Here is a 142,026-nt window from a genome sequence, read left to right as displayed (position 1 = left end):
ACTTCCATCTATTACACGTGATCGCAGGTTGGTCTTAACGTTCTTTAGATGTGAGAAAGACTGCTCACATGCATATGTAGAGCCAAACACTGTCAGTACAGCAATACTCACATGCTGCAGTGTGTGGTATGTGATGGGAAGCACGTTCCAAGTTTTGACAATCAGCTGGTCCGCGGGTTGAAGATTTTTCATTTCTCCCCACTTGTGTTTTCTCACCAAGTCTGCTTGCTGTCATGCAAGTCTTTCCAAATCTTCATTCAGTGACTTGAACTTATTCATTCACATGTCTGAGGCCTTCAGGTCAGCAGCTTGTAGCTCAAAAGCTCTGACAGAGACACCGGGGATGTAACTCAGGTCAGCGCTGTCCACTGCACACTTGTGTGAATGGATGATGAACTTAAAAAGACGAGTGCTCTCAAGAAATCCTCCAAAGTGCGCTTTGAATGACGGCAGGAAATTAGATGTGAAGCCTGCTAGCTGCTGGAGATCAAGATGTTGAGCAGGGTCACTTGCTGTGCATGTATCTTTAAACTCTCCCAGATTTTCTTTTTTTTTTCTTTTTTCTTTTTTGGTATTTTTCTGAAGCTGGAAATGGGGAGAAACAGTCAGACAGACTCCCGCATGCACCCGACCGGGATCCACCCGGCACGCCCACCAGGGGCGACGCTCTGCCCACCAGAGGGCGATGCTTTGCCCCTCCGGGGCATCGCTCTGTTGCGACCAGAGCCACTCTAGCGCCTGAGGCAGAGGCCAAGGAGCCATCCCCAGCGCCCGGGCCATCTTTGCTCCAGTGGAGCCTCGCTGCGGGAGGGGAAGAGAGAGGCAGAGAGGAAGGAGAGGGGGAGGGGGAGAGAAGCAGATGGGCGCCTCTCCTGGGTGCCCTGGCCGGGAATCGAACCCGGGACTTCTGCACGCCAGGCCGATGCTCTACCACTGAGCCAACCGGCCAGGGCCTCTCCCAGTTTTTCAAAGTGTAGTAAACGACCTGTTTCAATGTTGGCATGAAGAGTTCCAGCTTGTTTTCAAATGCAAACACTGCTTGTTGAAGGGATAAGACTGTATTTCCAATGCCTTGCATTTTCACATTGAGCTGGTTCAGATGTTCAGTCATGTCCAAGAGATAGTAGAACTTCAGGAGCCATACAGTGTTAGCTAACTCAGGATGCTCAACGTTTTTCATTTCAAGAAAAGTCCGGATTTCGCTCAGACAAGCCACGAAAGGGCTGAGCACCTTCCCTCTTGACAATCAATGCACATTGCTGTGCAGAAGCAAACCAGGATAATTATTCCCAACTTCATCCAGCAGTGTTTTAAACTGGCGATCATTTAAAGCTCAGGTAACAATAAAGTTGACCACCTGAATGACCAGTGACATCACCTCACCAAGCTGCTCACCGCACATCTGAGCACAAAGCGCCTCCTGATGTAGGATGCAGTGAAAACTTAGGATGGGTCTCTTTTCATGTTCATGAAGAAGCGCTACAAATCCTCTGTTTTTCCCCACCATGCACGGAGCAGCATCAGTACACACCAAAATAAGTTTATCCATCGGTAGATTTTTTTCTTCAGCGAACTCAGTGAAAGACTTGAATAAAACCTCCCCTCTTATTGTCTCTTTCATAGGCAAAACAGCAAGACCTTCCTCACATAGTGTGTCACCGACAGCATACCTTGCAATCACGATGAACTGGGTTAAATGGCTTAACGTCTGTTGACTCATCCAATGCAAGAGAGGTCTGGTGTTGCCTCAATTTGATTTGCCATCATGATGGTACTATCGTGAATAGTTCTTGCTGACAGAGGAATGTCTTTTATTCATTTGATTATCTTGTCTTTATCCGAAAAGTCTTCAAAAAGTTCATTGGCAACATCAAGCATGAATGTTTTGGCATACTCCCCATCTGTGAATGGCTTTTCATTTCTCACAATTGCTAAAGCACCAGCAAAGTTAGCCGAATTCCATTCACCTTGTTGGGTCTAAACACGGAGTTGCTGCTAACTAGCTTGCACTCTGCACAGTAGCTCTTGACATGCTTTATTTCTGCTGTCCCCCGCTGGATATTTCAATGCAAATGTAGTATGGCATGTTTGAAGTGCCACTTTATATTTGACCGTTTCATCAATGCAATTTTATCATTGCACATTAGACACACTGCAGAACCTGCTCTCTCCACAAAGGCGAATTCTTCTGTCCATTCCTGCTGAAAAGTACAATACTCCTCATCTTTTTTTCTTTTAGCCATCTTCTTTGTCAAAAGGGTTTCTGCAATTAGCTAGCTGACTACTTGATTAAAAGGATGGAAGTTTACTTTCTGACCTCACAACAACCCATGTATGTTACACATTATCCAATAAAAATTTGGTGTTGTCCCAGAGGACAGCTGTGATTGGCTCCAGCCCCCCCCCCCCCGCAACCATGAACATGAGCAGTAGGAAATGAATGGATTGTAATACATGAGAATGTTTTATATTTTTAACGTTATTTTTTTTTTAATTAAAGATTTGTCTGTGAGCCAGATGCAGCCATCAAAAGAGCCACATCTGGCTCGCGAGCCATAGGTTCCCGACCCCTGGGTTAGGAGAACTCAAAGGGATCTAGCCCTGATCTGTCCTGTATGGGGAAGTTGCCAGTACATGTATGGCCTCAGTGTGTGCTTTAGGATAATTAATCTGGCAGGTTTATGATAACATGATCAATGGGAGAGAAGACTCTGGAACAGGGAAACATTTTGAAGGTTGGGACATTGGCCCAGGCAAGAAGTAAATAAGGAAGTAATAAAGGACAGGGAAGAGCAAAAGTCATGGGGAGGGAACAAAGTGGGGGTTCATGCTGACCTCTCGCTCTGTTGACATGGAATGAGGGCAGAGACAGAGGCTAGAGTTGGTTTTCTCACAATGAAAGAGAGAGGAGTGAGGGGCTGCCTTACTAAGGGTGGAGTGGAATTCTAGGGCTGGTAATTGTAAGGTAAGGGAAGGTCTCTATCAGACCTGCAAGACTGCCAGGAGTAACCCAGAAAGGGAAGGGGTTGCACAGGGACCCCAGAGTCTGGATGCAGGTATACAGCCCTGACTGTAAACAATCTGCCCTTCAAGTTCCCTCTGCCTTGAGCCAAAGTGGTTCTGACAGGTGCGCGGCCTTAGGCCAATAACCCAGGAAATCAGGTTGGTTTATTTCCTCTTCCTGAGCATCATGTTTTGACTTGTGTCAATTTATATGCAAATGTATATTCATTTATATATTTGAACTTGTCTTTGTATGTTTCTAAGTGACTAAATGTGTCTGCAAGTGTATGTATTTGAGATCATGTCTTTATGCATTTTTCTATAGTAGTGTAGGTACAGAATTCAAAGTAGAATTTCAATTCTAGGCACTTGTGAGCAGATGCACAGATGTATAAATGTAACTTTGCAGTGTTATGCCAGAGCCAGCTCACATTAGCTCACATTTGTTCACATCTTTCTAACTTCCATTAGGTGGTAGCATGTTGGTAGCTCAAAATTGTCATGGTGGGAGTATTTACAACACAGAAATCATCAACTGCTATAAATCAGGTTGTTGATTGTTTTCCAAAAAGCTGGCTGTCAAACATGTACCCGCACACACTGGAAAGATGTTTTATGGGTATGAGAATGTCCAGGGTCTGTGTCTATCAGTACAGAAGTACAATATGAATGTGGGTACCTGTGTAGCAGGTTCAATATATTATAGAGACCACAAACTCAGGTGCGAAAATACAATGATATTCCTACAACTAAACTGAATTTCTGGCTCAATCATTCACTCCTGATCTAGTCACTTATAGGTGAACTCAATTGTTTCAGGTTTCAACTTAGATTGAGCATATCCTCCTCTTGGCTGCCAGGTTTGCATCTGAGGTCTGGTGTCAAACAGCGTGGCCACAGTGAGGAGGAGTGACAGGCAGTTGTGGAGACCTGCACTTTCCCATCAGGGTCTTTGCTCATCTGCTTCCAGTCCCCTGACATGTCTTGAGATTTCCTAGACCCCGTGAAACTTCCAGTGGCACAGCCCACACTGCCATTTGGGGAACCTGTACCCTTGTCAAGTGTCCCGGGGTTTAGGTTTCCTTCTTCCCAGGCTCCTGGACTTTCCCTCCAGGCTGTCATCTCCAGGAATCAGAAGAAAAAAAAAGAGAAGGAACATCACATTACCTAACTACACAACACCCTATACAATAAACTGTACACCCATTTTACAAAGGTTGAAATTTCCAGAGTTCAGGGGCCTCTGAGAGGACCAACCTGGAGTTTGAACCCAATTCTCTCTGACCCTAAAAGCCTTGTCCACTTTACTAGACCACACCAAGTCTTTGTGGATTACGGGCATTTGACACATACTTTTGGTCATGATGGGTTAGGCTGCTAGTGTTCAAATAATGATAGAATTCCCACTTCTACCACCTGTCACCTTTTCCAACACTGTGATACAGCAGGAAACCCAGAAATAAGTGTGCATGAAAGGAGGGTTGTGAAGCTGAGCCTCCTCTAGAAAGTCTGGGACATATGAAACCAGCGCGATATATTTCATGGACTTCCACTCCCAAATATGTCTCCTTCCATATCACAATCTATTCTTTGCTGCAGAGCCAGAACCCAGGACATAGCATTTTCTGAGCTACCAACATTCTATGTCCCAGAAGAGAAAGGCAAAGGACCCAGAGTAAGATGAGTTTGCAGACCAGAGCTGAGACCAGCTGTTTCCAGAGCAGGCCTCCTCTGGGAGCGGTCGTGAGAAGCCCTGCTGTAACTGGGCGTCGGGGACTGGGTTTAGGGGTAAGGAGGACACAGGTGTAGAGGGGTAGCCTTATCTCTTCCAGGCTCCCGCCTTGCTCATTAATAATTTTAGGGAACCCAGAGTCCCCCTTTTATAAAACTACTTTTTTTCCAAAAAAAATAAATAATTGTTTTTATTGAGAAAATTGTAGTCATGTGTACTTGTAAGAAATACTACAAAGAGATCCCATTTTCCCCCAATATCACAAGCCAGATATTGGCATAGGCATAATTCATCCATCTTATCTTTCCAATTTTCCCATTTCCCCTGTACTCATTTTCACACGTGTGTATGTGTGTGAGTGTTCAGGTCTGCACAGTTTTATCATGTGTAGGTTCCTATATCTACCACCTCAGTCCTGATATAGAGCAGTTCCATAGCCACACAGAGCTCTCAAGTTGCCCGTCTATACCACACCCCCTCCTCCTCCCCATCTCACCCTGACCCTTGCAACCACTAATTTGTTCTTCATTTACAACATTTTGTCATTTCAGGGATGTGATATAAATGGAGACACAGAATATACACCCTTTTTTTTTCAGCAGCGTAATTCCCTGGAGTCTCATCAACACTGTGGCATGCCTCTTACTTTTTTTTTTTTTAGATTTTATTTATTCATTTTTAGAGAGACAAGAGAAAGAGAGAGAGAGAAGGAGGGAAGAGCAGGAAGCATCAACTCCCATATGTGCCTTGACTGGGCAAGCCCAGGGTTTCAAACTGGTAACCTCAGTGTTTTAGGTTGATGCTTTATCCGCTGCGCCACCGCAGGCCAGGCCAACAGTTACTTTTCATTGCTGATTAGTATTTCATGGGGTGGGTGTGGTATATTTCTCTAGTAAAATATTTCACACATACAAAATGTTCCATTCTCTACATAATGTACATAAAGGCTATAATGTTGTGGCTTCTTCTCTGCAAACCCTGGAGCCTCACAGAAAAACCTGAGAAGTAAGAAGAAATGCAGTGTTTTGGTACCAAACTTCGAGTTTTTGCAATTCATTATCCTTCCACAGACCTGGAGGGACTGTCTGCTGGGAAAGGGGCTGATGAGAGTCCAGCCTCCTGGGCCTGGAGTGTGGGAATCTCAGGATGGAGAGAGGAGGTAAACCATGCCCTAGGCCAGACAAGTGTCTGTCTAGACCAGGGCCTCCCCTTACGCTCAGATCTCTGGTGGGGGGAGACTGGGGCAGATGGCTGCCAGTAGGAGCTGGGCAGGGACCCCTCTCAGAGCAAGTCCCCAGTTGTCCCAGCACCAGCTGCTACTCAAGGAAGGGACAAGTAAAAGGGCAGTTTCAGCATCACACAGGAGAGCTTCCTGAAGGAGGTGGGGATTCAGGACAGACACTTCTGGGGCTTTGCCTCCTGGAGCTGAACCTGGCTAGGATCTGCTTAGCAAGAACTACGTGTCTGTCTTTAGGCATATGGTAAGTAGCCCAATCCTTGGACTGGGTCAGGGCTTCTGGGAGAAGCTGTGCTGAGAAAAGGAACAGTTATTGGAGCTGAGGGAAAGAGGGAAGTAAGAAAAACAGAGGCTGGGAAATTTGCTCCAGGGTAGGCAGCCATCCCAACTGGCTCTGCCACTCTCTGCCAAGGACCCCAAACACTCCTCTATCTCCTGAGCTCTCTCTTCCCAGAATCCTAAGGGTTTACAACCCTCTCCCCATCTTATTCATTCCAGCAGCTGCATCTTTGTGTGAAAGAGAGTACCTGCTCCCATAGAACCTGACTCTCTCCAGACCCTCCTGAGCACAGGCCCCTCCCTGGAACCCTGGAGTGGGGAGGAGAGGTGGGGGGGAGCAGCAGCCAGTGCACCTTCTGAGCGTTCCCCACGTGCCTACCCTGGGGTTTGGCTAGGGGTGGACACACATGGGGTGGGCACACATGGCTCTCAAAGACTGGCTGGGAGGCAAGGTGGTAACTCCTGGAAAGTTCAGTAAGAAGCCTGGAGTCATGAGGAGGCAGTTAGGTGAGTATGATGAGCACTGTGGGCTCTGGCTGCAAACAGGAAACCAGAGAAGACAAGGGTCAGAATGGGCTGGAGCACTCAGGTAGACTTCCTAGAGGAGAGATAAGTGAGTCTTGACAGTCTGGCAGGACCTGGATTAGCAGAGAGAAGGGGCAGAAAGAGCGCTGTGAGTGAAGCAAGCTTTGGTGGAGAAGGGTCCGTGGAGGACAGGGGCCCAGATGAGCAGGGTCATTCAGGGTTCCAGAGCTGGGACTCAGGGTGCCTTGCATGCAGGTGAGGGGTGGGGCCAGGCAGCTTTCCTTCCATTCTCTACCTGCTCAGGAGACCTGGCCATTATGACCTGCAGGGAGAGGAAAGGCTGGTCAGGAGCTTAATCAAGTAGAGCAGTTCCCCTGCAAGGCGTTCCACAGGTCTCCGAGTTCCCTGGGTTCCTTGGAGCCCATCCCTGCTGTTTCAGCTCCTGCTACGAAACAGCAAGACCGGGGCTGGTTCCCTCAGGACCGAGGCAGTTCCTGGGATGTAGAACTTTCAGCTGTAAAAATGGGATGACTAGTCTCCCTATGGAAAACTCACTTCTGGAGAGGGTCCTAGAGCACATATGAGGGAGCCACGGAAATGATCCGTGACAGATAATATGACACAAGTGCTTTAGGAAAAGAAATGTTCAGTTTTCAGTTCTATAAAGTTGTCTTCCAATAATTCAGGAGAGCAGGATTTATATGTGATGGCAAACAACAGGACATAGTATCATATTACCCCACCGATCAGCAGTGTTTCCCACACGGGGTTCCCTCAGGAGATGTTAACCAGCACTTCCAGAACAAAGGTTCTGGTGATCCTTGGGAGCACTAGGTCCTCATCACTCCACCCCATTGTGCCCTGATCGTGGAAGTCCCGCTGCCCTTCAGTACATTCAGGCTCAGAAAAGCCCCAAAGGGGAGCAACCTGTTTCACCCTGTTGACTGGCGCAATAAACAAGGTTATTTGCACAGAGTAGGTGTATCCTTCAAGAAGTATTAAGTCCCCAGCAGAGCTCCCCACCAACTTTTCCCCACACACAACACATTTTCTCCCAATTCCAGTTTGGAAGACTCTAGAAGATAATATAAATCTACAGGGTCATCCACTTTATTATCCTAGAGACGCTATACCAACTCAGTAAGCCTATGGGCAGATGTCAAGGATAACCTAGCTGGAAGTGTGATTTTTTTTTTTTAACAGGGACAGAGAGAGAGTCAGAGAGAGGGATAGACAGACAGGAATGGAGAGAGATGAGAAACATCAATCATCAGTTTTTCGTTGGGGCTCTTTAGTTGTTCATTGATTGCTTTCTCATATGTGCCTTGACTGTGTGCCTTCAGAAGACCGAGTATCCCCTTGCTCGAGCCAGCGACCTTGGGTCCAGGCTGATACGCTTTTTTTTTTTTTTTGTATTCCTCTGAAGTTGGAAACGGGGAGGCAGTCAGACAGACTCCCGCATGCTCCTGACCAGGATCCTCCTGGTATGCCCACCAGGGGGCTATGCCCTGCCCGTCTGGGGCATCGCTCTGCTGCAATCAGAGCCATTCTAGCACCTGAGGCAGAGGCCATAGAGCCGTCCTCAGTGCCCGGGGCCAATTAAGCTCCAATGGAGCCCCGGTTGCGTTGCGGGAGGGGAAGAGAGAGACAGAGAGGAAGGAGAGGGGGAGGGGTGGAGAAGCAGATGGGCGCTTCTCCTGTGTGCCCTGGCCGGGAATCGAACCCGGGACTCCTGCACACCAGGCCGACACTCTACCACTGAGCCAACTGGCCAGGGTCGAGCAGATGAATTTTTTACAGTCATAAACTCCTCATCTTGGCCAGAAAGGCAGAAGAGGCAGGCTATGCCAAAATCTGCCTTGACCCCTGCTGTGCCCTGAACAGGGCACAGGGGACAACAATGTGGCCACAGGTTGCAAGCCAGGCCAAAGCAGCAGTGCAGGAGCCTTTGTGAAGCAGGCAGGATTTGAGGATGGCTTGGAGAGTGATAAAATGTCTAGTCTCAAACTGGGAAGAGGCTTGGGCCCTGGCAAACCTGTGACAGGGTACACATTAGGCTCTGGAGGCATAAAAAGTGAAAGCAAGGAAAGCAACCCCCATAGGAAGCCAGACCTTGAGCGCTTGTGGCCCAGGCACTGCCCCACTTTCTACCCTCAAGCCCCACTGGAAGAAAGGCAGATAAACCAGCACTCACTGAGGATCCCACTTGGCTGAGGAAAACCACTTAACCTTCCCCAGAACCCTACCATCTCAAATATGGGTGTGTGATGGCAATAAGCTGGGGCAGCTGCCTCTGCTCCAGAGGCAGTCCGCTGACAATGCCTGGCAAAGCAGTGTCAGGGCATAGCAATGTCACGCGTAGAGCCTGGCAGGCAGTGTAAGCAAGGACCAGCTGTTATATTCCTGTTGGTAATATTTCTTCTTTTTACCTTTCAGGACCCCAACCCCTCTCCAAAACTTGGGGATGTGTAATTTAAGAGAAACCCTGAGGGAGAGGAAGGGTTAGCCTAGAGGACTGTCCTTTTCATGGTGGCATTTCAAGCACTGTAAAAGGTTATGCATAGATATTTGGACTAGGGGCCTTCTTCATACCCTAGGTATTACACTTCTCAGGTAACTGCTCACCCCAAGGCCAGTCCTGTGTGCTGAGCTATCTCTGCTCTCTCCCAAGAGCGAGTGGGGCGGGAACCACCATCAGAGGGGCTTGCTGGTATGATCAGTCCCGTGTGGCCAGGCATGTGCGGTTCAGTGGCCAGCTGAGACCTAAGCAGAGGGGACAGCAGCACTTTTCCTGAGACAAGTGGGAAGAAGGTATCAGCCATGGCTGACCGAGCGGTGACCCAAGGACCAACACAGAGCCAATTAGCAGCCACCACAATGGTGGTGGGCTCGCTGCAGCTTCCACAGGAAGCCCCACGTGCAACCAGCGTGTCAGGCCGAGTTAACACCAGGAGGGTTGAGTGGAGTCCAGCTAGAGGCTGCCTGGATCAGGGAACATGGGTGATAAAGCCTCCCCAGGCTCTGGGGAGCTGGGCCAAGTGAGACACATGAGCATGCACACCTAGGCCTGCAAGCTTGTGTGCATGTGTGTGCGTGTGTGTGTGTGGCGCATGTGTTGGTGCACATGTTCATCATTTAGAACTCATGTGTCACATGCATGTGCATGCCTGTTCATGTTCTTTCAGAATGTTTATTGCATACTTTGGGTCTACTTCATGCTTACTTTGTATGTGCTAGGAATTCTGGGACCAAACAAGCCAAAATCCCTGCCTTCCTGGGGCTTACATTCTAGTGGAAGAGAGAGACACCAAACAAATAAACTTCTACTATACTGACACATAGTAGAAAGTGCTGTGAGAAAAGGTAAAACAGGAAATAAGATGTAGATTGCTGTTTTAAATATGATCAGTGAGGGCCTGACCAGGTGGTGGTGCAGCAGATAGAGCGTGGGCCTGGGACACAGAGGACCCAGTTTGGAAATCTTGGGGTCGCTGGCTTGGGCATGGGATCATAGACATGACGCTATGGTAGCTGGCTTGAGCCCGAAGGTCGCTGGCTTGAGTCCGAGGTCGCTGGCTTGAGCAAAGGGTCACTCACTCTGTTGGGCACCCCCTCCCCAGTCAAGACATATATGAGAAAGCAATCAATGAACAACTAAAGTGCTGCAACAAAGAATTGATGCTTCTCTTCTCTCTCCCTTCCTATCTGTCTGTCCTTATCTGTTCCTCCCATTGTTTTTGTCTCTTTCGCTAAATATGTATATAATCTGGGAAGAACCCCTTTGAGGAAGTGACCTTGACATAAACAATGAGAAAGCAGCCCGTTGTATATCAGGAGGAGGATGCCTTGTAGACAGAGGGCAAAGAGCGGAGCCAGAGTGAGAGTTGGAATTCTATCATGTTGCTGGCGAATGTGGTGTGGGTAGGAAAAAAAGGGAGATGCCACAGCTGAAGTGACAGCAGGACAGCAGTGTCCAGACAGCAGGACAACCCCCAATAAGAACTTACATGCCCAGCTCAACTCTGAGAGGCAGCTGTGACCCTGTCTCAAATCCAATTCCACAGTCCAGCACAGAGGCCTCCCCTGCTAGTGCAGGGCTTGGTACCCTCAGCTCTGCTAATCCAGCTGTGTCCACATAGCAGCCAGCATCAAGAGAGGCCACTAAGCCTGACCAGGCGGTGGCGCAGTGGATAGAGCGTCGGACTGGGATGCGGAGGACCCAGGTTCAAGACCCCGAGGTCGCCAGCTTGAGCGCAGGCTCATCTGGTTTGAGCAAAAAGCTCACCGGCTTGGACCCAAGGTCACTAGCCCCAGCAAGGGGTTACTTGGTCTGCTGAAGGCCCGCAGTCAAGGCACATATGAGAAGCAATCAGTGAACAACTAAGGTGTTGCAATGCGCAATGAAAAACTAATGATTGATGCTTCTCATCTCTCTCCATTCCTGTCTGTCTGTCCCTGTCTATCCCTCTCTCTGACTCACTCTCTGTCTCTGTAAAAATAAATAAATAAATAAAAAATTATAAAAGAGAGGCCACTAAGAGAGAGGACAGAACTCCAGCAGCCAGGCTTGCCCATGGGACTGGAGCCCCCAACTGAGCTTGATGCTGCATTCTAATGGCCACGGGCAAGGCTGCCTGTGGATGCCTTGATGTGTGGGACCTGCTGGCAGATGGTATGACGGAACTGCTGAGAGGCCAGAGGGGGACACTGGAGACCCAGGACTAGGCTCCCTCTGGACTTTCCTTGGGGAGGATGGGTGTGGTGCAGCAACAGGGCAGGTCCTGGAGGCAGCTAGAGACCTCAGGTGCCCTCACTGCCCTGCCCATCTCTCCATTGAAGGGGCAGGCTGAAGACCTCAGTGAAAGTGCTGAGCAGCCTGACCTGTGGTGGCGCAGTGGATAAAGTGTTGACCTGGAACGCTGAGGTTACCGGTTTGAAACCCAGGGCCTGCCTAGTCAAGGCACATATGGGAGTTGATGCTTCCTGTTCCTCCTCCCTTCTCTCCCTTCTCTCTCTCTCTCTTCCCTCTAAAATGAATAAATAAAATCTTTAAAAAAAATTTTTTTTTCAGAGACAGAGAGTCAGAGAGAGGGATAGATAAGGACAGACAGACAGGAACAGAGAGAGATGAGAAGCACCAATCATTAGTTTTTCGTTGCGACATCTTAGTTGTTCACTGATTGCTTTCTCATATGTGCCTTGACCGTGGGGCTGCAGCAGATAGAGTAACCCCTTGCTTGAGCCAGCGACCTTGGGTCCAAGCTGGTGACCTTTGCTCAAACCAGATGAGCCCGTGCTCAAGCTGGCAACCTCGGGGTCTCGAACCTAGGTCCTCTGCATCCCAGTCCAATGCTCTATCCACTGTGCCACCACCTAGTCAGGCTAAAAATTTTTTTTCTTAAAGGCACTGTCCGGTTGGCTCAGTGGTAGAGCATTGGCCCAGCATGTGGATGTCCCTGGTTTGATTCCCAGTCAGGGCACACAGGAGAAGCACCTATCTGCTTCTCCACCCCTCCTCCTCTTCCTTCTTTTTCTCTATCTCTCTCTTTCTCTCCAACAGCCATGCCTCGGTTGGAGTGAGTTGGCCCCAGGAGCTGAGGATGGCCCCATGGCCTCAGCTGCAGGCACTCAAAGAGCTTGATTTGCTGAGCAATGTAGCAACGCCCCAGATGGGCAGAGCATCGCCCCCTAGTGAGCTTGCCGGGTGGGTCCCAATCAGGTGCATGCAATAGTCCTGTCTCTCTGCCTTACCTCTTTTCACTGAATTAAAAAGAAGAAGAAAGGAAGAAAGGAAGAAAAGAAGGAAGGAAAGAAGGAGGGAGAAAGGGAGAAAGGGAGGGAGGGAGGGAGGAAAGAAGGAAGGAAGGAAGGAAGGAAGGAAGGAAGGAAGGAAGGAAGGAAGGAAGGAAGGAAAGAAGTGCTGAAAGCCAGCTTCAGACTATCCCTTCCATTCCCCAAACCATACAGTCCCAGATAGAGAGCCTTGTAGGCTCAGGAGGGGAGGCTGAGCTGGCTGGCCTCAGGAGGCCTCCAGGAGAAATTGGGTAGATGGAGCAGATGGGTGGGAAAAAGTGTTGTCACCTCCACACCAAACCACCCCAAGGCTTCCTCAACTGGGGAAGATTGATTTGGGTATCTCAGGATGAAGTCAGGTGTGATGCCTGTGTCTGTGTGCCTCATAGGAAAATGCATCTGTGGGTCTGCTTGTGCATGTGTGTATTTGGAGTCTAGGTCAATCTGGTAGCTTCCTGGTTGTTTACGTGTCTGTGAGTGAGTCGCATGTACCCTTGTGCCTGTGTCTGCCTGTGGGTCCTACTGCGACCCTGCACGTGTGGGCTGTGTGGGAACTCTGTGTCCGTGCCTTCCTGGGTGTGAGTGCACGAGATTGCCTGAGGCTGGTTGCCTGTCAGCCTCTGAAGTCAGTAACACCCTGTTCCCGAGCCCGACCCTGAGGCTCTCAGGGGAGAAGCTGCCTGTTCCACTCTCATCAAGGCTGCAGATGGACTTGGCACAGAGATGGAGCCGCTCTCAGGAGATAGGATTCTGCTGCTGTTGGCTGGCAGAGATTTCACTTAGCTTTGTCTTAGCATCACTGTCCACCCCCACCCCACCCCCAGTAGCCAGACTGGCCTCAAAACCAGTCGCATGCCGATTCTGGCCTCCTACTGACCTCTGACTGTGGTTTCAGACCCCCATCACTGCCGCTGCCCACCCTGAAGGGGTACAGAAGGTGGTGAGGAAAGGCACGCAGCTTGGCTGGGGGGCAAGCAGTGTGGCCGGGCAGGTGGCTTGTCTGGTGTGTTGGGCTCAGAGATTTAAGCTTTGGGAGGAAATTAGGAAGTAATCTGGTCCCCTTCCCCGATTTATCCATGCCAGCGGCCTCAGCTGCATCTCTGTATGGCAGAGAGCACCTGCACCCACCAAGCCTGACTCTCTCTGGCGTCTCCCTGGAACTTTAGAGTGGGGAGGTTAGAGAGAAGGGCCAGGGGCAGCACCCGGCGCATCTCCACCTCTAGCCTGGGTATGGCCAGGCTGGGTGAGCACACACGGTCTCACAGGCTGGCTGGGAGGCAAGGTGTTATCTCCTGGAGAGTTCCATAAGAAGCACAGAAGTCATGAGGAGGCAGTTAAGTGAGTATGATGAGGACTGTGGACCGTGGGTGTGAAAAGGAAACCAGGGAAGACAGCAGTTCGAATGGGCTGGAGCACTCAGGTAGGCTTCCTGAAGGACAGGTGTTAAGTGGGTCTTGAAAGACTGGTATGAACTGGATCAGCAGAGAGAAGGGGCAGGAAGCAAGGGTTGGGGAGGAAGGTCTTTGCAGGGCAGGGGGCCAGATGAGCAAGGTTAGTGTCTTCCGTGGGGTAGAACCAGGAAAGCTCCAGGGATTTGGCCTTGGCTGGGTAGGGATTGGAAGGGCAGAAAGAAGGAAGGGAGGCTGGGCAGGGCTGACCACACATGCAGGCCCCTCTACTTGACAGAAGGAAATGGGTACGGGTACTTAGGACTCTAGTGACTCCATGTTCTCCTATGGTCTTCCTTCCCATAGGGTAGTGGTTCCCATGCTGGCTGCCCTATGGAAACCCTGTGCATACAGGAGGCTGTCCTGTACAAATGCAACACTTGAAAAACTGTTGCTGTCTGGGTCACAGCCCAGAAGGTCTACTACCATTAGTCTGAGGTCATTGCATTATGCAGCCAAGACTCAGAATCACTCATGTAAGGTTGGACAATGAGTAGGGAGCTGATGCTGCCGACAGTGGGACAAGTGGGCTCAAGCTTCAGGTCAGCATCTACTGAGCCTTGGGCACTACCTCCCCTGGGGCAGTTAGGACTCTTGAGTTGCAAGAGACAGAAACTCGGTGCCTTATTGAAATCAAAGGTGGGAAAGAAACTGGGATAGGACGGGCCTGAACCAAGATCTGAGAGACCTAGGCCACACCCTACCGACAGGGTCATCCCTGTAGATGGGATGCATCTTGAGTGACAGGCCCCAGGCTCAGCACCAGGGACATGGAAATGAGCAAGCTTCCATGGCCTTCTTAGGATATATTTGAACTAGGTCTTGAAGAATGAGTAGGAGCTTGAGGGTGAAAGGTGGGGAGGGTGCAATGGGCAAGGCTGCAGTCTGAGTCTGAGGCAGGAACACTCCAGAAAGAGAGGGAACTGGCCAACCCTGTCTCTGTGCAAACAGAGGAAGAATGCCAAGGCAAGGAGCAGTCCCTGTGGGCACATGCTAACGGGTCTTTCACATTTCATATGTGTCACCCTTCCTCCGCCTCCTGCCACCACCACCCCTCCAGTGATCGGGCTGAGGCTGACGGCAGAGTTCTGTATTCTGTTTTTGGAAAGCAGGGCCCATTGCTGCTCTAAACAAAGCAGGGGTTCTGTTAGGAAGGAAAAGGAGAAGAGATTTGGCCACAGCCCCTCAGCCTACACATGTTCATCCCCCTCTTTAAAAAAATAGGTTTTTAAATTTGAATTTATTGTGTTTACATAGATTCTAGTGTAAAAAAATTTTATTTATTGATTTTATAGAGGTGGGGAGCAAGAAGTATCAGCTCATAGTTGTTTCGCTTTAGTTGTTTATTGATTAATTGCTTGTCATATGTGCCTTGACCAGGCAAGCCCAGGGCTTCAAACCAGTGACCTCAGCGTCCAGGTGGACGCTTTATCTGCTGCGCCACCACAGGTCAGGTCATTTCCCTTTATTGTAAGCACCAGATTCCAATATTACAGGAGCCCAGGGGAGGAGGTGATGCAGTTGCTGCCCAAGAAGTTTGCAAAAGCAGAAGGCAGCAAGCAAAGAGATGTGACAGTGTCTTACATGAGGAGTGGCTGCAAGGGAGGGCTCGGGGGTGGGGAGGGGGGGAGACACACACAGAGTGTGTGTGTGTGTGTGTGTGTGTGTGAGAGAGAGAGAGAGAGAGTGTGTGTGAGAGAGTGTGTGAGTGTGTGAGAGTGTGTGTGTGAGAGAGTGTGTGTGAGAGAGAGTGTGAGAGTGTGTGTGAGAGTGTGTGTGTGAGAGAGTGTGTGAGAGAGTGTGAGAGTGTGTGTGAGAGAGTGTGTGTGAGAGAGTGTGTGAGAGAGAGTGTGAGAGTGTGTGTGTGAGAGAGAGTGAGAGTGTGTGTGAGAGAGTGTGTGAGAGAGTGTGAAAGAGAGTGAGAGTGTGTGAGTGTGAGAGTGTGTGTGTGAGAGTGAGAGTGTGTGTGAGAGAGAGTGTGAGAGAGTGAGAGTGTTTGAGAGAATGTGTGAGAGAGTGAGAAAGTGTGTGAGAGTGTGAGAGAGTGTGTGAGTGTGAGAGTGTGTGAGAGAGTGAGAGAGTGTGTGTGAGAGAGTGAGAGTGTGAGAGAGTGAGAGTGTGTGTGAGAGTGTGAGAGAGTGTGTGTGAGAGAGTGTGAGAGTGTGTGTGTGAGAGAGAGAGTGTGAGAGAGTGAGAGTGTGTGTGAGAGTGTGAGAGAGTGTGTGTGAGAGTGTGAGAGAGTGTGTGTGAGAGTGTGAGAGAGTGAGAGAGTGTATGTGAGAGAGTGTGAGAGTGTGTGAGAGAGTGAGTGTGAGAGAGAGTGTGAGAGAGTGTGTGTGAGAGAGTGTGTGTGAGAGAGTGTGAGAGAGTGTGAGAGAGAGAGTGTGTGAGAGAGTGTGAGAGAGTGTGTGTGAGAGAGTGTGTGTGAGTGTGTGTGTGAGAGAGAATGTGTGTGTGAGTGTGCATGTGAGAGAGAGAGTGTGTGTGTGAGAGAGAGCGTGCATGTGAGAGAGAGCGCTATGTGCTAGCTCTGCAAGGGTTTTGTTCTGTGTGCAGTCTCAGACTGCTTCCCTTCCCCCACCTTGTTACTTCCTGTCATTCCCCAGCCTCACACCCTCTCCTCACCCCTACCCCCCAGCTGGTCCTCTCAGGTCTCAGCTTAGCGGAATGAAGACAATGCTGAGGCAATTAATAGAGTTCTTTGAAGACTTGTCACTAGAAAGCTCTTTAACTCAGCCACCTGGGTTGGGGCCCCAGGCATGTGACAGGGATGGGGGAAGGGAGCCAGGAACACTAGGGCAGCTGCTTGGGTGGGGAGCAGGGGCAAAGCAGAGAAACTAGGTTGGGAGGCCTAGATTACAAGTACAAATACATTATGTGGAGATAGCAGTGGTCATTGTTTTGTTGTTTGTGGTTTGTTTCTTACTAGAATCATGCTCTGGCTAATTTGCTGCAGAACAAAGACCTGAGAGTTAAGATGCCAAACGATAAGACTGCTGATTACATGGACCATTGCGGGGGGGGGGGGGGATCCCCCCCAGGATGTGGGCACCTTAGAGAGGGGATACTGTACAGTGACATGTATGTGCCAGGGGCGGAGTGAGTGGGAGGGACGTGTCCTTACATCTCCTTCCCCCAACATGGTGCTTTAGGGGCTGGAGAGCTGGCAGGGAAGGAGGTTACACAGGGGAGGAGAGAAGAGGGAGAGAAGAGGGACTTGGGTCTCCAGGCCTGTCTCTGCCTGTCTCTGACTTCATGGTCTCTCACAATAGCTATTGTTAGTAAATAGCCAGGCCAGGCAGGGGCAGCAGCAGCCCAGATGCTGATGTGGACCCTGTCTCCAACTGCATGCAATATGTGTCTGTGTGCCCAGGCTTCAGTCCTCGCCAGCTTCTCTGGCCACCACTAGAAGGTGGCCGCCCACATGGGTGGCCTAGAGCAGTGATTTTCAACCTTTTTTGAGCCGCGGCACATTTTTTACATTTACAAAATCCTGGGGCACACCACCTACCAGAATGACACTCTAACACAGTACATATTATACATACAGTTGATAATATAGTTTCTAAATGTATTTATACTCACTTAGTGTGAAACCTGGGCCTGTTTCGATGAACACAAAAGGGATATCCTGGCAGGAATGGTAGAAAGACACACACAAAGCTCTTCCTCAACAGTTCTCACTCTCACTCTGTTTTTAGTTTTTATCGCAGTCAAGCTTGAGAAGCTCAGCTCACATAGATATGTGGTTGAAAACGGGAGCAATGTCAAAATAGCTTTGTTGGCCAGAATGGTGAACTCCTTGGCAACAGATAACCAAAAACTGTCCAAAGGAAGATCAGCAAACTTTAGCTTTAAAGTTAGATAACATTGTGATGCAATGTGGTGCATTGTATATCACCCTCTGCAGGGGCCTCTTTTAAAAAGAAAAAGGTCAAATATCTATATACACCATCAGGATAGACATAACCAGCTGAGGCTGAGGCTTCATCTGTGGTGGCAACATTTACCTCCAGTCCTGACCAGGATTAGAAATCGGGACCATGGGGAGGAGTAGCAGCTTCAACTACTCGCCGCAGCCACCCAATGACAAGTGCGCGGCAGCCCGAGCGGGGACCTTCCTGGGTGTGGATGAGAGGTGGCCTACTATTGGTTCATTGCTAGTGGTCGGGATGAATCCTAGAAGGTGATTGGTCAGAGAGCATTCCCTGTGCCTCCACTCTTCCTGTCGCCGATAGCTGGAGGGATTGTGAGGGGAATGTTTATGTTCGGATGGAGGCGGCTGGCGGCAGGCCGGATAAATAGCCTCCACGGGCCGTATCCGGCACGCGGGCCATAGTTTGGGGACCCATGTTTAATTTCCCCACAGCACACCTGACCATGTCTCATGGCACACTAGTGTGCCACAGCACACTGGTTGAAAAACACTGGCCTAAAGAACTTAGCTGTCTTCTCCTGCGCTCTCCAGTCTCTTCATCCACACTTCTCCAAACTTCTCAGCCCCTAAGGTTTCACAGTCCCCAGCCACTTGGGCCACTGGGACCACAGAACCAACTAAGTATCCATCCTTGCTTTAGGCACAGTGAAGGTATAAGTCTCTGAGAGTGTAAGGTGAATGAGTGAAGATGCTAGAGGGGACCAGAGGTGGCCAAAGGCAGAATGCTGAGGTATACTCGTTAGCTCCTGTAAGGATGAAGGTGGAGCGGGAAGAGAAGGGCCAGGAACCAAGCAGTCCCTAGGCTTAGGGAAATAAAGCAGGACCCAGCCCACTGGTTAAATGGCCTGTGATGACTAGGCAGGCAGAATTACCCTGACAGCAAAGGCAGGTGGCTTTGCCTGACCATGTGGTGGCGCAGTGGATAGAGCGTCGGACTGGGTTGCGGAGGACCCAGGTTCGAGACCCTGAGCTCGCCAGCTTGAGCACGGGCTCATCTGGTTTGAGCAAAGGCTCACCAGCTTGGACCTGGGGTCGCTGGCTTGAGCAGGGAGTTACTTGGTCTGCTGAAGGCCCACGGTCAAGGCACATATGAGAGAGCAATTAATAAACGACTAAGATGTCGCAACAAGCAACAAAAAACTGATGGTTGATGCTTCTCATCTCTCCATTCCTGTCTGTCTGTCCCTGTCTATCCCTCTTGACTCTCTCTCTCTGTCTCTGAAAAAAAAAAGGCAGGTGGCTTTAAGAGACCAGAGGAAACTATGTGGCTCTGGAACCAGATTTCCTAGATTCAAATCCTGGTTCCTCTAGGTATTACCTGTGTAACCTTAGACAAATATTGAACCTCACTGTAGCTTGGTTTCTGTAAAGCCCATTGCCACGGCCACCATCACAGCCGCCTGGCCCATGCAGGTTCACATTTGATTCGAACAGACAGTAATGAAACAACGGAGCCATGAACTGGTGGGCCATCATCTTTAATATTAGCTTGCACCCGGCAAGCAAGTAAAAACACACACTGGGCTCCAAAACCCACTCATTCAGTGCTCACAAAGCTACTGACTTACCCAAGTTTCCTAGAATCTAAGGTTTCTAGCTCACCAGCCTTATTCACCTCTGTTTCCCATCTCCTTCCTTCTCCCTGCACACGCTCTGCACATACTGGCTCCTCACTCAACACTCCACCATCTTGGCTGCTTCTCCTGGTCTTCTCCACGTGGCCTTTTTCTGCTCTCCTCTCTGCTCTCTGCTCTAATGCTAATCTCAGGAACCAAGAGCAAGCAAGCTCCTGGTCTGCCCCACTTTATAGTGTAGAAATCCAAACCTTTAATCCAATATACAAACAAGGAAGTCTCTGATACAAAGTCACTTATCTGAGACATATTGGGATTCCTCATGAGAGTGCACCACTCTACATCATGCAATCAATCAAGGGTGTGAGGAAAAGCTTAGTCTTAAAACTAAGCCTTAGGCTATAACCATCCTGCCTGTTTACAGCCTGTAAACACCCAATGCAAACTATAAGCGAGCAAATATATATATCATATTTAAAAACTTATTTGACCAACAACTTTCCATTCAGGGCTCCCAAAGCCACTGACTTATCCGAGTTTCCTATAATCAAAGGTATCTACCTCACCAGCCTTATTCACCTCTGTTCCCCATCTCCTTCTCTCTGCACAAACTCTACACAAACTGGCTTCTCCTTCAGCACTCCGCCATCTTGGCTACTTCTCCTCTCCTCCACATGGCCTTTCTCTGCTCTCCTCCAGCATGGGCTCCTCTGCCCCATTTTATAGGTTTGACAAATCAAAACCTTTAATCATAATTATACAAAAAAAGGAAGTCTCTGATACAAAGTCACTTATCTGAGGCATAATGGGATTCCTCATGAGAGTGCACCACCCCACATCATGCAATCAGTCAAAGGTGTGGGGAAAAGCTTAGTCTTAAAACTAAGCCTTAGGCTATAACCACCCTGCCTGTTTATAGCCTGTCCCCCACACCCAATGCAAACTATAAGCGGGCAAACATATATCATATTTAAAAACTTATTTGACCAACAAATTTCTTTGCTTTATCTTATGTATTTTTTTTTTTTTTTTGAGAAAGAGAGATGAGAGACAGACAGGAAGGAAGAAATGAAAAGCATCAACTTGTGTTGCAGCACTTTAGTCGTTCATTAATTCTTTCTCATATGTGCCTTGACTGGGGTGGGGGCACTCCAGCCCAGCCAGTGACCCCTTGCTCAAGCCAGCAGCCTTGGGCTCAAGCCAGTGACCTTGGGGTCATGTCTATGATCCCACGCTTAAGTTGGCAACACTGCGCTCAAGCTGGTAAGCCCACACTCAAGCTGGACGAGCCTGCGCTCAAGTCGGCAACCTCAGGTTTCGATCCTGGGTCCTCAGCATCCCAGGTCCACACTCTATCCACTGTGCCACCACCTGGTCAGGCTATCTTGTATATTTTTAATCATGATAAATGTAAAGCCAGAAGCCACGGCCACTACCATCACAGCAGCCCGGCCCATGCAGGTTTGCATTGGATTTGGACAGTCGATAAAGAAACAACGGAGCCAAAAACTGGTGGGCCATTATCTTTAATCCTAGCTCGCACCCAGTGGGCAAGCAAAAAACACACACTGAGCTCCAAAACCCACTCACATTCAGTGCTCACAAAGCTACTGACTTATCCGAGTTTCCTAGAATCAAAGGTTTCTAGCTCACCAGACTTATTCTCCTTTGTTCCCCATCTCCTTCCTTCTCCCTGCACAAACTCTGCACAAACTGACTTCTCACTCAACACTCCACCATCTTGGCTGCTTCTCCTGGCCTCCTCCACGTGGCCTTTCTCTGCTCTCCTCTCTGCTCTCTAATGCTAATCTCAGGAACCAAGAGAGCAAGCTCCCGTTCTGCCCCTATTTTATAGTGTAGAAATCCAAACCTTTAATCTAATATACAAAATAGGGAAGTCTCTAATACAAAGTCACTTATCTGGCACATGATGGGATTGTACCACCCCACATCAAAAAGGGTGGGAAAGGCTTAATCTCCAAACCAAGCCCCAGGCTACAAGGATTCTGCCTGCCCACAGCCCACAGAGACAAACATTAATATCACCTGGGCAATGGCCTCCATGTGGGCAGCACCATCTTTAACAAGGGAGCGTAATACATTTTATCTGCCCAACAATAAACTATACATAAAATTTACTATTTTAACATTTTAAGTGTACAGTACAGTGCATTAAGGACATTCACACTGTTGTGTAACCATCACTACCACCCATCTCCAGAGCTTTTTCATCTTCCTAAGCTGAAACTCTGGACTCATTAAACACTGACTCCTCATATCCCTCTTCCCTATACCAACTGCCATTTTACCTTGTGCAACTTGAGCGCAGGCTCGTCCAGCTTGAGTGTGGGCTTATCAGCTTGAGCGCAGTGTTGCCAACTTGAGCATGGGATCATAGACATAACCCCAAGGTCGCTGGCTTGAGCCCAAGGCTGCTGGCTTGAGCAAGGGGTCACTGGCTGGGCTGGAGTGCCCCCACCCCAGTCAAGGCACGTATGAGAAAGAATTAATGAACGACTAAAGTGCTGCAGCTACAAGTTGATGCTTTTCATTTCTTCCTTCCTGTCTACCTTATGAATTTGACTACTCAAGATACCTCAAATGAGTGGAATCATACAATATTTGTGTCTGCCTTATTTCACTTCACATAATGTGTGGTAAGGTACCAGAGAATTAAAAAATTAATATTAATATTTTAGAAGGAAGAGTCAGGTTTCTTGCCCCCTCCTCTCTGTGGAGAAAGGGGAGAGGAATATGGGAGTTTCCTGGCTTACAAGGACATACTGAGAGAAGAAACCTCCTTTTTACTCAGAAGCGTAAAAGGCATTTTATTTATTTTTTTCAGAGATAGCGAGAGTCAGAGAGAGGGATAGATAGGCACAGACAGACAGGAACGGAGAGAGATGAGAAACATCAATTATCAGTTTTTCATTTGGACACTGTAAAGCCAGTAGGCAGGGCCAGGGCCACTATCACAGCAGCCTTCTGGCCCATGCAGGTTCGCATCGGATTTGGACAGTCGGTAAAGAAACAATGGAACCACAAACTGGTGGGCCATAGTCTTTAATCCTACCTTGCACCCGGCGGGCAAGTAAAAATACACACTGGGCTCCAAAACCCAGTCACATCCAGTGCTCACAAAGCTACTGACTTATCCGAGTTTCCTAGAATCAAAGGTTTCTAGCTCACCAGACTTATTCTCCTCAGTTCCCCATCTCCTTCCTTATCCCAGATACAAACTCTGCACAAACTGGCATCTCACTCAGCACTCTGCCATCTTAGCTGCTTCTCCTGGCCTCCTCCACATGGCCTCCTTCCACTGCTGGCTCTACTCTCTCATGCTAATCATCCCAGGAACCAAGAGACCAAACTCTCATTCCGTCCCCATTTTATAGTGTAGAAATCCAAACCCTTAATCCAATATACAAAACAGGGAAGTCTCTAATACAAAGTCACCCTCTGAGGCATGATAGGATTGTACCGCCCCACATCAAAAAGGGTAGGAAAGGCTTAATCCCAAAACCAAGCCCCAGGCTAAAGGATTCTGCCTGCCTTTAGCCCACCCCAACACACATTAATATCACCTGGGCTACGGCCTCCTCCTGTTATCTTTAACAAAGTGAGCATAATACATTTTATCTGCCCAACAGACACCTTAGTTGTTCATTGATTGCTTTCTCATATGTGCCTTGACCACGGGCCTTCAGCAGACCGAGTAACCCCTTGCTCGAGCCAGTGACCTTGGGTCCAAGCTGGTGAGCTCTGTTCAAACAAGATCAGCCGCGCTTAAGCTGGTGACCACGGGGTTTCAAACCTGGGTCCTCCGCATCCCAGTCTGACACTCTAACTACCATGCCACCACCTGGTCAGGCTTAAAAGGCATTTTATAATTTAGGCCAAGCATTCAGAGAGATTTTGTGAGTATGATTTTTATACTGTGTGTGATTTACACCAGCTAAAGATGGCCACCGCGTTCCTGCTTAGGAAGGGCTGTTACATTCTAAATGGAGAGGTTTTTGTACTTGGTTTTGAGTGAAAAGAGGAAAGAGACTTGGACCCCATCCCTTCCCACACCTGTAAGGAAGATGGTAAACAGTTAAGCAGGTGCGGGGGAAGGGAAGAGGGATTTAAGAAACCCTTTCCTCTCTCCTTTCTTTCTCCTTAATGGGCGATTTACAAACGCTTGTTCTCTGACATCATGTAAGCCCCCTCTCCATCCTGAAACCGTGTGATTGATGTATGTACCTCTAGACCCATGATGGCGAACCTATGACACACGTGTCAGCACTGACATGCATAGCCATTTTTGATGACATGTGGCCACACGCGACCGGATGAGAGAAGTATGGGGCTGCATGCCAAGAAGGACGTTCCATCCTCAGCTCCTGAATGGCCAGGTGCAGTAGCCGAGGATAAAACATTTGCTGTAGTGTAGACACTCTGTGCAGGAGGTCTGTAGGCCAAAACAACAGAACTCCGGCAAAAGCGTCTAGTTCTGGGACTTCCGGTTAGGCCCTTAGGGGATCTTTGACCTCATATCCGGCAGGCGGAGCAGGTTGCAGCAGAATGCCGCGAGGGACGCATCTGGGGGCCCTGTGATCGCCATTACCAGCAACCACATAACCACAGCAACCATCATCCAATCTACTGTTCTGGGGTGTCGTGGATTTCTAACTGACCATCATTACTGAGATAAGTGAGGGGGAGGCTGGGAGAGGCGAGGGCCTGTGCTATGGGTGCCGTTTCCCGCCATTAGAAATAGTGGCAGTCATCTTAATTTACATAAGATGCAACTTGCAGAATTTCAAGACAGCATCTGGGCTCAGGTATTTGTCAACTTGAGGTCAAAGCTTGAGAATCTGGAAAGGTGCCGCTTGGAGAATCAAGAGGAGTGCCACTACGAACAGGAAATTGGGAGTGCCTGGAACCGATTACCAGACACTTTTAGCACCCTGAAGAATATAGCAATGGCTTTACTCACAATTTTTCCCTCTATGTACTTTTGTGAGACCTTATTGTCAGTGTTAAATAATATCAAAACTGCCTGACCAGGCGGTGGTGCAGTGGATAGAGCGTCAGATTGGGATGCGGACGACCCAGTTTCGAGACCTGGAAGTCGTCAGCTTGAATGCGGGCTCATCTGATTTGAGCGAAACTCACCAGCTTGGACCCAAGGTCGCTGGCTCGAGCAAGGAGTTACTCGGTCTGCTGTAGCCTCATGGTCAAGGCACATATGGGAAAGCAATCAGTGGACAGCTAAGGTGTTGCAACGAAAAACTGATGATTGATGTTTCTCATCTCTCTCCGTTCCTGTCTATCCCTATCTATCCCTCATTCTGACTCTCTCTCTCTCTGTAAAAATAAATAAATAATAATATAAAAACCAACAAAAGAAACAGATTGACAGATGAAGTTAATAGCGCTTGCTTGGGCTTGAAGTGTACAAAATACCAACCTTCAGTTGAAGATTTAGCCAATGAAATTCAGCAACAAAAAAGTCACTAATAAGCAGGTTAGTTAAAGAATTCCCCCTCCCCCTCACCTATCTTAGTTCATGGCACCCCACACAAGTTAAATAATATCAAGACCAACAAAAGAAACTGACTGACAGATGAACAAAGAAGTCACTAAGCAGTTAAGTTAAATAATTAGTTTTTGGTTTATTAAATACAGTTATATATTACAATTACACATTTTTGTTATTTAAACTATAAATATCGCGAAATTATGTGTTTTTTTCTCTAAATGACACACTACCCGAGTTATGCTCGGTTTTTTGGCGAATTTTGACATACCAAGCTCAAAAGATTGCTCATCACTGCTCTAGACAAAGGGATGGCAAATAGACACTGAAAGATTTGGGAATGTTTTTTAATATGTAAAACAACATTTTTCGCTATTGTGTTACCTTATAAGTTTTTTTTGTTTTTTGTTTTTTTTTTACAGAGAGTCAGAGAGAGGGATAGACAGGGACAGACAGGAATGGAGAGATGAGAAGCATCAATCATTAGTTTTTCGTTGTGTGTTGTGACACCTTAGTTGTTCATTGATTGCTTTCTCATATGTGCCTTGATCGTGGGGCTACAGAAGACCAAGTAACCCCTTGCTTGAGCCAGCGACCTTGGGTCCAAGCTGGTGAGCTTTGCTTAAACCAGATGAGCCCGTGCTCAAGCTGGCGACCTCGGGGTCTCGAAACTGGATCCTTCTGCATCCCAGTCTGACGCTTATCCACTGTGCCACCGCCTGGTCAGGCATAATAAGTTTTAATATGTAAGAATGTCTTTTATAAATCCTATAGACAAATGTTATAAGCTTATTAATGATTGTGTCACAACTCCCCTCCTTCTTCCTTTCCCCCTACCCTGTATGTAATCCAGTGTATATAACTAGCCTCAGAGCTATATTGGACACTGCACGATTTGGGTCAGCTATATCCCATGTTTGTCATATGCAGCCAGCTTATTAATAAATCTCCTCCTATTAATAAAACCCCTCAAAAATTTATTTGGGCCCTGGCCACATAGCTCAGTTGGTTGGAGCATCATCCCGGAGCACGGAGGTTGCCGGTTCGATTCTAGGTCAGGGCACATATAGGAGCAGCTCAATGTTCCTGTCTCTCTCTCTGCCCCTGCCTTTCTCAAATAAATAAATGAATAAATATTTTTTAAAAAATTTATTTGGACTTGGTGTCTCTACGTAAAATCAGCGGAATGGTACTTTACAACAAATGTTGTCAAGATTCATCCATGTTGTAGCAGGTGTCAGAATTTCATGTCTTTTTAAGGCTTAGTAAAATTTCATTATATTTATTTGCCACATTTTGCTTATGCAGTCATTTGTTGATGGATATTTGAGTTGTTTCAACTTTTTGACTACTGTGAATAATGCTGTTAAGAACACTGGTGTACAAATATCTCTTTGAGTACCTGCCTTTCAATACTCATAGGTATACACCTAGGAGGGAAATTGATGGATCATATGGTATTTCTATGTTTAAATTTTTGAGGAATGTGTTTACTTTTATGCATGAAAAATATTATTCTGAATTGAGAAGCATGCCAAGGCTCTTGCTATACATACTCTATTTTTGTATACCTGTCTCCACCACTAGATGGGGGACTTCTTGACAAGGGCTGCCTTACTCCTTGTGCCCTGTCAGTAATTCTGAGGTGTAGTAAATTCATTCAGTGTCTAGTGGGTGCCTTGCATGCCCTGCACTGGGTAAATTGTAGGCACTTCAGAGGTGCAGGCTGTACCCCATAGGAACTCAGCCAGAAGGAGAGTTAGGCTTGAGGATGACTGATCAAAGACGCACCAACTCCTGCCTGTGCATCTTTCCCAGATGTATACCTCAGCCAAGGTAACCTTCCTTGGCCCCAGCTTCTCCATCCATGAAATGATCTACATTGAATCAATATTCATCATGGCCTGACCAGGCGGTGGCGCAGTGGATAGAGCGTCGGACTGGGATGTGGAAGGACCCAGGTTCGAGACCCCGAGGTTGCCAGCTTGAGCACAGGCTCATCTGGCTTGAGCAAAAAAGCTCGCCAGCTTAGACCCAAGGTCGCTGGCTCGAGCAAGGGGCTACTCAGTCTGCTGAAAGCCCATGGTCAAGGCACATATGAGAAAGCAATCAATGAACAACTATGGTGTCACAACGAAAAACTGATGATTGATGCTTCTCATCTCTCTCCATTCCTGTCTGTCTGTCCCTATCTATCCCTCTCTCTGACTCTGTAAAAAATAAATAAATAAAAATTAAAAAAAAAAAATTCATCATGAACATACTGCCTAGCCTTTAGCACAGTGCCTCATACACGTTAGGCACTCAATTGTCCTGTCCTTGTTAACTGCAGGACAAGAGAAAGCCCTGTAGAGAACCTGCCTGGAGGCTCTGGCCAGGTAGCTCAGTTGCTTCAAGTGTCATCTGGATCAAGGAACATAAAGAATCAACCAATGACGTCATAAATAAGCAGAACAACAAGTTGATGTCTTTCTCTCAATGTCTCTCTCCCTCTCTAAAAAGAAAAAGGGAAGGAGGGAAGGAAGGGAGGGAGGGAGGGAGGAAGGAAGGAAGTTAGGAAAGAAGGAAGAAAGGAAGGAAGGAAGGAAGGAAGGAAGGAAGGAAGGAAGGAAGGAAGGAAGGAAAAGAAAACAAAAAAGAAAAGGAAAGAAAAGAAAAAAAAGAAAAGAAAAGAAAAAAGAAAAGAAAAGAAAAGAAACGAAACCTACTTGGAGGTTTCTGGCCTGATGTTTCTGGGGAGGGATCAGGAGGTCCTCCCCTGCCCTGGATCCCTCTCCAGGCTGACACGCGAGTGCACAGGGAGGGGTCGGAGGTTGCCTTCCGAGCCCCTGTGATGGCGCCGCATCGTCGCTGCCCTGGACCATCCCGCTTCCTTCGGGTTGCCTCGCAGACCGTGTCCGGCCTAGGTGCAGCCCTGGGAAGCTGGCGATCCGCCAGCACGCGCCTCGCGGGTCAGCAGCGGTTGGTCCTCCGCGCAGGTAGGCGGCGCTAATCTAGACCCAGCTTGGGGCGGCACTCAGGCCGGCTCCTCTCGGCGACGGCGCACGGCGGTCTGGTTGTCCGCGGGGCGGGGACGCGGCAGCGGTGGAGGCGGCTCCGTGTCGCCGGAGCCGGAGCGCGCAGGCCCGTCCCGGCGGTCTGCGGCCCGGCGGGGCGGGGGCGCCATGTGGTTCATGTACGTGCTGAGCTGGCTGTCGCTCTTCATCCAGGTGTCTTTCATCACGCTGGCCGTCGGTGAGAGTGCGCGACCCCGGCCCGCGCGGGTCCCCACCTTGGCATCTGTGCTCGCTGGGGGTCCAACAACGAGGGCGCGGGAGCAACCCCGAGACCCCTGCCCGGTGCTCCGGCCTTCGCATACCCCTTCCTGTCACGCCTAACCTTGCCCCTCCTGCTGACCCCAGCAGCCCAGCCGGACCGCGGCTCCGTCCAGGTGTCACAAAGTCCGCTCCAGCAGGGCCGGAGAGCGGCTCTCAGGTTCCCGGCGCCGGCGCACCGCCTACCGCTGCCGCGCCCACCCTCGGGAGCCGACCGCGCCGAGCTTTTACCCCACCACTACCACCGCCTTTTCGCCTGCGGCCCTTCGAACTTCTTACCCTGACTTTGACCCACTTCCCCTGTCCGGCTCGTTCCTACCTGCTGTGGATCTCCGCCGAGATCTCACCTCCTCCTAGAAGCCCTCCGCGTGGGGTTTGATGGCCCAGCAGTGCCCCTGCTGTTTTTAAAATAGCATCTGTCACACTGGAATCGTCTGATTCTCCTTCTCCACCCCAGTCCTCAGCTGTGTCAGAAAAGAAACATTGACTGTCTTTACTGTTTTCTCAGCACTCAGCCCAGCACCTCGCCCATATTAAGTCCCCATCAGATATTTATTGAATGAGTGAACGAAATTACCCTTTTATAGGGTCAGAGGTTAGCAGAGTGCTGAGGCACCAGATACAGGTTTTCACTTTTATGAAATCTCTTTTTAGCTACCCTTATAAAATTTTACTTCTTCAGACTTTGGAGGGCAACACATAGGTGGTTTGGTTTGTTCCTTGCCTTCAGGAGGCCATGAGGGGCGATGGAGACCCAGCAGCAGAGAAAGGGATGACCATGATTGTGGGAGTGACCCTGGCTAATGTTCTCTCTGCTTGCTCCTCTTCCTGCCCCCACCCCCAGCCGCGGGACTCTACTACCTGGCAGAACTGATAGAAGAATACACAGTGGCCACCAGCAGGATCATAAAATACATGATCTGGGTAAGTGGCTGCTTCCCCCAGGGTCCACCCTCACTCTTTACCGTGCCTCAAAAGGAAGAAGTGGGGAAAGTGTGGCATGGATGGTGAGACCTCTGTCCTCACTATTTCCTGAGGGCACCACCCCTACCTCCCTGCCCTGTATCTTGTTCCCTGAGTCTGTTTTCCTGGGTCCAGGTCTTTCTTTGCTTCCTTCCCCAAGTGGCATTGCTTTATTGCAGACCCCATTCTCTGTTCCTTAAGGTGACAGCTGAATACACATTTTCTGTTGACAGGACCATGGCTTTGCCTTTGCTTGGCTGTCTTTCACTGTCTCTAGCCCCTCGCTCTGCTCACAGCATTTAGAACTGAGAGTAACCTTAAGGACAGTTCTGAGTACTTATTCATTGCCTCCTTTCTCATTGGATCAAGTGACGTTTCCTAAGGGGGAGATACCTTCCCTGGCTCAGGCCCTGCCTTCTCCGGGTCTCATGGAAGCCTTCTCTTTCTGAAGATAAAATTCTTTCCAATTGATGTCAAGGCCACAGGAGTGACTGCTGGTGGATAGATTTCTGCTAGCTGCAGGAAAGGCTGGGGGTAGGGGTGGGAACACATTTGGACAGGAGTCCGTGCCTCTCGGGTCACCAGGTGTCAGCAGCTATTGGGCTTGGCCTGAGGTAGGGAGTTAATGGTGGAGACAAGTGGTGGCTCTCAGCTCTGGGTACAGAGGTCCAGCTCATGGGTGTTGTTATAGGAATTTGACCTGGATTTAACCAATTGTCATTTGTTAAGCACTGACAACTATAAGTCCTTCAGAACAGTATTTCCAAACTTCACATATAATTCATTATTGGGTTGTGTTATTAGTTCATTAGGTCATGATCAGCATAAAAAAATGGAATAAAAAAGACTAGAGTTGAAATTTGAACTTTGATCATATATGTATGTGTGTGTGTCAGGGTCATAGTATAAACGTTTTCTTACTGTGGGTTGTTGTCAGTCATTTTGAGAATGACATTTAAAGGTGCTACCCTTTGGGAGCTGAGAGCTAGTTGGGAGATTAGACCTGTGACCAAAACAGGGTGAAATTGAAGCATGAACCTAGTATTGCTCAAGTGGGCCAAGGGTTAATGAATCCAGGAAGACTGCCTGGAAGAGACTTCCTGCACTGTGTGCCTCTGGTTGTTTCAGTTCTCCACAGCTGTGCTGATTGGCCTCTACGTTTTTGAGCGCTTCCCCATCTGCATGATTGGCGTGGGCCTCTTCACCAACCTCGTCTACTTTGGCCTCCTCCAGACCTTCCCCTTCATCATGCCGACCTCGCCTAACTTCATCCTGTCATGCGGTGAGAGGGGCAGAGTTGAGGCAGCTGAGGTGGTTGGATGTACCCAGCTCAGTCCATGGCGCTGTAGGGGTTATGGAGAAAAGGGGCAAACAACTGAGGTCCTCCAGGAGCCCGAGCTGATTGGAAACATGGGGTTTTCACATGTGAGGAGCCTAGAGCCCGCCTTGGCTCAACTGACTTGGTTGAACTGTGGGAGTGGGGGTGGGGGTGGGGGTGGGGGTGGGGGTGGGGTACTCAGACAGGGAGGGTTTTCTCAGGGAGGTAAGTATGAAGAAGGTTTGGCAAGAGGGAAGAGATAGGCTTGCTGAGTAGTTAGAGCTCCTAAGAAACCACTTACCCAGGACAAGCCCAAAGCCCTTCTCTGGCAGGCAGGCAGGCAGGCAGCTCCCAGCCAGTCCTCTGGCCCCGCATCATGAGGAAGACTGGAGTCTCATGACACTGTAGGCCCCCTCCAGACAGCTGCCTTGGGATTGACAAATGTGTCTGGAGGACCCTGGCCTTCTGGCCTTGCCCTGCCACCAGCCTCTGACCCTAGGGAGTCATTTCCCCTTTCTGGGCCTTCGTCTCTCCATCTGTTCAAAGATGATGTTTAGGAGACTCAGTTGGCACCTGGTAGGTACTTAGAGATATTTATAGATATTCACAGAAAAGGTGCTGGGAAGTATTTGGTTACCAGGATTGCCTTTTCTCCCCTTAATCATTGCTGGCCGTCCTAGCCTTTGATCAGGATCTCAGATGGAATCAAGGGTTTTACAGAGCTACTGTCCTATTGCTGTGGGAGAAGCTGGGAAGAAAATTATCCAAGAGGAGGGCACAGTGTTAAAGCTGGACCTCGTCTCCTCTGTGTGCCTTCGCGTGATTTTGCCAAAGGATTTGTTCTCCAGGGTTTAGTGTGGGGAGACCTTCCCTGGAGGCCCCTTTTGCATCTTTTTTGGGGAAGTGGGCCTTCGCCCCAACCCCCTCCAGCAGCAGGCTTCCCAGACCTGCCCTTGAGATGCCTGAGCGAGTTTTCCTGATTGATTCTGTGAGCACACGATACTGTCCTGTCCTCCAGTATTCCTTAGTGCTGGAAGGTGCTTGGGCACGGTAGCACTGCGGTTGCTGCCTTAGAGGGGAGCAGCCAGGGAGACGTGGCAGCTGTCGGTGAGGTGGAAGTGAGGTGTTCCGGATGGAGGATGCTTTTTCCTGGTGCCTGCCTGTCACCTCGCCATGGGATCCGGCGGGGGCGCCTGTCTCTGAGCAGCCTGTCCCCAGGACCTGCTCACTCATTCTCTCCCATAAATTCGGCTGCACACTAAGGAATTGTGTGAGGTTCAGACCAGTGGGCCTTACCCTGGGTCACGATAAGAAAAGACCCCCTCCCCAGAATTCTGAGGAACCCTAAGACTGCACCCCAAAGTGTCTAGCAAACTGTGCCCTTGTTTTCTTGAGGAGTGTTTATTTGAGGAGTCCTCCTTCCTGCCCAGTTCGGAGTAGAATCTCTTGGGAGCATATGACCTACACACCCATGACTTCCTGCCCCCACTACCCATGGGAGGGCTCTCTTCAGGACTCACAGCCACTAAAACCAGGTTCACTGTCACAGCACCTCAGAGGATAGAACACTGAAGTCTTTTTTATAACGTTCTAAGGACTTTCTTACCTGCTTTCTAATTTCACTCATAAATGCCCTCTGCATCAGGCAGGTGGGGCGAACACTCCCATTTTAACAGACAGGAAACGTGAGTCCTGAAGGGTGGTGCGCTTGGCCGGAAGCCATCCTCTTAGTCCAGTGTAATGTGAGGACTGAAATTCAGGGCTTCCAACTCCCAGGAGGCTTTTGAAGGTTAGAAGTTCAGCTTTGTGTATTTCCCCTGAACTAACTGACTCTTCATTCCCTCAACAGGACTAGTGGTGGTGAACCATTACCTAGCATTTCAGTTTTTTGCGGAGGAATATTATCCTTTCTCAGAGGTAAGAAATGTATAGTACATCAAACTACTTACAGGGACAGAAGGAATAGAGGGCGCTTGCACTATTGGCTTTGTGAACCTGGCTATGATTTGAAACTTGATCCACTAGGAATCATACATTTTAAAAAAACTTAGTGTAGATGATTTTAGAAAGCAGTGTGGAAGAGGAACAAGGATCCCATCAGCTGAGATGAGGAGGACACTGCTCTCCCCCAGTGAGTCCTTTGGGCCTCCCAGGCTCCCAGCCTGACGCCCTGCGCTCAGGGTCAGTGGAGTGGCCTTGTATTTTGCAGACTTCACAGGCTCCTCTCACTGGCCTGCCAAGGCCTTCTTTCTGAATTTCTCCAACTCTGCCACTCCAGTCTGGACCCCTGGGGAAGATCAGGGTCACTTCTTTGGGGAGTGTGGGTCAGTCATGGTTTTGTTCTCCATCTGTTTCCTTCAATTCAGAGGAGTTATTTGTCCTAGTGACCAAGATTTGGGGATTGTGGCCACACTCGGGCATCATTAGTCTCTACCTTTCCCCACTGTACTTTCTCCATGTCTGAGGTTGTCCTGTCTCCGTTTCCCAGGCCCTGGCCCCCTTCCGAGATCAGGTGTGGGGTCTTCTGTGCACTCTTGACCACCTCTCTAAGATACAAGGTGACCATGCCCAGCCCGCCCTTGGCCCCTCCAGGGGCCCCCGCTGCTCAGTGTCTCTTGTTGCCAGGTCCTGGCCTATTTCACTTTCTGTCTGTGGATAATCCCGTTTGCATTCTTTGTGTCACTATCGGCTGGGGAGAACATCCTGCCCTCCACCATACAGACAGGAGGTAAGCAGGGTTGTGAGGGGTCATGGTGGGAGGATGCCAGCAAGGCCTGAGTCAACTGGGGGAGCTGGAGGCCAGCCCTGTGATAGAGACGCTTGGGCTTCAGGTGGGGTGAGCTGTGCTCACTTTCACAGACACACACTCATCTCCCCGCCTGTGTCTCCACAGATGACGTGGTCTCCAATTACTTCACCAAAGGCAAGCGGGGCAAACGCTTAGGGATCCTGGTTGTCTTCTCGTTCATCAAAGAGGCCATTCTACCCAGTCGTCAGAAGATATACTGACCCTTGGGAGGGCATGGGGGGCGGGGGCAAGATCAGGAGAGTTAGGCCCCTGGGCCTCTGTACTGGGTAGGGGCTGTGATCCTGGAAGGAACCTTCACACAGCCCTGGCCTGACTTCAACTCTCCCTGAAGCCCCCATCCCCACCTTCCTTGGGATGCTCAGCTTGGCTCAGATCTGACGCTGCTAGAGGCTGTGACCTCAGAGAACACCAGGAAGGGTTGCAGAGCCTGTTAGCCAGAGGCCGTGGTCCAACTGGTTGGAAGCTTCCCTGTGGCCCTCCCCACCCCTTCCATGCTAGGTCAGGAGGTTCTAGCTGAGCCGGGGCAGGCAGGGCAGGGGTCATGAAGCTGGAGAGCAGATAGTGATTCGTTCTTTGGGCAGATGGCCATGGGGCGGGGCCATGGCTTGGCACTTCCAAGAGAAATAGATTTGCTGTTGAACTGTGATTTCTGTCCAAGTCTGATTGCTGTTTGAATAAAGATTTTAGGTGGCACTGTTGCCTTAATACCCTGAAAGTTCATCTTCCTTTCTTCCTGCTGACTTTCTGCCCTGGACTAGATGGGCTGTTCCGCTCCAGAGGTTTCTTTTCTGGGATCGGGGCTTGCCTTTCTGAAGGGACTGTTTCTATGGCCCTTAGTGGGAAGGGACCAGAGATCAGGAGCTGAGCCTGGCCAGGGGGTGTGTGTAGCATGGAAGCGGCCTTTCCTATGCCCTTCTCTTTCTTCTATCTTTTCTTTCTCCAAGGCTCGTGACTGTCAAGCTGGGGGCAGAGGGGGCAGAGGGGACAGTGTGGGACTGGGTTAGATTTTCAGAGCAACAATTACAACACCCTATTTATAAGTCTTCCCTGGAGAAAAGGAGTGGCTCTGGCAGAATTCTGTGTCAGGCTCAAAGAGAAAGTAAAACTGGGCTTCCAAGCAAGCCTGGTTTTTAAAGAAGTGGACTAATGAGAGAAGTTGTTTGTCACTCTAAGAGCACACAGGACTGGCCCTTTTTGTGTGTGTGCTTGGCTCCTGGGGAGATGACCTCAGACTTCTAAGAAGGCAGGCCAGGTCCCAGGCACAGACCAGCATTTGTTGACCTTGCACTCCAACTACAGTGCCTTGCAAATACTCAGTAGTACGTATTGGAATGAAGTCTCCACGAGAGCCATTACTGCCATGTCTTATACCTCAAAGCGAGGATAGCAGGTGCAGAGATGGACCACACACATGTAATACCTACCTGTAAACCCCTAGGAAGGCCCATGAGCTTGAAAATCTTTCCTCCACATCCTGCCTCAAGTCCCACCATCGCCCTTCATTTCCTTGGCTTTAGCATTTCCTGTTCCAACAATACCGGCCTTCCCCTTTCCCTGGGAGGAGCAGCACATTTTGGTCTTCTCTCAGTGGGAATGAGATTGCCAGGCCCTTTTATCCTATGCAGACGGGGGGGGGGGGCAAGGTAAGGACACAGGACCAACATCATCCTCACTGCTGGGCCAGCAGCTGGCCCTCTCCCTTGCTGTCCATTTCTTTGTTCCTCACCCAGTGACATGGCTTTGCCCCTCCATTTATTTGCTCCACTGCCAGAGCTCTCCTGGGGGTTGCCAGTAACCTCTCTTTGCTAAATCTAGTGAACCCTTTCATATCTTACTTGGTCTCTGCAGCTTCTGACAGGGCTGATCACTCCAGCTTCGTGACTTGCGCTTCTGTGGCGGGTTCTCTTCTTACCTCTGTGGCTTCTCTACTTGCCCCACGCAGTGGGGTTTCTCAGGGTCCTGTCGTGGGCTCTCAGGAGGAGCCCATCCATGCGGACGGCTTCAGCTCTACCATCACCTCTCAAGAAAGTGAGAGTTGACCTCCAGCCCAGCATCCTCCCTAGGCTTCTGAACCGCAGGTCTGCCGCCTTGGGGTGCACGAACAACTTTCAGGCCCAGATGGCACTTGCTGCTGTCCTCTGCCTTTTGGGGACCTGCCACGCTCAAGGTCACTCTGGAGCCAGACCAGAAGCCTGCTTTCTATCCTTGCTTTCTCTTTTTTGCCCCCCCTCTTCCAATTTCTAAAAACTGTCAAGTTTGCCTTCTTAATATCTTTTCATTGGAGTAGAACCACTCCCACTATCATCAGTTTTCAGCTAGATGATTGTGACAGCCTCCTCCTGCTTCTCTGTCCCACAGCCATAGTTGTCTTTCTAAAATGCAGAGTTGATCAAGTCATTTCCTGGCCTATAACCTTCCATGGCTTCCCACTGCCTTCAGGACAAAATCCTGACCCCTTAGCATGGCTTTGAGACTCGTGGAATCCTGCTTTCTGCTCGCCTCTCTGGCCTAATCTCTTGCCACCTTGCACTCTGGGTCCCAGCCTTCTGTATCCAGAGATGCCACTTTGATTCCGCTTTCTTCTGTTCACCTGCACATCTTCTCTGTTAGTTCTCAATTTAAGATTTCACTTTGTCCAAGGAGCTTTGAATGTCCCCTCTCCCACCCCACCCCAGCATACCATGCAGATCACTCTGGGCTTACTTGCCTATGCACTGGTCTGTCTCCTCACTAGACTGTAAGCTCCTTGAGGGCAGGACTGTCCTTCAATTTTTGTATCAACAGCGCCTGGCTTGGTGCCTGGCACATAGAAAGCACTCAATAAATGTTTGTTTAATGAATGATTTGTAGTGACGTGTACAGCGGATAGCCAGGGATGCAGGCTAGCTTTCTGGAGGAAATACAAGTGCCTTCATAGTCTCACCCTGAAGCCATAAGTCCTTCCTCCCTCCCCCCAGATATGCCACCTGTGCTGCCTTGACCTGCTGAAACCACAGTGGCATCTCTCAGTGGCAGGGAAGCCGTGGCATGGTGACACTTGAGGTGTCTTCCACCTATTCTGGGTGTGGAGATGAAGCGTGAGGCTCAGAGCCTTCAGTAGAAGGACTGAATCTGAACAAGAGGCAGAATTTCCCAGTGGCTCCTCATCCTGAAAACCAGTCCCTGGTGGGCTCCTTGGGGGTAGAGGGGAGCAAAGGGGACACCAAAGTATTACTTTTACAATGCTAGGGCCTAGGATAGAGACCTCTACTCTGAGCTTTGGGCTGCTGCCCTAATTTGAATCTCTTTGGGGGTGTCCAAGAGATTCCTCTGGGGAGAAAAGGGAGACCTGGGATCTGGGCTTTTGTTGGGGGGCAGGGGCGTTCATCCTTGATCTCAGGAATGGGAAGCCTGAGGGAGGGCATCCTCCCCTCTTCCCTGTCCACAACATGAATGGCCACACCTCAGCCTTCACTGGCCCACCTCACGTTGAAAGGCTACCAAAATAAGTTTATGGGGGGGATTGAGAGGAGGGCAGAATGGGGAGCCCTTGATGGGCTCGCACTGCCGTCAGGAAGACTTCGTCAAATGTCTCCCGCAAGTTCATGGCCAGAGTGTCCGTCCAGAAGGTGTCATCGCCCAAGTACCGCTTCCGGCTCACGTCTTTCATGCTCACAGAGCGGAAGCTCTGAGGCACCTTCATTCTGCAGGGCCGGATCTGAGGGTACAGCTCGTGGACTATCACCTCCAAAGGCAGCTGAGGCACAGGTGCCACCTGGTTGCCAGCCACTGTGCTCAGCAGCGCACCGCCGTGCCCATCAGATCTGACCTCGATATATCTGTGGAAGTCGTGCTCCGGGCTGGGGTCTGCGTGCACGCCCAGGTGGGTGCCCTGCGGATAGGCGATCTGGGGGGTGGGGGGTCTGACAGGGTTGTTGCTAGGATTCCACATCTTAGGCTGCCTGACTTTGGGCTGCTTGTAGATGGGTTTGGGTGTCACCAAGGGCTGCCACTTGGGCCGTTGTGTCTGCACCTCTGGGGAGGAGTGGAAGCTCTTGGGAGGCTTGGGGCTCTTGGAGAGGAGGATGGCCCCGGGTGCAGCTCGGGGCTCTCGCTCAGTGTTGTGGATCAGAGATTGGCCTGGGGGCAGGAGCTTGCTGCGGAGCCACTTCTTGAAATCAGCTTCTCTCAAAATTTGGCGTTCCTTCTGCAACATCAGAGGGCACAAGATAGTGGAGGAGGGCTGCTGCTCTGCTTCTGTGGAAGGAGACCCTGTGGTGATAGCCCTTGGAAACCTCAGATGTGATTGGCCAAATACCAGCCCACCCTGGGAGGGCAGGCCCTGAGGCTGATGGAAGAATCCCCTGTCTTAGGGGAACCCTTGTTCTAATGGGGAGACAACTATTGCCTGAAGGGAGCCCCTGGGCTGCTAGGGCAGGTAGACCTTCTCCCACAGGAGACCTCTAATCTTTTGGAGACCCCGCCTCCACCCTAGATGAGATCTTTAACTTAGAGAGGGGGATAGTCCCTGTCCTCTAGAAAACCTTGAGTCTTAAGGGGGGAACCCATTTTGAAAACAGGGATATGTCCTGCCCTAAGAGATTCTCTGGTTTGTTGGAAGGGAAAGGCAAGTGAGAAGTGCAAGCTGCATTCTTGAGCCTGGAAGGTGAAAGCAGGAAGGTTTAGAAGGGCTGGCACTGGGTGGAGCAAATCTGGGCAGGCTTCTTGGGAGGGGTTGGCCTTGAGCAGCCATGTAGGGGGATACAGTTGGCTGGCTCTCCTGGCTGGGTGGTGATAACTTGGTCTAGTTGTATGTTCTTGCTTCCACTACAGTTGAACCTTCAACTTGTCACAGAACAACTTCAACCTTGTCACAGAACAACCTTCACAGAACAACCTTCAACTTGTCACAGAACCTCCTCATCCCTTCTCAGTGTCTCACTTCTCAGACTATTGCTAAGCCATCAGGTGGTTTGGAGATTGACCCAGCTTGGGAGGTAGGCTCTGATTAGGTTAAGCCTCTCATAATAATTCCATCAGCCTTGCCCCAGACCTAGGTCAGTCAGCACGTGGCTTTCCTTGAGCTCTAGGGATTGGAACAAGAGTGGACAGATGGTCCAACTGAGGCCAATAATAGATGGGGGGGATTCAAGGGGCTTCTGGGAAAGTTTAGAGCCACAGAAACAGATGGGGGTTGCTTCCACTGGATACATACAGAATGGGGGCAAAAGTAGGTTCACTGTTGTTTATATGGAAAATAATACAATAATAATATAAGAATAAACTTCTGCATACCCACAACTGTAAGTATTTTTGCCCCACCCTGTCTGACTGCAAGGACTGGGCGGCACTGACAGCAGAGGGTGGGGCTGAGAGTGCTGGAGAAAGTGCAGCTGGGGCAGAGCTGGAGTATAGATCTGCCAGCCCCTAAGCCCTCCCCACTTCTGGATATACTTAGGATTCCCAGCATTTTTCTGGGCTTTCTGGTTCTTGCATCCTATGTAATTATAACTGCTTAAAATCCTTCAGTGATTCCCTTCCTCCCCAGCCAAGGTCTGCCATTGATCAGGGTCCCAGCCAAATCATCTAGTATGTCAAACTCCAATCACATCAGACTCCCTGGCGGTACTGAATTTGCACTTCCTGGCATGCACGCTTCCGTGTGCTTCGGTGCCTCCCTGCAGGGCTGGCTGTTCCTTCTGCCTGGCCAGCCCTTCCCTACTTCTTCATATAGCCAACTGTGCCCATCTTTAAAGACTCCTCTAGGCATTTTCCCTCTGGCACCCCTGGGTCCCTTCTCTGTGGGAATATAATCCACTTCCCCTACTAAGTTCTGAGTTCCATGAAGGAGAGGACCGCCTCTGATTGGTCTTTGGAGCCTCACGGTCTAGCAGGTGCCTGGCAGACAGTGTGTGCTCAGTGTCGGCTGGAAGGGTTTTTTAATCAGTGTACTTCCCAACAAGGCAGGACCCAGGCCTCATTAGAGATTCTCCTCACCAGAGGTACTGCACTAGGAGGGGCTACATAAATATTTGCTAATTTAAGCTGCACTTGCTAGGGCTGGCTTTTAAGGGTAGAATTTTACTCAGAGGACAGGGAGAGGGAGGCTCTCTGGATGGGCCTGCTTCCAGCCACTCTAACTGCACATGTGCATCTCTGCCTCTGCGCACGTGCCTGGATAGTGGCTGATGTCCGGTGCCCTGGCAGCCCTACCCCTTACTTGATACTCAGTCAGGTAGTCCTGCTCCATGAGGGCCAGGTGGCCTTTGAGCCTCTTCAGTTTCCCCATCTCACAGGCAAAGTTCTTTTTGTCCTGTTTCCACATGGCATCCTTCAAGAACCTGGTGCCAGAGTGAGGGTGTGTCATTCCCCAGTGACTGGGCTTCAACCTGGGAAGACTAGCTCCTGCCTAGGGCCTGGGGGGGGGGCTGCCAGAGATGTGGTGAGCAAGACAACCCACCCCCTACTGCCTGAGGACCCTCTGATTAACTGTTTCCTGTGAGGTGAGAGAGGAAAGGGTCTGATGGTGCACTTTCCATGCATAGTATAGTCTCATATGATAGGCACTTTTTGCCCCCATTCTGTATGTATCCAGTGGAAGCAACCCCCATCTGTTTCTGTGGCTCTAAACTTTCCCAGAAGCCCCTTGAATCCCCCCCCATCTATTATTGGCCTCAGTTGGACCATCTGTCCACTCTTGTTCCAATCCCTAGAGCTCAAGGAAAGCCACGTGCTGACTGACCTAGGTCTGGGGCAAGGCTGATGGAATTGCTACCCACCTGACGAGGCGCCAGAGGCAGGAGGACAGTGCTAAACCCGAAGGGGTAAGGCTTGTGGAAAGCCCCGGCAATAATATCTGGGGGAGGGGCCAGCTCTGTAGACTTATTCCCTAGCCGCTGGCTTCCCGGACCCTCCTCTTCAAGCCTCCCCCTTTGGTGCCGGTCCTAGGGGCAGGGCTGGGAGAGGGTAGGGTGCCGTGCTGGAGGTGGTTGTCACACTCACCGAGCACAAACGCGATGGTTCCATATTTTACAGTAGTCAATGGGCTTGCAGCCCATGGCATCTCGGGCATGGACATTGGCGCCCTCCTTCACCAGGACCTCCACACACCTCAGCATGCCCTCCCGGGCTGCCAGGTGAAGGGGTGTGGAGCCGCTGCTTGTCTGACTGGAGGCCCCACCAAAGGAAGAGGCCAGCAAGGAAGAACAAAGGGCATCTGCCTATCAGATAGGTGTGCAAACCAGCTTCCAGAGAAAGCTGCTCTGCCACCAGCCCACTGGGTGACCCTGGCATGTCCCTTCTCTGTCCCTCAGTTGCCTCAACTGTAGAAGCAGCGTTTGGACTAAAGGAGCAGTCAAAGTCCCGTTATGGGGGTATGGGACAGTGAAGAACTGGAAGGAGAGCTGGGTCAGCGGGAGCTCAGAGACCACTAACGTCATCTTCTTAAATCAACAGCCCCCTTCCCCATGCCTGGCATGGCCCACAAGCCTGTGTGCCCTGGGCCCTGCCTGGTCCTCCACCTCATCCTTGGACCTTGCCCCGTTGTTCCCCAGCACGTGGCCTTTGCACACAGTGTTCCCCCTGCCTGGGACACTTTTCTCTGGCTCTGCATGGCTGGCTCACTGTCTTCGGGTTGTATTTTATTATTTTAAAAAATGTTTTAGATTTTTATTTATTTTTAGAGAGAGGAAAGAGAGAGAATGCAAGAAACAAAGGGAGAGAAAGGGGTGGGGGAGAAGTGGGAAGCATCAACTCAAAGTAGTTGCTTCCTGTATGTGCATTGACCAGGCAAGTCCATGGTTTTGAACCAGCGACCTTGGCATTGCAGGTTGACACTTTATCCACTGTGCCACCACAGGTCAGGCTTCAGGTTGTACTTTAAATATCACTACCTTAGAGGTTACTCCCCCTTCTAAAATAGATCCTCTGCATGCCCCCTTTACTACCTACCCCACCACTCTGTTCTCTTCCTATTTACCACACTCTCATTTTGTTCATTTATTATTGTGCTAATTTACTATCTCCTCCTACACTAGGATATCAGCTTCATTAGGACACGGACCATTTCTGTGTTCACTGCTGTATCCCTTACCCCTGGCATAGTGCTCAGCACATAGTAAATGCTAGTACATATTTTGAGTGAATGCAGCCTCCTATATGCCATCCATGCACTTTCCATGCATAGTATAGTCTCATATGATAGGCACTGTCATCTTCCCAAATTTCAGTTGAAGACACTGAGGCAGTTATTAGTTCCCAAACTTCCCTGCAAATTAGAAATACAAGTGGATCTTTAAGACTTTCAAAGCCCTGGCCACACCTAGACTAATGAAATTACAGCCTCTGGATTGGAACACACACTGGGCTTTTGAAGGTCCTCAAGTGATTCCAATGTACTGAAGAGCACTGAGGCTGATGGTTGAGTGACTTGCCTGAGGTCTCGATGTTTGCTAGCAGGTGGGACATGAACTAGGTCTGTCCTCTCCCAGAACCCAGTTTCTTAACTGTACATCATGTGGGCTCTCTGTTCTATGTGGGAACCAATTCTTGTCACCCCACAGCTTCTCTGCCTGTCCTCTGTGGTTCTGCCTGCCTAAAAGTGGGTTCCTATCTGCCCAGACTCCAAGCCACTCTCCTGGTGCAGGATGGACTCACGTATTAAGGGCTGCCCCGCGCTTAAGCAAGTAGTGAATGCAGGGGAGGACCATGGTCTTGTTTTCCCTGTGGATGACCAGGTGCAGTGGTGTCTGGCCATTGTTAGTGGGCAGGTCCACGGGAAATTTGTACTCCTCTACCAAGACCTGCAGGCATTCAAGCTTGCCGCTTCGGGCTGCAAAGTGGATGGCAGTGAAACCCTGTGGTGGCCAGAGAAGGGAAGGAGGAGGCTGAGCAGGATGGGGGCCCCAGCGTCCAAAGCTAACCTAGGAAGCAATTCCTTGGGGTTTCCCTTCCCCTCTTCTCTCTGACCCTCCCACCCCCACCCCGGGAGTCACTCACACCCCTTTCCAACTCTGGTAAGTGCCCACTCTTCCTTGATACCCCCAAATGGCCCTACCACAGTGGAGAGGTAAATTAAGACCATCTGCCCTGAAAAGGTCACCTCTGGATGCTCTTTGCCAGGTGGGCACATTGTGAGCAATCTTGTTGGGAGGTTCTTGCCCCTGCATTTCAAGGTCCTACCTTGTTATCTGTGGGTATTTCCCTACGGTCCGAATTCAGACAAAACCGCAACCATTCCAGGTTGCCCAAGGCGGCCGCGAACAACTCGGAGTATCTTCCAATCGCCCTCTGGTGCCACTCATCGACTGGGCTAGAGTCGGTGCGGAAGTGGAGGAGGAAGGGGATGTGATCGAGGAAGCAGCCGCAGGTCCGAGTCCGGCTCAGGCGAGGCCCATCACTTCGCACTGGTTCTCAGAGGCTGGGCCAGCGCGGGCCGCCCAGCGGGGTAAGGAGGAGCACCATCCCGAGCGTCCCGAGGGCCCCCGAGCTCGGATCCGGAGGCCAGTCCCGGCCTCAGCCCCGCTCTCCCGGCTTCTCCAAAACCCCCACCCACCGCTCCAGGCCCCGCCCCTCCAAGCAGGCGCTGAGGGGGTTCCCACGCTGCCGCCGGGCCACCTATTTTCCAGCTCACCTGGGCTGTTTGGACTCAGAGTTAGTCCAGCTGAACTTCGAGGAGGCTTTCTCCGAAGGCTGCATGTAGGCACGTGTAGTCGGCAGGGGCTGCGCGCTCCTTCTCTCCCAGTGCTCTCCCACTGAGAGGCATCGCGGTGCCCCCGGGGTCCTGCTAGCCAGACAAGGCTCAAACTCACACTGCGGTCTTGGCAGGGACAGTCCTGGCCCCTCCCTGCTGCTGGTGGCTACTCGAGGGACCGAGCCCAAGCCCCAGTCGTCCTGGGAACTCGGCATCAAACGCACACACAGTAGAGAAAGACCTTAGCTATTGTTTCTGATTATAAAATTAATAAGTACTGATTGTAAAAAACAGAAAAGGGCAAAGAGGAAAGCAAAAACCACAACCCCACTGCCTACAGAAATCATGGTCCATATCGTAGTAGTTTGTACCTCTTCTCACTTCGTGTTGTAGTATGAACTATCTTCCATCAACATTCCATATACCAAACGCGCATTGTGATGCAACCCCAGTCTAACATCTGAATAATTTCGCTGTCATTTCAAATGTGCTGCAGAAAGAAAAATGGCTCCTCTCTGGTTTTTTTCCTTAGCATGAATTCCTGGAAGTAGAATTACTAGGTGAAAGGGAATGAACATTTTTTTTAGTTGTTCATATGTGTTTCCAAACTGCCCTCCAGCAAACTTTTATATTCACACATCCACCTGCATTGAAGCAAGTACTGCACATCAGCGGTGTGACAAATTACTTTGGGCAAGTCACTTGACTTTTGTGTCTCAGGTTCTGCATCAGCAAAGTGGGGATAATTGTACCTGCTTCACAAAGAGCGAAGGGATTCAAACAATGAGAGGAGTCTAGCTGAGTCATTTGCTATTATTATTATTATTTTTATTTTTATTTTTTTTGTATTTTTCTGAAGCTGGAAACGGGGAGAGACAGTCAGACAGACTCCCGCATGCGCCCGACCGGGATCCACCCGGCACGCCCACCAGGGGCGACGCTCTGCCCACCAGGGGGCGATGCTCTGCCCCTCCGGGGGGTCGCTCTGCCGCGACCAGAGCCACTCTAGCGCCTGGGGCAGAGGCCAAGGAGCCATCCCCAGCGCCCGGGCCATCTTTGCTCCAATGGAGCCTTGGCTGCGGGAGGGGAAGAGAGAGACAGAGAGGAAGGAGGGGGGGGGTGGGGGGTGGAGAAGCAAATGGGCGCTTCTCCTATGTGCCCTGGCCGGGAATCAAACCCGGGTCCCCTGCACACCAGGCCGATGCTCTACCGCTGAGCCAACTGGCCAGGGCCTCATTTGCTATTATTAAAAGGAACTATTCCAATCATCACTAGCACTGGATTTTATTTATGTATTTTTATGGATTTTATGATTTTAAATAAACGTTTGCTAATATAGTAGTGGCAATGGTGTTCTAATTTGACTCTGATTGCCAGCAAGGGTTAAACAATTAACAGTTTCTCTTCTGGGAATTATCTGTATACTCACATTATTGTTTGAGGGTCTGAACGTGTCTTATTGATTTGTAAAACTTAGCATAGTAACCCTTTATATATTTTGTTGTTAATATTTTTCTCACTTGGCCTTTAAACTTTTTATACTATACAGTATTCAAAGTGTTGCTTGAATCACTGTTGTTACTGAACAATCTATTGTATATTCTCACCCTTCTCAATTAGAAATGGGCAAAGAATCTGGATAGACATTTTTCCAGAGAAGATGTACAAACAGCCAATAAGCACATAAAAAGAAACTCGATGTTAATGATAAGGGAAATGAAAATCAAAATCACAATGAGATATCATTTCACACCCACTAGGATGGCTATCATAAGTGCTGACGAGGATGTGGGGAAGTTGGAACCCTTATACACTACTGGTGGGAATGTTAAATGGTGTAGCCACGTTGGAAGTTGATTTCCACTCAAAACATTACTCATATAGTAACCATTTGACACCAGTCATTTCATTTCTAGGTATATACCAAAGAGAGAGAAATGAAAACATGTCCACACAAAAACTTGTGTTTCATAGCAGCATTATTTATAATAGCTAACAGTGGAAACAACATGTCGATAAACTGATAAATGGATAAACAGAAGGTGGTGTATCCATGCTGTGGAATATTATTTGGCAATAAAAAGAAATGAATCCATCCCCCCTTACCAAACTCCCCCCACCCTGACAGCTGTCAGCCTGCTTTCTATATATGAGTCTGTATTTATTTTGCTTGCTAGTTCATTTTGTTCATTAGATTCCACATATGAGTGAAATCATGTTACCTGTCTTTCTCTGACTTATTTCACTTAGCATAATGCTCTCCAGGTTAATTCATGCTTTCACAAAGGTTAGAATTTCTTCTTTTTTATGACCACGTAGTGTTCCATTGTGTAAGTGTACCACAGTTTTTTATCTGCTCATTTACTGATGGGCCCTTAGCCTGTTTCCAGATTGTTTTTTCAAATTTTTTAAGTGAGAGGAGGAGAGATGGTGAGACAGACTCCTATATCCATCCTGACTGGGATCCACCCAGGAACCCCTCTCTGGGGCTGATGCTCAAGTCAACCAAGCTATACTTAGAACTGAGTCCAACACTTGGACAGGCTATCCTCAGACCCAGGGCCAATGCTCAAACCAGTCAAGCCACTGGCTATGGGAGGAGAAGAGGGAGGCATGGAGAGGGAAGGAGAGAAAAGTAGATGGTTGCTTCTCATGTGTACCCTGACTGGGAATTGAACCCTGGACATCTATATGCTGGGCTAACGCTCTATCCACTGAGCCAACTGACCAGGGCCTGTTTCCAGATCTTGGCTATTGTAAATAACACTGTAATGAACATAGGGATGCATATATTCTTTCAAATTAGTGTTTGGGGATTCTTAGGATATATTCCCAGAAGTGGGATTGCTGGGTCAAAGGCAATTCCATTTTTAATTTTTTGAGATAATTCCATACTGCTTTCCACAGTGGCTGAACCAATCTGTATTCCCAGCAACAGTGCATGAAGCTTCCCTTTTCTTCACACCCTCGCCAATACTTGTTTCTTTATTTATTGATGATAGCCATTCTGGCAGATGTGAGGTGATATCTTATTGTGGTTTTAATTTACATTTCTCTGATGATTAGTGACGTTGAGCATCTTTTTCTTTTCTTTTTTTGTGACAGAGAGACAGAGAGAGGGGCAGATAAGGACACACAGACAGGAAGGGAGAGAGATGAGAAGCATCAATTATTCATTGTGGCACCTTAGTTGTCCATTGATTGCTTTCTCATATGTGCCTTGACCAGGGGCTACAGCAGAGTGAGTGACTACTTGCTCAAGCTGCAACCTTGGGTTCAAGCCAGCGAGCTTGGGTTCAAGCCAGCAACCATGGGGTCATGTCTGTGATCCCATGCTCAAGCCAGCGAACCTGTGCTCAAGCTGGTGAGCCCATGCTCAAGCCGGATGAACCTGTGCTTAAGCCTGCAACCTTGGGGTTTTGAACATGGATCCTCTGAGTCCTAGTCTGATGCTCCATCCACTGTGACACTGCCTGGTCAGGCAGATTGTTTTTTGGTGTTGAGTTTTATAAGTTTCTGGTAAATTTTGGATATTAAGTCCTTATCAGATATATTGGCAAAAATATTCTCCTATTCAGTGGGTGGTCTTTTCATTTTGTTGATGGTTTCCTTTGCTGTGCAAAACCTTTTTAGTTTTATGTAGTCCCATCTGTTTATTTTGTCTTTTGTTTCTCTTGCCTGAGGGGATATATTAGAAAAAATGTTGCTATGAGAAATGTCTGAGGTTTTACTGCCTGTGTTTTCTTCTAGGATTTTTATTGTTTTGGTCTCCTATTTAAGTCTTTAATCCAATTTGAGCTTATTCTTGTGAGAGGTGTAAGAAGGAATCTAGTGTCATTTTTTTTTTGGTCATTTATCTGTCCAATTTTCCCAACACTATTTATTAAATATTGTCTTTACCCTATTGTATGTTCTTGACTCCTTTGCAAAATATAAGGTCTACCGGAAAGTTCTGTCCGTTTCTATCACAAGTTTCGACACGTAAGCACATGTTTATTTGGCGCATGTGTGCCTCTCTATTTTTTATCACTTAATGTATACATACTAGCATAGCAAAGTAACTAAAAGTTGATTCACGTTAGTCTTATGTGTGAAGCAATAGTGTACCCATGGCTACTGATAAAGTTCATTTATGCCACTGTAATTTTTACGAATTTCAACAAGGAAGAAATGCTACAGAAGCATGTCTGTCACATCCACCATATTCCCCAGACTTAGCACCCTCTATCACTTGTTTTTGTCCTTACAAAATTTTTTGAAGGACAAAAAATCCAAAAATGAAGAAGATATCAAACAAGCACTGGTTCAATTTTTCGCATCAAAAGATAAAACATTTTTCAAAAATGGGATATATAAATTGCCCTCACGCTGGCAAGAAATCATTAATAATAATGGCAATTCTATTATTTAATAAAGTTTATTGATGTTAAGAAAAATTTATATATTTTTTTAATTCCAAAAACAGACAGAACTTTCCGGTAGACCTTATATTAATTGACTATATAAGCATGGGTTTATTTATGGACTCTCTATTTTGTTTCATTGATCTATATGTCTGCATTCATGCCAGTGCTATGCAGTTTTAATTACTATGGCCTTGTAATATAGTTTGATATCAGGTAGTGTGAGTTTTCCACCTTTGTTCTTCTTTCTCAAAAGTTTTGAAAGACTTGTTCTAGTTCTAAGAATTACACCACTGATATCTTGATAGGAATTGTGTTGAATCTATAGATTGCTTTGGGTAATATGGACATTCTATTTATTTATTTATTCATTCATTCATTCATTCATTCATTCATTCATTCATTCATTCTTTACAGGGACAGAGAGAGAGAGTCAGAGAGAGGGATAGATAGGGACAGACAGGACCGGAGAGAGATGAGAAGCATCAATCATCAGTTTTTCATTGCGACACCTTAGTTGTTCATTGATTGCTCTCTCATATGTGCCTTGACCGTGGGCCTTCAGCAGACCAAGTAACCCCTTGCTCAAGCCAGCAACCTTGGGTCCAAGCTGGTGAGCTTTTTGCTCAAGCCAGATGAGTCCACGCTCAAGCTGGCGACCTCGGGATCTCAAACCTGGGTCCTTAGCATCCCAGTCTGATGCTCTATCCACTGCGCCACTGCCTTGGTCAGGAAATATGGACATTTTAATGATGCAGTTCTTCCTATCCATAAATATGGTATTTGCTTCTACTTAATTGTATCTTCCTCAATTTCTTTTTTCAGTGTCTTATAATTTTCCAGGTATAGGTCTTCTACATTTCTGGTTAAATTTATTCCTAGGTAATTTATTCTTTTTGAAGCAATTGTGAATGGGATTATTTTCTTATTTTCCTCTTCTGATACATCATTATTGGTGTATAAAAGTGCAACTGATTTCTGCCCTGACTGGATAACCCAGTTGGTTAGAACAGTGGTCACCAACCTTTTTTGGGCCATGGACCGGTTTAATGTCAGAAAATATTTTCATGGACCAGCCTTTAGGGTGGGATGGATAAATGCACAAAATAAAATTATGTGACTGACGTAAAAACTGGTTTGTTTGTGGGTGTTTTTTTTTTGTATTTTTCTGAAGCTGGAAACGGGGAGAGACAGTCAGACAGACTCCCGCATGCGCCCGACCAACCGGGATCCACCCGGCACGCCCACCAGGGGCGACACTCTGCCCACCAGGGGGCGATGCTCTGCCCCTCCGGGGCGTAGCTCTGCCGCTACCAGAGCCACTCTAGCGCCTGGGGCAGAGGCCAAGGAGCCATCCCAAATGCCCGGGCCATCTCTGCTCCAATGGAGCCTTGGCTGTGGGAGGAGAAGAGAGAGACAGAGAGGAAGGAGGGGGGGTGGAGAAGCAAATGGGCGCTTCTCCTATGTGCCCTGGCCGGGAATCGAACCCAGGTCCCCCGCACGCCTGGCCAACGCTCTACCGCTGAGCCAACCAGCCAGGGCCAAAACTGGTATTTTAAAATATAATTGTCGAACTTACGAGACAAGCGTCAAGAGTGAGTCTTAGATGGATGTAACAGAGGGAATCTGGTCATTTTTTAAAAAATAAAACATCGTTCAGACTTAAATATAAATAAAACGGAATAATGTAAGTTATTTATTCTTTCTCTGCCGACTGATACCAAATGGCCCACGGGCCGGTACTGGTCCGCGGCCCCGGGGTTAGGGACCACTGGGCTAGAGCATCGTCTTGATTTGCAATGGTTGAGAATTTGATCCTGTCAGGGCACATACAGGAACAGATAGATGTTTCTATCTTTTTCTCACTCTCCCATCTCTCTCTCTAAAATCAATAAGTAAGTTAAAAAAAATTAATGCAACTGATATCTGGATATTTATTTTTTTCCTGTTACTTTACCAAATGTATTTATCATTTCTGGTAGTTTTTTGGTGGAATATTTAGGGTTGTCTATAAACAACATCATGTCATCTGCAAACAATGACAGTTTTACTTCCTCCTTTCCAATTTGTATCCCTTTTATTTCTTCTTCTTGTCTGATTACTGTGGCTAGGACTTCCAGTACTATAGTGAATAAGAGTGGTGATAGCAGACATCCCTGTCTTGTTCCTGATGTTAAGGAAAATGCTTGTAGTCTTTGCCCATTGAGTATGATGTTGGCTGTGAGTTTGTCACATATGACCTTTATTATGTTGAGATATTTTTCCTCTATTTCTACTTTGCTGAGAGTTTTAATTTTTTATTAATTTTAATTTATTGTGTTTACATGGATTCAAGTGTCCCACTGAATATATTGATATATAACACCCTCACCCCCCACCCTCATGTCCCTATTTACACCCCTTTGTCCCCCTCCCACTAACTCCCTCCCCCTTCCCTCTGGGATTTGCTGTCCTGTTATCTGTATCTCTATAATTTCACTAATTCCTTCACCTTCTCTGATCCCATCCCCTCATTCACCTTCCCTCTGACAGCTGTCCCTCTGCTCCCTGTGACCCCACCTCTGCCTCTATTCTGTTTCTCATTTCACTGTGTTCATTAGATTCCACATATAAGTGAGATCATATGATATTTGTCTTTCTTTGTCTGGCTTATTTCACTTAGCATAATAATCTCCAGGTCCGTCCATGCCATTGCAAAAGGTAAGATTGCCTTTTTTCATTGCTGTGTAGTATTCCACTGTATATATGTACCACAGCTTTTTAATCCACTTGTCCAGCTGAGAGTTAGCAAAGATGGGTGCTGGATTTTTTCAAATGCTTTTCTTGCATCTGTGGATATAATCATGTGATTTTTTTTTATCCTTCATTTTGTTTATGCAATGTATCACATTTATTGATTTGTGGATGTTGTACCAACCTTGCATCCCTGGAATAAATCCCACTTGACCATGGTGGATGACCTTTTTAATGTATTGCTGAATCTGGTTTGCTAATATATTGTTAAGGATTTTAGCATCTATGCTCATCAGGGATATTGGTGTTGGTTTTTGACCCAAGAATTCTGGCTGGTTCTGTGACACATTGACCCAGAAATGGATCTCAGCCTTTTATTGAAGTTCCATTTATGCAACCTGCCCTCCCTCTGAGGAAGTATTCATTACTTCATTGTAGATAGGGCAGAGGAGACAGGAGGGGTATTACAGAAGGGCAGGCAGCTTTCAAAGCAACATCCAGTATCCTGTTTTTTAGGATGCTGTTTACCCTTTTTTGGTGAGGGGGAGGGGAGATGAGAAGCATCAACTTGTAGTTGTGGCACTTTACTTGTTCATTGATTGCTTCTCATATGTGCCTTAACCAGAGAACTCAAGCAGAACCAATGACCCCTTGCTCAAGTCAGCAACCTTGGACTCAAGCCAGTGGCCTTGGGTTTAAGCCAGGGACCATGGGGTCATGTTGACGATTCCATGCTCAAACCAGTGACCACTCACTCAAGCTGGAGAGCCTGTACTCAACACTGTGACCTGAGGTTTCAAACCTGGGATCTCAGCATCAGCTTTTCACACACACACCCCTTGTCCTTCAGGCTCTCTCCATTAATTCTCCTTTCCTGTCTGGAACACACCCAATTCCCCCCTAGCATCTCTCAGAGCTGGTTAAAATCAGACAAATCTTTTGTGGCCTCGATTGCCCTTTACATGGCCCCTGAGCTCATCTTTCACCCAAGAAATTTACCAAGATATTTCTTAACAATGATAAACATCTCCCAAAGAACAATTCTGTTGTCAACTGTTAAGACACTCGTGGCTGGGTTTCTTTTTTCTTTTTCTTTTTTAAGTGGAGAGAATAGTTTAATGAACCTTGTATATTCATCATCTCCAGCTTTAACAATTATCAATGTATTGCTAATCTTGTTTTCACATAAGATAAACTATTCATCTTAATTCCTTCTTATTCGGGAGGCTTTTAAAATAAAAACACAAACGCTCCTATTGGTACATGACTTAGAATGAATACAGGCTTAACAATCTATTCTTTTCCAGTGCCAGGAAGCCAGGGAGAGAGAGGGGCATGCGGCCCCCATAATAAGCAGGAGCTGAGGGTGGGTGCAGAAGCGGTTGGTTCAGTTGTACGCAACCGTGGAGGATGGGGAGGGGTGCATGGACACGATGCCGAAGGCAGGGGTCCCAGAACCAAGCTCTGGAGCCCCGGAGGGGCTAGAATGCAGTGTCTGTCGTGGTGTCCTGTGGAGCAGTCTCGCGGGAGTAGAACTCATCCATCACGTTCTGCGGGATGCGCTTCAGCATCTCCTTGGGGAAGATGCGCAGTAGCTTCCAACCCAGGTCCAGCGACTCGAACACGGAGCGGTTCTCATAGGGGCCTAAGGATAGAGCATGAGTATCAAGTGTGAGTGTGTGTGTGTGTGTGTGCACGCGCGCGTGTGTGTGCATCGGGGTAAGGGGCTTACTGCCTGAATGCCCCCTACTCTCCTCACCCTGGTTGATGAAATTCTTCTCGAACTTCTGCAGGAATTCCAGGTAGAGCAGGTCCTCCGATGTGAGTGCCTCTTCCCCCACCACTGCCTTCATGGCCTGCACGTCTTTCCCGATGGCGTAGCAGGCATACTGAGGAAGGGGCAGAGTAAGTAGGCGGTCACTGCAGGCTTATCATTTGAGCCCGATGGCCCCCAATATGGCTGTGCTTGGGGAGGGGGGACACTTTTGGGAAAGGGATTTTGCCAGGAAAAAAACTCGTGGTCTAGATAGGTCTCAGGCCTTCAGCATCTGAAACCAGCTTACCCACTAGCCCCTGGGCCTGCTCCTTCTTACCAGCTGGTTAGAGACATCTCCGTGGTCCTTTCTTGTCATACCCTCACCAATGGCAGACTTCATCAGTCGTGATAGGGAAGGGAGCACGTTGATGGGGGGATAGATCTGGGGGAGCAGAACATGTGGCAGAAGGCAGGGTCCAAATTTTCCATTCCTTCTCACCCTACTTGTCCCCCTGCCCCCCATGATTGTCAGAGGACTGGTCCTCATTCATCCTATGGAGAAGTGCATCACAACAGCCTTCCTTAATCTCTCACGAATATACTGCTCACAAGAATTAGGGGATATTTCAAAATGAATATGAAGCAATAAAATATCCCCTATTTTTTTTTTCAGAGACAGAGAGAGAGTCAGAGAGAGGAACAGACAGGGACAGACATACAGGAACAAAGAGAGATGAGAAGCATCAATCATCAGTTTTTCGTTGCGGCACCTTAGTTGTTCATTGATTGCTTTCTCATATGTGCCTTGACCATGGGGCTACAGCAGAGTGAGTAACCCCTTGCTCGAGCCAGCGACCTTGGGTCCAAGCTGGTGAGCTTTGCTCATACCAGATGAGCTTGTGCTCAAGCTGGCGACCTTGGGGTCTAAACCTGGGTCCTCTGCATCCCAGTCTGACGCTCTATCCACTGCACCACCGCCTGGTCAGGCAATATCCCTTAATTTTTGTGAGCAGTATATTAGGGCTTGGGTGTGGGTGTCTAGGTGTGTGTGGGGGGGGATGGTATTTCTTTTGTACCTATTATCTGCTAGATGCTTTCTGTATGCCAGCTTATTTTATCTTCCAAGATGCAGCTGTGTGATAACTATTATTATTCCCATTTTAGAGAAGAAACTTAGGATCAGAGAGATGGGGGTGGTTATCTCCTGTTTGGGGTTGGCCTTGCTGGGCCACTTCTAATTCACGAACAGGTGAAGCACAGGGGGGTGGGGGTGGAGAGAGTAGAAAGTGGGGGGGGGCAGTAGAAAGTACCTGTCTGTTATGGAGCTGTCTGTCCACATAGATCTGTCCCTCTGTGATGAAGCCCGTCAGGTCAGGGATTGGGTGGGTGATATCTACAAAGACATTGGCTGGCCTCAGGGTGGATGGGACCCAGGTCTCCCCCACACTCAGGGCTATCTGGGTTCTTTTCTCATCATGGGAGTGATAGGAATGGATGCGGGCAGGGAAAGGACAGTGTCCACCCTGACGAGGAACAGAGCTACTGCACATCTATGCAAAGAGGCACAGGCCCTTTAAGTGTTGGCCGGGAAGGAAGGGTAGGGGGCTGTGGAGAGCCCTGGGCAGCGAGGAGGCTCACCATCATTGGGCATGGTGAGGATGGGAATCTGAGTTATGGATCCTCCCCGGCCCAACACACGGCCCGCCCGCTCGTAGATGGTGGCCAGGTCTGTGTACATGTATCCAGGGAAACCTCGGCGGCCAGGCACTTCCTCTCTGGCAGCTGAGACCTGCAACATCCACCAGGTGTTGGGGTGGGTCGGGGGCGGGGGTGAGAGACCGAGACAAGGAATGGTGAATGGGAGGCTCAGTGACTATGAGAAAAGGAACGGGGCAGGCCTGGGAGGGGGGAGCTCTAGGGTGCCGGGGCTGGGACGAACCTGCCACCCCTCACCAGCCACCTCACCTCCCGCAAGGCCTCCGCATAGGAACTCATGTCAGTCAGAATGACCAGCACGTGCTTCTCACACTGGTAGGCGAGGAATTCAGCAGCGGTCAGTGCCAGGCGAGGGGTGATGATCCTCTCGATCCTGGAGACATGGTTGGTGGTTAGAGTGCCTGTGCTCTGTTCAGCTCCAGCACCGAGTGGAGTGAACCGGGAAGCTGGGACCGTGCATAGCAAGCAGCAGAGGAGTGGGAATGATGAGTCCCTGCTCGCAGCCCCAGGCCAGGGCTGTGGTTCCTGGGAGCTGGGTACTCTACCAGGTTCCACACTCTCATCCTGTGGTTCAAGGTCGGAAAGAAACAGAGGCTGGGGCAGGTGGGGAGTTGGGTGACAGTGAACAGGCAGGTCTAGGAGCATCTGATGAGGACAACAGCTCCTATTTCTGTAGCCTGAGACGAGGGATTCTGGCAGGTCAGAGGGAAGTGGGTCAGGGTTTCTTCCCTCTCCCCCTGGGGCATCATCTGCCCTTGGGGCAGCTGGAGCATTCTCACTCAGGGTTCTTTCTTTACTGATCCTCTCACTGTTCCCGGCACACTCAGTGTGCACAGCTCTGCCCTGGCCGCTCCCTTCTACTTTGAGCATTCCTGAGTCCCCGGGCTCTGTGCCTGTGCGTCTCCCCTTTGGTGACGTCATCACAGCCTCCAGGATTCTCTTACCTCGTTTTTGGAGTACTCTCAATACCCAGGACAGTTTATTAGAATTGTTTCTTTCCATCTACTTGACCCTCAGATTTAAACTCACATTTTCTAAACTTTAAAAATAACAGTTTTTCGCCCTGGCCAGTTGGCTCAGCGGTAGAGCGTCGGCCTGGTGTGCGGGGGACCCGGGTTCGATTCCGGCCAGGGCACATAGGAGAAGCGCCCATTTGCTTCTCACCCCCCCCCCCTCCTTCCTCTCTGTCTCTCTCTTCCCCTCCCGCAGCGAGGCTCCATTGGAGCAAAGATGGCCCGGGCGCTGGGGATGGCTCCTTGGCCTTTGCCCCAGGCGCTAGAGTGGCTCTGGTCGCGGCAGAGCGACGCCCTGGAGGGGCAGAGCATCGCCCCCTGGTGGACGTGCTGGGTGGATCCCGGTCGGGCGCATGCGGGAGTCTGTCTGACTGTCTCTCCCCGTTTCCAGCTTCAGAAAAAAAAAAACAAAAAAACCCCAGTTTTTCTAAACAAATGGTTTAGGGAAATATCTCTTTATTAGAGATAACTTTTTTAAAAAAAGACTTTATTCATTTTACAGAGAAGAGAGAGATAATGAGAGAGAGAAGGGGGGAGGAACAGGAAGCATCAACTCCTACATGTGCTTTGACCAGGCAAGCCCAGGATTTCAAACCTGTGACCTCAGTGTTCCAGGCTGACGCTTTATCCACTGTGCCACCGCAGGTCAGGCAGGAAATATCACTTTAATGGTGACTTTGTGGAAGGTACTCAAGGATGAAGAACCCTGGCTTGGGACAGTGGTTGAACACAGGTTGTGGGAAGAACAGAGGGCCTGCAGGCAGCAAGCAAGGTGGTGGTCCGGCTTCCTCTGTCTCTTTGTGGGATAGCCCTATCTTTTACCAGCTTCAGTTTCCCCACCTGCACTACAGGGGTTGTTGTCCCAGCCTTGACCATGGGTGTAGCTCTGGGAAACCCCTGAGCCCAGCACTCTGGGTCTCAGAAGGGGCAGGCCTGCTGCATGAAGAAGTATGGGCACTGGGAGAGGACTCACGTGGGGTCGTTGGCCAAGTTCAGGAAGAGACAGACGTTCCCCATGCTACCATTCTGCTCAAAGTCAGACTTGAAGAACCTGGCTGTCTCCATGTTCACCTGGATACAGAACAGGGAGCACTGGAGGTAGGGCCCTGTGGCCTGAGAGCAGGGCCCAGGCCCCTCTCATCTCTTCTCAGTGTAGCCTACAGACTAACAGTCACTGGAGATGAAGGTGCCATGGTCACTGGAGGGACCTAGGGGCTTGAGAGGGCAGGGCTGGTTTGTTGCCCAATTTGGGGTAGGGTCTCATTAGACCCGCAAGGAGAGATCCAGCCTTCTCTCAGTGCCATCTTGTCCCTTCCTTAGCCAGCTGCTTCCCATTACCTTCCTGTCCAACCCCCTACACCACACCTTGGGCTTTCGTATTTGCCTCCCAAAGGTGCTTGTCTCCTCAAACTCCCTAGTTTCCCCTCCTCCAGACCACCCTCGGCTCATCTTACAGCTGCCATGGCCCGAGGAGTGCCTTGAGGGACACAGTGTCCTCGTCACTGAGCCCACCACACCCCTCCAGTCCCTCTCTTGCCTCTTCTGCTAGACAGGCACAGACTCCGATAACTTCTCAAGAAGGATTCTGCCTCCTCCATCAGATCCTGCCATGCCAGGGGCCAAGGAAGACAAGGCTGCCCCCCACAGCTTCCAGAACTTGCCAACCTGGCCAGCCCCTCTTACCCCCATGGCTGCAAAGACTATGGCAAAGTTGTCGTCATGATAATCCAGCACAGCCTTGGACTTCTTCACTAGCCCTGCCTGGCGGCAGATCTGGGCAGCAATCTGGACGGGCAGGGGTTGGGAGGAAGGATGTCAGAGCCCTCCGCACAGAGCACCAGGGAGGAGGACCAGCAGGCAGTTTCAGTCTGTCCTCCTGCCAGGGCCTTCAGTGAGAGGGACCCACAAAGATGACAAAGCTCCCAGGCCCCACAGCTTTGCTTATGAGATAGACTGCGGCTCCCAAAGGGCTGGGGGAGCCTGTTGTGAGCAGCGGCGGAATAACAGTTCCAAAGAGCAAGGGCCTCAGCAGAGGTTTGGGGCTGCTTGGCCCTTCAGAACCCCTGCGCCTCCCCCTGACTGCTGGGGTTTATGTGGGCACAGAATTGCCCCGGGCCTGCAGTGTGTGGGGTCAGCAGACACCTGGATCAGGATGTGTGTGTGTACTGTGGTGGTCGGGGATGCTTATGCCCTCTGAGCACTCAGGCCATTTCTTTTTTCTTTCTTTAAAAAAAATTTTTTGGCCTGACCTGTGGTGGTGCAGTGGATAAAGCGTCGACTTGGAAATGCTGAGGTCGCTGGTTCGAATCCTTGGGCTTGCCTGGTCAAGGCACATATGGGAGTTGATGATTCCAGCTCCTCCCCCCTTCTCTCTCTCTCTCTCTCTCTCTCTCGCTCCCTCTCTCCTCTCTAAAATGAATAAATAAAATAAAAAAAATTAAAAAAAAATTTTTTGTGACAGAGACAGAGAGACAAGAGAGGGACAGATAGGGGCAGATAGACTGGGAAGGAGAGAGATGAGAAGCATCTATTCTTTGTTGCAGCACCTTAGTTGTTCACTGGTTGCTTTCTCATATGTGCCTTGACCAGGGGGCTTCAGCAGACCGTGTGACCCCTTGCTCAAGCCAGCGACCTTGGGCTCAAGCTGGTGAGCCTTGCTCAAACCAGATGAGCCCGTACTCAAACTGGCAACCTTGGGTTTCGAACCTGGGTCCTCCATGTCCCAGTCCGACGCTCTCCACTGCGCCACCACCTGGTCAGGCTCAGGTCATTTTGAGGTGAGCCGGGGCACACCTAGGAGTGCTTAGGTTCGGGGTGGCCAGGGGAGGAGCATCTAGAAACCTTGTTACTCCTGCTGTTCTGAGAGGAACAGAGCTCTTCACTCTTGGTGGCAGGGGTGGGGCAGGAACCTGGACAGGGAAGTTTCAGATGGCTGCGGGGCTGGCAGGAGAGGGGTTCACTTGGGGCAGTGAGTAAAGACAATGACAAGGACCAATGGGTAGAGAGGTCAGCCCAGCTGAGCAGGACTGTCAGCCCTGGGGCTACCATGGGCTCTCTCAGCCAGTAAGTGCCTCACTCACCGAGCAGAGGCTTGAAGACCTGCTTGGGGACAATGAGGAGGTCGTATGGAGCCCTGAGTCCCTGAGTTTCCAGAGGACCACTGCCAGTCTGGATGCTGATGACTCCAGCTTGGCTGCTTCGTGCCTACTCAGCACAGGAGACCTCCTTGCCCAGCCGCCACCCCGGTCTCTGTGCTGTCCCTCGCCTGCTGTGCCTGCAGGCTCCCACAGGCCTTACCTCATTGTGGGGGAGCCCAGCTGCTGAGAAGATGGGAATCTTCTGACCACGGGCAATGCTGTTCATGATGTCAATGGGAGAGATGCCTGTCTGGATCATCTCCTCAGGGTAGATGCGGTTGTAGGGATTGATGGGCTGGCCTGGGAGATGGCAATAGTGGGCCTGTGGTCAAGGGTTCAAGTCCTTCCTGCCTTTCCCCAGCCCTACCTCTGCCTCTGGAGCAGCACTGCGCTCTAACTGCGCCGTCTAATATGGTAGCCCTGGCTGCCTGTGGCTACTGAGAATATGAAATGTGGCTTTGAAATGACATTTTATTTCAAATGAATGAATTTGTATTGAAATGGCCACATGTCCAGTCCCTGCTGCACTGCTCTGCCCCGGTGCACTGGAAGTGGCAGGCAGGTGGGCCCTCAGGCTAAAGCCCTCGCAGTTGGAGCCAGAGCCCTCCTCAAGACTTATATGTGCTATGCAGGGTTAGGGCAGCCTCCTGTTTGAGTGGATGTGTGTTCTGTGCTCTGCCACTGACTTGCTGTGTGGCTTTGAGCCAGCCAAGGACCTCTATGGGCCTCCATCACATCCTCCATAAGCTGAGGTGATAGGGTCAGAGGACTTAGGGCAGCCTCCCTCTGAGTGGGAGAGAGCCCAGGAAGAGCTGTGTCTGCTTGTGCAAGCCACCCAACCAGCTCTCATGGGTGGGCACGAGGACCTGCAAGGCAGGAGAATGATGTCTGAGGCATGTGTGGAACCCTGCACAATGATGGCATTTTACAGGAACTGGACATGGAGTGCGGATGGCAGTATTTCAGGCTCTGTGGCTCTCTGTAGACAGAGAGGCCTTTGCTGTTCTCACATCACACATGATTGGCCATTAGTCTGATCAGCCCTAGAGGTGAGCCCTGGCCGACTGTCGCCCTGGCCTGTGTTTGGTGCAGAACTTCCTAGGGCAAAGTAGCAGAGGTAGTGACTCTGGGTGGGGAAGGTGGTGGAGGGCTGGATCCTGAAAGCCTTCCAGAGCCTCCAGTCACTCACCATTGATATCCAGGAAGTCCTCCGCCATGACCATTGGCCCTTTGTCAATAGGTTTGCCCGAACCATTGAAAACCCGACCTGGGGTGGGCAGGGGGTGTTGGGGAAAGCTCAGGGCCAGCCCTGGGTCTCTCACTGCTGTTCACCCCCTACTCTACCACCAGCTCCCAGCTGCCCACATCCCAAATGCCCTGTGACCCCTCCGCCCACAACCTTCAGTTACTCCCACAGAGTTGGCTACAGTGATTGTCTCCTTGGGACTCTCTTCCTTTCTTTCCTGGAAATCTTGGTAGGCAGGGCTTGGCCCTGAACAACTACTTTAATGGGTGATGGGGGGGGGGGCGCTGGAAAGATGAGAGCGCCAGATATAGCAGGTCTTGGGAGAAAACCAGGGGCATGCAGTCCGTCTCAGGCTGACCTGAGATAGGCGGCCTCTAGTTTATTGGAGCTTCCCTTCTCACTTGCTGAACACCTGCTGTATTTCAGGCTGACCTGAGATAGGCGGCCTCTAGTTTATTGGGGCTTCCCTTCTCACTTGCTGAACACCTGCTGTATGTCAGGCCCTGAGTTGGGGGTGAGGGTCAGAGAGAGAAGAAGGCACAACCCCTGATCTCAGAGTTCACAGGTGAGGCAGGCATGTAAGTGGGCGATGACAATGCAGTGTGCTAGATACTTGGCTGAGAAGTTAGATGGCAGGATAGAGGAGCACACCCACCCTTATCCTATCCCCCCCCTCACCCAGCATGTCCTCTGACACTGGAGACCGTAGGATGTCCCCTGTGAATTCGCAGGTGGTCTTCTGAGCATCGATCCCAGAGGTCCCTTCGAAAACCTATAGGACAAGAAGTTTGTGACTCTAAAATAAGGGGCTTGCTGGAGAGAATGGGGCCTCCATTGCCCCATTTATGCTCAGCTCTGGACAAGGTTTCTCTCAGGGAAATAGGACATTTCCTGCTTTTGGAGCTTATGAAATAATGTGGGAACTTCATGGGTTTACTTACTTACCCAGCCAGCCAGCATTTCATTAACACCACTTACCTGAACAATTGCCTTGGTCCCAGACACCTCAAGCACTTGGCCGCTCCTCTGAGTCCCATCGGGGAGGGTGAAGTTGACGATCTCAGCATACTGGGCAAACTGGCAGGAAGGAGAGCAGCCCAGAACCACACTGACCAGAGGTGACGTTCCTGTCCCCTCCCCACCCCCTTGATCCAGCACCAAGCTGCTGGCTCCCCTCTTGCACTCAGACTCACGGAACAGACTTGAAAGATAGTGCACCTGAGTGGGTAGGAGCACCAACATTAGAGTGGGAAGACCAGAGTTAGAATCGAAGCTCTGACGCTTAGAAACTGTGTGGCCGTTGGAAGTTACATAATGTCTCTGAGCCTTAGTTTTCTCATCTTTAAAATGAGGATAAAAATGATGATAATGACAATGATAATAATAAAAATAATAATAATAATACCTACTTCACAACGCTGCTGTGGAGAGAAAAAGAAATAATATATGTCAAGGCATTTAGTGGTGCCCAGCACCTTGTGACAGATTGATAAAACTTAGTAGCCATTACAGCTGTTAGGACTCTCGGATGGCACTTGTTTCTGCCTCTGGGACTCATGGTGAACACACTCCACGTACTCCAGGACTCAGGTTCCCAATCTTTATCCAAGTCTAGAGGAGGTTACGAGCTGGGCCAAGGGAGCTCCATACTGACACTGGTCCTCAGCTCTCAGCAGCACCAAGAGAGCTGAGTCCTGAACCTGCACTTCCTTCCCAAGGGAAATACTGGAGAGAATGTCTAGCACTGTCCAGACTTTCTCACCTTGCTTCCCAGACTGAAGATTTACTTTAGGGAGTAAGTCATAATCTTAATCCAATAAAAATAAATGCTAAAAAGACAACACCCTTCCCCACAAAGCTGCTAATATTCTGGGAAATCAAAGTACTCTTTTAAACACTCATTGGACATTAGAAGAAATCAAGATGAAAAGGCCTCACTTTCTGCCATGAGCTATAGAACTCAACAAGCTGCACCACGTTTTCTGACCATAGTCAAAGTAAGGTAGACAGCAATAACAAAAAGACAGAAAAACTTCATACATTTGGAAATTTAAAAGCATTGTAAATATAGAACTTAGAAGACATTTAGTACTGAACAATAATGAAAACGTGATGCATGTGAAGTTTTATGCTTATATTAAAAAATGAAAGCCTGACCAGGTGGTGGTGCAGTAGATAGAGCATTGGACTGGGACACAGAGGACCCAGGTTCAAAACCCTGAGGTTGCCGGCTTGAATGTGGGATCGCTGGCTTGAGCGTGGGGTCATAGACACGACCCCATGGTCACTGGTTTGAGCCCAAAGGTGTCTGGCTTGAATCCTAAGGTTGCTGGCTTGAGCTCAAGGTTGCTGGCTTGAGCAAGGGGTCACTCACTCTGCTGTAGCCCACCCCCCATCAAGGCACATATGAGAAAGCAATCAATGAACAACTAAGGTGCCACAATGAAGAATTGATGCTTTTCATCTCTCTCCCTTTCTGTCTGTCTGTCCCTATATGTCCCTCTGTCTCTCTGTCTCTGTCACACACACAAAAAAATTTTTTTTTAAAAGGAAAGAGGTTGACAAAACTTAAAAAAAAATCATTAAAACTGCAAGCAAGTAGAATAAAAGGGCAGAAATCATTAACACAGAGAACAAACATATAATAGAGAAGATTGACAAAGCCAATTGGTTCTTTGAAAAACTTAAAGAAATAGACAGATCGGCCCTGGCCAGTTGGCTCAGTCGTAGAGCATCAGCAGGGCAGGTGGATGTCCCTGGTTCAATTCCTGGTCTGGGCACACAGGAGAGGTGACCACCTGCTTCTCTCCCCTTCCCCCTCCCTCTCCCTTTTCTCTCTCTCTTTCTCTCTCTTCTCCTCCCACAGCCATCGCTTAATTGAGTCCAGTGCATCGCCAGGGCAGTGCTGAGGATGGCTCCGTGGAGCCTCTGCCTTAGACACTAAAAATAGCTTGGTTGTGATTATGGCTCCAGATGGGCAGAGCATCTGGGTGGATCCTGGTCGGGATGCATGCAGGAGTTGGTCTCTCCATCTCCACTCCTTTCACTGAGAAAAGAAGAAGGAAAAGAAAAAGAAAAAGAAAGGAATAGATCTGTGGCAACACTAATTAAAATAAAAGAGAAAAGGCATGAATAGATAATTGTTGGAATAAAAAAGTCTAAAGTTGTAGCTATACTAATAACACTGAAAAATAATAACAGAAATTATGGACAACTTTATAAAACATATTTCAGAACTTAGATGAAATGAATAAAATCCTAGCAAAATTCAACTCAAACCAAAACCAATTAAAAATAAAATGAAGGATGACGTCAGAGTAATGGCGCTGTAGGGAGCAATACCAATAAATCTCCCCCAAAACTCAACAAGATCTTCAACCAGAAACAGAAAAATCTATCCTTGGAGCCTCCAGATGTTCTGCAATACACCCGAAGGTATGGTCAAGCAAAAAATTGGCTAAATATATAATCAAACCCCGAAGGAAATAGGGAGTAAGAAATGCTCCACCTTCCTCACTAACCTAAATAGGGCTGCTTTCACTGGGAACTGAGAGTATAGAAACTAAGGCAGGCAAAGGGGGTGAATAGATCCAGGCTGCGGCCAAACAGCCAAACCAGGCTGTGGCACGGGGGTCCAAGCCGAGGAAAAACTGTGCCTGTGGCAACCCAGTCAATACAAGCTAACACTCGCGCCAAACCCACACAAAGAAAGACAAGTGGGGCAGCCATTCACCCCAATCTCCTGGTCAGCACACGCAGATAGTGGGCGAGAGATTCCTCCTAGAGCCCTGGGAGTGGGCGCCTGTGTTACCCCACAGAGAGGCAGAGTCAGAGGCCTTTGTGTGGGCCGAAAGCAGAATCTCGGTACTGCCCCAGCGCCCTGAAAAAGCCTTGCACGAGGAGGGAGCGAGAGCTAATTCCAACGCTGGAACTTTTCTGTGCGGGCAGGGGTCTAATTCGGAGTAAGAGACAGCCAGCCTGATATCCTGGTCTGTGCACACAGATAGTGAGCGAGAGATTCCTCTGAGTGCCCCGGGAAGTGGGCACCCACCCGTGTTACTGGACAGAGTGGCAGAGTCAGAGGTCAGAGGTCTGTGTGGGCGGAAGCCCCGCCTGATTATGCTAGCAGCTCTGACTGATTGAACCTTACCCAGAGCCCTGCGCTGAGTGGGAATAGAGTGGAGATTTGCCATCTCTTTGAGCCTCTTACTATCCAGGCAGAGGCAGCAGCATCCCCATAGCTGGATTATCAGGCTACTAATTCAGGAAGGAAAGACTAGGAGAGAGGCTCCGGGAACACGGACTCTTTCACTGTCGGAGCCTACAAATGCTAATGAGCCTCGACTGCCAACGAGACTGAAGCCCAATATATGACATCGCCATAGAGACTTATCAACTGCAAACCTCTACGTGAGCGTGCCACAGGGGCAGAACCTGGGGTACAGAGTCACCAACCAGGAAGAGGGATAGAAAAGAAAAAGCAAGAAGATAACCTCTCAAAATCAAGAATAATCCACAGACTTTATAACCTATCCTATTTTAATATATTTGTTCTTTTGTTTCTCTTATCTTCATGTCTTGATTATGTTTTTCCTCTTCCAATTTGGTCGTTTAATTTTCTGCCGGTCTTACTCTCTCCTGTCCTTGAACTACACTACCCATAAGTGTTACATCTCCCATTATCTTTTCTTTCTTCTTCCTTTCTCTCTATGAGGATTGCACTCCAAAACCCTTAACTCTCTCTCTCTCTCTCTCTCTCTCTCTCCTTTTTTTCTTTTTTCTTCTTTTAGTGGTTCTCTCTTTTTTTTTTCTTCCTCTCTTTCTTTTCTCCCTCTATATTAGTTTCTTCCTTTCTCCTTTCCGTCTCCTCTCATTCAGTCCTCAATAACAAACAAATTATCTTATCTAGGACTCAAACTTATGTTTGTGGCATTTTGAGGGGGGGGGTTGCTTCGCTTTTTTTTTTTTTTTTTTTTTGTATTTTTCTGAAGCTGGAAATGGGGATAGACAATCATACAGACTCCCGCATGCGCCCGACCAGGATCCACCCAGCACACCCACCAGGGGCGACACTCTGCCCACCAGGGGGCGATGCTCTGCCCCTCCGGGGCATCGCTCTGCCACGACCAGAGCCACTCTAGCTCCTGGGACAGAGGCCAAGGAGCCGTCCCCAGTGCCCAGGCCATCTTTGCTCCAATGGAGCCTTGGCTGCGGGAGGAGAAGAGAGAGACAGAGAGGAAGGGGGGGTGGAGAAGCAAATGGGCGCTTCTCCTATGTGCCCTGGCCGGGAATCGAACCCCGGTCCCCCGCACGCCAGGCCGACACTCTACCGCTGAGCCAACCGGCCAGGGCCTACTTCGCTTTTTAAACTCACTAGCAGTGCTCCCAACCCTGGCTCTCCATTTTACCTAGTTCTTGTTCCATTAAATACAATAGTAATTTTGTAATTTTTTTACCCCCATTTTCCTGTTTCCCTTTTATTCCTCTCATCATATCTCTTAGTCAACCAACACCTAAAAGCAAATAATTTTATTCTTGTCCCAAATTTTTTCCTTATTTGCATTTGTGGGTCCATACCCCCTTCTTTTGCCCCTTTATTACTTCTCCCCAACTCAGGCCCTCCATTATAGGCATTGTTTGTTCTATTTAGTACAATATAACTCACAATTCACCACAAGATTTTCTCAAGAAAGAGGGGAGAGGAGAAGAGAGGAAAAAAAGGGGGGGGAATAATTTTTTTTTTTAAATTTTTAAAAAAATTCTTTTCTATTTTTTATTTTTATTTTTTAACTTTTTATTCTTTATTAAATCTCATTAATACTATCAACAAAACCAATCTCAGATGCCATTAAGGAAGAGAAAATCGAATATCATGGGTACAAAAGAAAGAGAGGTAACACAGATAGATGAGGAAAAATCTATGGAGAAAAAATTTAATATATTGGAAACCTTGGAGCTAAATGACAGAGAATTTAAAATAAAAATCCTAAAAATACTCAGAGATATACAAGAAAACACAGAAAGGCAATTTAGGGAGCTCAGAAAACAACTCCATGAACACAAAGAATATATTACCAAGGAAATTGAAACTATAAAAACAAATCAAACAGAGATGAAAAACTCAATTTACAAGCTGAAAAACGAGGTAACAAGCTTAGCTAATAGAACAGGTCAGATAGAAGAGAGGATTAGTGAAATAGAAGACAAGCAACTTGAGGCACAACAGAGAGAAGAAGAAAGAGACTCAAAAATTAAAAAAAATGAGATAGCCCTACAAGAATTATCTGACTTCATCAAGAAGAATAACATTAGAATAATAGGTATATCAGAGGGAGAAGAGAGAGAAAATGGAATGGAGAACATATTCAAACAAATAATAGATGAGAACTTCCCAAGCCTGTGGAAAGAATTAAAGCCTCAAATTCAAGAAGCAAACAGAACTCCGAGTTTTCTTAACCCCAACAAACCTACTCCAAGGCACATCATAATGAAATTGGCACAAACCAACGACAAAGACAAAATTCTCAAGGCAGCCAGGGAAAAGAAGAATACAACATAGAAAGGAAGGCCCATTAGATTATCATCTGATTTCTCACCAGAAACTCTACAAGCTAGAAGAGAGTGGACCCCAATATTTAAAGTCCTGAAAGAGAGGAACTTTCAGCCACGAATACTATACCCATCAAAGCTATCCTTCAAATATGAAGGAGAAATAAAAACATCCACAGATACAGAAAAGATGAGGGAATTTATCATCAGAAAACACCCACTCCAGGAATTACAAAAGGGGGTTCTCCAATCAGATTCAAAGAACAAAAATAAAAAACAAAGCCACAAGTAAAAGCTCCAAGAAGATCACAATAAAACCAAATTTAAACTGTGACAGCAACAAAAAAAGGGGGGGGGGAAGGATGGAGATTAACAGTAGCAAAGGATGATGGAGTACAAAAGTACTCACAAGATAGTGCACTACAATGACCAGGGTAGGAACCCTTTTCATTACTTAATGGTAACCACCATTGAAAAAAACCACCACAGAAGCACATGATTTAAAATGATAGCAACAGAGGAAAGATGTATGGAATACAACCAAATAAAAACAAAAGATAAAAAAACGAAAGAGAAGGATCAAACAAGACACAAAACTAACAGAAAGCAATCTATAAAATGGCAATAGGGAACTCACAAGTGTCAATAATTACACTAAATGTAAACAGATTAAATTAACCAATAAAAAGACACAGAGTAGCAGAATGGATTAAAAAAGAAAATCCAACTGTATGCTGTCTACAAGAAACTCATCTAAGCAACAAGGATAAAAACAAATTCAAAGTGAAAGGCTGGAAAACAATACTCCAAGCAAATAACATCCAAAAAAAAGCAGGTGTAGCAATACTCATATCTGATAATACTGACTACAAGACAGCAAAAGTACTCAGAGACAAAAATGGCCATTTCATAATGGTTAAGGGGACACTGAATCAAGAAGATATAACAATTCTTAATATATATGCACCAAACCAAGGAGCACCAAAATATATAAGACAGCTACTTATTGACCTTAAAACAAAAACTGACAAAAATACAATCATACTTGGAGACCTCAATACACCGCTGACGGCTCTAGATTGGTCATCCAAACAGAGAATCAATAAAGATATATTGGCCTTAAACAAAACACTAGAGCACCTGGATATGTTAGACATCTACAGGACATTTCATCCCAAAGTGACAGAGTATACATTTTTCTCCACTGTACATGGATCATTCTCAAAAATTGACCATATGTTGGGCCACAAAAACAACATCAGCAAATTCAGAAAAATTGAAATTGTACCAAGCATATTTTCTGATCATAAAGCCTTGAAACTAGAATTCAACTGCAAAAAAGAGGAAAAAAATCCCACAAAAATGTGGAAACTAAACAACATACTTTTAAAAAATGAATGGGTCAAAGAAGAAATAAGCACAGAGATCAAAAGATATATACAGATAAATGAAAATGACAATACAACATATCAGAATCTATGGGATGCAGTAAAAGCAGTGATAAAAAGGAAACTCATATCACTTCAGGCCTATATGAACAAACAAGAGAGAGCCCAAGTGAACCACTTAACTTCACACCTTAAGGAACTGGAAAAAGAAGAACAAAGACAACCCAAAACCAGCCGAAGAAAGGAGATAATAAAAATCAGAGCAGAAATAAATGAAATAGAGAACAGAAAAACTATAGAAAAAATTAATAGAACAAAGAGCTGGTTCTTTGAAAAGATCAACAAAATTGACAAACCCCTGGCAAGACTCACCAAGGAAAAAAGAGAAAGAACTCATATAAACAAAATCCAAAATGAAAGAGGAGAAATCACCACAACATCATAGATATACAAAGAATTATTGTAGAATACTATGAAAAACTTTATGCCACTAAATTCAACAACCTAGAAGAAATGGATAAATTCCTAGAACAATACAACCTTCCTAGACTGAGTCAAGAAGAAGCAGAAAGCTAAACAGACCTATTAGTAGAGAAGAAATAGAAAAAAACATTAAAAACCTCCCCCAAAATAAAAGTCCAGGCCCAGACGGCTATACCAGCGAATTTTTATCAAACATTCAAAGAAGACTTGGTTCCTATTCTACTGAGAGTCTTCCAAAAAATTGAAGAAGAAGCAATACTTCCAAACACATTTTATGAGGCCAACATAACCCTCATACCAAAACCTGGCAAGGATGGCACAAAAAGAGAAAACTACAGACCAATATCTATAATGAATACAGATGCTAAAATACTAAACAAAATACTAGCAAATCGAATACAACAACATATTCAAAAAATAATACATCATGATCAAGTGGGATTCATCCCAGAATCTCAAGGATGGTTCAACATACGTAAAACGGTTAACGTAATACACCATATCAACAAAACAAGGAACAAAAACCACATGATCTTATCAATAGATGCAGAAAAGGCATTTGATAAAATACAACACAACTTTATGTTTAAGACACTCAACAAAATGGGTATAGAAGGAAAATATCTCAACATGATAAAGGCCATATATGATAAAGCATCAGCCAATGCTGATGGCATAAAACTGAGGACTTTCCACCTTAAATCAGGAACAAGACAAGGTTGTCCACTCTCTCCACTCTTATTTAACGTGGTGCTAGAAGTTCTGGCCAGAACAATCAGACAAGAGAAAGAAATAAAAGGCATCCGTATCAGAAAAGAAGAGGTAAAGGTATCATTTTTTGCAGATGATATGATCCTATACATTGAAAACCCCAAAGACTCCACAAAAAGATTACTAGAAACAATAAACCAATACAGTAAGGTCGCAGCATACAAAATTAACATACAAAAGTCCATAGCCTTTCTACATGCCAACAATGAAACATTTGAGAACCAACTCAAAAAAATAATCCCCTTCACAATTGCAACAAAAAAAATAAAATACCTAGGAATAAACATAACAAAGAATGTAAAAAACTTATATAATGAAAACTACAAACCATTGTTAAGGGAAATCGAAAAAGATATAATAAGATGGAAGAATATTCCTTGTTCTTGGTTAGGAAGAATAAATATAATCAAGATGGCCATATTACCCAAAGCAATATACAAATTTAATGCAATTCCCATCAAAATTCCAATGACATTTTTTAAAGAAATGGAACAAAAAAATCATCAGATTTATATGGAACTATAAAAAACCCCGAATAGCCAAAGCAATCCTAAAGAAAAGGAATGAAGCTGGGGGCATTACAATAACTGACTTCAAACTATTGAATATATTATAGGGCTATGACAATCAAAACAGCATGGTATTGGCAGAAAAATAGACACTCAGACCAATAGAACAGAATAGAAATCCCAGAAATAAAACCACATATATATGATCAAATAATTTTTGATAAAGGGGCCAACAACACACAATGGAGAAAAGAAAGCCTCTTCAACAAATGGTGCTGGGAAAACTGGAAGGCCACATGCAAAAGAATGAAACTGGACTACAGTTTGTCCCCTTGTACTAAAATTAATTCAAAATGGATCAAAGATCTAAATATAAGACCTGAAACAATAAAGTACATAGAAGAAGACATAGGTTCTAAACTCATGGACCTTGGTTTAAAGAGCATTTTATGAATTTGACTCCAAAGGCAAGAGAAGTGAAGGCAAAAATTAATGAATGGGACTACATCAGACTAAGAAGTTTTTGCTCAGCAAGAGAAACTGATAACAAAATAAACAGACGGCCAACTAAATGGGAAATGATATTTTCAAACAACTGCTCAGATAAGGGCCTAATATCCAAAATATACGAAGAACTCATAAAACTCAACAACAAACAAACAATCCAATAAAAAAATGGGAAGAGGACATGAACAGACACTTCTCCCAGGAAGAAATACAAATGGCCAACAGATATATGAAAAGATGCTCATCTTCTTTAGCTATTGGAGAAATGCAAATCAAAACTGCAATGAGATACCACCTCACACCTGTTAGATTAGCTATTATTAACAAGACAGGTAATAGCAAATGTTGGAGAGGCTGTGGAGAAAAAGGAACCCTCATACACTGTTGGTGGGAATGTAAAGTAGTACAACCATTATGGAAGAAAGTATGGTGGTTCCTCAAAAAACTGAAAATAGAACTACCTTATGACCCAGCAATCCCTCTACTGGGTATATACCCCCAAAACTCAGAAACATTGATACATAAAGACACATGCAGCCCCATGTTCATTGCAGCATTGTTCACAGTGGCCAGGACATGGAAACAACCAAAAAGCCCTTCAATAGAAGACTGGATAAAGAAGATGTGGCACATATACATTATGGAATACTACTCAGCCATAAGAAATGATGACATCGGATCATTTACAGCAAAATGGTGGGATCTTGATAACATTATAATGAGTGAAATAAGTAAATCAGAAAAAACCAGGAACTGCATTATTCCATACGTAGGTGGGATATAAAAGTGAGACTAAGAGACATTGATAAGAGTGTGGTGGTTACAGGGGGTGGGAGGAGAGGGAGAGGGAAAGGGGGAGGGGAAGGGGCACAAAGAAAACTAGATAGAAGGTGACAGAGGACAATCTGACTTTGGGTGATGGGTAAGCAACATGATTGATTGACAAGATAGCCTGGATATGTTTTCTTTGAACATATGTACCCTGATTTATTGATGTCACCCTAGTAAAATTAATAATAAAATAAAATAAAATAAAATGAAAAGTCAGAAGGTATTAAATAAATATCTTGAGAAAACACTAGTCCCAGGTTGTTTTACCAGTGAGTTCTAACAATAAAAAAACCAATTGTTTGAAACTTTTTCAAGCTTTTCAAAAGACCGGAACAAAAGGCATGGTCCTGAATTCATTTTATGAGACCAGCAGAACTTTTATGCTAAAATAACAATTGTGGGAAAATTATAGGCACTCTCACTCATGACCATAGATACAAAAATCCTAAACAAGAATTTAGCAAACCAAGTTCAACAACGTATAAACAAGACCAAGTTATAAACCAACCAACTGATAAAAGAAACAATTAAAACAAAAAAATAATGAAGACAACATACCCAAATAAAAATAATAAAACTAAGATGGGATTATTTTAGGAATTCAAGTTTTGTCTAATATTAGAAAGTTTAGTTATGCAAATTCCTTATTAGTAGATAAAAGGATTTAAAAAACATGCAACCATCTAAAAAACTTTAGTAAAAGTTAAGAAAAACTCATGATTAAAAACAAAAGACAAGATTAGGGGTTGGACAAGATTGAAGAAGTAATGGGGATCAAATTTACAGAGATGAAAGAAAACTAGACCATATGGTTGGTGAGCACACAGTGCGCTGTGCAGATGTATTATAGAGCTGTACACTCGACATTTATATAATGTTATTAACCAGTGTCACCCCAATAAATTAAATTTTTTAAAAGACAAGAACAAAACTACTTTATGAAAACAGAGGAAAAAAGAAAAATTCCTCAACCCCCAAAAGTATCTCTAAAAAACTTATTGAAAATATTATACTCAATGGTATAATGTGTAAAACATTCCCTTTAAAATTAGGAACAAGACAGGCAGCAACGTCTGCCTTCATCATTATGTTCAGCAGCCACTGGAAGAAGGGAACAAAATAATAAGATGAACAGAATATAAAAATTGAAAGGAAACACAACTATAAAACAAAAAACTCCCCAAATCTTAATCAATAAAGAGCACAGCCCTCAAAAAAAACCCAAAAAACTATAGACCAATTTCTTATATAGATGCAGAAATTATAAATTATTACTCAGTAAATCAATCAGTGTATTTAAATAAATAACAAGTAGGACCAAGTAGGGTTTAATTCCAAGAATGCAAGCCTAAGATAAATCAACATTAGGAACTTCGTCAACAATTGACAAAGTAATTCATAATAATAGGGAGTCTGTCAACATAAATGAAAAGAAAAACTCCACGGGTTTATGTAAATAGAGACTTACAAGGGGTTTGATAAAGATTGGTAGCTGTTTAGCCTGACCAGGCGGTGGCGCAGTGGATAGAATGTTGGACTGGGATGTGGAGGACCCAGGTTAGAGACCCCGAGGTCGCCAGCTTGAGTGCAGGCTCATCTGGTTTGAGCAAAGCTCACCAGCTTGGACCCAAGGTCGCTGGCTTGAGCGAGGGGTTACTCGGTCTGCTGTAGCCCCACGGTCAAGGCACATATGAGAAAGCAATCAATGAACAACTAAGGTGTCGCAACGAAAAACTGATGATTGATGCTTCTCATCTCTCTCCGTTCCTGTCTGTCTGTCCCTATCTAACTCTCTCTGTCTCTGTAAAAAAAAAAAAAAAAAAATGTTTGGTAGCTGTTTCTAGTACAATTTTATGTAAAACAGGAGTCAAAGGCAACTTCTTGAACACTAGACTATTCATCAAAACCAATACCAACAGCCTGGTAAATGGTGAGATGCTAAAACAATTTACATTTCCAATAAGATCAGTAACACAGAGACACCTATATCATCATCGTTACTTAATTTTGTTTTGGAAATTTTAGTTTATGTAAGACAAAAAAAAAGTGGTGAAGGAAGGAGACTATATTCAAAAATGTCAAAAAAGTCTCTCTGGAAATGTTCCAGATTATAGGAGCCTAAACAGAAGACATAATGATTAAATGCAATGCCAGTTGAAAAAGACCTAATTCCCTTTACTTGCACATAATATTATGTTTAAAAAAACCCAAGAGACTCTAGTTGAAAACAAAAAGAACAAACCCCAAGACTAATAGAATTTTTTCTTTTCTTTCTTTCTGAATAATCCAGTTGGCTGTACACAAAACAAATATATAAAAATTAAACTCTTTTTCTTCCTATTCTAACAATAAACAGAAGAGGGATTGAAGAAAAACATCCCATCTACAATAAGGCCAGAACCCATAGAATATTGGAAATAAATTGAAAAAGAAAGGTACAAGAAAATAATAAAACCTTACAGAAGGACATAAAAGAAGCCCTGAACAAATGAAGAACAACATTGTTTTTCAAGACAGAATGACTTGCTATCAAAATATAAATACTTTCAAGGGTATATAAATTAAATCATTCCCAATGGATTATTGTTTCTCTTGGAACTTAAAATGATCTTAAAATTTATATAAATGTCTGAGAGCATCCATAAGACAGTTATAGAAAAGATTGAGGATGGAGGAATTGCCCTGTCCGATGTTAAGACACGCTCTAAAACTAGAGTGATAAGTGCTGGTGTGGAGAGACGGGTCAGTGGGCCAGACTAGAGAGTCCAGAGACAGAAGCCAGATTTTAGGGGACTATTATAGCACAAATATGGCCTATTCGTTCATAGGGAAAAAAGACTTTATTGAACAAATGGTGCTAACATAAGCGGGGATCTATTTAGAAAATGCCACATCAGAAATACAAATACATTTCAGCATATTAAAATAATTAAATATAAAGCTAAAACAAGCAAAAATCCTAAAAGAGCTTTTCTTCTTTTCTTCCTTTCTGAATAATCCAGTCAAAAGCAGGATAAGAGAGATATCTATAAATAAGAAAAGAAATTCAAAAGCCATAAATGAAAAAATAGAAATATTTGATTATATGAACATTTGATGTATCTTTTTGGTAAGGATACCATACACACATGTGAACAATAAACAAAGAGCTTCCACAATTTGAGCTGTACAACTCACAGAGGATGGAGTGAAATCTAAACAGATAAAAAGATGCTCAACTCCCCTAGTCATCAGGGAAATGCACATAAAAGCAAGACAGTACTAATTTTAATTTTTTTCACAGGCAAAATGAAAGGAGAGAACATATTCAAGGCTGGCAAGGGTGTTGAGACATGAGTCCTCTCTTACAGGTTTGATAGGAATGTGAGTTAACCCAGCCTTGTGGGATAAGCCCCGAACTGTCACTATCTATTTAAAAATAAATATCAGCCTGACCAGGCGGTGGCGCAGTGGATAGAGCGTCGGACTGGGATGCAGAGGACCCAGGTTCGAGACCCCGAGGTCGCCAGCTTGAGCGTGGGCTCATCTGGTTTGAGCAAAAGTCTACCAGCTTGAACCCAAGGTCGCTGGGTCCAACAAGGGGTTACTCCGTCTGCTGAAGGCCCGCGGTCAAGGCACATATGAGAAAGCAATCAATGAAAGGTGTTGCAAGCGCAATGAAAAACTAATGATTGATGCTTCTCATCTCTCTCTGTTCCTGTCTGTCTGTCCCTGTCTATCCCTCGCTCTGACTCACTCTCTGTCTCTGTAATAAATAAATAAATAAATAAATAAATAAATAAATACTTAAAAATAAATATCATACACACTTTGAACCAGCAATTCATTTCAAAGTATCTATCCTACTGCAATAAAGGCATCAGTATAATAGGGATCTATATTGCTGTACTATTTGTAACAGCAAAACCTGGAAAAATGCTGAATGTCTATCTATAGTGAAACTATGAAATAAGTCACAGGCCTTCCATACTATCGCCTATCATGCTACTATAAAAATGAATGAGTAAAATGTGTATGATAGGTTTTAAGAGACTAACGCTGATGTAAACCTCTGACATATATAGCCAGATCTTTACATTGGTTATTCCAATAGATTAGGGGCATAGTTAACTTGTGTGTGTGTGTGTGTGTGTGTGTGTGTGTGTGTGTGTGTGTGTCACGGATACAGAGAGACAGGGACAGACAGGAAGGGAGAAAGATGAGAAGCATTAACTCTTCTTCGGGGCACCCTAGTTGTTCATTGATTGCTTTCTCATATGTGCCTTGACTGGAGTGGGGGGCTACAGCAGAGTGAGTGACCCCTTGCTCAATCCAGAGACCTTGGGCTCAAGCCAGCGACCCTAGGCTTTAAGCCAGGGACCATGGGTCATGTCTATGATCCCATGCACAAGCCAGCCAACCAACTCGGCGCTCAAGTCAGGTGAACCTGCACTCAAGCCGGCGACCTTGGGGTTTCCAACCTGGGTCCTCTGTGTCAGAATCTGACGCTCTATCCGCTGCGCCACCGCCTGGTCTGTGTCTTTTCTTTGTTTCACTATTTCCAAGGAGCATTAAAAAAAATCAAATTGTAATAAAAATTTGGAACATGTTCAAATGGTTATTCGCCCTCATTATTCATTGTATCTCCTGCTCTCCACAAACATGTGACCTTGAATGACCAGGGAGACGGGCCAGGCGTGACCAGTGTGGGTTCCATTCCCCCAAGGCATGCTGGGGTCCAACCTGAGACAGGATGGTATGCGGCTCTGCTAGTCACTGAGGGAAGCTCTGGCTTGGGCCCCTCCTTGTGCTGTGAAGAGAAGTCTGGAAGGCAACCTGATTCTCCTCCAAACCACCCGTCAGACTCTTTGAAGTGCGGCTTTTCGGGGAGGGTGCTCTGTCCCAGAGGCATGCTCCTAAATCGGTGGAGAGGCTTCTCAACCACAAGCGGGAGCCCGAGAGCAAGGACTGCATAGCCTGGGAAACAAGTTAAATTAAGAATCCCGGCTTTATTCCCTCTGCCGCTCTGCCCAGGCCTCCCTATCTGAATCCACCACTGGCCTCATTGTCTGCTGGGCTGATGGTGGGCTGCTAACCTCAGGAGGAAAGTTGCTGGACACAGAACACAGGCCAGAGTGGACCCAAAAGAAATAAGCAAAGGATCCAATAGAAACCAAGCAGCAGGATGCTAAAAAGTCATTCTTTCTTATGTGGGTTTACGTGGGTGACGGTAGGTGGGAGGAAAGGAGAATAGAGAGAAATGAAATCAGAAAGTGAACTTTAAATAGCAGAGAGATTACAGTGAGACAGAAGGAAGAACTGCCAGAACCATCACACCCAGGCATGGATGGTGTAGTCTGGAATCCTTTTAGGACTAGAATGCCAGATTCTATGTGTTCCTGTGTTGGATATTCATTTGTAGAGAGGGGTGGTCATAGCCACTTAGAGCCTTGAGTTCCGGGAGAATTCCAGTGTGAAATTAGCTCTTACCCAAAGAAGTCCCATTTCCCAGCCACATACTAAGCAAACCTGATTCTCTCAACTCTCATTGTTGGTTACTAAGAGCATTGCAGGGGTGAGGATGGTACAGTGCAACCCATTTCCTCTGCTGGAGAGTCAACCGGGTTCTAAACCAGCCCTTACTCAAGCACAGGAGAGCTGCTGTGCACCCTGGGAGGACGGGGAGTTCTTAGACAGCCTGGCAGGAGTCACCCCTCGGGAAATCAGATGGAACTGTGGAAACTACCTCCAAAAAATGCACAGGCACATGAATGCGTACCTTCTAACATTTGCATACAATTTCAAGGCCCTTATTCCCTGGGTTAAGAACCTCTGATCTATACAAAATTCTTCCCCAATGTTTTTGCATTTGAGGATGGAAGCAGAAATTGCCTGTGATTCAACGAGGACAGGAGGTGGTGCTGTAGAGGAGGAATTGTGACATTTTGCCCAAGCAACTCAGCAACAGGCAAAGGGATGTAAGACAGTGAAGAGGGAGGTATAAAGGTGCCTTCTGAACTAATGAGACTAAAACTACCCATCCCCCCCCCACCCCTTGCAAGTCCAGGGTTCTCTGGTTGTCTCCATCTCCCAGTTTTCCTGTTCTGCAAGAGCTCCAGATGCATGCAATCATCATAGAACCATAGGTCTGGGGATCTATTTTGTTTTCTAATCAAACTGGTGTCTGCATAAGTACTAACTCTCCACATGGCACTGGGTCATACAAACTGACAAATGTAGTAGAGAGTGTGGTGGGGGTGGGCGAGGGGGCAGGAGATGGCACCAACTCTGTAATCAGGCATATTAGCACTTCCACATTATGGGCAGAGCTATTGCTAGCTGTTCTCAAGGAGGAACAAGAATTATACATTTATCTGATATGATCCTCACAACAGTGCTATGATCGATAGATGAGGAAACTGGGATTTACAATCCTAGATATTGATAAATGGTTCTCACTCTTCAAGGAGCATCAGATCACCTAGAGGGCTTTTCAAAATAGACTTCTGTGCCTGACCAGGCAATGACGCAGTGGATACAGTGTCAGACTGGGATGCAGAGGACCCAGGTTCAAAACCCGGAGGTCGCCAGCTTGAGCGTGGAGTAGCTGGTTTGAACGTGGGATCATAGACATGACTCCATGGTCACTGGCTTGAGCCCAAAGGCTGCTGGCTTGAGCAAGGGGTCACTCACTCTGCTGTAGCCCCCCCCCCCATCAAGGCACATATGAGAAAGCAGTCAATGAATAACTAAGGTGCTGAAACGAAGATGCTTCTCATCTCTCTCCCTTCCTGTCTGTCTGTCCCTATCTGTTTCTCTCTCTGTCTCTGTTACAAAACAACAAGAACAACAACAACAAAACAGACTTCTGTGCCTCACACCCAGAGTTTCTGATTTTGTCCATGGAATCTGTATTTCTAAGAAGTTCCCAGGGGTGCTGATGCTGTTGATCTAGAATTGACAGGTAGCAGCAGAGAGGGTGAGATGGGGCTGGGATTAAAAGTCATGAAGCCTGAGTCAGAAGGTCTGACCCCTGTGCACCCACATATAACTACTCCACCCCACTTCCTCCCAGGCACCCCCAACATTAGTAAGTCAAACAGTAAGTCCATTGAATGTGGAGTCTGTTTTCTAGAAGTGAGAGGGTCTGACATCTTTAATATAGCTGACTCAGGTTTTGACAGGTCCACTTATTTACTCATTCATCTCATTAGTTACTCACATTTCCTTTGAACAAGCTGAGCACCTACAGTGGGTTGGGTGTCCAGTGACGGTGCAGTGAGGGGCTCTGGGAGCTCAGGATTATTACTAAAATACTATTCATGCCCAAAGGAGGGCACAGTGGGTGGGTGGCTGCAGGGGCAGGGAGGAGCCACGTGCTCAGGTGGGGGCCACGTGTCTCAGTGGATGGGCATTGACAACAAGGCCGTACACAAGGCCGAGAGGAGCACCAGGCTCACTGCCCAGGCGGCGGGGAGAGACTTCTAGGAGCAGTATGCCCTCAGCTGGTCCTGGGGGAGAGTCAGATGGAAGGCATGGATAAAAGGTAGTCAGGAGGCAGAGGGGAAGGTATGTGCAAAGGCCCTGAGACATTAACTGGAAGCTACAGAGACAGTGTGGGTTTCTAAGTAGAACAGGGAGAGTGATGAGACACCAGAGTGGAAAGGGATGCAGGAACCCTTATGGAACATAGGGCCTGTAGCCAGTGGTGGGATTCAAATAATTTAACCACTGGTTCTCTGCCCTAATGACCGTTTCAAGTATAAAAAAACGATATACCAAAACGTAGTTTATTATTTCACGCATTTAGTCCTTAAATAAGAACAATAAAAGAGGTACACAAAACTAGATTATAAGAGTTTTAAAATATTAATAAAATATTAAATAATACCTGACAAAAACAATAAAACTGTTATTTAAGATATTTCCCTATTGCTTCTTGATTGGTGTCCTCACTTGCAATTTTTTTCACCTATGGACGGAATGAACGTTACTGTGGGCACTTAGAATACACTATTGCCCAGATAAACGTTAAAAAAGAGTAAAGAATGTAAGTTTGTGATCTTTACATTGGGAGGCTGCACAGGTGCCCACCTTAGAGAGAAACCTGATTACAAGTGCCATTTTAATGATTAGTTCACCAAACTCAACAAAAAATTAGGTATTGGTTCTGCTGAACTGGTGTGAGCCAGCTGAACCCCACCACTGCCTGTAGGATGAAGGCACCAGGGAGCCTAGGTGAGTCTGAAGCAGGTAGTGAAGGGGTCAGGGCTGCAGGGCTGCAGGGTGGAGGAGGGGAGGGTGCCAGGCTGGGCGTCCAGATGCCATGACCATAATTAGGTTGGAGATTGCTGACCAAGCATGTGCCTTGACAGATTGGGAAGAAAGGAAGAGAGGAGTGAAGGGTGGCATTCCGTTTATCAGTTTGCTCAGCTAGGGGTGGGGCGGAAGCTGGGGGTGCAACTGGTCCATACCACTGCAGAGGTCTTTATGCCTCAAGAATCCAAACCACAGGACTCAAAATACCTCCAGTGTCTTCCATGGCCCTCCAGTTCTCCAGGGACGCACAGTGGCCCACATCCCGTTTCCTTCTGGGAGGCCCGCTTCACTTCCCACCCGAGCAGCTGGTTCCCAGGCTGAGATATTCCAAAGGCCCTTGAAGGCCTCAAGCTCTGGAGAAAAGGTAGCTGGTGTGCTCTGCTACCTCCCGCTCTCCCCTTTGGAAGAAGAGCCATGAGAGTGGCCGGTGGAGAGTCCAGCCTTATGAGAAAGTTAGACATGGCCAGTCTACTAACGAAGAAAGAGGTGCAATAGCCCGGATCCCCAGCTCACTGGCGAGAGAAGCAGGTCCCCGTGGCCCAGAGTGGGGCCCCCACTGCAAAGGCAGAAAGGGAACCCTCGGGGCCAGGGGCTGGGAGACAGCTGTGGAAGAAGATGTGGGGGTGGCTTACAGGGGACAAGAAAGAGCAGGACTGGCCCATGGGGGCCATCTTGGGGCAGGGCAATTTAGATAAGATTCTGCAAATCCTGCACAGGGGCTAGGGAGTCCTGCCTGGGATTTGGCCCTGTGCTTGGGGAGAGGTGGAAGTCTTACCTTGACCTGGTCCAGCACCACCAGGGGCCCATTGACACTGCACACAGTCCTATAGGCTGGGGGAAGGGAAGGGGGTTGAGGGTCTCCCCCTCCACACACATCCTGGCCTTTCCTTCCTCCCTCTAAGCACCAGCCCCATCCCTTCCCCAGGCTGGGCCATCAGGGTCATTAGCTGTGACAGAGCCAGCCACCATTGCTGTAAGGGTCATGCCCCTGCCTGCAGGGCCCCCGCTGCTGCGGACACCTGCAGGAGGCTGGAGGAGGGCAGGGGCAAGGGCAGAGGCCCCGCAGAACCCTCCCCTCCCCAGCCACACGGAGGCCTTTCTCATCCCTGAGCCCACTTCCCCTCTGGCCGCAGCCCCCACCTCATCCACTCCCTCCTCCGACCCACAGTGTTTTCCAAAAGCTTCTGCAGCCCCACTCCACCCTGTAGCAGAGAACCTCCCTCACATGTACCATGCTTCTCTCCGTCACGCGCACTGCCTGAACACTGTTGGAGGGGTACAGGCTTCAGAGAGAAAAGCCAGCCAGCACCCCCGCTCTGCTGCAAGGCCCTTCCAGGGAGGCTCCAGACCCCCCAGGCCCACTGGGTGCCCGTGGGGGAGGGGAGAAAGGGACAGAGGCTGCAGACACTCGCCATGCAGAGAGGAGGTCCATGGATTAGGTTATACAACAGGAAACGCTCCCTGACACCAGTGTTGGGGCCCGATGGACCTGGCAGTCAGGAAGCCTACTTTGGTTCCTCAGGGGCTGGCTGAGGGGCCCTAGGACCGGAGCCCTTCACTGGGGTTCTTGTGAAGTGCCAGTGAGACAACTGAGATGAAGAAAGTTGGCAGGGCAGGATAGACAGGGTGTCTGTAAGGTCACTGGGTCACTCAGGCTGAGAGAACGTCCCAAGGGAGAGTGGCCCAACTGTCCTTTTAACAGGCAAGGAACACAGGGCCCGGAAGGATGAGAAGCCTGGCCCGGGTCACACAACATGCTTGTGGCAGAGGAGGGGCTGGGACCCTCTCTTTGTCCTCATCAGACCACATTGGCTGCCAGCCACTCGCCCTCTGCTTGTATACCAGCCTGGCACCAAGCCTCCCATGCCTAGGGGAACTAAACACCCCTCACTCATGCCCCCCAGTGTCAGACCCCTTATTTGTGTTGGATATGAGCTCTGTTCACTGAGACTTGGGCTAGGAGGACAGACTGGGCAGGGGAATTTTTGCACAGATAATTGCAAGGCTTTTCTGAGCTTAAAGACTACTCGGAATACTTAGGAATAGGAAGAGGGTCCCAGAAGATAAGTTCTTTTTGGGCTTAGGTCCAAGACGAGGGACGCTCTCACATTTCTGCCCTCAAACTACCAATTCACTGCACCACCCTCTCCTTTACCCTGTGGAGATGCCCACCTTCTGTCTGAGGTCAGATCCCAGAGATGACTGGCCCCTTTCTCTCTTTGTATCGTCCCCATCCAGCGATCTCCTAGCCCGGCAGCTTTCATCTTAAAAACCCTCCTTCCACCCCAGTTCTCCTCCAGCTGCTGCCTTCACAGCCCACTTCTCAAAAGCAGGACCTCCCTGCTCTCTTCCCTTCCACCTTCCACCCACTGCTCACCCTGTCCAACCCGGCTGCTCTCTAGGCTTGTGGATTTCTAAACCCAAAGGGATCAGATCCTGGATGCCCTGTCCCCTTGCAACTCCTGGGAGGCCCTGCTCCTCCACGCCCCATCCGCCACCTCTCTGGGGACCTTCGGCTATTGGAGGGCCTCAGGCTCTGGGCTTCCCACTCTCCTGCCCCTGGATGGTCTACTTTCTCTTTTTTTATTTTATGGCCCTTGCTCCTTTGCAATGGAAACCATTTTTTAGCATCTGAGGTGGAGGCCATGGAGCCATCTTCAGCAACTAGGGCCGACTTGCTCTAATTGAGCCATGGTTGAAGGAGGAGAGAAGAGAGAGAGAGAGAGAAGCAAGAAGGGGAGGGATGGAGAAGCAGATGGATGCTTCTCCTGTGTGCCCTGGCTGGGAATTGAACCTGGGACTTCCACACGTGGGGCCGATGTTCTACCACTGAGCCAACAGGCCAGGGCCTGGATGGTCTGCTTTCTTTCCTTCTCTCTGCCCTTCCTGTCTTCAAGCATATCTATCAGATGCTCTGTATGTCCTAGACTACGCAGTGGATAAAGCGTCGACCTGGAAATGCTAAGGTCACCGGTTCAAAACCCTGGGCTTGCCTACTCAAGGCACATATGGGAGTTGATGCTTCCAGCTCCTCCCCCCTTCTCTCTCTCTGTCTCTCCTCTCTCCCTCTCTCTCTCCTCTGTCTCTCCCTCTCCTCTCTAAAATGAATAAAAAAAATTTAAATACAGATGTCAAATAAAACAGAAAGCTTATGATTAGAAAGGGGACAAAGATAAAAGAATTGAATTACAAACAGCAGTAGGTGCTACGAAAGGAAGCAGCAGCACTGACGAGTGGGACTGGGGGGAGGACGAGGTGCTTGTGAGGAAGCACCTGGCAGGAAGGGCATTTGAGCTGAGGCTTCTAGGACAGGTGGAGTCATCAGCCAGCCCCCAGAGAGCTGGGGGAAGGGCACACCTGGCTGAGGGGAGGAGGCCCAGAGGTGAGAAAAACCTGGGTGCCTTTGGGGAACAGAAAAGCAGTGTGGCTGGTTTGCACAGGCTCACTTTTGGGGTGCGAGAGGACATATCAGCCCCGTGACACATGACAGCAGGGATGTGTGATGTGGTCACTGCCGAGTCCCCACGTCCTAGAAGAGTGTGAGCATATGGTGCAGACACTCAGTAAATATTCACTGGGGGAACTGTGGAAGGTGTTGCCTGGTCCCACCAGACCCATGTGTGCCCCCTCCCACCACTTTCCCAGCCCCAACCAGAGGGGGTCCTGTTACACAGTCTGAGGCCTTGCTCCCCTAGGCCTGTCACTGCTGTGCAGAGGGAGTCTGGGAGGGATGAGCGAGAGGGTGCTCAGAGCTGAGGGGCAGAGGAAGAGGCCGATGAGGCAGGCAGGGCGGAAGCGTCACCCTCCCCGCCAAGCAACCTCACAGCCCCCTCCGGGCCCCAGCATTTAGATAAACTTCTTTGGAAGCTAGAGCTGTGTGGCGAGTGGAGCAGTGGGCCCAGCAGAGGGAGGATGGGGAAGCAGGGAGGAGGAAACGGATTGTGACAACGCCAAAAAAAGCACCAGGATGGGGAGAGTGCCACATTTTAAAAAGCCCCAGAAACCCTGGCCAGGTAGCTCAGTTGGTTGTGTCGTCCCAGTAATGACAAGGTTGTTGGTTCGAACCCCCATCAGGACACATACAAGAATCAACCAATGAACGTATAAATAAGTGAAAAAGCAAATCGATGTTTCTCTCTCTCTCCCTCTTCCTCTCAAAATAAATAAATACATAAATACATAAATAAATACCCGAAGAGCTGGCATCTTGCTGGCCCTGTAGAGAAAATACCAGACCAGCCAAAGTGGCTGAGATGGCAGAAGGGAGACATAGGGCAGGTGGGCCTCACAGGGGGATGTGAGTGAGGTGGGGGTGCTGGGGGAGGAAAAGGCCCAGGGTCCCGAGAAGCCCAGGGAACCACTTCCAGCTTTTCCAGGAACCCAGGCCCAGGCCTCGGAGCCACGCCCAGTGTCAGCCTGCTCCCCACTTCCCAGCTCTGGCATGTGACATCCTCATTAACATCCAGCAACTCTACCTCAAGGGGGGAGGGTGTCCAGGAGGGGGAAGTGGTGATGATAATGGGCACAAAGAGAGGGTCAGCGGATCTGCCATCCCCACCCCTGCCCCAGCCCCCAGGAAGAGGGACTGGCTTGAGGAGAGCCTAGGGGCTGGAGCCAGTCCCCCTCTGCTGCAGCGCCAGGCCCTGGGGCTGCCAGCCTCTCCGTTCTGTGCCCCTCACAGCGCAGGCCCCATGGGTGACCAGTGTGAGGTCTCTTAAGTCCCTCATCTCTCTCAATGCCCCAGCCTGCTCTGTAAGCTGCCTTCCCAGGCTCCCATCAGGCACCCGGCCTGGCTCCAGGCGGGCCTTAAACATAGCTGCTGGATGAATACGGGGCTCCAGCCTGGTCCTTCTCTGCAGATAATCAGTTATGTAGCTAATCCTGTTCAACATCTGGCTATTCACATCCTTTAGGCTCTGTCCAACCACTGGGTCCTCTCCCTTTTGAAGTTCCACAATGCTACAGGTTGGCACCCTGGGGCATCCTGTTCTTCACCTTGTCTTGTCCTCGACAAGACAGACTGTCTGCCCAGGGACTAGGGTGTCCCTCATTAGACTAGTCTATATCTTTCCTTAGAGGCTGTCTGGCTTGGACATAGCCAAGGTGGTGACTGAGCACCATGACTGGAAGCCAGGCCTTTGTATGTACTCACCCTCAACTCTGCCCGTTGTGTCCGTTGCATGGAATGGCAAACTGAGACCCAGGAAATCGGCTGATCTCTCCTGGGGCACACCACAAACCAGGACAGTGTCCTGTGGCACTCAAGGAAATGGCTACTGCCCCAGCCCTCAGACATACCCTTGACTCTGGACAGGTGAAGACTGGAGGTAGTACTAACGCAGGGTGTTGAACCAGAAGGCCTTTGAGGGGCACTTCCTCAATAGGCCTTTCTGAGACTTTGCAGACTCTCCCTCCAGCTGCTCTACCCACCCCCTCTCCATTGTTTTCGCTGACACTTTGGGTTACACGTTGGGCTGCAGGCTGGTGGAGCCCCTGACCCTGTCTCCCCACGCCTTCCCTGTCAAAGGCTCAGCATGGGGCCCTGGCAGCCCACTAATTAGGGCGGCCCAGCCACACACCTGCAGCGTCCTGGGCGAGGGCTGAGGCAGGCGCCCATGCGGAGAGAGGCCGGTGGGGGCAGGCCCGGGGCAGCCGTCCCTCACCTCCTCCCTGATCATGCTGGAGGGATTAGGGAAGGCGGACAGGGCTGGAAGCCCAAGGCCCCGCCCTTGGAGCTCTCTCTGTAACCTCTCTGGCCTTTCAGTTGAGGACACTGAGGCAGCCAGCAGTGTGGCACTCAGGTCCCTGGACAATCTGACTTGGCTCCTTCCTTCCCTCCAGCATGCTACCAGCATGTCCATCATAACTTTTGCTCATGCTGTGCCTTGTGCCCCTTACCCTGTTGGTTAAGCAACCTGTGCCCCACACGACCAGATAAAGCTCCATGCCACCTCCTCTCCTTGGGGAACAACTCTTAGATCTGAGGGTGGCAAAGAGGTCCCTTCCTTTCTGGAGTGGATATTGCTGAGGTTCACTCCCTGTCCCCATTCTACCCCACCCCTCCTTTCTGGTGCACCCCCTCTCCAACCACTGCAGTGTCTCAGGCCACCTCCACCTCCAGGAAGTCTCCAGGACTCACTCCACCCCTTAGCCAGTGAGCCCTGGGCCTGGGAGCCAGCCACCTCCTCTGGGCTTTCTCTCTCTCTATAGAAAGCCTCCCCCTGCCCTGGCAGGAAGTCCTTAGAAGCCCCCCCCCCCCCAGAAGGCCAGACATGGGGAGGAGGGCAGAGAGGGACACAGGATCCTGCCTCCAGCCTACTGAGGGCAGCGCTCTGGGTTTTGTGCCTGTTCACACCCTGCGGGGTTGGGCCACCACATGGGCACCTGAAGAGGATGGGAGGAGTGCACCGGCCCTGGGGGTGGGTGGCTGTCCAGGCTGGGCTGGGGCTGCTTCCCCCCCAGGGGGAAGTTCTGTGAGGACACTGGTGTGCAGCAAAAGCAAAGGTGGTGGCCTTTGTCATTGCAATGACATCTTAGCCTTAGCAGCAGCCTGAAGGGGCTCCCCCTGCACTAACCCCTGCCTCTGGGTCAGCTGCTGTGTGTGAACCCATTTGTCTGGGTGGGGGCCACATGGAGTCACACACTTGCCAACCCTGGGGGGTAGATTGTTGCCACCCTGGTTCCAGCCTGGGCCAAACTTGACCCAAGGGCTTATTGACTATAAATAAAGGACTGGCTGGGAGGGAACTGGGGGGGGGTGCAGCTTTCAGGGTTCCTGGGAGTGCACTTTCCAGGGAGAAGGAAAGCAAATCACGTAGATCCAGGCTCCAGGCCTCACACCTGCTCAGGACCCTGGCAGCTCTCCTGTTTCCACAGGGAGGAGGGATGACGATGATCCGGAGGACACTGTAGGGTGGGCCATCACATGGGACTGGACAAGAGTCAGCCAGCTCCTCTCAGGTTTCCAGGCCTGGGCTCTGGACCCAACACAACCCAGTCACTGCATATTTCTGGGCCTCCGTGAGCCCTCCTTGCCCCAGGAAAAAGACTGGGCCACCATCCTCTCTGCATCTCCACAGGGCAGGGCCTGCAGAACTGCCTCGATCAACCTGACACATGCCTCTCTCCTCGGTTTCTCCTTAGCTGAAATATACCCCACCCCTCAGTACCTGCTTGAGCCTAAGGCAATGCCTCATGACCTGTGGTGGCGCAGTGGATAAAGCCTCGACCTGGAATGCTGAGGTCTCCAGTTCGAAACCCTGGGCTTGCCTGGTCAAGGCACATATGGGAGTTGATGCTTCCTGCTCCCCCCCCCCACACTAAAATGAATACATTTTTTTTAAAAAGGAAAAGAAAAAAAAGGAAGTGCCTCACACCCTTGGGTTCCTCTGGGGCTCCACTCCCAAGCAGGCTGAGCTCTCCAGCCCTCTCAACTGGCCCTTCCCCCCACGCCTCCCCCACAGAGTGTGTAACTGGAGAGGGAGGGAGGCGGCTATGTAGGACAGCTTCACTCCCTGCACACCCTGCTAGCAGTCTCTGGGTCTGCTTAGCGAGTGCTGGCCAGGCCGGTTTATTCCAGTGGGCTGGGCCAGAAAGAGTGACCTTGAACTAGGAGACATTGCAGGGGCAGAGGGCTCCCTCTGGTCTTCAGGGCCTTACCCTGTCCTCTGCCCCAGACATCTGCACTTGGCCCACTCCTGTGGGACAGACTCTCAAGACCCTCTAGGAGCCCTCCCTCTGAAGCCGGGGAAGGTATCCTCCAGCACACACCTGTGTCCCTGGATGCCAGGCACGCCCCCCCCCCCCCAAGTACACACGCAGACAGGTGACACCACCTCACCTGACCACACGCTCACTGTGTTCTCCCTGGGGGTATGCACACTTGAGTGTATCATGCACATACACATACCCTCGCCCTAAGTGTGCAAGCATGCATGCACAGTTTTCCCCTTTGTCCAAAATGACATATATGCCCGCATTTCCCCACTCAGGCTGTCATATACATATCCTCCCCCAAGAGAGGGTGGGCACAGTCACATAGGCACATGCCTTCCTCTGGTTCTACACACAGACATCCTCCTTCAGAGCACACACATAGCACACACCCACTGATAGGACACACACGGTGTCACATGTTTCCCCCTCCTGAAACTGCACACAAACTCTGCTTTGCTACGCATCCTTCAAGAACACTTGATCATCCCTTTCCTCATGCAGTGTTCTGGGGCACCCATGTACATACCCCCCCACACACACATCTTCACACGCACGCATGCATGCACTCAGGCGCAGTTGGGAGCTCTCTCTGGACTTGGGGTCTCCCTGAAGGACTAGAGTGATAACAAGGAGGTTTCTGCAACTGCTCCCCTGTCCTCTCCGCTGCAGAACCTGGGCTGGTATCCCCATCTCTCCACCTGCAGAGGTGGCCCCTTGTCCAGACAGCCTCTGGCATTGCTCCACTGGACCAGAAGACCCCCAGGTCTCCCCAGCTCTCCAGTCCTCGACTTTCCTGGACACTCAGAAGCAGTGCCTGAGGATCAAGCAGCCCACCCTGACCTCACCCACTGGGGGTCATACTCACTGACACGGGGGTGGGTGATATAGTTTCTGGTGACCGCCTGCATGTGCTCACAAGCTGCGCCCAGGTGGTAACCGCTGCTGGGGAGCCCCCCAGGCCTACTGTCTACCTCGGTGGCCATGGTGAGGTGTCGGGCTGGGAGCGGAACGCCTGAGTCTGCTGAGGGAAGCCCAACTCTCCTGGCCCAGCTGGAGCTGCACAGAACTGACCGCCTGTCCCTGCACCGCCCCTCCCCTCTCCCCTCCTCTCCTCCCCAGTCAACTGTAAACAGGGAAACCGGGTTTCCTGGAGCATTCCGGTTCTGGGAGGTGCCTTAGGCCACCTGAAGCAGGAAGGTGGGGAGGAGGGGCGGGGGTTCTGGCTGGCTTCTCTCACCTCTGTCTGTGACTGTCCCTCTGGCCCCAACCAACAGTGAACTCCTCTCCTCCCCCTGGAGCTTCAGGCACTCTCACCGCCCCATGCCCCTCACCACATCCCTTCCTGAAGCCCCTTCACTGTCCACACCCACAACCTGCCCTCACCCTGTGCTGGCTGCCCTGACAATACCAGGGTCCTTCTTCCCCTGCACAGTTTCACCCTCATCTCTTTTTGAATATCTATGGAGGCTCATTCTTGGGTCAGCTTCGGTGCCACCTCCTACGAAAAGCCTTCCCTGGATCCCTCCAGCTCCCTGGACTCACCACACGACTGGTCTCTTTCCTATTTTATGCCAAATTCTCATACCCTAAAGCTGCCTTTGGGATATTAATTTGATTTTAAGCTGGCTATTAAGAAACAAAAGACTTAGAAAGAACCTTTGACCCTCTCCCTTTCCTTACCTAAGAGCTCAGATGGAAAGACCTGCTTCGGGAAGGGAACCTTAGCATTACCACCTTGGCCTTGGACAGGAAAACTCCACGCAGCAGCCTGTGGATCAGGTGCCCCCTCACCTGTCCCGCTGTTTTCTGGGATGTCTAGCAAAAATTCACCTTCCGTGTATGTTTCGCTCTTGCCCAATTACCTGCCAATCGCCCATTTGTACTTTTAAAATCTAAGACCTCATTCTGCCCTTTCCTCTTTTGTCCAAAATGTCATATATACACCCAATTTTGCCTCACTGTTGTTACAATATTTATGCTTATATGAATTCCCAGTGTGCACATATTAAAATTCAATTTTCTCTTATTACTGTTAATTTGATTATTAGACCAGATAGGAGAAAAATTATTACTTTTTTAGCCTCCACAGGCTTTTGGAGAGTTCTCTTTCGCTGCCATCCCTGGTCTGTGAGCCCCAGGGTTGAGCCTGTGTTTCCTCCATCAGACTTGGATTCCTTAGGACTTTGTCTCTTGATACTGACAGCTCCCTGAGAACCAGGACAGGTCTCTCTCCATCTCCATCAGGGAGCCCTGTCTTATCTTCTCATATTTCACCTCCAGGGTCCCATGCAGCTGGCCTCTCCTGACATTTTTAGCCCAGGGTAGAAAGTACAAACTGAGGGACATTTTTTTGTGCTGGGTGGCTAAAGGATTGTGCTTCCCCCGGACCTGCCCAGTGTGGCACAGGTCTTCTGGGGAAGGCAGGGTGGACAGTGGGGGGTGGCTGGACCAGCCCAGCCCAAGCTCTGTCCCAGTTACCCATGCGGCCCATTCCAGACTCCAGACTTCCCTCCCAGCACCCCATTCTGAGCGACTCAGGTCAGCCACTTTGAAACCAAATATGTGTTTCCCAGGACAGACTGGAGAAGACTATTTCTCCCCACAGAGTCCAAATCTTACCTCACATTCTCCAGCCCAAGGACCCATTTCAGGTCTCTGGGCCCTCTCTCACAATTCCCATTCTTTCAAAGAACTCTTTTGGGCTGAGGCAGGGGTGGGTGTGATATGAAGGGCTAGCACGGGGAACTCTTTGTGGTGATGGACAGTTCTGATTCTTGATTGCAGTGGTCCATGAATCTCACACAAGTGATGGAATGACACGGACTTACACACACATGGTACCCAATGTCAATTTCCTGGTTTGGATGTTATACCAGAGTTATGGAAGATGCGACTATTGGGGGAAACAGTGAAGAGTACAAGGTACTTTCTGGACTATCTTTGCAACTTCCTATAAATCTATAATCATTGCAAAACAAATAGTTAAATAAAAGTTTCTTATTTGAGAAAAAAAAACTTTTTTAAGTGCTTCATATTGCTGTTTCTGTGATGGGTGGGCCTTCTAGAGCAGGTAGGGTCTTAATAAGTTTACCTTCGATGCCCTCTCTCAAGCTCTCTGGATCCACCCTCTGAAAGAACTTAACATCTCCCCACCTCAAGTATTACTCTTTTTAAAAGAGGAGCTTGGGGCCCTGGCCAGTTGGCTCAGCAGTAGATCATTGGCCCAGCATGTGGATGTCCCAGGTTCAATTCCCAGTCAGGGTACACAGGAGAAGCGATCTGCCTCTCCATCCCTGCCCCTTCCTCTTCTCTCTCTCTCTTCCCCTCCAGCCATTGCTCATGTGGTTGGAGCAAATCACCCAGGCTGCTGAGGATGGATGGCTCCATAGCCTCACCTCAGGCTGCTGAAATAGCTTGGTTGCTGAGCAACAGAGCAGTGGCCCCAGATGGGCAGAGCATTGCCCCATGGGGCTAGCTGGGTGGATCCAGGTTGGGGCACATGTGAAAGTCTGTTTCTCTGCCTCCCTGCCTCCCCACAATAAAAAAATTAAAAAAAAAATCAGGAGCTTGCAAAGGGCAATGCTTAACCTACAAAAGCATGGGCCTGGGAATGCCCAGGTAGGTGCTCTAATTGAGAGTGGGAGCCGGTACCCTAATTCACCCATGAATGTGAACAAAGCCCCGGGTTTTTCCCCTCCCAGGAGACATCCCTCTGGCCTTAGCCCATTTTCCTCCCCAGTCCAGGGGCAGAGGCGGTGCTGTGGGGACTCTGTTTCCCTCCATATTGTTTTCCTTTTATTTCAGTGAGAGGCACACACACGCACACTGCACTCACACACACAAGCTGTGTGACCAGGCTGTCTGGTGCTGGTCCCGAGTCTCTGAGCTGGGGGGCAGGCGGGGCAGGGGATGTGGCCACCCACCTCCACCGGGTCTGGGTGGTGCTGGGCTTGGGGCAAAGTGTCACATGGGAGTGGAGGCTTAAGTATTAGCTTTCTTGGCGCCACCGGGGCTGCCTACTCTCCGTTCTAGCCGGCTGTAGGGCCGGCTGTAGGGCTCGAAGGCTGAGGAGCCCAGTTCGTAGCTGGCAGGCAGGTCCAGGAGCCGGGCAGAGGAAAGGCAGAGCGCTGGAGGCGGGGCCGGCAGCGGAGGGGACGCGGAGGCCGAGGCCAGAGCGGTGAGGCGCGGAGAGGAGTTCCTGGGGTCACCCAAGGAGGTGACCCTGTGGCCGGCAGGCAGGCCCGACAGGCTGGGTGTCAGTGCCAGGAGGCTGGGGGCCCTGGGCACGGACAGCAGGCGGCCCTGCTCCAGCAGTCGCAGGATGTTGGAGGTGGCGAAGGCTTCAGATGCCGAGGAGGACGCCCGCTTCTCCAAGTCTCTGTTCTGGTCTTTCTTCTGTTTGGTGCGGCGGTTCTGGAACCAGACCTTCACCTTGGTGGGGAGGAGGCAAGGGGTCAGGAAGGGAGAGGGGACAGGAGAGGCAAAGGGGCCGGTGGGAGGAGAAGAGGAGAGGACAGGTAGGGGTGCAGGGGTACGGGGAGTGGAGGAACAAGGGTGCAGTGAGAGCAAAGAACATTCAGATTGTCACCAGGCTTCCCTCAACCAGCCGGCTCTGGGTGATCTGATAAGGAACCCTGCCCCCCAGTCATGGACGCCCCTCCACTGCTGAACTGCCTAGGATTTAGGAATGAATTGACAGATGTAGGGTGGAGTGTAGAGGGCACAAATGAAGTTCCCCTCGGGGCTCAACATATCTTTCTCTTAGCCAGGTTTCATGATTTCAGCCACTATTTATGTGCTGGTTAAGTCCCAGCTGGAGATTTAGGCCATTATCCAACTGCCTGTTAAATTCCGTATGTGCAGACCCAGCTCAGATCCACTCCCACACCGGGGCGGTCCCCACCTTCCCCCTTCCCAGAGGGGCGCCTCCATCTGCCGGAGCAGAAGCCTCAGGAGAGCTCCCGAGGGCCCCTCTCCACTCCGCAGCGCAAGCCCTCTCTCTTCCCTTACCCCTCTTGCCTGGACTGTGGCAACACCTCTCCAGCTGTGCCCCTCAACTCTGTCCACCCATGAGAGCCACCCGGGGAGCCTAAGTCACTCCTGACCTCAGACCAATCCACTCCGAATGGGGGTGGTGGGACCCGGACACGGGGCTTTTGAAGCTCACCAGGTGATCCCGAGGTGAGAGGAGCGCTGTTTAAGATCTCTGCACCTCACGTCCAAGCCTTGTTTGCAGGGCTGGGGGCAAGGGGAAACTGGAAGGCTCAGGACCTTGCCTGACTCTGACCTGCACATGTGAGGGCACCCTAGCCTGTTCACACTCGCAAACAGCTCCCCGTGGCCATGGCACGGGCCTGCTCTTCTGAATAATGGCTGTGTGGTCTGCCCTGGGGAACATTGGCATGCGAGAGGCCCAGGAAGGTGCCAGAGGGGGGCTAGGGCCATTTGGTAGGGAATTCTGGAATCCTGGCCACCTAGGGTGTGGTCCAGAAGAGGGGCACAGGCTCCTGGTGGTGGGCAGGACCCCTCGGCCTTGCAGAATCTTCACCCCAAGGAGGAGCATGGCCAGAGGAGGGCCACAGTGGGTCCCTCTAAGGGCAGGGGCCAGTGGCCCAGTCTGAGGACAACCTCGCCCTCTGGTCTCAGCTCTGACACTGCCTCTGCAGTGAGCTCTTTAATCCAACCGGCTCACTGCCCTGTTTGAATCTATCACAGCCCCCTCCCACCCCGGAGTCTGCAAAGGCTGGGCTTCCCAACATGATACCAAGTGTGAGAGGATGTGGCATGATGTCCAGGGGGACTCCCAGTGACCTCCCACTCAAATCTGGGGACAAAGAGGTGTCAAGTATCCCACATCCTCAATGGAGCCGCTAACAGAGGGCAGAGAGAGACCCATTTTCAAGGCCTATGAGAGGAGGAGATTTAGCCCTCTACAACGGCCCTCATCTGTAGAAGAAAAGAAAGGCTGGGAGGGAATCTCTGGGGTCAGCCCTATGGGGACCCCTGATGGTGACAGGAGAGGGTGCTCCCCCACAGAAGGCATCGGGGGTCCTGAAAGAATCCGTTGCAGGGATTGAAGGTGACCGAGAAGACAGAATGGCATTCTCCCCAACTAGAAACGCATCACTCCACAGACTTTGCAGGCCTGCGTCATGGTGCCACTGAGCGCATCACCCAGCCCCGAGCCTGGGCGCAGAGAGGCTGGCCCTGCTCCCAGCCTGGAGCTTCTAGGAGGCTGGTGGCTGCGTGGTCAGCAGCATGAGGAGGGGCCTGGAAAGGGAAGCCTGGAGAGAAAAGGATGGAGATCCCTCCAGCTTTCCAAGGATGTCAGGGAGGCCAGCAACCCCTGTGGCTCCAGGTGAAGGAGCTGAGAAGCAGGAGGAGGAGGAGAAGGAGGAGAAGGAAGAGGAGGCAGAGGAGAAGCTGGAGAAGGTCGGAGCTCAGGCTGCCGGGGGCAATGCTGAGCACCACCACCTGTGGGAGCAACCACCCCTCCAGCAAAGGCCTCTGCCCAGGGACACTCCTCACACCAGAAGGTGCCCAGCTGTTTGAAAAGATCTCTGCCTCCCTGCCTCCATCCTCCCTGCCCTAGGACCCTGGGGGAGGTAGCTGATGGGGGAAGATGGAGCCAGTGGCCCAGACAGGCCCCCTTTCCAGAGGCTACTGTGGGGGTGTTGAAGGCACAGGGTCCTTCCCTTGCAGGCCCTCAGCCTTGAGCCAGGCCTGTTCTGAGGAGGGTCTGGGAGCAAAGGAGATTCGAAACAGATGTGCTTGTGGGTTTTTTGTTTGTTTGGTTTTTAGATTTTATTGATTGATTTTAGAGACAGATAAGGGGGGGATGAGAAGCATCAACTTGTAGTTGCTTCACTTTAGTTGTTCATTGATTGCTTCTCCTTTGTGCCTTGATTAAGCAAGCCCAGGGCTTCAAACTGGCCACCTCAGTGTTCCAGGTCAACGCTCTATCCACTGCACCACCACAGGTCAGGCATGGTTGGTGTTTTAAACTGGATTGAATGGACTTTCATTAACCAAAAGTGACCAGAAAGTTACAGGACCTACTTGAGACTGATTGCTTCATTCGTTCACTCACACATTCATTCAACAGATAGGTACTGAGTGCCTACTATGTGCTGGGTGCGGGGTCTGGGCTGGGGGTTGGCAGTGAACAGGCAGAGGGAATCTTGCCGTGCGGACTGGACAGTGCAGCGGGAGACAGTGATCAACAAGGAAAACAAATAGGCGTGACTGTCAGGTGGCAGTAAGTGTCTTGAGCAGTGTCTCTGAAATTACTTGGGGTGAAGAACTACTTTTAAAATTTTCCAACTTGTCTTGGACCAATTCTTTTATAAAGTACAATTATATTGAATTACTAGAAAAATTGCTGTATACATATCCAAATACTTTCCATTTCTGTACTTAACTTGTCATGGACTGATAAGAGTTTGTAGGCTGCTACCAGCCCAAGGACCACACTTTGGGGGGCACCACTTTAGAGAAAGGCAGCAGGATAAGAGGGGGAAAGACAGGGGAGATGACTTTTATTAATGGGGTGGCAAATACAGCTTCTCTGAAGGTGTGACATTTGAAGGAGATATCAGTAAGGTAAGCTGAGGAAGGGATGACCAAGTCTGGTTGAAGGAAGCGGTTGGAAAGAAAAAACCCTTTTATCTTCCTCATTTCCGAATTCAGGTGCTCCAAGATGCAGTTCCACCAGATGCTTGGGGCCTGGGCCTCTGCATGTTCCTGCATTCCTTTCCCTTGCCAGGAAGCCTCCTGGCTTCTCTGCCAGGCTAGCACCTTCCTTCCTTAGTCCTCAGGTCAGGGACTGCTCCCAAGAACCCAGAGCCTGAGTTTCTTATCTTTAAAATGGGGACAAGAACACCTGTGCTGTTGCAGGGATCAAATAAGGAAATGCATGCAGAAGGCTTCGCATGGTGCCTGGCCCACACTCAGTGTGAGTTATTGCTTATTGCTCACTTCTCTGTTTCTAGCTCTGACCTAGGGGGAGAAGGCAAACTCAGAAGTCATGGTTCTTGCCCTTGAGAAGCTGGAGGTCTAGTGGGAGAGTGGCACTGACCCAACTCAGCAAAAGGAGGGCAGTCAGGTACAAAGGGGGTGGCAGTAACGAGGGACATGACTGATGAGGAATGACAAGCTTTTCCAAGGTACTCTCTCACACGTCCTGTCTTTTTGCAGCTCTGGGTGAAGCAGGGAGAGGTGGGCATGGGCTGGCCCTTTGTGTGGGAGTCTCCTGGGGGGGGGTCTGGAAGAGGAAGGAAGGAGAGGGCAGAGGGCAGATGGGGTCTGGCACTTAGGGGCTAGGTCAGGGGTTCAAACTCTGGTTCCACCTTGGATTTATCTGAGGTCCCTTTTCTTTCTAAGTCCCAATGCCCAGGCCCCATCCCAACCCATGAAATCAGAATCTCTGGGGGTGGGGTCCAGGCAAGGGTGTTTTGTTTTATTTTATTTTAAGCTCTGTGAGTGAGTCTAATGTCGCAAACTGTAGAGGTGAGTGCTGGAGCTGAAAAGGTGGCCTGTCTTCTCACCATCAACCCCACGGTCCCTAAGGGATTCATTCATAAAGCTCAGGGAACAGGACAAGCTGAGTGGGACAGGCTCAGGGCCTCTGAACTAACCCCTCCTCCTCCTGGAAGCCTTCAGTTCTGCCTCAGGGGTCACCCTCTTCCCAAGATTAAATCCAAAATTACTACCGGTTCTTTAAAGCTCAGTTCGGTTGCACTCTTCCTGGGGGCACAGGTTCTGTCTTGAAGTGCAATGCCCTTCCTGGGGTGCTGCCCTCCCCATGTCTTCTCGGTGCCTTCTGTGGCTCCCTGGGGGTGGCCGTCTTTCCTCCTCCCTTTCCTGGTTCATCTGGGATTTAGTGAATGGTTGGTGGCTTCACCCCTGATCCCACTCATGGGCTCTCCTGGTAGCCATGGAAGAGGGTCAAGATTCTGGTTGGCAGCAGGAATCGAGAAGCAGGCAGTGACAGAGAGAAGTAGGCCCTTGGCGAGCATGTGGCCAGGTGTTCACTGCGGCACCAGAGAGGAGGTCTGTGAGTGCCTAAAGCTGAAGCGTTAGGTCCACAATGACCTTTGACTTCTAGTCTCTACCAGGCCTGGTTATACCACGGTTCCTACTCATGGATTTCCACAACTGTATCTCCTTTTTTATCCCTGTGGAGTCCATCCATTATCTGAACACACTTAAAGAAATATCTTACCCTTTCTACCAAAGAGCCCTGACCAGACCGAGATCCTCAGATAAATCAGAGAAAAATCAGCCCCCAGGGAAAAAGCTGACGTACCTTCCAGACATCTCCTCTTGGATCTCAAACTTAACTGATCTAAAACTAAACTCGAGATTCCTTTCCCGTTATTCCTGCCAGCTTTCTCAAGTTGTTAAGTAGCATCACTGACCATTTTTCATCATGCATCCAGTTGTTCAAGCCCAAACCACTTCCCTTTCCCTTGTCCTGTGCATGTAACACATGAGCAAGTTCTAGCAGACCCTAGCTCCAAATGAGAGTACATGTTGGATCAGTTCATTTCTCCTCTGCCGCCACCACTCTGTTTAAGACAATGTTCAGTAATTTCTAACTGGTCCACTCTTATTCCCATTCTCCTGGTGGCAGCCAGAGTGACCTCTGCAAACTGCCACTCAACTCCGGCCACTCTTCATTCAACGCCTTACCACCTCTAAGCGCGGCATGATCTGCCCCACCTACCTGGCCTCCAATTCTAGCCACACTGGCCTTCTGACAGTCCTAGAACATTCTGTGCCAGTTCCTACCCTCAGGTCTTCAGTTACCCTGTATTTCGACTTCTCTTCTTTTGTCTCCTCATCTAGCTGTCTCTTCCCTGTCACTTACATCTCAGCTCAATGTCATTTCTTCAATGAGGATTTTTCAGACCACCTAAATAAAAGATTTCCTTCTAGTTTCTATCATATCATGTTTTATCTCCCTCATATCACTGTTAAAAAAGAGACAACAGGCCCAAAATGGAGTCACCTGTGCTAAGCCCACATCACTAAACAGATTCAATACCTAACCTAACTGTAATTTCATGCTCTCCTGGGAATACAATCTTAATGAATCAGTCTGGAATTTCCTGGTCATCACTAATGAAATAATACACTTACTAGTCCCCTCCCATCCGCCATAGGTAGGTTACTTAAGCCTGAAACAACCCATTCTTTCCCCCGTCTGCTTATAAAAACTTGCCATTTTGCGCAGCTCCTGAAAACTTCTTCTGCTTGCTGGATGGGATGCTGCCCAGTTCACGACTCATTCAATAAAGCCAGCAAGATCTTTAAATTTGACTCAGTTTAATATTTGTTATTTAACAGCACTCGTGTCTTTCTCATCAAGAATATAAACTGTGTGAAAGCAGGTCCCTGGTTCATTTTGTTCTCTGCAATGACAGCGTTCTGGAATAGTATCTGCTATATATTCAATATTTTTGAACAAAAGTATGAGTGAATATACTAATAATTTCACAGAATTCTAACTATATAAACTTGGGTAAGTTAACTTCTCTGAAGGCTCAGTTTTCTGAAATGGGAATAATACTATGTATAAGGCCATCTTTTTATAAAAATTAGGTGAGTCAATAATGTGCTTATTTTAATTTTTGAGCATGCTATTTAATTTCTTTGTGCCTTAGTTTTCTTCTCTGTAAAGTAGAAATAATAAAAACCAATTCTGGGCCTGACCTGTGGTGGAGCAGTGGATAAAGCATCAACCTGGAACACTGAGGTCACCAGTTCAAATCCCTGGGGTTGCCTGGTCAAAGCACATATGGGAGTTGATGCTTCCTGCTCCTCCCCCCTCCCCCCCTCTTTCTCCTCTCTAAAATGAATAAATAAAATAATATTTTAAAAAAACCCAAAAAACAATTCTGGGCCCTGGCCAGGTGGGTCAGTGGATAGTGTCATCCCGATGCACTGAGGTCACAAGTTCAATCCCCAGTTAGGGCACATATGAAAAGCAATCAATGAGTGCACATCTTAGTGGAATATCGAGTTATTGCTTCTCTCTCTCTCTCTTTCTTTTCACCTCCTTCTCCCTTCTTCTTTCTCTCAAATCAATGGGAAAAAAATAAAGACCCATTCTGATATAATAAAAAATACATTTAATCTCTGTTCCTGGTTCTTAGCACAGAGCTCCTCAAGCCCTAGGAATTTCCTGAGTGAGGAGTGTCTTTTGTTAGTCATAGAAAGTCCCTTTTGTGCATACCTGGGTTTATGCTAATGAGGCGAATCAAGATGGACCCAAGATACATAGTTTTAGGATGGAGCTGGTTCCAGGAAAACCAAACATGTGATTCGAGGGTTGAACTTTCGGCCTCACCTCTGACCTCCAGGGAGGTGAGGGGGCTGGAGATGAGGCTATAGAAATTCTTAAACAATGAGACCCACAGAGCTCCTGGGTTGGTAAACAAACCTGTGGAAATGCTGGGAAGGTGGCCCCCCCAGAAAGCGGAGGGAGCTCCTTGAATTGCTCCCCTCGCCTTGCTCTGAGCATCTTTCCCATGCGGCTATTTCAGAATTGTGTCCTTTATAATACATTTCAGAGTTGTATCATTTATAATAAGCCTGTAAATATAAGTAAACTGTTTTACTGAGTTCTGTGAGTCATTCTATTGAATTATCAAGCCTAAGGAGGTGAGTGTAAACATCCTAAAATTTACAGCTGGTCAGAAATGCTGGGGCCCTGAGACATGAGTGACATCTGATGGGGACTGTCCTTTCAGACTGAGCTGTTAACCTATAGGGTCTGTGCTCACTCCAGGAGTTAGTGTAAGAATTAAATAGGATTGAACTGTTGGATACCCAGTTGGTGTTGGAGAATTGGTTGTGGTTGGTGTTGGAAAACACCACACATTTAGTATCAGAAGTGGTGTCAGAAGAAAAACCTCACACCTATCCCACAAGGTGTGGTGAGGACTAAAGGGTGAGAACATGTCAAGCACTCAGAGTAGTGCCTGATACATGAGGAGCTCTCAGCAAGTGTTAGCTATACCTTAGAACAGTGGTCCCCAACCTTTTTTGGGCCACAGACCGGGTTAATGTCAGAAAATATTTTCACGGACCAGGCTTTAGGGTGGGTCGGATAAATGTATCACGTGACAGAGACAAGCATCAAGAGTGAGTCTTAGACGAATGTAACAGAGGGAATCTGGTCATTTTTAAAAAATAAAACATTGTTCAGACTTAAATATAAATAAAACGGAAATAATGTAAGTTGTTTATTCTTCCTCTGTGGACCAGTACCAAATGGCCCACGGACCAGTACCGGTCCATGGCCCGGAGGTTGGGGACCACTGCCTTAGAGGACTGGAAAACCCCAGGCCTGGAGAAAGAGAAAGGAGGGTGGTATGCAGTAATCAATAAGGTGAGGGCTCACTGCGTGCCCAGCTCTGCGCGAGGCTCTTCGGGGCCTGCGGAGACATAGCCTTCAAGCACCTTCTTGTCCTTGGGAAATGCATGCTGGTGGGGCCACCACCCCACACCACACACCCACAAATACCACACAACACACACCCACACACCCACACGTCAAGCCATGTGGAAAAGGTCTCTTGGGAGGAGGTCAGGATGCCTTAGGAGAGGCTTCCTGGAATAGGAGAGTCTTGGCTTTGACCTTCAAAGGCGGGTAGGGTTGGGGATGTATGGAGGCAGAGCAGGGTAGGGGAGGGCTGAGGACTGAGAAGGACCTGCTGGCCTGGGCCTCTGAAGTGTCCTTGGAAAGCAAAGTACCAGGAAAAAGTTTGGGGGCAAAATTAGGTGAAGCAGAGGGTAGTCAGGACAAAGAGGGTGGGCAGCTATTGAGGGGTGACTCTGTGCCTAGGACAGGGTTTAAGGTGTCCCCCTGACATCCCTCAGGAAGATGGGTCTGGCTCAGCCACTGCAGCCCCCTTGGTGAGCACAGCCCAGCTTCCTAGACCCTGCCGGAGCCCAGCTGCTGTGGGCCACCCCCTGGGTTTGGGACTCTACAGAGGCCCAGGGAGGAAAGGCCTCCAGGTGGGGACGCTGCGCGTTGCCTGGAGGACAGCAGCCCTTGCCCAACAGGCCGTCCTCTCTGCCTCTTCCCCTCCTCCTCTTGGCCCTTCTCACCTCTCGTTCTGCCCCACTTGGGGTTTAGCCCAGGAGGAGAGGAAATCCAGGCACATCTGACCGCGCCGTCATGGGGGGCGGACCGGACAGCATGCTGTTAGTGTGGCTGAAGGGGCTGGGGGATTCTGATGAGGGGCAGTGTGATCTCAGCGTAACTGCTGCGCCCGGGCCAGAAGGAGAAGGACAGCAGCCAGCAGGACAGGGGGAGCCTCGCCCATCCTCCCACAGCCTTCCCCAGGAAGCACAGCCTTCTAGCCTTACTCCCTCCTCCCTCCTCCCTCCTCCCTCTTTTCTCTTTATAAATCTTATTTTGGACTGGTTCGAAATACATCTGTTGACTGGTCTCCCTCATTTGTGAGATTGAATGACTAAGGCGACAGCCAAAGGAAGGGTCCAGGCCGACGGCCCAGCCTCACGCAGCAGAAAGGTGCTGGGCCGCTTCCCTCTCCAAATCCCAGCACTCAGACCTTCCTGTTGTCTGACTAGGGTAGAATCTTTCCTCACCTGTAAAACGGGATAATGCTGATAGCTACACCAAAGGGTTGTTGGAAGGGATTTGTGAGTGAACATATCCAGAATGGTAACCTCACAGAAACCTTATTTTCTTTAATCCGGGCTTTTATTTTGATTTATTTTTCCTTTGACTGGCTTCACCTAACCCTGTGACTCACCCACCTCCCTCTCTCTTGCTTAATCATTAAGCCTTCAAAATGATGAGGTTGTGGTCAACAACCAGTAGTCTTAGGAACAGATCCTGCTTCTACTGCCTACTGAGACAGACTTTTCAATCAAACTAAACATATCTTGGCTTCAGTTGTGTTTTTAGCTCTGGACCCAGAAAAGTGGAATGATCTCATGGAACAAATCCTTGTGTAATTGGACAACTCCATAGCTGGCATCAGGACCAGATGTAATGTTCAATTACCCCCTACTCCAGCACCAAGCAATCAGTAGAGGCCACAAACCTTCATTAGGCACCAGGACTAGTGATTTTTCTTCTTCTATAATCCATCTCCTAGAAGGCATTGGAGAGCCAGTCTTTCAGTATGACCTACCTGTCATGACCTACCTATAACTGTGGGCATGATGCCATCTCCTTAATAAATCCTTTCTTTCTTTGCTGCAACAACCATAACAAGGAGAACATACCCAAAGCACTTAGAACAGTGCCTTGACATGAGTAAGTGCTAAGTAAATGTTACTATTGTTGTTGCTATCATGACAGCTCAATCACCAGCTTGAAATACCTCTATTCACACAGAGTAGGTCCTCAGTTTACAGAACTTTTTCCTTTGGCTTAAGCATACTATTGTAAAAATGCTAAGCCCTGCCTGGGCTGTGGTGGCACAGTGGATAAAGTGTCGACCTGGAATGCTGAGGTCGCTAGTTCAAAACCCTGGGCTTGCCTGGTCAAGGCACATATGTGAGTTGATGCTTCTTGCTCCTCCTAACTTCTCTCTCTTTCTCTCTCTTCTCTAAAATGAATAAATAAAGTCTTTAAAAAATGCTAAGCCCTTCTTGGGTGAAGGGGGTATTCAGGCCCTTTCTCTCTAACAAGAGGTTCTGAGCCACACTGAGATGAAGGGAGGGTGACAGAGGATGGAAAAAGGCCCAGTGCCCTGGCTGGATAGCTCAGTTGGTAGAGCACTGTCCCAAAGCACAGAGGTTGCCAATATATAGGAACAGATTGATATTCCTCTCTCTTTCTCCCCCGCCCCCTCACTGAGAATAAATGTCAAAAAAAAAAAAAAAAAAAGAAAGAAAGAAAAAGAAAAAAGAAAAGGTCCAGAATGTGGAAATGAGGTTCCAATTGTGTAAAATATCTCTCCCTAAATCCAACCCCCCCTATCCCTTTCCGCACGTTTTTCTCACGTGCCAACATCCCTCTAAACCAGTGGTCCCCAACCTTTTTTGGGCCATGAACTGGTTTAATGTCAGAAAATATTTTCACGGACCGGCCTTTAGGGTGGAATGGATAAATGCACAAAATAAAATTATGCGGCCAGCGTAAAAACTGTGGTATTTTTATTTTTATTTTATTTTTTTATTTATTGATTCATTTTTAGGAGAGAGAGAGAGAGAGAGAGAGAAAGGGGGGAGGAGCTGGAAGCATCAACACCCATATGTGCCTTGACCAGGCAAGCCCAGGGTTTCGAACCGGCGACCTCAGCGTTCCAGGTCGACGCTTTATCCACTGCACCACCACAGGTCAGGCAAAACTGTGGTATTTTTAAATATAATTGTCAAACTTACGAGACAAGTGTCAAGAGTGAGTCTTAGACGAATGTAACAGAGGGAATTTGGTCATATTTTAAAAATAAAACATTGTTCAGACTTAAATATAAATAAAACGGAAATAATGTAAGTTATTTATTCTTTCTCTGCAGACCAGTACCACATGGCCCACGGACCGGTACCGGTTCACGGCCCGGGGGTTGGGAACCACTGCTCTAAGCTGCTCCCTACATCTCGAGTATCCTTCCCCTAGGTTTCTCTAGCTTTCCCCATTTTCCAAAATGCCTGAAGCATCCTGAAGGGCCCCATTAGCATATACCAACTCTCTTTTCAGCACTGCATTTTTTTCCTCTGGTTGACCTGTAACTTTAAGCCTGTCTCTAATGCATGTCTGAACTCCTCCAAAATTGGTTTCCAAATCCAAGGAGGTCCCAGGCTGCCAGGGCAGGGCCGAGTGGCAGGCCCCTTACCTGGGTCTCCAAGGAGGTCCCAGGCTGCCAGGGCAGGGCCGAGTGGCAGGCCCCTTACCTGGGTCTCCAAGGAGGTCCCAGGCTGCCAGGGCAGGGCCGAGTGGCAGGCCCCTTACCTGGGTCTCCAAGGAGGTCCCAGGCTGCCAGGGCAGGGCCGAGTGGCAGGCCCCCTTACCTGGGTCTCCGAGAGGCTCAGCTGGCGGGCCAGCTCGGTGCGCTCCCGGCCCACCACGTACTGGCAGCGCTGGAACTCCATCTCCAGGCGGTACAGCTGCTCTGCCGTGAAGGACGTGCGGGTCCGCTTGGGCCGGTCCAGGTCCAGGCCCTTGGGCAGGACAATTTCCCGGATGGTCCCTTTGGCATCTGCAGGGGCCATGAAAGGAGGCAGGTTAGTTCACTATTTTAGGAATTCAGCTGCCAATAAGCATCTTAATCACAGGAGAACTCCTCAGGCATGGGCCTGACTGTGTGACCTCTGACAAGTTGCTTCCCTTCTCTGGACCTAGCTTTTTAAATCACCCAATGCAGTATGTGTATCTAATGGGTATATGTATGTGAAAGAGCCTTGGTACAAATGTCAGGTCTACAGCCCTGGCCGGTTGGCTCAGCGGTAGAGCATCGGCCTGGCGTGCGGGGGACCCGGGTTCGATTCCCGGCCAGGGCACATAGGAGAAGCGCCCATTTGCTTCTCCACCCCCCCCCCTTCCTCTCTGTCTCTCTCTTCCCCTCCCGCAGCCAAGGCTCCATTGGAGCAAAGATGGCCCGGGCGCTGGGGATGGCTCCTTGGCCTCTGCCCCAGGCGCTAGAGTGGCTCTGGTCGCGGCAGAGCGACGCCCCGGAGGGGCAGAGCATCGCCCCTGGTGGGCAGAGCATCGCCCCTGGTGGATCCCGGTCGGGCGCATGCGGGAGTCTGTCTGACTGTCTCTCCCCGTTTCCAGCTTCAGAAAAAGAAAAAAAAAGAAAAAAAAATGTCAGGTCTACTATCATAGCCTAGGCAGAAATGACTCATGCTGACACAGAAGGATTCTTTTCCCTCAGCAGAGGAAGGAACAAATAGAAAGAGATACACCAAGTCTCCAAAGTGCAGAGGAAAACATGGGGTAGCATTGGGTGAGATCAATCAGGTAAGGCTTACTGGAGGAGATGTCCAGAGCCAAGTCTTAAGCCATGTGTGCGTGCGTGTGTGCGTGCGTGCATGCACATGGGTGAGCACCCTGCACAGACCCTCCTGGGGTCCATGAAGAGGCAGCTGGTGTGAGGTGAGCACAGCCTGGGGAACAAAAGTCCTTAGGAGGAGCCCAAAGGCCCTTGCCATGACACCAGGCTCGGGTAATTTCCAGAGGGGGCTGCTGCCACTCCCCATGTGCCTAGTTCTGAATATAGTTCTGAGTAGTAGGGCCACCCTTCTGGGCCCTCCATGCACGGAGTCTCCACTATTCTGGAGCCTACCTAACAAAGGTTGAATCCTGCCATCCACAGTCACCAGATGGTCCCATTTAAAGAACTCAGTAGCAGCAACAATGTGTTCAGCAAAAGTCAAATGTTGAGATGGGGAGGGAGGTGTTATTTACACATATGTCAGCTTTAACTATAGGGACAAAGATGATCCATGTTCAAGCCATACACAAGGATGGCTTAAAATCTAGTTATTAGAAAACTTTATGTCAAACATTAGTGTGAAAATATACAACATTGTATTCTGTAGGATTTACCAAACCACTCCCAACACATGATGTCCATAATAATAAAGCTAAACTAATAGAAATTTACCATTCCCCAGGAAGATTGGCATCAATGGGAAATTTACCAATTCAGGGCAGCCCTGGGCAAGCATAGGCAGCCCTCACCCTGATCAAGACCCCTCCACAGTTGCAGGAACTGCAGCCCTCCAGAGGGGGCATGGAGTCCCCGCTTAGGTCATACTAACAGCCGGCATCTGTGCAATGCTTGCTCTAAGCCAGGCACTATTTGAAGCACTTTAACCCTTCCAATGTCTCAATGAAAGTGGAACTATTATTATCCCCATTTTACAGATGGGGAAGTAAAGAAACAGATTTTAAGAGACTTACCCGAGGGGACACTGACAATGTTCAGGAAGTTCTAGAAACAACCTCATTTTACTTTATGAATACCCTCTTTTTTAGTAAGCCTTAATTGGTAAGTTTTAATGAAGAGGACTTTGGTCATGGGTAAAAATGGGGCCTTCTGGACGGGTGCATCATTGCTGTGGAAGACATAGGAAGGGCCTTCATTTGGGATGTGTGTCCGTCAGGAGGCCCCTTATGAGTCACAGGGGCCTAGCTTCAGAACCCCTGCTCTGGAGGGTGAGCCTGAGACTTCTCCCTCCAGCTCTGCCACTACGGGATTCATGAGGCTGGTTCTTCCCGACTCCTGCAGGGCCAGTCCACTCCTCCAGAGGGCGTTTTAGCTCCTTATGGGATCTGGTTCTCGGGTCTTGCTCTGGGTCTCAGAGGTTCTCAGACACTTACTTTCACACCTTTGTGTTCACAGCCAACCCTCAGGGAGAAGGTGCAGGGGACACAGCCCCTGCTGTGTAGTGGCCCTCCCCCCACCACTGGGCAGGTCTTGCTCAGCGGTGCTGGGCAGAGCATATACCAACTCTCTCTTTCCAGCACTGCATTTTTTTCCTCTGGTTGACCTGTAACTTTAAGCCTGTCCCTAATGCATGTCTGAACTCCTCCAAAATTGGTTTTCAAATCCAAGGAGGTCCCAGGCTGCCAGGGCAGGGCAGAGTGGCAGGCCCTCTTACCTGGGTCTGACAAATGAATGTGGGCCCTGCTCTTGCAGTCTTGGTGGGAACCACAGGCCTTTTGAGACAACTCAAACTTTATCATCTAATTCTTCCTGCATTCCAAAAAGGTGGGGCAATATTTAAAAAAAAATTTTTTTCAGACTTTATTTATTCATTTGAGAGAGAGAGAGAGAGAGAGAGAGAGAGAGAAGGGGGAGGAGCAGGAAGCATCAACTCCCATACGTGCCTTGACCAGGGAAGTCCAGGGTTTTGAACCGGCGACCTCAGTGTTCCAGGTCAGCGCTTTATCCACTGTGCCACCACAGTCAGAAGATGGGGTAGTATTTGTGACTCCTTTGTGACTGGGTCTCACTATTTCCAGTTGAGAGCCCAGTCTGAGAACTTCCTCAGAACAGCAATGACCACCTCCAAAGGCACTGGTTTTTATGAGACGAGTCTTGGAGATGTGGTGTTAGTAGGTTCCCAGGCTCTCCCCAGTAAGCCCCACGCCTGCGCCTTCCTGGCGCTCTGAGCCTGTGCTCCTAACCACTGAGGTCAGACTCTCCACCATCACCCCTGCCCTTCTCTTCCTTGCGGAAGAGCTAAGAGGAGCATTCCCACCTCAGGGGCGGCCAAGGTCAGCTCCCCCTCTCAGGGTCAGGGGAGGCAGGAACCGTAAAACAAAGGCAACCTCAGACTTGCCCACCAGATATCAAAACATGCCATACAAATAAGCACGTGAAAAGATGGCCAACATCGCCTGCCATTAGGGAGAGATAAATCCAAACCATCATAAACGCAGATAAGAACAGCGAAAACAAAATACACAAGAGTGCCACATGCTGGTGAGGGATGTGGAGAAACTGGATCTCTCAGACCTTGCTGGGAGGAAGGTACGTGGTCTACCCGCTCTGGAAACAGACCTGGCATTTCTTAAAGAGTTGAACAGGCCTTGGCTGGTTAGATCAGTCTGTCAGAACATCGTCCCAAAACACCAAGGTTGGGGCTCAGTCTCTAGGCAGGGCACACATGGGAAGTGACCATGAATGCATAGCTAGGTGGAAAAACAAATGAATACTTCTCTCCCCCCCCCCTTTATTCTCCCTGTCTCTCTAAAATCAGTCAATTAAATAAAAAAATTTAAAAATTAAACAAAAATAGAAACAGGCTCACAGATATTAGAACAGACTGACAGCTGTCAGAGGGAATGAGGGTCGGGGGCTGGGTGAAGAAGGTGAAGGGATTAAGCAGAAAAAAACCACCTTGTAGACACAGACAACAGTATGGAGATTATAAGAGGAAAGGGAATGGGGGAGGTAGAAGAAGGTAAAGGAAGGGTAAATGGTGATGGAAAGAGACATGACTTGTGGTGGTGAACACACAATACAATATACAGATGATGTATTATAGAATTGTACACCTGAAACCTGTATAATTTTTTCATTTTCCTACATAATTTATTTATTTTTTCTTTTAGCTGGTTTATTTTTAAATCTTTAATTAAATTTATTGGGATGACATTGATTAATAAAATTATATAGGTTTCAGATATACAATTCTATAATACATTATCTGTATATTGCATTATGTGTTCACTTCCCCAATCTATATAATTTTATTAACCAATGTCACCCCAATAAATTCAATTAAAAAAAGAGTTAAACATATATTGGGTACTTACTATAGAATATGGTGATCACACCCCTGGGCATTTATCCTAGAGAAACAAATCTTAGGTTCACAACAAAACCTGCACACAAACGTTCATAGCAGCTTTAGTTGTAATAGCCTTACATGGAAAAATCCCAGATGTCCTTCAGGGCGGGAGTGCTTAAGCAAACTGCGGTGTAGCTACACTATGGGACACTACAGTTTGGACAAGTCTCCAGGTCATTATGGTAAGTGAAAGACAAAACAAAACAATAACAGAAACAAAATGTCAGCCCCCAGATTCTTTACTGTATGATTTCATTTACACAACCTTATTAGAATGACAAACTTATACAGGTGGAGCAGAGACCTGCTGTTGCCAGGGGTGAGGTGAGGGAGGGTGTGACAATAAAGGGGTAGTGTGAGGAAGCTCCTTGATGGTGACAGAACGGTTCTGTGTCCTGATTGCACTGGTGGTTCCATGGATCCATTAATGTGATAGAATATCATAGGACTGTATATAAAGACAAAATATAAGTGCATGCAAAACTGAGTAAAGTCTGAGGACGGTCTGTAGTCTAGTCAGTTATATTGTGCCAGTGTCAATTTCCTGAGCTTGATAACATATTATAAATATGTAAGATGTCACCATTGGGAGAAGCAAGGTGATGGATACACAAAACCTCTCTGTACTGTTTTCACCATCTTGTCTGAAATCATTTCAAAAGTAACAGCGACAAAACATAAAGCTAGAATGATGTTCTGTCACAGAAATGGACAAATTCCTTGTGGAAAGAATGCAATAGTGTTTCCCCCAAAGTTTCTCTGCATTTCACTTATGGTTTTTAAGGTGATTTAAAATAACACATAAATAGTCATTTGTCATTTCAATAGTTAAGCACTTATTTTAATGTTTACGAGAAAAAAAGTTAAATCTGTGGTTTTATGTGCTTAGAATGAGGCCAAAGTAGTATTTAATTTTAAAATGTACTAAGCTAAAATATTAAAAAAATAAATAGAACATGGATATAATAGAAATGATGAAGATAGTATTCAGATGACTGGATTTTGAGAAAAAATAGAGTCAAAAGTACTACACAATTAGACACATGTACATATAATGATAGAGTTTATGATCAAGGGAGTATTCTAAATGAGGAAAGTTCGATCTAGTCAATAAATGGAGTTAAGTAGATTGATGTAGTTCTCTGGGGTAAAATTAAATTATATTCCTGTCTCATATAATAGATGACAATAAGTTTCAAATGAATTAGAAAGCAAATCACAGACTTTGAAATGATAAAGACACTAAAAGATATCTAGAGAATAGTTTTATAATCATAAGCTTGAGAAGAGCTTTCTAAGCAAGATATAGAACTGGAGCTGAAAAGGAAAAACAATGAATGTATGTGACGATGGTATTAAAGCTAAAAGCTTTCACATGACAAAAGCACCAAAATCTAGATAAGATACAAAAAAAAAAACCAAAACCAGAATTGAAAAAAATACTTTTTAAAAAAGGCAACGAAGTACTATCCAGAATATATAAAATGCAATTACAGATAAATGGTTGTTTAAAGAGAGAAATAATAAAGTAGAAAAAAAAATGCTTGCCTGTGGTGGCGCAGTGGATAAAGAAAGCATCAGCTCAGAATACTGAGGTTGCTGGTTCGAAACCCCGGGCTTGCCCGGTCAAGGCACATATGAGAAGCAACTAAGACTTGATGCTTTGTGCTCCTCCCCCACCCTCTGCCTTTCTCTCTCTCATTCTATCTCTAAAATCAATAAATAAAATCTAAAAGATAATTTTTTTAAAAAAGAAAAAATGCTCAAGTAACTTATTTCGGTCATTCACAGAAAGATGCCAAATGGCCAACAAACATGTGGAGAGATGATCATAGCTTCACAGAAATCAGGATAATCCAAGTTCAAGCAGCAATGGAAAGTCATTTATCCCCCATCAGGTTGGAAAAACATCAAAAGATGATTAATAAGGCAGTGGAGCACCGTAGGAAAATACACACTCCCATTCACCATTGGTAGCACCATAAATTGTCACAACCTTTTAAGGCTGTACTTGTTAAGATTAAAAATATAAAGGTGGCTATAACTTTTGTCCCAGCAAATTTATTTTAGTAGCTTCTTATTCAGAAAATCATGGGTTCATGTGCTCTGAGGTATAGATAAAGATGTCTGCTGCAACCCTGTTCAAAATATTAAAAATTTGAAAGCATCCTCAATCTTCCCTACAAGAGAAATGGCTGAACAAGTTATGGTAAGTCATAGTATAAAATGCCATGTAATTAAAAAGAATGAGGCAATATCTATATAAACTGACAGTAAGTGAAACAAAGTTATAGAGTCATATTTGTAATACAAACCATTTATTTACAACTATATATAGCCAACAATTTTACATATATTTCATAAGCACATTCTCTGTCCCAAATACTATGATAAGGTCGGAGGATATAGAAATGAACAAAATAAACAAGATCTGTGTTTCCATAGACCTTGTACTGGGGAGAAAGACAGATAATATTATACATTTAAAAAACTAACATGTAGCCCTGGCCGGTTGGCTCAGTGGTAGATAGAGCGTTGGCCTGGTGTGCGAGAGTCCCGGGTTTGATTTCTGGCCAGGGCACACAGGAGAAGCACCCATCTGCTTCTCCACCCCTCCCCCTCTCCTTCCTCTCTGTCTCTCTCTTCCCCTCCCACAGCCAAGGCTCCATTGGAGCAAAGTTGGCCTGGGCACTGAGGATGGCTCTGTGGCCTCTGCCTCAGGCATTAGAATGGCTCTGGTCACAGCAAAGCAACGGCCCAGATGGGCGGAGCATGCCCCCTGGTGGGCATGCCGGGTGGATCCCAGCTGGTCACATGCGGGAGTCTGTCTGACTGCCTCCCGGTTTCCAATTTCAGAAAAATACAAAAAAAACAAAAAAACAAAACAAAACAAAAACTAACAGGTAAAGCAGGGGTCGGGAAACTTTTTGGCTGAGAGAGCCATGAACGCCACATATTTTAAAATATAATTCTATGAGAACCATAGAACGGCCCGTGTACATTACGCATTATCCAATAAAAATTTGGTGTTGTCCCAGAGGACAGCTGTGATTGGCTCCAGCCACCCGCAACCATGAACATGAGCGGTAGGAAATGAATGGATTGTAATACCTGGGAATGTTTTATATTTTTAATGTTATTAATTTTTTTATTAAAGATTTGTCTGCGAGCCAGATGCAGCCATCAAAAGAGCCACATTTGGTTTGCAAGCCATAGGTTCCCGACCCCTGATGTAAAGTAATGATAAATGCTGGAAAGACATTAAAACAAGATAAGGAGATATTTCTGAGCTTCTCCAAATAACCAAAATTCAATAGTCCTAGTGTTTATGTATGTTTGTGCATGTGCACATGTGAGTGGAGCTAGGATGATCAGAGAAGGCCATTCATCAAAGTCAAGTTAGCGGGTAAATCATGAATGCTGTTCAATGTTTCTACCTCTTCCTGGCACATGGCAGGGTTGCACTAATTTTATGCCCTTTGAAATGAGACATGATGTGTGTCAGCCAAGAGGAAAGAATGTGGGCACTTTCAGATGAGCACTTTAACAGCTGGTTTATAACATGCCACAGCCTCTTCCCACTATTGTGACGGTCCTTGAAGCAGAAGGGGAAGGAGCCTCATCAGCCTGGGTTTCTGAGTCCCAAGGTGAGGCCTTGCTCCCTTGTGATGGGCTTACCATAGGAGTGAGAAACACAATTGTGTGTTTTTTAAACCTCTGAGACTCTAGGTTGTCTCTGCAGCAAATTCTAGCCCATCCTTAGTGACACAGCCTCCTTCCCAGAACCGTTCCCTTTCTGGGTAGAGTTTGGGGGAAGCACCAGGAAGTAGAAATAGCTTTTAATTCCAGGGCCTTTTTGCAGGTAGTTGCTTGTTAGGGTGAAATACACCAGTCTAAATGGAACGAGTCTTGAGTTTTGCTGCCTCCCCCGAGTCAACTCTCCTCAAAAAGGGGCGACCCCTACCCATAATGTTTAGCTAATGTCCTGACCACCAGGACCAGTAACACCCCCTTTTGGAGCCTCTCCCAAGAGACACCCTCAAAGTCCTACCCAACATCATCCCCTAGCACCCAGGAAATTCTTTTGCATGACAAGCTGTTAATGTGTTGATTTTTAAAGTGTGACAAGGTCCTTCTTGCCTTAATCAGCAAATACAATGTGATTACTATAAAAATTCCTTATGAGAAAATCATTTTCAAGTTTATTGGGGAACATTGAAAATGAAAGAATAGTTACAAAAAAGTGTTAAAAATGAGGAGAGGCTCTTCTCCCCCAGGAGAAGTGCCCGGCAGGGTTCCTTTCTTCCTTTCAATAAAGCCTGTTACTCTGGTCTTTCGGACTCCCATGGATTCCAACATTTGGTGCCGAAACCCGGGACAGGGTACTAACTGCCTGGACGATCCCTCTTTGCTGTCCAAACTTACAACCAGGGAAGCAATGGGCAGCGGCAGCTCGTCCCGGGCTTACTCCCTGATTCTGTTTGGACCTGTAATTGTGGGTTGATTGGCCGGCAGTGTCTAACCCTGTCCTGAACCCCTGCTGGACCAGAAGGTTCCCTGTCTCCTAAAATCTCCACATGTCCTCCCATTCAAGAGGAACCAGACCAGCACGTCTCATGAGGCTCATCCAGGAGACCATGGATCACCATGTCACTCTGTCCACTCGGCACTCGCAGCAAGCAACTGACAATTTTTACCCTGCAAAGTTTTTTTACTTCCTCACTCAGGTTTCCAGAGACATCACCTGGTTCAGACCTTACAGCATGGAAATTGATGACCTCCTTAACTGGATGAGGGACTTGGCTTGGCAAGATTCCCTTCTTGAGTTCTCTCCAGAAGAAGCAATAATTTTCCAATTTTTTCTCCTCATCACCCCTCACCATATATTATAAAATTAATAACTGCCTTTCTTTTATATGTAACCACAGAGTCGAGAAATGATAGATACATGAATTCCAAACTGCCCTCTTGATGTTCCGCTTATCTGTCAGACCTCACCCTTACTGGACTATTGACCCTGAGACAGAGGAATTCCAAAAAGTTGACAACCCGCCCCAAGGAGGGGCTCTGGACATACCAGGACTTTTGGTTCAACACCCACATGCTCAAAGCCCCCCAAGGAGGAGCATTCCGGACATACCAGGACTTTTGCCTCAGTATCCCCTCAGGCTCTCCCAAACACTATATAACTGGCCCCCTAGTCCGTAACCGGTGCTCTTCTCCCCCAGGAGAAGTGCCCGGCAGGGTTCCTTTCTTCCTTTCAATAAAGCCTGTTACTCTGGTCAAAAAAAAAAAAAAAAAAAAAAAAAAATGAGGAGAAAATACTTGCTTATCACAGCAAAATACATTACAAATCTAAAGGCACTAAAATGATATGATATCAGCCCAGGAGTAAAGAGCCAAATGCATGCACAGATGAGGATCTGGTATGCTCTACAGATGCCATCTCAAATTAGTGGGGGGGAAGACAGAATTATTAAAGATGTGGCTTCTGGGCAATTAGCTCATTCATGGAATAAAGTAATTTGTCTCACACTGTAAACAAAAATAAACACAAGATGGATTAAAATTTTTAATGTAAAACATAAAGCTGTAAAAATTGAAAAACACTTTTAAAGAGTTTTTTAAAAAGGAAAGCCAAAGACAGTTTTGAGTACCTAGAAACAGAAGCTGCAGGATGAGAGACAGTTAAAAGACAAATGACAGCTCGGTATAAAATATTCATGATACGTGCATAACAGAGTCTTAATTTCTAGTACACACACAGTCTCAATAGACCAATGAGTGAAGCCAAGCAGGCAGTGAGAAACTGAGCAAATGACCTGATGGGTTATTCAGAGAAGAGAAATGCAAGCAGCTAATAAATATAAAAGAAATACCCAAGCTCAGAGGGAACTGGAGAAAATGAAAGTTAGAACAACAATGAGATACAATTTTTTTTCCAGATGCCATATTTTATCTATCAGGCTGGAAAAAATGTGCTGGCACAGTTGAGGGAAAATACAGGTTCTCTCAAGCTCTGTTAGTAAGAATACAGCTTAATGCAATATGAGGGGGGTTTTTTTTTTGGAGGGCAATTTCACAATGTCTAGCTCAATTAAAAATGCATAAACTCTTTGTCCTGGAAATTTTATAGACATTTCTACCCCTGGGAAATATTAGTATATGTTGATAAAGACAGATCCACTGTTTGTAGCATAGTTTATAAGGGGGAAAAAAAGCTAGATGTTTATCAGTAGAAATATACTGATTAAATCAGAACATAATCATGCCTTTGGCTATTATGTAGACATTAACAAGAAAGAGGTACATCTCCATATACTGACCTGCACTTGATCTTAGCCAAAAGGCCAAGACAAGCAATCCACTGACCTGGATGAATGTCCATTATATACTTCTACATAAAAACAGCAAGTATGTATAAATCAATTTTTACAAAGAACAAAAAGTAAAACTAATAACTGTATGTGTGTGTGTGTGTGTGTGTGTGAGTGTGTGTGTGTGTGTGTGTGTGTGTGTGTGTACTTATACCTACTTAGGATCAAGTCCAGCAGGATAAACTCTTCTTTCTTCTGTTTGCTTTGGGGAGTGGAAGCTGGTCAGGGAGAAATGATTTCTCCCTTCTTACTCTGTGTACTTCTTTATGATATGGTTTGTGGCAAAGACTGACAAAAGATAATTTTGTAACAAAAATTTAAATCTATAACATTTAATATATAACATATAATATATAATGTTTATCTTTGGTTGGAGAAAACTTTGTAACTGAGAACTAAAATGTGGAGGCCCAAAAGGAAATGACTATTAGATATGATTACAGTTTACATTTTAAGTCAGAAAAAATTCATAGCAAAGGTGAAAAAAGAGAGAGATCTGCAAAATATTACAGAAGAAGAGATCATTTCCTTAGTACACAGTGTTTACAACTATGAGGAAACAATGAGCAAACCAGCGCAGAAATGGCTAAGTTCATGAATAGAAAATTCACAGACTGGGAAGTAAAAATAAAGAATAAATATAGGAAAATATGCTTAACCTCACTAGTAATTTGAAATGCTAATAAAAATGAGAGTTTTTTCACTTGAAAAGATTTTACTCTAAAAGACTGAGTACATCCTGGGATGGGAGGAGGTGGAGAAATGGCACATTCATACACAATTGCTGGGAGTATAAATTAGTATGTTTTTTGGCATTTAGAAATATCTATCACAATTTTAAGTAAATTTCAAATTTTACTTCTAAGATTTTATCCTGTAATTATACTCATATCAGATATATGTGAAATGATGTTTACTTAAGACATTTTAGTATAAGAAATTTTAAACGTATGCAAAATTAGAGAGAATAATGTAATGAGCCCTGACATACCTATCTCCTGACTTCAGCAATTATAAACTCAGAAACAATTGTATTTCTTCTATATCTCATAAATTTAAGCAAATCCCAGATATTGTATCATATCATCTAGAAAATTTCTATATGTATATATTTTAAAAATAAGGTTTCTTAAAAATCAACAACCACAATACAATTATCACAACCCCAAAATTAACAATAATTTCTTAATATAAAATGTCCCACCTGTTTTCACATTTTTCAGATTGTCTCATAAGTATGACTTTTAACAATCATCTATTCAAATTAGGATACAAAACTGTTCACTGAAGCATTGTTTGTAGTAGTGAATGAGTAGAACCAACCTAAATATCCATCAATAGCAAACTGTTTAAATAAATTATATTGCATCTGTATAATATAATACGGTGCAGGTGTTTTTTTTTAATGAGGCAGTTATATGTAGAAAGATTTCCACAAATGTTTATGAATAAAAAAAAATCCCACTTCTGTAATATATAACTTTCATATATATGTTTTTCAGTCACTAGGGAAAGTTGGGATGGTTACAGTTTGGGAGTGGAAGTGTATTATATGACGAAAATAAAAATCTTTAACTTTTACATGATATAGCAAAACAACATGAGGATTGGTTTTATAATTATAAAATTACTTTATACTCCAGAAAACAAAAGACATCATAAACAAAATTAAAAGACAAATTACAAACAAAAAAATTGCAACACGTATTGAAAGCAAGAAGCTACTATCCATAATACAGAATTTCTACAAATCAATAAAGGGATATTTGAACATTAAAACTGGTCAAAGGAAATAAATTAATAGATAACAGCAGAAGAAATACAACTGGACAATAAACATGAAAAGAAAACAGAGAAACTTCATTAATAATCAAAGAAATAAAAATTAAAATGCCAGTGAGCTACTACTTATCACCTATAAGATTGGTAAAGGTTATATATGTATGTCCAATGTGCAGAGCGGGCAAAGGTGGGGGTATAAATTGCTAAACTTTCTTTTTCTGAAGAACAACTTGACAATAGGTACCAAGAGATAAAGTGTAAACTGCGATAGCCAGATTTGGCGATACAGGCGCTGCTTGGGGGGAGGGGGCGTACTATCTATGGAGGGCAATTTGGCCTTATGTAACAAATTACAAATATGGATACTCTTAGACCCTGTAATCTACTTAGAGGACTTTCTCTGACAGATAAATCTACAAAGGTGGAAAAGACCAAGGAACAAATTTATTTATTACAGCATTGTACATAACAGCAACAGATAAGAAAAAACCCACAAAAACTACATGACTGCCAGTAGGGCATCGGTTCTACAACATACATTATGGTTCAGCCAATCCATAGAAATGGAATACTATGCATCTGTAAAATCAATGAGCAGGAAATTTACATCCCAAGATATACTGGTAAGAGAAAATAGTAAGGTGCAGAAAAATATAGAGATGTTACCATATGATTAAAAAATAAAAGTAAGAAAAAAAAGACTGGCTGAGCTGACTTGCTTAAGAATAACAAGTATTTGGAATGACATATTAGAACGCGTTAAAAAAATAAAAGGTTGCCTTTGAGTCTGGAGAAACCTGAGGACGGCGGACAAGGCTGAGCGAGAGGTTTTTCACTATGTACTTAAAACAACAACTTTTTGATGTTTGAATCATATGAGTTACTATTTTTTAATGAAACACGTGTTTAATTTTTAAAAACATTTTAGTGTGTGTAAACCTTTTCAAACAGCAATTCCACTGCTAGGAATTTATCCCTTGGAAATTCTCAAAGAAGTGCACGAAGACCCGTGGCTTGAGAATTTATTTCAGTGCTTATATTTTGGAAAAACAACTGGAACGTCCACCGGGGGTAAGGAGAATTTAGCTTTCCTCAACCAAAGGGACAATGGGAAATGGTTGAGCCTGGCTGATTACATTTTTTAGAAAGGTAAGCTGCAAAAACAGATTATATAAAATGATTCCACTTTTGCTCATGTTTGTATATGAAAATGGGGACATCTGTAAAAACACACCTGAAACTAAAACAGGGCCCATTTCTAGAAACCTTCTCCCCCTTAGGGTTTTACTTTTTGTTTTTTTATTCCTCTCCGCCTGTAAGCGTGGCCCTGGCCGGAGGCTGGACCTCGGGTGTGTCCTCCACCCGCCCGGCTCCGGCTCTCCGCAGCTTCTGCGTGGACGGCGTGGGGAGCAGGAGTAGCAAAGTTCAGAACAGATGCTGGCTTTATTTACCCGGTAACTTTAAGTTCAAGCGAAGGCCTGGCGGCGTGTGGATTCCGCGGGGAGGAGCGACGCGGACCGGTCTGGTTATTCTGTCACCGCACGGGTTGGCGTTGCCTCGGAGCCGCGCCTTGAGCAGCCACAGAGGCCGGGGACTCGCCGCCGACCCTGTTCTGCACCTTCTGCTCCAGCCCGCGGCCCCAGGCGGCCTTTTAGGCCCTGGAGAGCAGCTACAGTAAAAGAACCATTTTTGAGGTTTTTCAGGTTTTAGATTTTTAGTGGTTTCCGAAGTTGAGGATGGCAGAAAATTCCAAAAATATGGTGTTATCAAATTTATATTTTTAACAATTAGTCTGTGTTCTGGTATCATCGCCATTTCCTATTGGGAAGGACATTTTGATGTAAAAAAAATAAGGTCATCTCAGAGCAGACGTTCCTCCCGGGGAAGGGAATGGCAGCCTTCTGCGGTACTTAGCGAAATACGCGACGTTGCTGGCCTCGACTCCTTTCACTCATATGACAAACATTCACTGAGCGCCTACTGTGTGCTAGGAACACATCTGAGCGACTGCATGGATTTAGTGAGCGCGGTGACGGCCTCCTACGAGGTCCCTGCGCACCATCAAGGGCTCCGGGCACCTGCCCACCTCGGACTGGGCGCAGACAGGGCTCCCCGGTCACCCGGCTGACGCAGGAGCTGCAGGAACTCCGCGACTCCCCGCGTGCGAGTCAGTCCCCGGGTTGGCAAGCCAGGCGGAGTATCCCCAGCCAGGTGCGTCTGGCTCACAGTGCCTACTCGTTGATGTTTGTGGAATGAACCAAAGAGCAAGGGGAGAACTTGGGAGAGATGGTTGGAGGGGCCTTGGGCACCCGGGGAGCACCCCCTCCCATCCCTCTCGCCTGCAGAGCCCGGCCTGCTGCTCTTGGCCGGCCCACGCCTCAACTTCGTTGGCCAGACGCAACACCGATGCTGCCACCTCTCCCAGTAGCGTCGGATGCCACTCTGTCCCCACCTTCCTCCCGGACTGGGGGCGGGCAGACCAGGCGCCTAGACCGCTCTGGGCCCAGGGTTCCTGGTGGACCAGCTCCGCCTCCGGGTCTTCTTTCCGAGTTTCTCAAACTGGAGGATGACTCGCCCCACACACTGCCGCGGTCCCCTACAGCTCTCCCGAGCGGAGCCGGGCCAATCTTTATTTTATGTTAAGCAAACAGAAAATATTGTAGAAGGCAAAATTCATATGCTTACTCTGCTCCCACCCATTTAAAATATAAATCAAGGAAATTTGGCAAACAGAGCGGGGAGCTTAGGGCGACGAAGGCCCAGGCTCGAGTACAGGGTAACTGAGAAAATGGCAGAGCCAGTAAGACGCGCAGACGCCCGCTCTTCTTCCAGGGAAAGCGGCGGTGGGCGCAGACTGGAATCCGGGGCAGCCGAGGCCCCGGGACGCGTCGCCGTCACCCGCTCCACCCCCAAGTACTCACCGTCTCAGCGATCCACTCGACCTCCCGCTCTGCCGGTTCACCGGGGTCACACCCAGAAGACCCAGTCCTGCCGGAGTGCGCGCCCGGGCACGCGAGCGGCAGCGGGCCCGCGGCCACCCCAGTCCGGGCGTCCGCCCGGGCCGCAGACCAGCGCGGGGACGCAGAAAGCCGCCAGAGCTCTGCACGGCTCCGTGAAGTGAAAACGCTCCACACAGACAGCAGCAAGGGGACGCGTTTGGTTGCCGGTCCGCTTCTGTGTGTGTTGGGGCCGGCGGGCGGCGGGGGTGGGTGTGGGAACAACAGCATGTGTATCTAGATAAAGGGGAGAATAAGGGCCAGTATGATAGGGACCCATCGTAAACTCGCGTGAGTATATGCAACCTGACAAAGCGAGCAAAGCAAAAGGAAAAACAAACATAAAACAACAATCTCACGAAAATAAAAAAGAAACTTAAGACTCCCACAAACCCCCAAATGAAATAAAAATTAAAAATCTCACAGTGCAGACTCCTGCATGAATATGTAACCCTTTCAGCCGCTGTCTGGGCGCTGGCCCTGGGTTACCGCGGCGATTTACAAACTCAGATGTTGCGGTTGCGGTCCCGCCGCGCGCCGAGGGCAGAAGAGCGCGGCTCGAATTCCCGCGCATTCCCGCACCGCACTGGGCCCGCCCTCTCGTTGCCAACGTGCCCGCCGGCTGTGCCCTTGCTGGGCTACTGCGACGGCAGGGTGAGGCCTGCGAGGTCTGGGCCGAGCCCGCTGGGCCCGGTGGCGGCTGTGAGTCCGAGCAGAAGGCCAGGGGACGCCAGCAGTCTCAGCGCGAGGTCTGGCTGCTGGAGGGAGTCCGTGCGCGCAGGCCTCTCCCGGTCCAGGCCCCACGGCCGCGGCACCTCGCCAGAGGCTTCAGGCCCGCCTGGGGCAGCCAGGGTCCCGCTCGGGTGTCTGCCATTCTGCTGTCCGTAATGTTCCGACGTGCGTGTTTCTGGAGCGCAGGCCCAGCACTGCCCCCTGGTTTTCAGGGGGGCTGGGCCCCACTAAGTTCAACACTCCCTCCCTCACTCTCACAGCCACAGCGGGAGTTGTTCAGCCGCCGCCGCCAAAGGCCCTGGCCTGTTTGTGTCCTACCACGTCCCCAGGTAGGAGCACATCCATCGGGGTCCCTAGTAAAGACATTCCGGCTAGCGGGCGGTGGTGTGGGGGGAGGGCGGGCGGCCCTCGCTCAGCCCAGGGACCCAGCACTCCGGTACCCCCGCTGCAGACGCGGTGCGGAGCCAGGCGGGAGCGCGCGGTCTCAGCCGGAGGAGCGCTCCTAGGACGCGAGTCCTACCCTCGCTAGGCCCAGGTGGCCGCGCGGAGACGGGGGCAGAGGTTGCAGCCCGAACCGGCTTTTCAGACCCACAGAACCGAAGGACCAGTTCGGGTGGATAAGGACCGGCACACCGCCCATTGTTGGGGCGACGCCGGCGAAGGCCGCTCCGTGCTACCCAGACATGCTGCTGAATTCGAGTCAGAACTGATCTGGGAATCGTGTGGGTGCATCTGAGTGTGCTGGTGCAGCGTAGATTGTGAGGTTGCAGGGAGTTTTGGGGTAAGAGTTGCCCCATGTCCTGTGACCCCGGGGATCCCGGGTCCACCGAAAAGGCCTTTGCACTGCGGCTGCCCCGAGCGGTTAAAGCCACGCAGGGAGGCGGCCAGTTCCTTCCGGCTGCCTGCAGTCCACGAGTGGCACGCCTATAACAAACAGAAAACAAAAGAATAGCCCATCCCCAGCTCTCACAGCTGGAGGGTCGAGCGCGCAGAGGTGTGGAGAGGCCCGCCCGTGCAGGGTCTCTGAGGAAGCCTAGCTCTGTCTGGGCTGTGCGGGGTTCCTGCGGTGTGCACAGGTCTGTTATCCCAGCAACCTTGCCAGCCGAGTGTGTGGCAGAAAGCAGCCTCTGATTGGGGGAGGGAGGGGCAGCAAGGTCCCTCTCTCTGGTCCCCTGACCGGCATTCGCAGAGGCAGCCAGAATGAGTGATTGGGTGAGTGCGGGTTCCTGAAAGGGATTGGAGGAGGCCGCAAGACTGGTCTGCAAGGTGTCCCGGATCCTCTTCTCATCGGCCAGTTCTTGGTCCTGTGGCTGTTCACCTCCAAACCCTGTTGGGCCCAGGGCCCAAAGGAGACCAAGTGCCCAGTAGAGGGGGTGAGCTGCGGAGGCCTCTGAAGAATTAGGTCCTCTCCCATAAGTGTGGGTCACCTCGGAACTCCCACTTTTTCATTCAGTGGAATATTTTTGAAGATTCTGCTGGGTATTTGCAGAATCACTTCTGACCTGCAACACAATTCTTTGAGGTAGGAACTATGTGTTTGGTTTTTTGTTTTTGTTTTTTCTGTACAGACGAGGAAGCATGGAGGGGCAGAGAAACTGGTTCAAGGTCAAACAGCTGTAAGACTAGTATTTCAAGCCAACTTCACTTAATTCCAGCACCCAGGCTTTCCTCTTACTTCCCTGTGCCATGGGACTACCCCCAAAAGGTCTGCTACCTTGGGATCGGGCCCACAGGGGAGCAAGTGCAGAGTGGAAAAGAGGCAGAAAGAAGGGCAAATACCCAGAGTTAATGGGATTCTTTCATAGAATCCTCACCCCACCAGCATCCTGAAGGTTAGAATGGCAAACATCTTCTCCAAAGATACTTAGGCTGCCTCGGCAGAGGTCAAGGGCCAATGTACTCCCTGCTTAGATTGTATTGGAGGGACACTTATCTTGGGGATAAGCACTGCTGATTGTCCTTCACCAGTGCTGGGCCTTTCATTTGTCAGAGCCTCTGCCCTGAGCTCTGGTGGGGCCTGCAGTGACCCAGGTGACCTGGGCTAGGAGGGATTAGTGGTAAATGATGTCCTGAGTATTTCGGGCCTATAATAACCTCCTTGTCATTAAATGGGAAGCGACAGAGGGATTCATGAGGGCCCTGTTTACCTTGCATTTCTTTTAGGTGAGTAAATACACCTTCTGCGCTATATTTCCATTACATGTACAAATGTAATGGCATCGCTGTATGTATGTATATACATGCATTTATAAAAGTACGCCTCCTAACAACGCACACAAGTCCACCTGGCTGTGTATTTTTCCTACCACGGGTGTCTTGCCACCCAACAAAATTCACAATTGTCAAGGAAGAGGGAAAAACCGCCCATAGATGGGGTGTAAGGTGGTGAATGTCACAAGCAGTTGAGAGTCATAATCTGGTAGTATGGGTTTAGCACACTAATTTCTTCTTTTCTGTAAGCTCTGTGGATTTCCTTAACGGAACTCCAAGCTGGCTGGTAAGGCTTGTGTCCAGGACGCCCCGCAGTCTATGGAACATGGAACGGTATCTAACATAATCCCGGATACCCAACAGGTCCACATACCTGCCGGAATCCCTGCTGGGTGGAGACTGTTCTCCATGCTCGGGCCTGGAACTCAAGCCTGACCCTCGCACAGCACTGGGTACCCCATCTCCAGGTGACTACATTTGAAACCAGGAGTATTCCCCCAAGACCAGGGTCCCTGGTCTATGTCCAAGGCAGTTATTAGTCAACTTCACGTGGGGCTGCCTCCATGCTCTACCCGAGCTCTGCTCAGGCCCAGCAGCTGTGGGGAGACTGTTTCGCCAGGCCGAGCTGTCTCAGTCTGGGTGTGGGTAGCACAGCTCAAATCAGGCAAACTCGGGGTCCTGGGCTGGAGCGACCTCTAGCCAGCGTCAGGCTTGTTCCTGTTCCCCTTCCCCGGGCGACGGCCCAGGACACTCCCGAGGACCGCAGCGGGTAGCACGGCGCTTGCGGAAGAGGAGGATGGAAAAAGGCAGCGAGAGGAAGCTGGGCGGGGAGTTGGAGGAGACCCGGGGAACGCGACGCGCGAATGGCCTCTTCTGGGCTCTGGGTGTCCCGGTCCCGGGTTCTGGTCTCCGGGCCCCGGGCTCTGGGATCCTGGGGAAACAGATCTCAGGCCCTGGCCGCGGCCTAGAAGCGGGGTGAGCACAGGACGCCAGAATCCCCTCTCTGCCCTCCTGTCTCTGGGCGAGACCCGGATCCAGCGAAAACAGCCCAGCGCTTCGCTTGGGGCTGGCTCGGGGAAGGGGGCAGAACAGCCTCCCTCTCCAGAGGAGCCGGGGAGAGCCGGGTGCTCGGGGCCGTCCGGGGAGAGCCGGGTGCTCGGGGCCGTTCGGGGGCGTCGGCAGAGGGAACGCAGAGAAGGCGAGCTCGGCGAAGAGAAATGGTCAGGAACACAGAGAGGAGTGAGAAGGGCGAGGAAGGCGGGGAGACCCGGAGGCCAGGCCGGAGAAGGCCTCGCGGACAGCGGCTGGGCCGAGGCGCCGCGGGGAAGTGGGAACCGAGAGCGAGGAGCCGGCGGGAGAGCGCCGCGCGAGCCCCCGCGCCCCTGGCCTCTCCCGGGCGCGTCCGGCGGGGCCCGCGTCGCTGGGAACGGGAACGAGGGGGCGCGGGAGGCGGGGCGCTCCCGGCGGCGGAGCGGGAGACGGGCCTTCCCCGCACTGAGGTTCCGGCTCCGGTCCCGCCTCGTCCTGACCCCGCTGAGCGAAGCCTTTCTCCGAACCGGCCGGAGGGCCGCGGGGCGGACGGCACGCCCACCTCGGCCTCCGCCGCCGCGACCGCCCGGACGAGCCTGGGCGGGACAGCCCCGGAGGCTGCGAACGGCGAGACCCTGAGAGAGGGGCGCTTCGGTCCCCTCGCCTCTTTGTTCTTTCACTCAAGTCAAGGTCCAGCACACAACAGACACTCAAGATATTTACTAAATGGTAACTGACCGAATCCACGAATTGGGCGTTGGAGCCGGCGGGAAGGTCGGAGACCCCGCCGGGATACGGTGGGGCCCGCGGTCGGGACGCGAGCTGTCTGCTTACCTCGCACCAGGATGCGGCGGCAATGATCTGCCTCTCCCGCCCCGGGCTGCCCGTCGCTGTCCGCGCCGCTCTCCTTGGAGCCCGCGGGGCTGGAGGCAGAGGTCCTGGCCGCCTCGCCCGGGCTGCAGCCGCCGGCACCAGCGCTCGAGTCCTCCGCTCTGCCGCTGTCCGCGCGGCGCCCGCCTCGCGACTCCCGGCGTGCGGGGCCCCGGTCGCGCTCCGCGCCCCCATCGCCCATGCCCGCCGCCACCACCGCCCTCGCCACCGCCTGGCCAGCCTGGGTCGGCCGAGCCGCGGGCTAGGCGGCCTCCGGCCCCGCGCGGGTCTCGGGTCCTCCTCCGGCCCCGCCCGCACCGGCTGCTCGGCCCCTCTCCGCTGATTGGGCCCGCGGCGCGGGGCTGCGACTCCCAGCCGCGAGCGGGACGGCAGCGCGCGTCCTCGGCGGGCGGAGGCGCGGGCGCCCCTCTCCTCCACCCGCAGAGGAGCCTCACTCCCTCCTGCAGACGGAGGCGGGGAGGCCCTGGGGTGACGAGGAACGCCCTCCTGCGTCTCCGGGAGTTTATCGACTCCCTCCCCCAGCCGGCCCACGCTCCTCCCCACGCGCCTCGCCCCCAGGGAAGCACACAGCTTCAGAGCCCCGGCTTTTCTGCTAATCAATAACCAAATGCTCCTGCAAGGCGACTCGGCGAGACCGAGCAGAAAACTGGAGGCTGGCCGTGCTCGCGCGCTGGACGGTTGGGGTTGGGGGCTGGAGGGGCGGCTCCGGCCGAGAGCGCAGCCCGCTCCACTTCGCCCCCATATCCGACCCCCAGCCACACACTTCATCTCAGACCCAGGGCCCTTCCCGGCGCTCCGGGGAGAACGAGACTGAGAGGGTAGTAAGGGGGTCGGAGACAGTGAGGCAAGGAGCTGACGGAATGACCGCGCTCCCGGATGGGGAGGGGGTGGGTGGGGCGGAACGACGGCTGTGGACAGATAACCGGGTCCAGAAGCGGAGAGGGTCGAGTGAGGCCGAGAGTGATGGGCAGTAAACGCCTGGTTCCCCTGCTACTCTGAGCCCTTCACACCGGGATAGGAGCGGGGCGCCTCCTCGTGTCACGCCCCCACCGCTGACAGAACCTGGTCCCAGGTCTCTCCTCTGCGGGGCTGGGGAGAGGAGAGGGGCGCCGTGAGAGCGGCTGGAGGCCGGCCGCGCTGTGCAGCTGAGTAGTGGGTGTCCCTGGGCACTGTTCCGCCGTTCTAGGCGTCCAGGTTCCCGGCACTTTCTGAGGATCCGTGTTTTCCCAAGTTTAGCTTCTCCTTCGACAGCGCCAGTAGAGGCCAGATCCGGATTTCCCTTACTTTGATTCAGAAAGGAGCTTAGAAGATTGAGTCAAGCAAAGATGTGTGTGCGCAGGACGGCCCATGACTCTTTTCTCTAAAGCGCTATAAGAGCAGACTTTGTATTCCTTCTTTGGCTCTAGTTAGGGTGAGTGAAGACCCTTCTGTCTGAGGATCTGGGGCAAGGCCCATGGATGTGTGGGTCTAAATGGCTGTGGCATGGCTGAGTGCCATTGGTGGTGCTCCGTGACTCTAATCAGCACGTGAGCAGGTATATGAGTGTGCATGTGTCAATACCTTCGTGTGTGTCTGGTGTGCACGGGAGCAGTTGAGTGTGTGTGTGCAATCTCAAACATCCCGGCCTAAGGAGGGGCACACCAATTATTTAATTGAGTGACTGTGCCTCAGTGCAGGGAAGAAAGGAAGGAAAGAAGGAAGGAAGGAAGGAAGGAAGGAAGGAAGGAAGGAAGGAAGGAAAAAAGGAAGAAAAGAAGGAAGAAAAGAAGAAAAAAGGAAGGAAGGAAGAAAGGAAGGGAGGGAGGAAGAAAAGAAGGAAGGAAGGAAAGAAGGAAGGAAGGAAGAAAGGAAGGAAGGAAAGAAGGAAGGAAGAAAAGAAGGAAGGAAGGAAGGAAGGAAGGAAGGAAGGAAAGAAGGAAGAAAAGGAAGGAAGGAAAGAAGGAAGGAAGAAAGGAAGGAAGGAAAGAGGGAAGAAAAGAAGGAAGGAAGGGAAGAAGGAAGAAAGAAAGGAAGGAAGGAAGGGAAGAAGGAAGAAAGAAAGGAAGGAAGGAGGGAAGGAAGGAAGGAAGAAAAGAAGGAAGGAAGGAAAGAAGGAAGGAAGAAAAGAAGGAAGGAAGGAAAGAAGGAAGAAAGAAAGGAAGGAAGGAAAGAGGGAAGGAAGGAAGAAAAGGAAGGAAGGAAGGAAAGAAGGAAGGAAGAAAAGGAAGGAAGGAGGGAAGGAAGAAAAGAAGGAAGGAAGGAAGAAAAGAAGGAAGGAAGGAAAGAAGGAAGGAAGAAAAGAAGGAAGGAAGGAAAGAAGGAAGAAAGAAAGGAAGGAAGGAAAGAGGGAAGGAAGAAAAGAAGGAAGGAAGGAAGAAAAGAAGGAAGGAAGGAAGGAAAGAAGGAAGGAAGAAAAGGAAGGAAGGAAAGAAGGAAGAAAGAAAGGAAGGAAGGAAAGAGGGAAGGAAGAAAAGAAGAAAGGAAGGAAGGAAAGAAGGAAGGAAGGAAGAAAAGGAAGGAAGGAAGGAAGAAAGGAAGGGAAGGGAGGGAAAAAGCAAAGGAGGAAGGAAGGAAAGAAGGAAGAAAGGAAGGAAGGAAAGAAGGAAGGAAGAAAAGAAGGAAGGAAAGAAGGAAAGAAGGAAGGAAAGAAGGAAGAAAGAAAGGAAGGAAAGAAAGAGGGAAGGAAGAAAAGAAGGAAGGAAAGAAGGAAGGGAGGAAGAGAGGGAGGGAGGGAGGAAGGAGACTTGCCCACAAAGTAATTTGGATATGAGATGGCAGCAGCAGTTTTTCGCCGGGAGTTGGGGCAGAGTGTGCCGGGGTAGAGTAACCGGACACACTGAGAGTTCGTGGCACCCGGAGTCTTGGGAGAAAGGGTGTTAATGAAATAAGAGGACTGTTAACCTCTCCTGGGTAGTGTGACTCAGAGGGACCCAGCTTTGCTGGAAGGTTCCATGCTGCATGTGAGTCCTGCACATGGACCCTTGGAGGCTGGCCCAGGAGGAACAACTGAACTCCTCAGTGACCTCCACAGGAACCAGTGAGCCCTATATCCGGCCCAGCAGGACTCTGGTCTAACCTATCATCTTCACTTTGCACTTGATTCTTCTCTCTGGCTCTCTGAAGTTTATTTTTATTTCAGGCAAGACATGTCTAGTATAGAAAATTCTTAAAGCGTCGACCTGGAATGTTGAGGCCGCCAGTTCGAAACCCTGGTCTTGCCTGGTCAAGGCACATATGGGAGTTGATGCTTCCTGCTCCTCCCCACCTTTTCTCTCTCTCCTCTCTTAAATGAATAAATAAAATCTTTTTTAAAAAAAAAGAAAAGAAAATTTCTAAGCAGAACACTCGACTCAAAACTTTGCAGCCCCTTCTTGCCACGAGAGGCAGTAGTTTCTATTCAAAGAAAATTAGAATGGCATCTGGATCCTGCCGGATTTTGTTTTCACTCTTTAAATTTTTTCAGTTCATGATGGACTTCCTTCTGTGTGGGTAACTCAGGTTTCTGTCCCGGTGTCCTCTTCTAAGTCCATGGATGGCTTTGCTGGTGGAAACACACTCACTGTGAGCCGGCATTCTGCGAGGAGAGGCGAGTGGCTTCCCGCAGAGTCCGGCAGAGCCAGGACCTGTACGTGGGGCTGCCTCCTCCCCTCCCTGGGCTGCGGCAGGGGGGGTCCTGCAGGGAACTTCGGAAGAGACTGCTGGTCAGCCCTGCTTTACTCTTGGAAGTTGGCAGTAGTCCCCTTTCTCCTGCGCCCTTTTCTCTCTCCTCATATACTCTATGGGCTATGTGGGAATTGGCCGACTGAAGGAGTGGAGTACTGGAGCTCTCTTCGCTGCAGGCCTGAGAAATAGGGCCCGGACTCAGGAACAGTGCGCAGGGATGCAGTGAGGAGCTCAAAGTTTCTGCGTGGGGAGGCAGAGAGTGGTGTGTGTGTGTGTGTGTGTGTGTGTGTGTGTGTGTGTGTGTATTGGGGGTATTGGATCGCCTCACCAAGCCCTCCATTCCTCCTCCCAGGGCACACTGTCAGGGTGACCTAGCTCTCCCCCACTCCCTGCCCCAGGAGGCGGGTCATGCGGGGCCACTGGGCTCCCACTCGTGTCCTGCTGGGCTACCTCACCTCGTATGCATGCTGGATGAAGAAGAGCGGCTGTGCCTGTACCCAGATATGACCATGCGACAGGGATTCTGCCTTGCTGTGTGTGTGTGTGAGGCCGTTTGACACAGGTTGGGAGGCCGTTTGACTCTGGGGGACCCTCCTGCCCAGGGTAATCTGGATGCAGAGCTCCAGACGGTTTGAGTTTGCCCAACACAAATTCTCTAGAATGTGGGATTTCTCACCTGGCAGCAGGTGGGAAGGCCAGAGTCATATATGCCTGCTGCCTTTGCTCCCACAGTCTCACTGTCACCTGCACCCGGCCAGATCCTCAGACCTAGGATGTCCTCGGCTTCTCTACGCCCCTTCCTCTTTGTAAAGCCATTCAGGAACTTTAGCCTGAGAGATGGTGGAGGATCCCAATCTCCAGGGGGAAGTAGAAAACCTAAATTGCTTTCTCAGTGGCACATACAGGCCCCATCCCAAAGGGGTTTCCCCTGCAGTTGAAGGGCACTGGGGGTTTGGGGTGAAGAGGGAAGGACACCCCTCAAAGGCTAGGCTAAGGAGTACAAGATCCAGTTGCAAAAACAACCCATGCATCACTTTTCCCTGACCTACCTGTGTCCTCCCTCCCCGTCCTGGGCCTGGAAGGCACTGTCCCACCCCCTGTAGGGAGGGATTGGCATTTTAGAAGATAGGATCCTGTTAGAAAGGTTTTTTTTCACAGTGAACATTATTTCTGCAAATCACAATAAAATATTTATTTCTGAAAAGAGTAGCAGTGCTGAAGGAGGGCAGCGCTGACAGTGAGGCAGGTGGTTCCTTGGGGTGGCAGGAGAGGTGCTGGGGGCAGAAGGAGGCTCCTCAAATTCAGTGTTTGGGCCCCTACTAAATCACCAGCTTCAGTCACCCAGTCACCTCAGTCACTGACTCATTTCAGGCCTATTTGCCCGATGCCAGTGTCTGGGAGTGCTGTGGGGACAGGACCCTCCAGGCTCTAGGGGTGCCCCATCATGAGGGTGGAGGTCCCTGCTGGGGGACAGAGCAAGGAACCCAAGATGGCTGGGCTGGAGTGCCAGTGCAGGAGACAGGGGAGGCTGCCCATCCTACGAGCTGGCATTTACCCTCTGGCATCCAGGTGCCTCCAGTTTGCTTGGGCTTCTGGGCTCAGGACAGGTAGCCTCAGCTGCCATTGAATCCTTCCCCCACACTCACCTCAGTTCAGTTTAGGGTCCTACCGGTGGGAGCCTGGAATCCTGAAGCCATTTCCTAGGTACAGCCTGAACTCTCCTCCCCCCAGGCAGCATACCCCTCCTTCGCTTTGTCCCCTCCTCCGCTTGGACAGAGATCCTAGCCAGGCTGTGGAGCTCTAGGGCCATTAAGATCTGCCACTAGTGCCAGGTCTGTTACAACCTGCTGCTGTCTCTTGAGCCTGTGAGTCTTGGGGTCCAAAGGGGGAATGTCCAAGGGAGGCTGTAGGAGGGCCTCACTGTAATGAGGGCCACACAGAAATGACTGTCACCAGCAGGTCCCTGGGACCTCCATGGCAGTGTCCCTCCATCCCCGTCCCTCATCTTCTCTCTCCTCCTCTGCCCTCACTCATACTCATACCCTTTCCCCCTCTTCTCACAGCCCTCTTCCTATGGGGCAGGAGTGCCCACTTTTATTTGTCTTTCTTGGGAAATTATTGTCCAATTCAGGTGTGCTGTTTAAACTAAGGGAGGGATGCCGGAGATCCAAAATAATCTAAACAATTTCCTCCTTTCTTAACAAAATTTGTTCACTCCTACCACATTTTTTATAAATATTTTATTTATTCATTATAGAGAGGGGAGAGAGAGAGAGAGAGAAGGGGGGAGGAGCAGAAAGCATCAACTCCCATATGTGCCTTGACCAGGCAAGCCCAGGGTTTTGAACCAGCAACCTCAGAGTTTCCAGATTGACACTTTATCCACTGCGCCACCACAGGTCAGGTACCTACCATATTTTGATTTAGATCACCCCCTAAAATTTATTTGTTTTCTAACAAGGAATATGTGGTTAAATGTCCGAAGCCATGCAGAACTCATACGCATGAAATAGTCACCATAATCCTTAGGGCAGGACTCAGCTGCCTCCTGTGCAGAGGAAGAAAGAGACCCAAGTCATACAGCTAGTTTGTGTGGAGTTAAACCCGGGCGCTGGATCACGAGTCCCAGCCAAGGCAACGATCTCTTCCTTTCCCTCTCCTTTCACTCTTAGCGTTGGGCTCCCTCCCAAATTGCAATGGATGCCCTGGCCTGGCTCTCTGTGGCAGCTCCTGGCACAGCAGCCTGGGCAGGGCTTTTGGCTTGAGAGATGCCACACCCTTTGTGGAGGGGAAGTTTCTCCATGGAGAGGGAAAGTAACCTGGTCTGTGAGGACCCAGGTACTCACAGAAAAGAATCTGCATTGATAGTCGCTAGGCATTGGCCTCACCTTTTAGAACTATGTATGTCTTGTTTTTGCTGTTTTGATTACAGCTTTATTGAAATATAATTCATATATCATGCAACTCACCCATTTACAGTGTACAATTCAATGGTTTTTTAATATACTCATAGGTACACTAAAATATACAGCATATGCACAGATACATTGTAACCATCACCACAGTAAATGTTAGGACACATTCATCATCTCAAAAAGTAACCTGTACCCTTTACCACCCCCCATCTCCAGTTCCTAATCAGCCCTAAGCAAGCACCAATCTACTTTCTGTTTCTATGGGTTTGCCTATTTTGGATATTTCACATAAGTGGAACCACACAATCTGCTTCTTTCACTGAGCATAATGTTTCAATATGTGGATATTTCACATATATGGAATCATATAATTTGCTTCTTTCACTGAGCATAACGTTTCCCGGTTTATTAATGTAGCATGTATCAGTACTTCATTCCTTTTTATGGTAAAATAACATTCATTGTAGGGTTATGCCACATTTATCTATTTAGCATTGATAGACATCTAGATTGTTTCCATCTTACCTGTCTTGAGGGCGTGAGTGTGCCTCTGGTTCGGGTGCCCCGTGGGCAATTCAGCCAGAAGAGGGGAAGTTTTCTGGAAGTAGCTGGAGGAGCCTGGTGTGGTTCAGGAAAGGACAGTCCCCTGGCTGTGTGCCCCAGCTAATCGTTCCCCTCTCAGAAGCCTCCTTTCTGCTTCTAATGAAAAGGGGCCTTCTGGACTGGGGGCTTTTAGGAATTACAGGTTCCTGAGTAAAGATTCAGAGCCTTGACTCTTAGCTAGATTGGTTACGCCTCAGCGTCTCCATCCATTAAATGGGGATAATATTGGTGCCACACTTCTAGTGTTGTTTTGAGGTTAACTTGTTTAGAGCACTTTATCTGGTATCTAGCACGTGGTGGGCGCTGAGAAAGGGAAATGTAAGCTTGTATCATTTGATTTAAAGCTGCGAGTGCACAGCTAGCACTAGTTTGTCAGGTCAGCGACCCTAAGAGGACAGGTGGCTGGCCTGTGGATTGCAAGCCTGGATTCTGGGCCCTCAACAACAGCTGCCTGGGGTGGAGTCCGGTGGTACTGAAGAAACGACTCACTGCTAAAGCCTGGAGACAGCAAATCTGCTGGTCTCCTCAACCTCCTGCTTCTCAAAAGTGGATGGACATTGAACTCAGAGAAGACACTGAGCTGTAGGGTCCGGGTCCAACTCTGCTTCCAGTCACCCATTCAGAGCCCTGGCGTGGACATTACCGAGCTTTCCGTGTTTAGTCCCACGCGTTCCTTTGCCCCCAAGCCAGATTCACCTGTTCCCAGTTCCAGACCCCCTGTCGCCTGCAGCCTTTCCTGAGGTCCAGGGAAGGATGACTCAGGGATGTGGACAGGCAGCAGCGTGAGCCCAAGAAAGCTCCGTCCACCCCCGGGATTCCTGCAGGAGTGTCCAGGCTCGCACTTTCCTACGGGGCACCCTGGGAGAGCAGCCCCTGCCACTCCCTGCTTTGGCCTAGAGGCCAGCACCCGCGGCTTGTATATTCTTTAATACCTTTTAAATTTGTGAGGTGTCACAATTCAAATGAACCTAGTAAAATAAAAATTTTAATGTTGGAATATATTTGAAGAGGCGTTTTGTTTCGATGCTCCCACCAAGGGCTGCTGCTGGACTTTCCTCCCTGACGCTGTGCCCCAGAGAGTTTACCCAGAGACTTCACGGGTGTACAGCGGCTCCTTTCTGTCTTTGTGGCAGCCCCCCGCCCCCCGCAATACTGCACATTCAAGGTCACCCAACCACTCCTGTCCTTAGTCCCCAGGGCCAGGGAACCCTCTAGTCTTGGGTCCATTTGTCCCTAGAAGTGATCAGTTGAGATCAGCATAACCGGAAGACGGGTTCCAGGCTGAGGCAGCGGAGGGAGCGCGGTGGTTGGAACTCCTCCAGCGGTCTCCCTGCCTCTAGCTCTAGGGTCTCTCCTACCTCACGTGGCTGAGGCTTTCTTTTGCTCTAGGTCTGGTTGGCCCAGATTCCAGGGTGAGGCCTCTCCATGGGTGGCCTAGGGCCAGCGGTGAAAGACAGGAGGTTACCCAGAAACGAAGGTTGGGTGAGCCTGGAGGAATTCTCTATCTCCTGACCTTGGAAAAAGACTTTCGAAATGGAAGGGCGAGGAGACGCAAGGCAAGCCAGTGAACGTCTCTTGGGCCTCTGTTGTGATGCTGGAAATGCCCTGACCACTAGCCAAGGCACCTTGGAGATCTTCGTTTAAGGAGCCTATCCCCTAACCCCAGACGTAGCCAGGAATTTGTATCTACTGGAAATGATTCTCCAGGAGCTGCTGGACACTTTGGAATGATCCTCACCCAACAAATATTTATTGAGCTAATACTATATGCTGGAAACCGGGCCAGGCATTGGGGGGACAGTTGTGAACCAAACAGACTTAAACCCCTAAGTAGGGGAGCCTACATCGTAGGGCTAGCTAGCTTTCCCTTGGAAAATGAAAAGCGACGTGGGGTCAAGGCAGGGGACCGCTGAAGTTGGTCACTCGGGCCGCTCCACCTGGTGGCTCACAGAGATGCACGGCCAGCTGGAGACCAAGGGAAGACGCTTTCCTGGCTAGAAAACCGCCTTTGAAAATAGCTCCCCTTTAAAGCGGTGCTTTCCCGCAGCCTCAGGGCGCTGTAATAAACCAGAGGACAAGAAGGGGAATCACAATGCTTCCTGTTCGGTTGGCTGACAAAACAAAACAACAGTATAAACAAAAACTCTCAACAAACATGCAAATCCATACAATGGGTGTTTGCGGCGGGAGGGAGGGGCTTTAATTTGTAAATTCTTATGGCGTTCACGAATTTCATTTACTTTAAAAACAATTTAGTGTTTAAAAAAGGAAAACGTATCTGGGGGATAGGTTCTAAACAGCACAAAGGGTTATAAAAATGACAAGTACCGTAGATGTTTCTTCAAACTCTTAGAGCCTTCCTTAGAAGCTCCAAGTTCTTGCCCCATCCCGGACGTACACACACACACACACACCCTTTAAAAAAGAGGAACTAAGTCATACTGTCCCGTGGTTTCCGGCCTACCTTTTTGGCCTTCCCCAGCGCCTTGGTCTTTGGTTTATCCCTTCCGCGCCCCCATTGCGCCCTGTGCGCCCTCATTGCGCCCTGTGCGCTCTCATCGCCGGCTTCAGCACAGCGTCGCCAGCTTCGTCTGTTATCCAAGATTTTGTTCTTCGTAAGGAAAAACAAGAGAAAGCAAGAAAGGATGTTTACAGCACGGGCTGTCTGGGTCCGAGCGCTTTTGAGCGCTGGCTGGAGCGTGGCCGGCGGTCCCAGCCCGCGCACCGGCCCGCTTGGCCCTCGGAGGCCCGAAGGCCAGCCCTTCAAAGCCCGGCGGTGGAGAGCGGCCGCCGGGCAGCAGGGTCAGCGGGAATTAGCGCGCGGGGCCGCGGCGAGGGGTTGCCGCGGGCGACAGTTCGAGGCAGGATTAGCGGGTTTAAAAGCAGGTCAGAGAGGGCTAAGCGGGGAGACCGGCCTGAGGGCGAGGTCAAGGTTCTCGCGGAGGCGGGCTTCGGGCTGGGCGCGGAAACGGCGGCGGGGGTTCCGGTCGCAGGGAGGCCGGCTACGCTGGAGAGCCGGCTCCCCGCGCGGAGGGGCTCGGCAGGCTCCACAGGGAAGGCCACGCTCTCTGACCGCCTCGGGACCAGCACGCCGCCGCCTGGGTCCCGCCACGGAGATCGAGGGGGCGGCGAGGTGAGCCCGGAAACTAGTTCGGGACGAATTCAGTGAATCAAGAGCAAGTGTGTCTGCGCTCCGATACGCGCGCCTGTATCTGCGAAACAGGATTTACTGACTTCTTTTAGATTTTAATCCTATTTCATTTTCTTAAATAATTCTTTTTCCTTCTGGCAAGGTAGAACATTACTTAGGCAAACAGTTCAGTAAACTGCACCTAACAGCGAAAAGGCATTTCTTGTCCAGAGCCAGTGTCTTTTTCCCTTCCCGCCGCAGAGAGTCACGGCCTCCGCTGCGAAACAGTCGCTGAGTGTCACACAGTTTGTGTAAAAATAATTTCGACCCACACCCCACCCTTCTGAGTCCTGTACTTGTGTGGAAGGAGAGCTGGAAGGACCGCTTAGCGAGAGTTCTTCCCCAAAAGAAGTGAGTTATAGCGGGGTGGGGAGGGTGTCATTCTGTGAGCCCCCACCTGGTGTTTTTTCTAATAAGAATGGATCACATTTTACTTGAGTGGTCCCCCCGCCCCCGCCCCTCCCCCACACTCATGGAGAACAAACTTGGGCAGACTGAGAAGTGAGAAGTGGGCGCTCCACTCTGAGATCCAGGTCCTAGTGGATGACTCCAAAACCCCAACAAACAGACCGGCGGAGAGACGACAGACGGAGCTCGGGCCCCGCCCGGGTCCGGCTTCAGGGCCCCACCGCGGTGATTTCTGCCCCAGGGACGTGCACCGCCCTTTCCCGCCTCGGCCTCTCGCGCCCCTTCCCCGTGGGCGAGGCCGGGGATGCTCAGGCACGCGTCTTCACATCCACGAAGGACGGCCCTTTCGGAGTGGCCGCTGATTTTCCGCGGAGACCCCTCCGGGAGAGTGCGCTCCTTTGAGGAAAGTTTGCAGACCCTCGGGGTGACGGTGGTGGTGAGGCTGCCGGGCGGGGTGGGGCGGTGGGCGTGTGTGAAGTGGCAGAAGCGGGAAGGGAAGGGGGCCTGCGAAGGGGAAACCGCGGAAGCCGGGTCTCCGGGGCCCGGAGCTGGAACTGGGGCGGTGAGGGAGGGGGGGCGGTGGGGGAGGGGGGGCGGTGGGGGAGGGGGGGCGGGGCCGGAAACCCGGAGGCCGCGCGCGACTTAAACAAAGCCCGGCCGCGTCTCCGCCGAGCGTGCTCGCTTTTCCCTAATTTCTCTCGAGGTCTTTGATTTAGTCAGCAGGCCGCTAGACTCGGCGGGACTTGCAGGTTGCAAAGGGGAGCCAATGTGAAGGAACTGATCGCCGGAAAGCTCCCCTTCACTCCACCAAACCGCCCTCAGCTCCTCCCGGCCCGGCTCGAGCGGGAGCCCGTGGCGAGTCCCAGAGCCGTGGGCGAGGGGCCCCTTTCCTACCGGTCCTTCCAGGTGCAACTGGTGGCTGCAGCTTTGTTCTGGACGACCCTGGGAATCTCACTCCGGACCCTCGTCCCCACTGGCGGGGCCCGGTCCCGGAATCCCTTCATTAGAAATGCATTCCTCTGGTTGAAAACACCTCTGTTCTCAGCTTTTAAATGGTATAAAACAAGGTCAAGACTCTTCTTAACGCCGCTTCCAACCTCTGCACACTGTCCATAGGCTGGAGCAGCGGCAATAGAATTGAAAGGGGAAAACCCACTACCGGCCATGGCTGGCTGCGCAATCTCTTGGAGCGTAGTCCCGGAGCAGCAAGGTTGAGGGTTCGATCCCCGGTGGGGACAGGAGGAGACCGTTGAATGCACAACTAGTGAGTGGTACAACGGATGAATGCTTCTCTCTTTCTCTCCTTCCCTTCCTCTCTTTAAAATCAGTCAGTTAAAACAAACAAGCAACCCAGCACCCAAGCCTAAATTCACGACTCTTTCCTTAAAAAAAAAAAGAGGCATTCTTTTTTTCCACTGCAAATTTGCATAATTTAATCATGGTGAACATGCAGTTTTGTATTCAAACTTTTCTATTTGAGGTCTAAATATTTGCCATGCGCTATGGTCCTTATAATTATATTTTGGCCGAATAATATTCTATTATGTTACTATGTAATTTTCTTAACCATTCAATTATTAGATATTCCAGCGTGTCCAGTTTTTCAGCGTTAAAAAACAAAACGGTCAAACATATAGCTTTCTATTTTGGAGATGATTATTTATTCTAGGTCCTTATTGAGTCAACAGGATAGGGTTATTTTCACTGCTCTTTTTAAAAAAAAATATTTTATTTATTGATTTTTTTAGAGAGAGAAGAGTGAGAGAGAGAGACAGAGAGAGAGAGAAGGGGGAGGAGCAGGAAGCATCAACTCCCATATGTGCCTTGACCAGGCAAGCCCAAGGTTTCGAACCGGCGACCTCAGTGTTCCAGGTCGACGCTTTATCCCACTGCGCCACCACAGGTCAGGCCATATTTTCACTGCTCTTAACATACAGGGATGGGCAAACATAGGTTTACAATTGTGAGAATGCGAAACAGTTTATTCTTGTATTATTATTTATTAATTATTGTATTATTATTATTAACCTACTTTTGCTCACCCCTGTATTGCCGAACTGCCCATACAGGGGTGGACAATTTGTACAGGCATTTATTTTAGAGCCAGTACGGGCCGGGCTTGGTACACCTGTCAGGCTCTGAAACTTCCTCTCCGCGTCCCCCACCCCCGCAACCCCCCAGGCTTCCACCTCGCCTCGCCTCAGGACTCGGCTGAAACAGGTCCCGGGGCAAGACTTACTGCGCAAAGTGGTACGCCCTCTGGGAAGAGGGAAGACCAGGCAATGCGAGCAGTAGGGTAGGGGGAAGGCCAGGGTTTCTTTACCATGCCTGGAGACAGTCCAGTGAGGCTTTACAGTGGAAGTGCGCCGAACAATTTCGGAGAGTGGTTTGTCAGATAGAAACCGAGATAGGGACAGGCTGGACAGCTGAGAACTTTCTAGGTTTGGAGAGGCATTAATAGCTTATACTTGGCGAGAGTGTTGGTGTGGGTGGGAAAGCTGGGGAAGGAAAGTCAACATTCAGTCCAAGAAAATTTGAAACTGACAACTTCACCTTTAGGTATTTGCGCCATATTAGCCCATTGTTTTTGTTAAGAGAGAGAGAATTACATAATCATTTTTTTTTTAAAACTGTGCTTTGTCAAAGGGAGCTTACATCTTCTTATTTAAAATATTAACTGTCCTGGGGTTGCTCAGGTGGTTAGAGCATCGTCCGGATTGCCAAGGCTGCAGGTTGGATCCCTGGTCAGGGCATAACCAAGAATCAATCAATAAGTGCATAAATAAATGGATCAAAAAATCATTTTTCTCTCTCTGTCTTTCTCCTCTAAAATTAATAAATAAAAAAATCAGTTGTCCTCTAAGAAACAATTCCTCCTCTTAGCTACAATAATATATATCTTAAATCATAACAGCTCTATCTCATCTTTAATAGCTGTCTAGGTAACATCATATGGATGTTCCACCATTTCCCCCCTCTATTTTAAAAGTTACATAAATAGTACATGAATGTATTTTATTTATATAATAAAACAATTCAAACAATTCCAAAATATAAAGATTAAACATGAAGCTGTGGGTTTGTCTGATGTTCCCCCTCTATGTTTGCCTCTACTCCTATCCCATCCCATTCCTTGCAAGTGTGAGGTGAGAAATCTGGCGGTTATTCCTCTAGCCTGCTCTCCAGTCTTTTTATATATATATATATAATTCATTTCAGAGAGGGGAAAGAAAGAGAGAAAGAGAAGTGTGTGTGTGTGTGTGTGGGGGGGGAGCAGGAAGAATCAACTCCCATATATGCCATGACCAGGCAAGTCCAGGGTTTTGAACCTGCGACCTCAGTGTTCCAGGTCGAGGCTTTATCCATTGTGCCACCACAGGTCGGCCCCACTCTCCAGTCTTTAAACAAATTGTTTTATTTATTCTCTTTAGCCCACACATTCCCATTCAACTCCCCTGACCCAATGAGAACTACTGGGCTGTGTTCATGGTGTAAATCTTGCTGTCATAAGTTTTCACAAAGTATGCATTGTTGTTTGTGTGTGTATTTTTTATTCATGTACATTGAGTTTTATATTTCATTGTGTTTTTTACATTTTTAAAAACAATTTTACAATTATTTCAAATTTATGGAAAGGTTAAATAATAGTACAACTGACTTCAATATATCCATTTTTAGTTGCATTTGTTTCATTGTTCTCTTCCCTATGTATTTATAAAATTGTTATTGAAGCATTTGATAATTAGTGACAGACACTATGCTCTTTTACTCTTAAATACTTGAGTTTATAGTCCCTAAGAAGGCAGACCTTCACTCACATAACCAAGGTGCAATGATCAAAATCAGGAAATTTAACACTGACATAATATAATCTGGTATAATATAATCTTCAGGTCTTATTCAAAATTTGCCAGTTGTTCCAATAATGTTCTTTACAGTACATGTATTTTTCCTAGTCTAGGATCTAATCCAGTGATTTTCAATCTTTTTCATCTCATGGCACATATAAACTAATTACTAAAATTCCGTGGCACATCCACCTAAAAAAATATTTTTTGCAGATCTGACAAAAATGGGTATAATTTTGAAGTTGTTTTTTTAAAAAAAATTTTATCTATTGATTTTATAGGGTTGGGGTTGGGGGCGGAGAATAAGAAGTAGTTGTTTCACTCTAGCTGTTCATTGGTTGTTTGTCATATGTGCCTTGACCTGGCGAGCCTAGGGTTTCCAACCAGTGACCTCAGCATTCTAGATCTGGTGCTCTATGCACTGCGCCACCACAGGCCAGGCGGTTAGATTTGATTTATTCACACTGGATGACTATTGTTGTGTTGTCTATTATCATTTTCAAATTTGAGAATCTAAGGGAAAAATTGTCAGGTATTGCATGTTTTAAAAATTCTTGAGCACACGGGATAAAATAGATGATCTAATCTAATACCATTCATTGCATTTAGTTTTAAATTAATCTCCTCTAGCTAGAAACAGTTCATCAACTTTTCTTTGCCTTAAAAAAACCCTGTTTATTGATTGATTAATTTATTGATTTTAGAGAGAGAAAGGAAGGGAGAGAGTTAGAGATATCAATTTGTTGTTCTGCTTATTTATGCATTTATTGGTTGATTCTTGTATGTGCCCTGACCAGGAATGGAGCTCATAACCTTGGTGTATCAGGACAAAGCTCTAACCAACTGAGCTATTTGGCCAGGGTTTCTCTGCCTTTTTAATACAGACATTTTTGAAGAATATGGGCCAGTTGTTTTATATTACAGGAAAGTTTTCAAGTATAAAGAACTCACCCTACTACAAACCCATTTGAGCATATCTTGTTGATATTATTACATTATTTTGTATTTCTAACAAACAAGGATATTCTCCTTCATAATTACAATGATCAAAATCATAAAATTTCTTGACCAGGTGATGGTGCAGTAGATAGAACATTGGCCTGGGATGCTGATGATCCATGTTCAAAACCCTGAGGCGGTGGCCGGCTTGAGTGCAGGCTCATCTGGCTTGAGCGTGGGCTCACCCAACTTGAGTGTGGGGTCACCGACCTGAGTGTGGGATCATAGACATGACCCCATGGTTGCTGGCTTGAAGCCCAAGGTCACTAGTTGAGTCCAAAGTCTGAGCAAGGGGTCACTCGCTCTGCTGGAACACCTCAGTCAAGACACACATGAGAAAGCAATCAATGAACAACTAAGGCACCTGAACGAAGAATTGATGCTTCTCATCTTTCTCCCTTCCTGTCTGTCTCTCTCCCTAAAAACAAAAACAAAAACATAAAGTTAGCATTATTGCCCTCAACTACTTAGACCTCATTAAGTTGTTTCAATTGTCCTGACACTATCTCTGTGGCAAAAGAGCTCAGTTGAGATTGTATTACATTGAGTTGTCATTGTCTCTTTGGTCTCCTTCAGTATGTAACAGTTTCAGCCTTTCCTTGACTTCCATGGCCAGTTATTATGTAGAATGTCCATGGTGTGAGTTTGTCTAATGTTTCCTCATGATTCAATTCAGAATATGCATCAGATTTGGCTGAAGTGATGGTGAATTCTTCTCATTCCTATTAGGTGGGGCATGATTCTGATTTATCCCATTACTGTGATGTGAACTTTAATCATTTCAGTAAGGTGGTGTCTCCTAAGTTTCTTCCTTTCAAGTTATTATTTTTCTTTTTGTTATTAATAATTATTTTGGAGAGGAACTTTTAGACTGTGTGCATTTCCTATTACTCATAAAATACTATATGAATTGTTTATATCAATACATGCAATGGATTCCTATTGTTTCAATGGGTTATTTGTTACTGTCATTATTTACTTAATTTGCAAAATGTCCCAAATGTAGTCAGTGGGAGTCCCTTCAAGCTGGCCTTAATGTAATTTCTTTCTTTCTTTTTCTATTATTTTTTTTTGGAAACAACTTTATGGAGATATAATTTATATACCGTACAATTCAACCTATTTAAAGTATACAATTCAATGGTTTATAGTATAGTCACAAAATTGTGCAGCCACTCCTACAATCAATTTGAGATCATTTTCATCACTCAAAAAGAAACCTCATAATCATTAGCTGTCTACTGGCAATGCTTCCATGCTCCAGGCCCTAGGCAACTATTAATCTATATACTTCTGTCTCTATAGCTTTGCCTATTCTGGACATTTCATATAAATAGAATTGTAAAAATAAGTACTGTCTTTTGTGACTGGTTTCTTTCAATTAGCAGTGTTTTCAAGGTTTATCCATGTTGTAGCGTGTAGCAGTACTTCATTCCTGTTTAATGTTGAATAATATCCTCTTGTGTGAACATACCACATTTTGTTGTTTCCACTTTTTGGCTGTTATAAATAATGTTGTTATAAATGTTCTTGTAAAAGTGTGGGATACAACTTCCCTTGTGTAGATGCTTGCTTTGGTGGGCCCCACCTAATAGCTTTTGGATGGAATTTTCAAGAAGAAAGAGCTAAAATATGTTTTTAAGATGCTTCCCTGTTGCTCTGTGCATATCTAATCTGTTTGCTTCAGACTGTGTATAAGACTCCATTGTGTGACTATCTCATTTCACTTGCCTGCTTTTCCAGAGAAATTCATCCAGGTGGCTCCAACTCCCCTGCCACTTCAAATAATGCCACAACAAACATCCTTGTACAGGTTTACTTAAGCATCTATAAGAATATCTTTGGGAGCTATACCCAGGAGTGGAATTTCTGGGTCACATGGAATAAAAACATCTGACTTGCCTAAACACTGCTAGTTTGCTGTTTGGAATGACTGCTCCAATCCACACTCACCAGCAGTGCACTGCAAGTTTCTGTATCCACATATACCCTCTGCCCCAACTTTGTATTTCCCACTTTCTGGTTTTAGCCAGTTACAAGACATCAAGGGACATTTTGTTGTTTTACTTCTCATATCTCTGATCACCAATGATCTTCAGTATCTTCCCAAGTGCTTGTTGGCCTTTTGGTTTGTTCCTCTACATTTTGTTATATGTTAGTAGTATATTTTCTTTAAGCCTAAAAATGGATCTGACTGTTCATATTGTACTCTAATTTTCTCCCCTCACTGAAAATGTACTGAATTGTTTCTTCAGGTCAGGATACTCGGGTAGAGCAAAGCCATTGGACTCTATGGGACTGCAGCCTGGGGGTCTGAGTGGCCGATTTGAACTTAGGTCTGAGCAGTGATTGTAGGGCTCTGTGTGGAACCCCCATAAGCTCATCTCAGCTTAGCTCCATGGAGTCTCGTGCACTCCCTGAACAGCTCTTTGTCAGGGCTGCTGCTGGGCACTAGTAAATGCCAAGATGAGTTCCTGTGGTGGGTTAGCGTTGGGGGAAAGCAGAGAGATGTACAGACAGGCAGTTACGATGAGATAAGCAAAGCACTAATAAGGGTTAACATTTATTAAGCACTTACTTGTTGTGTGCTTGTGAGCTCCATACTGACCAATGAAGTGGATCCTACTTACACTCATTTAATAGATGGGGAAGCAAAGCTCAGACAGGTTCAAAAACTTGCCCAAAGTCACACAGTAAACGGCGAGACTAAATTCTTTGTCTCAGGGCAAAGCCTGTTTCCTCCACCACTGCACCCCACGACCTCTTGCCATCCAACGCTTACAGTGGAGCAAGCATCTAACTACTCTGTTCCTGACTCCAGTATCAGGGACCACGGGATGTGAGCCAGGCATGCGCACTAATGCCTCGTCCCTGTCTTTCCGCTCATTTCAACCCGAGGTTCGGCCTCCTTTCTCTCCTCCACCAAGCGCCTTCCAACTGGTGCCAGCCCGCCCTCAGCAGTGACGCCGCTAGTTTCCGGGCCGCCTCCACCGAAGCGGCCTCATGCTGCTCCCTGCTGGTCGCGACCTTACAGCGACGAAGGGGCTCGGCCCAGTGCCACCTCCCTGCGCATGCGCCCTGGGCGAAGGGGGCTGATGCGCTTGGTACCCCAGGCCTCTCCTTCCCGCCCAGGATCGAGGGTCGAGGTGTGATTGGGCAGGTGGGATATCTCTAACAGAGTCCAGGCTCGAGAAGTTGGTTGCGTGTCTCATTTCTCTGTTTTACCTGTCTGCTCCCAGTGCAGATGTCCACTCTCCCTAACGCGACATCTCCGGAGGTGGTGCTGCTGGTGTTGGCGGGGTGTGGGGTGGGGGGGGGGGGAGAGGGAGCGGGGAAGCGGGCGGACGAGGGTCCCTCTAGGGCTGAGAGCCCAGAACCAAAGGAAGTCCTAAATTCGTTCCTGAAGTACGATCTGAGTACTGAGGATACAAGATGATGGAAACACCCATCCTGATGAAGTAGTGAACACTGGCAGCCCACCCACAATAGAGCAGGGGAGCTATGACAGATATACAAATAACTAAATTATGTGTAGAAGGTGGTCAGGGTTTTAAAATAATTGTCCCCAAAGTGAGCTGAGAATTTAGAGGAGAGAACAGCTTCTTATTGTGGTGCTCAGAGAAGGCTTAATCAAGGAAGTCATGTTTTTGATGGGTTGTGAAAAATGGGGAGAATTTCAACAGCCTGAGCTGACATGGACAGTGTTGTACCCATTGAGACATTAGGGTCACAGGTTGGGAGAGGTTCCCAGAACATGAAAGTAAGACACTGTGCACTGTGTGTGTGTTTGAGATGTTTATTAACTCTAAAAAATCATGTGGTTTAAAAATCAAGAATTACAAAAAAACCATAAACTTGAATTCCGTACTCTAGTCTCTAGCTACTCAAGTACCCTCCGCAGAGGCATTCAGCAGTGTTAGTTTCTTGTG

At 48.5% G+C, this 142,026-nt stretch overlaps 4 protein-coding genes and 1 long non-coding RNA gene across 5 annotated transcripts; 1 reads left to right on the top strand and 4 right to left on the bottom strand.

Moving 5' to 3' along the window:
- Positions 1-28,095: 28,095 nt before the first annotated feature.
- Positions 28,096-36,296, top strand: TEX261 (testis expressed 261). The gene is made up of 6 exons (XM_066267346.1): positions 28,096-28,286; positions 29,211-29,290; positions 30,458-30,611; positions 32,497-32,564; positions 33,273-33,375; positions 33,541-36,296. The coding sequence occupies exons 1-6, from the start codon at positions 28,217-28,219 to the stop codon at positions 33,654-33,656; spliced, it is 591 nt and encodes a 196-aa protein (XP_066123443.1). The 5' UTR covers positions 28,096-28,216; the 3' UTR covers positions 33,657-36,296.
- Positions 36,297-36,946: 650 nt separating this feature from the next.
- ANKRD53 (ankyrin repeat domain 53) lies at positions 36,947-43,480 on the bottom strand. The gene is given in 8 exon segments (XM_066266474.1): positions 36,947-37,642; positions 39,656-39,776; positions 40,438-40,602; positions 42,091-42,290; positions 42,616-42,745; positions 43,067-43,179; positions 43,181-43,233; positions 43,465-43,480. Coding segments are annotated over 8 exon segments (1,494 nt in total).
- Positions 43,481-51,372: 7,892 nt separating this feature from the next.
- On the bottom strand, positions 51,373-87,263 carry ATP6V1B1 (ATPase H+ transporting V1 subunit B1). Its single transcript, XM_066267345.1, has 14 exons — positions 87,048-87,263; positions 79,242-79,297; positions 60,109-60,207; positions 59,809-59,902; positions 59,074-59,151; positions 58,045-58,184; positions 56,431-56,532; positions 55,721-55,818; positions 53,984-54,107; positions 53,657-53,807; positions 53,329-53,411; positions 52,356-52,460; positions 52,022-52,151; positions 51,373-51,907 (listed from the first exon to the last, which is right to left on the bottom strand). Exons 1-14 carry the CDS (start codon positions 87,163-87,165, stop codon positions 51,744-51,746), a joined length of 1,542 nt encoding a protein of 513 aa, XP_066123442.1. The 5' UTR covers positions 87,166-87,263; the 3' UTR covers positions 51,373-51,743.
- Positions 87,264-89,950: 2,687 nt separating this feature from the next.
- VAX2 (ventral anterior homeobox 2) lies at positions 89,951-122,673 on the bottom strand. The gene is made up of 3 exons (XM_066264775.1): positions 122,436-122,673; positions 102,182-102,369; positions 89,951-90,613 (listed from the first exon to the last, which is right to left on the bottom strand). Exons 1-3 carry the CDS (start codon positions 122,671-122,673, stop codon positions 90,164-90,166), a joined length of 876 nt encoding a protein of 291 aa, XP_066120872.1. The 3' UTR covers positions 89,951-90,163.
- Positions 122,674-129,115: 6,442 nt separating this feature from the next.
- Positions 129,116-132,448, bottom strand: LOC136328749 (uncharacterized). The gene is made up of 2 exons (XR_010730098.1): positions 132,117-132,448; positions 129,116-131,709 (listed from the first exon to the last, which is right to left on the bottom strand). It is a non-coding gene; the product is annotated as an uncharacterized lncRNA (long non-coding RNA).
- Between the last annotated feature and the right edge of the window lie 9,578 nt (positions 132,449-142,026).

This window comes from Saccopteryx bilineata, chromosome 3, assembly GCF_036850765.1.
Source record: "Saccopteryx bilineata isolate mSacBil1 chromosome 3, mSacBil1_pri_phased_curated, whole genome shotgun sequence".
Lineage (NCBI taxonomy): Eukaryota > Metazoa > Chordata > Mammalia > Chiroptera > Emballonuridae > Saccopteryx > Saccopteryx bilineata.
This window is presented reverse-complemented; position numbering and strand designations above follow the sequence as displayed.

Coding starts and splice junctions, on each gene's coding strand:
- TEX261 (XM_066267346.1), top strand. CDS start 28,217: ATGTGGTTCATGTACGTGCTGAGCTGGCTGTCGCTCTTCATCCAGGTG. Junction 32,565..33,272: donor AATATTATCCTTTCTCAGAG/GTAAGAAATGTA, acceptor TCTTGTTGCCAG/GTCCTGGCCTATTTCACTTT. Junction 33,376..33,540: donor CTCCACCATACAGACAGGAG/GTAAGCAGGGTT, acceptor GTGTCTCCACAG/ATGACGTGGTCTCCAATTAC.
- ATP6V1B1 (XM_066267345.1), bottom strand. CDS start 87,165: ATGGCCACCGAGGTAGACAGTAGGCCTGGGGGGCTCCCCAGCAGCGGT. Junction 79,298..87,047: donor TATCACCCACCCCCGTGTCA/GTGAGTATGACC, acceptor CCCTTCCCCCAG/CCTATAGGACTGTGTGCAGT. Junction 58,185..59,073: donor GGACTTCCTGGATATCAATG/GTGAGTGACTGG, acceptor GCCATCTCCCAG/GCCAGCCCATCAATCCCTAC.
- VAX2 (XM_066264775.1), bottom strand. CDS start 122,673: ATGGGCGATGGGGGCGCGGAGCGCGACCGGGGCCCCGCACGCCGGGAG. Junction 102,370..122,435: donor CCGCCGCATCCTGGTGCGAG/GTAAGCAGACAG, acceptor TGGCCCCTGCAG/ATGCCAAAGGGACCATCCGG. Junction 90,614..102,181: donor TGAGCCTCTCGGAGACCCAG/GTAAGGGGGCCT, acceptor CTCCCCACCAAG/GTGAAGGTCTGGTTCCAGAA.